General features: G+C 34.6%; 15 protein-coding genes and 1 long non-coding RNA gene across 43 annotated transcripts in view; 9 read left to right on the top strand and 7 right to left on the bottom strand.

Moving 5' to 3' along the window:
- Nucleotides 1–3691: 3691 nt before the first annotated feature.
- On the top strand, nucleotides 3692–6921 carry LOC112717149 (serine/threonine-protein kinase SRK2E). The gene is made up of 9 exons (XM_025769253.3): nucleotides 3692–4276; nucleotides 4632–4706; nucleotides 4794–4895; nucleotides 4987–5040; nucleotides 5129–5221; nucleotides 5368–5460; nucleotides 5881–5985; nucleotides 6065–6163; nucleotides 6362–6921. The coding sequence occupies exons 1-9, from the start codon at nucleotides 4091–4093 to the stop codon at nucleotides 6650–6652; spliced, it is 1098 nt and encodes a 365-aa protein (XP_025625038.1). The 5' UTR covers nucleotides 3692–4090; the 3' UTR covers nucleotides 6653–6921.
- Nucleotides 6922–7614: 693 nt separating this feature from the next.
- LOC112717148 (uncharacterized) lies at nucleotides 7615–10324 on the bottom strand. Its single transcript, XM_025769252.3, has 4 exons — nucleotides 10069–10324; nucleotides 9140–9562; nucleotides 8393–8644; nucleotides 7615–8098 (listed from the first exon to the last, which is right to left on the bottom strand). Exons 1-3 carry the CDS (start codon nucleotides 10138–10140, stop codon nucleotides 8438–8440), a joined length of 702 nt encoding a protein of 233 aa, XP_025625037.1. The 5' UTR covers nucleotides 10141–10324; the 3' UTR covers nucleotides 7615–8098; nucleotides 8393–8437.
- A 4420-nt stretch (nucleotides 10325–14744) lies between these two features.
- Nucleotides 14745–23293, top strand: LOC112717147 (putative disease resistance protein RGA1). 10 transcript variants are annotated; one of them, XM_072205598.1, is made up of 6 exons: nucleotides 14745–19260; nucleotides 19350–19526; nucleotides 19628–19691; nucleotides 22293–22442; nucleotides 22529–22590; nucleotides 22734–23293. In XM_072205598.1, exon 1 carries the CDS (start codon nucleotides 15921–15923, stop codon nucleotides 19245–19247), a length of 3327 nt encoding a protein of 1108 aa, XP_072061699.1. In that variant the 5' UTR covers nucleotides 14745–15920; the 3' UTR covers nucleotides 19248–19260; nucleotides 19350–19526; nucleotides 19628–19691; nucleotides 22293–22442; nucleotides 22529–22590; nucleotides 22734–23293. The 10 variants fall into 10 exon arrangements, 7 of the variants coding, with proteins under 7 accessions (XP_072061699.1, XP_072061696.1, XP_072061698.1 ...); XM_072205595.1 differs by having other exon boundaries at nucleotides 22529–22634; XM_072205597.1 differs by having other exon boundaries at nucleotides 22282–22442.
- A 3186-nt stretch (nucleotides 23294–26479) lies between these two features.
- Nucleotides 26480–33458, top strand: LOC112717140 (putative disease resistance protein RGA3). 12 transcript variants are annotated; one of them, XM_025769245.3, is made up of 9 exons: nucleotides 26480–27362; nucleotides 27510–30117; nucleotides 30225–30393; nucleotides 30489–30552; nucleotides 31256–31418; nucleotides 31507–32352; nucleotides 32472–32632; nucleotides 32719–32824; nucleotides 32922–33458. In XM_025769245.3, exon 2 carries the CDS (start codon nucleotides 27514–27516, stop codon nucleotides 30097–30099), a length of 2586 nt encoding a protein of 861 aa, XP_025625030.1. In that variant the 5' UTR covers nucleotides 26480–27362; nucleotides 27510–27513; the 3' UTR covers nucleotides 30100–30117; nucleotides 30225–30393; nucleotides 30489–30552; nucleotides 31256–31418; nucleotides 31507–32352; nucleotides 32472–32632; nucleotides 32719–32824; nucleotides 32922–33458. The 12 variants fall into 12 exon arrangements, with proteins under 12 accessions (XP_025625030.1, XP_072061692.1, XP_072061689.1 ...); XM_072205591.1 differs by having other exon boundaries at nucleotides 26637–27362; nucleotides 27514–30117; nucleotides 31507–31781; nucleotides 32719–32780; XM_072205588.1 differs by having other exon boundaries at nucleotides 26637–27362; nucleotides 27514–30117; nucleotides 31507–31781.
- Nucleotides 33459–37086: 3628 nt separating this feature from the next.
- On the top strand, nucleotides 37087–42942 carry LOC112717146 (uncharacterized). Its single transcript, XR_003160587.3, has 3 exons — nucleotides 37087–40719; nucleotides 40837–41036; nucleotides 42497–42942. It is a non-coding gene; the product is annotated as an uncharacterized lncRNA (long non-coding RNA).
- Nucleotides 42943–43990: 1048 nt separating this feature from the next.
- Nucleotides 43991–45727, top strand: LOC112717142 (putative disease resistance protein RGA1). The gene has a single exon (XM_072205584.1). It carries the CDS (start codon nucleotides 44104–44106, stop codon nucleotides 45166–45168), a length of 1065 nt encoding a protein of 354 aa, XP_072061685.1. The 5' UTR covers nucleotides 43991–44103; the 3' UTR covers nucleotides 45169–45727.
- Nucleotides 45728–46614: 887 nt separating this feature from the next.
- On the top strand, nucleotides 46615–50078 carry LOC112717144 (putative disease resistance protein RGA1). 6 transcript variants are annotated; one of them, XR_003160585.3, is made up of 4 exons: nucleotides 46615–47260; nucleotides 49088–49248; nucleotides 49337–49443; nucleotides 49542–50078. XR_003160585.3 is itself a non-coding variant. In XM_025769249.3 (4 exons), exons 1-3 carry the CDS (start codon nucleotides 48386–48388, stop codon nucleotides 49349–49351), a joined length of 759 nt encoding a protein of 252 aa, XP_025625034.1. In that variant the 5' UTR covers nucleotides 47800–48385; the 3' UTR covers nucleotides 49352–49399; nucleotides 49542–50078. The 6 variants fall into 6 exon arrangements, 1 of the variants encoding a protein (XP_025625034.1); XR_011867015.1 differs by having other exon boundaries at nucleotides 46956–48394; nucleotides 49337–49399; XR_003160586.3 differs by lacking the exon at nucleotides 46615–47260 and adding an exon at nucleotides 47800–48394.
- A 217-nt stretch (nucleotides 50079–50295) lies between these two features.
- LOC112717143 (protein LATERAL BRANCHING OXIDOREDUCTASE 1) lies at nucleotides 50296–51892 on the bottom strand. Its single transcript, XM_025769248.3, has 3 exons — nucleotides 51180–51892; nucleotides 50753–51080; nucleotides 50296–50662 (listed from the first exon to the last, which is right to left on the bottom strand). The coding sequence occupies exons 1-3, from the start codon at nucleotides 51644–51646 to the stop codon at nucleotides 50408–50410; spliced, it is 1050 nt and encodes a 349-aa protein (XP_025625033.1). The 5' UTR covers nucleotides 51647–51892; the 3' UTR covers nucleotides 50296–50407.
- Nucleotides 51893–53842: 1950 nt separating this feature from the next.
- On the bottom strand, nucleotides 53843–55439 carry LOC112717139 (protein LATERAL BRANCHING OXIDOREDUCTASE 1). Its single transcript, XM_025769242.3, has 3 exons — nucleotides 54816–55439; nucleotides 54339–54666; nucleotides 53843–54266 (listed from the first exon to the last, which is right to left on the bottom strand). Exons 1-3 carry the CDS (start codon nucleotides 55256–55258, stop codon nucleotides 54006–54008), a joined length of 1032 nt encoding a protein of 343 aa, XP_025625027.1. The 5' UTR covers nucleotides 55259–55439; the 3' UTR covers nucleotides 53843–54005.
- Nucleotides 55440–55611: 172 nt separating this feature from the next.
- Nucleotides 55612–61285, bottom strand: LOC112717138 (uncharacterized). Its single transcript, XM_025769241.2, has 9 exons — nucleotides 60912–61285; nucleotides 60101–60292; nucleotides 59319–59416; nucleotides 58336–58417; nucleotides 58025–58228; nucleotides 57692–57948; nucleotides 56957–57047; nucleotides 56615–56831; nucleotides 55612–56114 (listed from the first exon to the last, which is right to left on the bottom strand). Exons 1-9 carry the CDS (start codon nucleotides 61092–61094, stop codon nucleotides 55897–55899), a joined length of 1542 nt encoding a protein of 513 aa, XP_025625026.1. The 5' UTR covers nucleotides 61095–61285; the 3' UTR covers nucleotides 55612–55896.
- A 226-nt stretch (nucleotides 61286–61511) lies between these two features.
- On the bottom strand, nucleotides 61512–63519 carry LOC112717137 (pollen-specific leucine-rich repeat extensin-like protein 3). The gene has a single exon (XM_025769240.3). The coding sequence runs from the start codon at nucleotides 63463–63465 to the stop codon at nucleotides 61621–61623; it is 1845 nt and encodes a 614-aa protein (XP_025625025.1). The 5' UTR covers nucleotides 63466–63519; the 3' UTR covers nucleotides 61512–61620.
- Nucleotides 63520–66902: 3383 nt separating this feature from the next.
- On the top strand, nucleotides 66903–73793 carry LOC112717136 (uncharacterized). Of its 3 annotated transcripts, none has more exons than XM_025769239.2 (15): nucleotides 66903–67159; nucleotides 67279–67681; nucleotides 67762–67939; nucleotides 68018–68157; nucleotides 68750–69386; nucleotides 69577–69677; nucleotides 69856–70000; nucleotides 70085–70153; nucleotides 70267–70312; nucleotides 70707–71167; nucleotides 71294–71373; nucleotides 72084–72219; nucleotides 72474–72666; nucleotides 73042–73124; nucleotides 73349–73793. In XM_025769239.2, the coding sequence occupies exons 1-15, from the start codon at nucleotides 67048–67050 to the stop codon at nucleotides 73472–73474; spliced, it is 2910 nt and encodes a 969-aa protein (XP_025625024.1). In that variant the 5' UTR covers nucleotides 66903–67047; the 3' UTR covers nucleotides 73475–73793. The 3 variants fall into 3 exon arrangements, 2 of the variants coding, with proteins under 2 accessions (XP_025625024.1, XP_072061684.1); XM_072205583.1 differs by having other exon boundaries at nucleotides 66916–67159; nucleotides 67570–67681; XR_011867013.1 differs by lacking the exon at nucleotides 71294–71373.
- Nucleotides 73794–81599: 7806 nt separating this feature from the next.
- On the bottom strand, nucleotides 81600–83475 carry LOC112717135 (protein JINGUBANG). Its single transcript, XM_025769238.2, has 2 exons — nucleotides 82665–83475; nucleotides 81600–82498 (listed from the first exon to the last, which is right to left on the bottom strand). The coding sequence occupies exons 1-2, from the start codon at nucleotides 83210–83212 to the stop codon at nucleotides 81622–81624; spliced, it is 1425 nt and encodes a 474-aa protein (XP_025625023.1). The 5' UTR covers nucleotides 83213–83475; the 3' UTR covers nucleotides 81600–81621.
- A 9190-nt stretch (nucleotides 83476–92665) lies between these two features.
- Nucleotides 92666–94709, top strand: LOC112717133 (allene oxide synthase 3). The gene is made up of 2 exons (XM_025769237.3): nucleotides 92666–93422; nucleotides 93684–94709. The coding sequence occupies exons 1-2, from the start codon at nucleotides 92853–92855 to the stop codon at nucleotides 94566–94568; spliced, it is 1455 nt and encodes a 484-aa protein (XP_025625022.1). The 5' UTR covers nucleotides 92666–92852; the 3' UTR covers nucleotides 94569–94709.
- Nucleotides 94710–114311: 19602 nt separating this feature from the next.
- Nucleotides 114312–116538, top strand: LOC112717132 (cold-regulated 413 plasma membrane protein 4). The gene is made up of 5 exons (XM_025769236.2): nucleotides 114312–115221; nucleotides 115302–115409; nucleotides 115693–115763; nucleotides 115849–116102; nucleotides 116260–116538. The coding sequence occupies exons 1-4, from the start codon at nucleotides 115061–115063 to the stop codon at nucleotides 116100–116102; spliced, it is 594 nt and encodes a 197-aa protein (XP_025625021.1). The 5' UTR covers nucleotides 114312–115060; the 3' UTR covers nucleotides 116260–116538.
- A 123-nt stretch (nucleotides 116539–116661) lies between these two features.
- Nucleotides 116662–121896, bottom strand: part of LOC112717131 (probable CoA ligase CCL6) — a 5822-nt gene continuing 587 nt past the window's right edge. The window contains exons 2-19 of the mRNA XM_025769235.3: nucleotides 121257–121320; nucleotides 121049–121141; nucleotides 120908–120964; nucleotides 120693–120741; nucleotides 120514–120590; nucleotides 120385–120424; nucleotides 120184–120278; nucleotides 119929–120093; nucleotides 119590–119700; nucleotides 119381–119468; nucleotides 119211–119277; nucleotides 119055–119130; nucleotides 118838–118955; nucleotides 118508–118753; nucleotides 117983–118122; nucleotides 117686–117868; nucleotides 117220–117339; nucleotides 116662–116961 (exon numbers count right to left, since the gene is read on the bottom strand). Coding sequence (XP_025625020.1) covers nucleotides 116914–116961; nucleotides 117220–117339; nucleotides 117686–117868; nucleotides 117983–118122; nucleotides 118508–118753; nucleotides 118838–118955; nucleotides 119055–119130; nucleotides 119211–119277; nucleotides 119381–119468; nucleotides 119590–119700; nucleotides 119929–120093; nucleotides 120184–120278; nucleotides 120385–120424; nucleotides 120514–120590; nucleotides 120693–120741; nucleotides 120908–120964; nucleotides 121049–121141; nucleotides 121257–121320 — 1837 coding nt within the window. The 3' untranslated portion in view covers nucleotides 116662–116913. The remainder of the gene's footprint in view (nucleotides 116962–117219; nucleotides 117340–117685; nucleotides 117869–117982; nucleotides 118123–118507; nucleotides 118754–118837; nucleotides 118956–119054; nucleotides 119131–119210; nucleotides 119278–119380; nucleotides 119469–119589; nucleotides 119701–119928; nucleotides 120094–120183; nucleotides 120279–120384; nucleotides 120425–120513; nucleotides 120591–120692; nucleotides 120742–120907; nucleotides 120965–121048; nucleotides 121142–121256; nucleotides 121321–121896) is intronic.

The raw sequence follows: 121896 nt of genomic DNA, 5'->3' as shown, positions 1-121896 counted from the left end.
ATTTTCAGAAAATCCAATCAAAACAATTCGTCTTGATAATGCTGGTGAATTTACTTCCCAAGCCTTTGATGCTTATTGTATGGCTAATGGAATAAGTGTTGAACATCCAGTAGCTTATGTTCACACACAAAATGGGTTAGCAGAATCACTTATTAAACGCCTCCAATTAATTGCTAGACCCTTACTTATGAGAACAAATCTCCCAACCTCGGTTTGGGGGCATGCTATTTTACATGCCGCAACACTTATTCGTTTGAGGCCAACGAGTTACCATCAGTTCTCTCCTATGCAACTAGCTTTTGGCCAGCAGTCAAATGTTTCCCATTTAAGAATATTTGGGTGTGTGATATATGTTCCCATTGCACCACCTAATCGCACAAAAATGGGACTCCAAAGAAAATTGGGAATATATGTTGGATATGATTCTCCCTCTATAGTGAGGTATCTTGAGATACAAACTGGAGATGTATTTAAAGCCCGGTTTGCGGATTGTCATTTTGATGAATCAAAATTTCCAACATTAGGGGGAGAGAATAAGTTTCCTGAAAAGGAACTTAACTGGAATGCATCATTGATGATGCATTTAGATCCTCGATCAGGACAATGTGAACTGGAAGTTCAAAAGATTATACATTTGCAAAGAATAGCAAATGAATTGCCTGATGTATTTTCCGATACAAAGAGGATAACCAAATCTTATATACCAGCGAAAAATGTTCCAATTTGAATTGATGTCCCAGTAGGACAAGTAGCCACTGAAGCAAATTCACGCCAGAATCGTGGCAGGCCTGTCGGTTCCAAAGATAAAAATCGTCGAAAGAGAAAAGAGGTAAATAATATTCCTGTTGAAAAAGACATAGTAGAGACACATGCAGTTGTCCAAAATTCTGATATAACGCCAGAAGACGTTCAGGTACCTGAAAATTGTGAAAATGACGAGATCTCAATAAATTATGTCTTTACAGGAGAGAAATGGAAACGAAATAAGACAGTTGTCAATGAAATATTTGCATATAATGTGGCATTAAATATCATGCATGAAAGTAAGGATCTTGAGCCAAGATCAGTCGAAGAATGTCGACAAAGGAATGATTGGCCAAAATGGAAAGAAGCCATGAAGGCTGAATTAGACTCACTTGCAAAACGTGAAGTCTTTGGACCTGTACTCTGTACACCTGAAGATGTAAAACCTGTTGGATATAAGTGGGTATTTGTGATAAAACGAAATGAGAAAAATGAAGTGTGCGCTATAAAGCCCGACTTGTGGCACAAGGTTTTTCACAAAGGCCTGGTATAGATTATGAAAAACGTATTCCCCTGTAGTGGATGCGATAACATTGCATTATTTGGTCAGTTTAGCTGCATATCATAAACTGCATATGCATTTAATGGATGTGGTAACAGCCTATTTATACGGCTCATTAGATCGGGATATCTATATGAAAGTCCCTGAAGGACTAAAGATATCTAAACCATCCAATGAATATTCGCAAGGGTTATACTCAGTCAAATTGAAAAGATCTTTATATGGTCTAAAGCAATCTGGACGAATGTGGTATAATCGTCTTACTGAGTATCTGGCCAAAAAGGATTCAAGAATGATGATATCTGCCCATGTGTTTTCATAAAGAAAACTACATCTGGGTTCATTATAATTGCTGTGTACGTTGATGATTTAAATATCATTGGGACTCCTGAAGAGATTCCAACAATTATAAACACTCTAAAAGAAGAGTTTGAGATGAAAGATCTTGAAAAGACTAAGTTTTGTCTCGGCCTGCAGATCGAGCATATAAAAAGTGGGATCTTTATTCATCAAACAACATACACAGAAAAGATCTTGAAAAGATTTTATATGGATAAGTCATATCCATTAAGTACTCCAATGATCGTAAGATCTTTGGATGTGGAAAATGATCAATTCCGCCCTAAAGAAGAGAATGAAGATATCCTTAGTCCTGAAGTACCATATCTTAGTGTCATTGGAGCGCTAATGTATCTTGCTAATAATACGCGACCTGACATATCATTCGCGGTGAATTTACTAGCAAGATATAGTTCCTCTCCAACCAGAAGACATTGGAGTGGAATCAAGCAAATCTTTCGAGATCTTCATGGAACGGTTGATATGTGATTGTTTTATCCATATGGATCCAAGTCACAATTAGTTGGCTATGCAGATGCTGGATACTTGTCTGATCCACATAAAGGGAGATCTCAAACAGGATATCTGTTCACATATGGTGGTACAACTATATCATGGAGGTCCACGAAACAGACGATAGCAGCAACCTCCTTTAATCATACTGAAATACTGGCGATTCATGAAGCTAGTCGTGAGTGTTTTTGGCTGAGTAGTTTGATTCAATATATTCTATCATTATGTGGACTGATTGATCATAAGATAGCTCCAACTGTCCTATTTGAAGATAATATAGCTTGCATTGCTCAACTTAAAGGTGGATACATCAAAGGTGATAGAACAAAGCATATTTCTCCCAAATTCTTCTTCACTCATGATCTTCAAAATCAAGGGACAATTGATATCAAACAGATCCGCTCAAGTGACAATCTGGCAGATTTATTTACAAAGTCACTCCCAAAATCCTCTTTTGAGAGATTGGTACATGAGATTGAGATGCGCCGATTTCGAGACATTAAATGATGTCGGTATGAGGGGGAGACTGTACTATTTTTTCCTTGGTCAGGTTTTTTTTTCCCATTGGATTTTTCTTGACAAGGTTTTTAATGAGGCAGTCCCCGTCACAAATGATATTGTACTCTTTTTCCTTCACTAAAGTTTTTTTCCCACTGGGTTTTTCTTTAGTAAAGTTTTAATGAGACATATTCCTAAATGAGCATCCAAGGGGGAGTGTTACAACAAGGATAAGGATAGATGCTCATTGATGGTGGATCTGATTTTCTATGGTGAAAGAAACAAATTCTCATGACAGCACAATTAATATGGTTTGAAAGGTTGAATTCATTTGCCTATAAAAGCATGGACGGGGCAAATAGATTACACACACAGCAATATAATAATATTCTCTTTCTTTTTCTTACTATAAACAAATGCAATTTTCTCTCTTCTTACTTTTAATACTTCTTTCTATATTTATATATATATTTATGCAATTCTCTCTCTTTACTTTTTATACTATTTTCTATTTATATATATATATATATATACACATTACAACATATAGTATTATTATATATATACAAATCATTATTAAACTAATTATTTTAATGCTAAAATCTTATATTAATACATCTTTATTTTATATTTAATATATCTTTTATTTATTTCACAACAATCTCTTCTTTATTAAACTCCCAATTTCCAAAGTATTTTAGAAACTCTTCGTTCCTATTCATCTAGATCCTTACCAATCTCAAAAATTTTTTTAGACCAAATAAATAGAGTTGGAGTTTTTACTCAATAATTTGTCATTGGGAATTGGGCATTTTATTTTCCGGAAAAGACGATGAAGATTATTTCCGTGATGCTTGTTTCGGACACAAATGACAAATCTAATTTTCTCTCTCTTTCTTCATTCTTCATTGTTATTGCCCCCACAAAAGGATTAAAAAAGAATAAAAATATAAAGAAATTAGAAATTACATTGATTTATGACGCATGCATGTAATAATAAAATATAAGTGAAAGGTGTGGATAAAATCAAAGACCAACAAAGAAAGAAAGACAAGGCAGCACCATCTACTCTGACACACCAAAGAGAAACACTTAATAAATAATTTATTTAAATTAATAATATAAGAGGGGGGTTCACACTTTCACAAGTTCACATTCACGAGCTTATCACCGTGTTTTCTTTTTTGTTTTTTATTTTATTTTATTTTCCAACTTCAACTTCAAAGTTCAGCTTCCCAGCTTGAACCCCTGCTTCCACTCCAAACCAAGTTCCCATTTTTGGTTTGGAATCTCACAAGCTTGACCACTATAAAGCTTTAATTTTCTATTTGGTTGATCTAATCTTTTATTTTTGCCTTTCATCCTTGACATGATTGGTATCTCAATGTGAAAATTGGGTTTTTTTAGTTTTTGTATTTTAACCAAAAATTGGGAATGGATCGACCTGGAGGTGGTGCAGTGAATGTTGGTGTTGGAATGGATATGGCGATCATGCACGAGAGTGAAAGGTATGAACTTGTTCGTGATATTGGCTCTGGCAATTTTGGGGTGGCAAGGCTTATGAGAGATAAGCACACTAATGAGCTTGTTGCTGTCAAATATATTGAGAGAGGTGATAAGGTTTGAGCTTCGAATTTCTTTCTGGTTCCTCTTTTTGTTCTTGTCTATTAATTGTTATTGCGGTGTGTTTGGTTTGTGTGTATTAGTGAGGGTCATGAACTCATGATTTGGCAGTTGAGTTATTGACTTTCAATTTTAATGTCAAAGATCATCCCTTTTTTGCTTATTTTTGTTACTTGAAAGCTTTTGTTGATTTGTATCATAGTTTTAAGCTGAGATTACTCTGCAATCAGTACGATTTTGACAGATTTGCTGGTAAATGCAATTGATATTGGACATAATTAACTGATCTTGTTGTGCTGTTGACTGTTGAGTGAATTGATGTTAAGTTATTAACTTCAATTTCTCTTAACAGATAGATGAAAATGTGAGAAGGGAAATTATAAATCACAGATCACTGAGGCATCCAAATATTGTTAGATTCAAAGAGGTCTGCTATCTGTATACTCCCAATGAATTGTTCTATTTAGTCCTACTTAAGTGTAATTTGATAAGTTATCTTACTGGGCGAGTATAGGTCATATTGACCCCTACACATTTGGCTATTGTGATGGAATATGCTGCTGGTGGAGAGCTATTTGAGCGAATATGCAATGCAGGACGGTTCAATGAGGACGAGGTTCTTATCTACTGCATTTGTTTAGTTGCATCATACTGCTGTTGCCATTATATGTTATATAATGCCTATTATTAATTGTTTTTCGTTTCAGGCGCGCTTCTTCTTCCAACAACTTATCTCAGGGGTTAGCTACTGTCATGCAATGGTATGCAAGTTTGGTACTTTTGTGCATTTGTTTCACAGAATATATAGGCGAGAAGTCTAACCTGAATTTCTCTGTTTATCTTCTTTAGCAAGTATGCCATCGTGACTTGAAGTTAGAGAACACATTACTAGATGGCAGTCCAGCTCCTCGATTAAAGATATGTGATTTTGGGTATTCTAAGGTCGGCCTCTTTTTTCTTGCTGCTTTTATCTGTTAAACATCTTCGGTTAATTGAAATTTTAGTTTCCTCCAAGATCAAGCAAATTTCTTTCTCTGATAAAATTTGTGATATCTATAACACAAATCTTTGCTGTTTTTCTTTCGCAGTCCTCAGTGCTACATTCACAACCAAAATCTACAGTTGGTACCCCTGCATACATTGCTCCGGAAGTTCTACTCAGGAAGGAATATGATGGCAAGGTATTTTGCTGCTATGAGGCCAAATAAATATATCACTGTGAAATTCTAATAATTTCCAATTGAGATGTACTTCGATTAGCTTCTGGGTCCGCAGATTTATATTTCCATCTCATTACACCTTCTGAACACATCCATCTGCTAATTGGTACAATCTGCCAACTTCTTTTCAAGGAAAGCATTATATGTGTTATTCACTTGTTTAGCATCATGCTGTCGTCCACTTGTTTTGTTTAATATAATCGGATCGCCACTGCATAAAGATCTACTATATAACCTTCAGCATAGTACAAGTGATTCTATGCTTATCATACTTCAAATATCAGATGTTAATGCACAATAACTGCATTTTTAGGCTTGCTAGCATTGTTTTTCTTCTTTACTAATGCTTTACACTGATGCTGCTACTTGATTATGGCTCAGATTGCGGATGTGTGGTCTTGTGGTGTGACCTTATATGTCATGTTGGTGGGCTCATACCCTTTTGAGGATCCAGATGAACCAAAAAATTTCCAGAAGACAATTCATGTAACCTTTTGCATCCTTTCTGGTTAATGCGGTAATATTATTGAATTCCTTTTCTAAAACTGTTGATTTTTGCTTGCAGAGAATTCTGAAAGTCCAGTACTCAATTCCTGACAGCATTAGCATATCACCTGAATGCCGTCATCTGATTTCAAGGATCTTTGTCGCTGACCCTGCACAGGTCAGTTTCTATCATGACATTTTCCCTATGAAACTTATGTTCTTTACTAATATACATTTTCCTTAGACCGTTAAAATGAAATGGATTTTAAATGTTCTAATCTACAATTTTGCCGCATTTTCTTTGTTTTCTTCTCTTGTTGCTGTGCACATGTGGCATTAACATTGCAGTTGGAAACTAATGTTCTTTTAAAAGCAGAGAATAAACATTCCTGAGATTAGAAACCATCCGTGGTTCTTGAAGAACCTCCCAGCTGATCTCATGGTTGACTATACAAACACCCAGTTTGAGGAGCCTGAGCAACCAATGCAGAGCATTGAAGAAATCATGCAGTTAATTGCCGAGGCTACAATTCCCGCAGCCGGAACTCAGTCTCTGAACCGTTATCTTAACGGCAGCTTGGATATCGACGACATGGACGAAGACTTAGAGCTCGATGATCCCGACCTTGATATCGATAGCAGTGGAGAAATAGTTTATGCAATGTAAGCATGTTGAAGAAAAAGGAAAATTGGCTTATTGGACCAATTTTAATGTTTAAATATCTTGGGTTTAACTTGTACAGGGTGTAGAATATGTAGTTGAAGAAAAAGTTTTTAATTCAAGAAGCAAGAGTACTGTACTAGAATGTTTTATGAGATCCATCCTGCTTTGCTTGTATTTTGTGATCTTTGTTGATTACATATGGTGCTCTATATATTTATTGTGTTATCTTGCACACCTTCAACCTTCATGGAAGTAATGCTTTTTTCTTGTCATATGATCACTTGATCACTTGTTGATTATTTTCTGTCATCTATCACGAGTTGTGATCCCCCTGCTATGAATTTGATGCTGTTTAATCCATGCTTAATCAGTGCTTTGCTCATGTGAAAAAAATGAACAGTTTAGGTTTTCTAATGCTTGAAAATTAAGTAGTGAAGTGCATAATAGATGAAAATTTAGCGCTTTCTTTACTCATCAAAATATAAAAGCAAATTACCGTTGGGTATGTCCTTGTGTTAGAACTTAGAACTTCGAATGGAAAGCATTCTTATCCAAATGGTCCTATTTGTGTTTGGCATTCTTATCCAAGTTACCCTTTTGAATAATCTTCTTTTTTTTTTCCCTCACCAGCTTTTGCTTTTGTTATTTTGGGTAATACCATCTCGTATATCATAATAACTATCATTATCACAATAAAGAATAACAAGAATAAAATTAAAAGGGGATAACTTCAAAAAAATTGTTATATAAAGATTAAATTCAAAATAAAATAGTATGTACATGAATTGGATATTTAAACCCATAAGACATTTCTAATTATTCAAATCAATGTGGGAACCACATTAACTAAGACTTAAATATCAACTTTTGGCATTGGATGGTGCCTTGAATAAGATTACTTTAAATGAAAGACATTATTGAAGAATTTGAAATGAAAAACTCCAACAAATGATGACACCAGTACATTAGAAATAGAGTTTCACTGCTTAATGATCTCACTAGAAGGGCAACTCAAATAGAATTCCCGAGTTTACTGAGCTGAAAATTGGATACAAGCTCCATATGAACATGCCACATTGACCAGAAAATAAAAACAGAAAGAAATGTCATTCCAGAAACTTCTCCTTACACAAAAGTTGATTCGCCAGTCACATCTACTTCTCAAGTACAGCTTGCTACATGCTGGTAAATTGTAATACCTATAAACCTATTTATCTGGCTCATCCAGTTCCAATAGAATCAAATTTGCTTGCTGGTAAATTGTAATACCTATAAACCTATTTATCTGGCTCATCCAGTTCCAATAGAATCAAATTTGCCATTCCCCTGAAACATAGTAATCAAGCATAGCTTTCTACATCTTTCTCAACAAAGACAATTGTAATTTCAACAAGATTCTCAAGGACTGTCTAATGCTCCAATTGAATTTTCATGGGTAATAGCAAGTGTCTGCAGTATCGAACAAAATACAAGTTAATGATTAATTTATCAATAACATTTCTAATAAGCATCTGAAGTCAATCACAAGATCTTGACATGCACATATATTATATAATGCTCGTATCAATTTACCATATATTTCCATATATATAACAAGATCAATATCCACAAAAGACAAAACATAGTATTTACACATCAGAGAAAAAAGCAATTATCATAGCCTTGTAAAGACCCAAATCACAATTTTTCATACATGTAGTGGATTCAGTGATATGAAATATAGAAAAAATTGATGGTACTTACTGCATAAATTGTTCTTCAGGTTGGTATCATAGCTCAGGGTGTGTACTAACTATCATATGTAGAATCTGATATCTTCAATGCTTTTTGAGGCCTTCTGTACCACATAATTGCGAACCATAGAGTCCTTAAGAGAACACCATTTACAAAATGAGGAATGACTATGCGTCCCCAATAAGGGTAATATGGACCGGGCAATTTGATTAATGTGAAGAAAATTGCAATGGCAAGTAAATGCCACGGAACTTCTGCATCCTGAAAATCAAACTAGTTTAAATCAGGAAAGTCAACCAGGACTTAAACATGATCTTGAGACATAACAATACCACTTTAAGCCCCTAACAGACCTGCCCAGTAATACAAGGCTAGCATCTAGAGGTATTCACATATATCATTAAGACAAGCTAGATGCTAGTATTGGAATTTGGAATCCACAGTAAACGGGCACAAAGGGAAAATCTATTGAAATCATTGTGCTGTTAATCCATTGTCACATATCTGCAATGTGAAAAACTTCATAAGAAGCATGCTTCCTTGTTAGCAATTCAAACCGCAGAGGCAATGTGGCTACTCAAATCCTTTTGGAAGAAAAAAAAAGTAATGGAAAGAATGCTCTATGGAGCTCAAGTATCACACCTGTTTTTTCAGAATTTGGAAACTATGTACTAAAAATAAAACAGTTTAATGCTCCATTCAACTATTCTATCTAATATCTAGATTACAGAATGGTAAATAATCAATGATTTTTACCTTTAGTCGTGGAGATAATTCTAAAGCAGTCTTCTTAAAGACCCCAGCAACAGCAACACCGAAGAGAAATGGAATAGGAACAAGAGCCAGCTTCCTTTCATGTCCACAGTAAGATAACTCACTAATGGAGGTAACTATGAACACAGGTACAGCTAGGTATTTTACTACAGCCAAAACGAGATCAAGAATAAGTTGAATGAAGTTGTCCAAGGCTCTATTCCACGGGAATTTCTTCACCGGCTCGGGTGAACTGTCCCAAAGCTTTTGTGCCTTGTCTGTTAATTGGTTCAAATTTATCTTCTCGTGGTCATCTGATTGCTGGGCAGACATATTATTCATAGCACACGAGATCTTTGGGCGTGTCTTGAAAGAAGCAGAAAATGTCTTAATACTTAAATTCTTTTGAACGAAGCATGATGAAACCTGCCACAGTACAAAGAAGAGTTTTCAGCAGATGAAGCCAATTCAGCAGACTATAACCTATGAATGCCTTAGCTAATTGTACCCTAAACTGCAAAAAGAAATCATTTCTAGACGGAGTGTAAATTTTGCCAAAGATTCATAATGTTCAAACCAAATAATAACTAGCACTTTTCAGATTTGACTAATTCCATAATACACAATCACAAACAAACAAAGAAATAATATATGTAAATAATTATTTACACTTATCATTTGATTACTGTAAACTGTTTCAACAGAATGACCGAATTCAAGAGTGTAAAAATTAAGCCTTTTTTCTTTCTCAAATATGCATAGGGAATACCTTTCATTCAGATTACAAGATAATATGAACACTATAGTAAGAAAAGAAGCTCTAGCAGCAACTGAAACAATGGGTTTTGCACTTTAATTTAATAATATAAATAATAACATAATAGGAAGCTTAAAGCATAAAGAGAAATGCAAAAGGGTGAAGAAAGGCGCACCTTGAATCCCAGGAAACGAGAGGAAGAGTTAGGAGACAGAAGGTGAGAGGGAGAGGGAAGAAGAGCAGCCATGTTTGTGTGAATCCCAAAGATGAAAACTTGAAAACCGAATCAATTCAATTCTACTCTTTGGGCTGAACACTACACACTGACACCAACACAATGAGGTGCTTTTCGCACACGTTTTTGCAGATAGTCGATAGGTACTAGGTAGCACCTATTTTATTTAAATAGATATGAAAAAAAATTAATTCCTAAGATGAAAAAAAATAATCTCACAAGACATATGAATTTGCTTTTTTATTTTAAAAAATCTCTATAAAATACTTTTAGTCTCATCTTTTTTTAATAATACACAATTATACTAATTGTTTTTAATAATTTAACTATATACAATTAAATATTTATATGAGTATTTATCCATTTTAGTCCTCAAAGAATTTCAAACGAGATACTTTAGTCCTCAACTAAAATTAATTACTCGATTGGTCCCTAACAATTAATTCCGTCAGTCACTTAGGCTGCGTTTGTTTCTGAAAATAGGACAGGACAAGACACTGAGAATGGGACAGGACAAGACACTGATAGACAGAGACACAAAATGTTGTGTTCTTGTATTCTGTTTGGTGATAAACTAGAACAAATTATGAAAATTCAATTTATTCTCATTTTTTTTCATTCAAAAAATTTGAGATGAAAAATATAATAATAAAAAATATAATTATGAAAAATTAACAAGAATAATGAAAGAAAAAATGAAAAATAAGTATGTTCATTGTTAGTGTCTCCGTGTCCTTCCTGTCAGGATGGACACAAAATACACTAATTCAGTATCTCTGAACACATTGTCTCTGTCTATGTCTCCTCTGCCAAATACGATTTTGTGTCTCTGTGTCCCTGTCCCAATGTCCTGTCTCTGTAAACAAATGCAGCCTTAGATCCTTTGCGCCGTCAACTCTAACGGAGGACAAAATAGTCCCTGACAACTCTAACAGGGGACAAAATGGTCTATGGCCTCCTTTGTTCGGAAACGACACTGTTTTCTTCCAATTTTCATCATATCTCGCATAACACTAACAGTGTAACACTATAACTTCAAGCTACACAATGCACACTCTGCAACTTCAATGTTCACAAAAAGAAAAATCATCAACTTGCTCTCAACCAATTCATACTCAGGAAACTAATGACTATGTCTCTCAAGTACTTGTCGTCTTCAATGGATCCCATGAAACTAGACAGCAAATCTGATTTGTTAAAACCTGTCGTTGTTGTCGCCATCTCCCTTCTCCTCTGCCCTATCATCTCCGTGACCAGTCCATCACTCCAATCGCTTCCTTCAACTTCTTCTCCGAACCAATGTTCAGTAATCACTTCAGTTTTCATATGAGTGGCAACGGCGACATTGCTCATTGTACTGATAGCTTGGATGCGAGGTTGAAGCTGTCTACCAACTTGGACTCCAGAAGAGAAGGAATGAAGTGCTCGGGATCCATTTCAAATGAGAATTTGCATATGATATTGAAGAATAATTTTCTCATGATCTCCTAATATCCAACAATCTATATTGCTTACCGGAGAGTGGAGAAAGACGTGTTTTTGGGGTAGTTGTGGAACTTGATCTTGAGGATATGGTGGACGTTGTCGGGGTTGGAGGTGATGCTGTTATCGATGACGTAGAAGTGGATGCTTCTGGTGAGTGAAGTGCGGAGGAGGTGAGTGAACCAGTCACAGAGATTTAGGAAGTATGTGATCCATGACATATTGAGGTATGTGCAACATGCGTGGCAGTTATACCACGACTTTATCTTGGAGCTGAAGAAGAGGAAGGAAAATATGGAAAAGAAGACTGTGAAGATGATGAAGGAGAGCATGAATGTTAGAGTTATGCGAGATATGATGAAAATTAGGGAAGAACAATGTCGTTTTCGAACAAAGGGGTCAGAGATCATTTTGTCTCTTGTTAGAGTTGTTAGGGATTATTTTGTCCGATGTTAGAATTGTCAGGGACCATTTTGTCTATTGTTAGAGTTGACGGAGTTAAGGACCAAAGTGACTGACAAAATTAATTGTTAAGAACCAATCGAGTAATTAATTTTAGTTGGAGACTAAAATATCTGGTCCAAAATTCTTTGAGAACTAAATTGGATAAATACTCTATTTATATATAGTATCGTTGGAAATTTAATTTTAAAAAAATATGAATTCCTTTGTTACAAGTGATAATTATAAATGTATTCAGATTTAGTTAAGATTTAGTTATTTACTATTGTTGGTTGAAGTGATATTAGATGTTAGATTTGATTGTCTTTAATTTTATGAGAACCTGTTCTAAATATTTAATGTTCAACTATTTTAGAATTAAATGTGTAAACTATTATCATAATTATGACATGATGTAATCTTAACAGAAAAAATTATAAGAAAATTTTTAACTGTATCTAAAGACTGGTGTTTTAATAATTTTATTATTAATTTTAATTAATATATATTATAATTAAAATTAATAGTTAAAATTACTGAAATATTGATATTTTAGATATACTTAAAAAATTTTTAAAATTATATATTAACACAATTATAAGTAATTAACTATTAAGATAAATTTTATATTAATTTCTAAATTATCACTTGCTAAATTATTTCCTATGAAATGTTCATAGTCATTTTGGCCATGCTTTATGTGCGGATGTACATTACATCCCGTGTAAGTTTATCAATGGCGGGTGTAAATCAAGCGCGAGTTTATTAATGGATTCTTATATAATAGTTAACCCATTTGTTTGTTATTGGTAGTCTTGAAATTCGTTATTATAAATTCTTATACCTACACATTCTCATTTAAATATTTAATATTGATTATTGTAGGGTTACTTATTTAGCTAATAAAATATCAGCTAACGCAATTAAAATACACTGAAATAAAATAGTTGATATAAGAAAGTGAAACTTAAATTAAAATAGTAAAACACATATATATTATTAAAATTACAAAAGGTAAATACTAAATCTATACTTAAAAAATTCTGATGCTGGCAAAATGAAACGCAATGACAAGGTGCTACTATGGAGGAAAGAATACAAAAAGGACACAACGACGTGTTGAAAAAGAAGAAATGACTAACACTAAAACACAACGAGGTACTGCCATGACGGAAGGAGAGAGAAAAGGGATGCAGCCGCGACAACGAAGAACGTGACGAGTTGCAGCAGTGGGCTATGGTGGTCTTCTTCTTCAGCTGCTATAGCAGAAGGGGACGCAGCGTCGTATTGAAGAAGAAGAAACAGCAAATACCAAAAAAAAGGTCGCCGAATCTCTTTGTTATTATTGGAGTTCTCTTCCGACGATCACCTCAGTATTTTTCATTCACTGTGACGTCATTTTTGTATGGTTTAGTGATTTTGTCAAATTTTAAAATTATTCAAAAACTATTTTATCAATAACAAAAATCAAATATCATTTTATCAGCACCAAAATCTTTCGAGTATATATTTCATATTTACCTCAAGTTACAAAATTAATAATGAATCTTTTCACTTTACTACCTTACAAACTACCTTACCAATGACCCTTTCCACCACAACGGAAGCATTTATCCTCAATTGATTTACTTTGCCTATTGTTTCTTTCTTTATCCCACTTCTGGTGAGATCTTTTCTCGTGAACATAATTTCTTTTCCTTTCATAATTTTTCTTGTTATCAAAATCTTGCCATTTACCTCTTCTGGGGTTATAATTTGCCGCATTTGCTTCAGGAAATGGGGCGGCGCCAGCTGGGCGCGCTTCATGATTTCTTAAGAGCAACTCATTGTTGCGTTCAGCAACAAAAAAGTAAGAAATTAGCTCAGAATATTTTTTTTAAATCATTTTTCTCGATTGCTACTGCAGGAGCACATTCGAGGTATGGAAGGTCGAGAAAATTTTCTCTAACATATCGGGCTTGAGGAAGTATCACATGATTGTACCTTTCTTCAAGGTCTTTCCACAGATCTGCATGATCTTTTAATTTGGGATATTCATTTTTCAATCATACGTCAAGATGACGACGAAGGAAAATTATGGCTTTGGCTTTATCCTTCTAGGATGTATTATTTTCAGCCTTAATGGTATCTCCAAGATCCATTGAATCAAGATGGATTTTAACATATAGTATTCAAATATATCAAAAGCATTATATTCAAGATGAAAGAGTTTCGACATAATAAAAATTTGTTACCTGGAGTCTTCCTAAAATTTTGTTAGAATTTCGTGCTGATAACGTGTTATAAAATAACTAAATAAGGAAGATAAAATAAAGAAATATAAATGAAAGACTCTAGTATTAATATTCACTAATATTAATATCATCCTACCATAATAACTATGATTTATATATTAATACTATATTTGTAATATGAAGAAAAAGAAAAGCTTCGAGAAGAAATGCTTTTATTGATGTGTAAATGGCTTCTGATCAAACCTTCTATTTATACTTGTGAAAGTCTAACTTTCTTCAACATTATTAATTACAATCTATCTTGAGAATGTTAGCTTCTCGTAGGAATGGGCATCCACGTCCCATCCTTATCACAACAATTAGCTAATATTAATAAAAAGAATTAACTCCTCATATTTTTCCTTAAAAAATATGAATTCTTTATAAATAATAATTGTTAATGTATTGGTACTCGCTTTTAGCGGAAGTGATATTAGATTTCAGGTTTGTTGGTTTAGTAGAAAATTTAGTATATTATTTGATTTTAAGAGTTATATATAAAAAGTTATTCCAAACATTTAATACTCCACTATTTTGAAATTAAATTTGTCAAAATTCTATATTAATTTTTAAAAGTAGCATTTGGTAAACTATTTCCTATGAAGTGTTCATTGCCATTTACTCATTGTGACCATGCTGTAAATCTGGTGTAAGTTTATCAATGGCAGGTGTGTATATCTAGCGTAAGTTTACTAATGGATTCTTAAGAATAGCTGACCCATTTGTTCGTTATTGGTGGTCTTGCAGTTTGTTATTAGAAATTCCAATGGCTACACAGTCTCATTTAACCACAGCCACAGATGCTGTTTGTTAAGAAACAAATTTCCAAAACCTGTTACTTCTTGCATCGTGTTCAACCCTGTCAACCTTAGAGAATCATTGACCAAGTATTTATAAAGTCGTATAACACTATTCCCCATGTATTAGGTAAAAAGGAAAGGTGAATTCTACAGTACATCAATACATGAACTGATGACCGGGGATGCTGTAGGTTTTGATTTGGCTGATGATTTTGGTGAAGAAAAAAAAAAGAAGAGAGGAAGAAACTACACGTCTGTGTGAGCAATAAATCACGTCCCCACTCTGTGTGTATATAGTAAAAAAGGTGGATACTACAACGAAGACTTTATAATTGTCTTTATATGAAAATGTTTTTTTTTTTTTACCATTGAATGATGGATTTTATGGTTAGATTTTGAGATCTTATAAAAATGTCGTCTTTGTTTAAAGTGTGGCTAAATAAATAAGCCACACTTTAAAACAAAAACTCTTTGTGAGAAGATGTTATTTCCATCTTGGTTTGAATAGTTGCGAGTAAGAAATGGCAAGTTGATCTGCCTATAACCACACAATACTTTTCTTAGATTCGACATCCAATTAATCTAAACCGTTTGTTTTCTCAACTTGGAGCGCAATAATTCAGAAGTCCCAGAGGAAGTTGCTAAGCATTTACTTGAACGACTATTAGACATTTCTCTTATAAACAGCACTCTCCACTTGCTGCAACTACTTCCTTCAAACACTTCTCTTTCTTTCTTTCTTTCTTGCAAAAACCTGCGTTTTGCTTTCATCTTTTTTCTTTCGCACTTGAGAGAGATGGCTGAACAAATCCCCTATGGTGTTGCTACTTCACTCATCAACAAGATTGCTTCACTCGCCTTTCGTGAAATCGGGAAGATCTATGGAGTCCTGGATGACCTTGAGAAGCTGAAGGACACTTTGGAATCCATCAAAGTCGTGCTTTCTGATGCTGAGCTCAAACAAGGCCAGAATGCTACTGTTGCCCACTGGATCAAAAGGTTCAAACAAGTGCTCTATGATGCTGATGACTTGCTTGATGATGTCTTCATCCAAGACTTGCGCCGCAAAAGAATGAGTCAGGTGCGTGGCTTCTTTTCCAAATCTGTGAATCCAGTTCTTTTCCGTGCTAAGTTAGCTCGTAAGATTGAGAATATTCGAAAGGAGTTTAATAATGTTGCTCAAGATATGTCTATGTTGAACCTGAATCCGAGTTCGGTAATTCTTAAGCAAGATGAGTGTGCCTGGAGGGAAACAAGTTCTTCCGTTTTGCAATCAGAGATAGTTGGAAGGGAAGAGAATAAGAGTGACATTGTTAACCTGCTGAAGCAAACCCATCCAAACCAAAATATTTCTTTAATTGTTGTTGTTGGTATGGGGGGTTTAGGCAAGACAGCCCTTGCTCAGCTCGTGTACAATGCTGCTAAAGACCAGAACCTCTTTCAGAAATTCATGTGGGTGTGCGTTTCAGAAGATTTCGATGTGAAAACTGTTTTGAAGAAGATGCTGGAGTCCTTGAAGAAGGATGCTGGTGGTGATTCATTAGAGGCCCTACATCAGAATTTGCGAGAAGAATTGAATGGGCAAAATTATATGCTTGTGCTTGATGACGTGTGGAATGAAGATCATTCAAAGTGGAGTGATTTAAGAACTCATTTGATGTGCGGAGGTCAAGGCAGTAAGCTATTAGTGACGACTCGTAGTACATTGGTTTCTCAAGCAATGGGTATTGACGAGCCGTATGTTTTGAGTGGTTTGACAGATGAGCAATCATGGACATTGCTAAAGAACCTGACATTTGGTGAAGATAGCAGCAGAATGAGCTCTGAATTGCAAACATTCGGAGAGGAAATCGCAAAGAAGTGTAGAGGAGTGCCCTTGGCGATCAAAACAATAGGAGGCTTCCTACGGATAAGGGTTGAAGAAATTGATCAATGGTCAAGTCTTTTGCATGGAGATATTTGGAGGTTATGTGAAGAAGAGAAGAGTATCATGCCGGTGCTAAATTTGAGTTATCGAAACTTGCGTCCTGAACTAAGACAATGTTTTGCTTATTGTTGTCTATATCCAAAAGAATGTTTTGCTTATCTTGCAAGTCCAATTGAAACACAATCTATAGAAGATGTAGGTAATCAATATGTCAAGATTTTATTAATGAGGTCATTTTTTCAGGATGCATCAACAGATGAATACGGTCATATTGAGTCCTTCAAAATGCATGATTTCATGCATGATCTTGCAACGTTGGTAGCTGGAAATGATTGTTACTTACATACGGAGGGAAAAGGAATTGTTGAAAGACCCATGCATGTGGCATTTGAAACTAGCACCGATTGTTTATTGGATGTGTTTGATGTTTGCAAATTACGGACAATCATCACTGATACCAATTTCGTGGCCAAACTCTCTTTTATGGAAAAACTGAAGTGCCTTCGTGCTATGATATTGTCATTTTATTCTATGACTGAGCTACCAAAGTCTATTGATAAAGTCAAACATTTAAGATATCTTGATCTTTCATACTCTCAAAATCTAAGAAGTTTGCCTGAATCGATTGGCAATCTTGTTTGTTTGCAAACATTAAAACTAAAAGGTTGTGAATCTTTATTTAGTTTACCTGAATCGATTGGCAATCTTGTTTGTTTGCAAACATTGAAATTAAAAGGTTGTGGATCTTTAGTTAGTTTGCCAGAGTCAGTTGGCAATCTTATTTGTTTACAGTCACTGAATTTAAATGATTGTGGGCAACTTGTTTTTCCAACAAAAATGATTACAAAATTGATCAATTTGAAGAAGCTCGACATTGAATGTTGTAAAGCCTTTGAAGACGGCATGCCAGTAGGATTGGGGAAATTGATTTCATTGCAATCCTTATCAAGATTTGTAGTAGGGAATAACAAAAAAGATACAAGTGGCAAATTGAATGAACTGAAAGAGCTTGACCTCAGAGGCAGATTGACCATTAGGGAATTGGGTTTGGTAAAGGACGCGGCATCGGAATCTAATGAGACAAATATGAGATCAAAGAAACACATTCAAGACCTTTCTCTGTTATGGGGGATCAGATGCTCTGATTCCACTGAATATGAAATAAGAAAGAGTGAGAGTTTGGTGTTATTGGATAATCTTTGTCCCCATCAGAATCTGAGATCACTAGATGTGAATGGCTTTCCAGGAGTGAGGTTATCAGATTGGCTTATCTCGCTAATTCATGTTGTTCGCATATCTCTCTTCATTCTTCCCAATTGCAAACATCTCCCACCTTTGGAAAGACTGCCTTGTCTTCGTGAGCTCAAGGTTGATCATATGAAATCGCTGGAGTGGATGGATTATTATGAAATTATTGGTGATGTGTTCTTCCCATCTTTGGAGAAACTCGTAATCTGGGGGTGTGAGAATCTGAGGGGATGGGAGAAGAATGCAAATGAGACTCAAAACCATCTTTCTCTACCTCCTTTTCCCCGTCTCTCTCTTCTCCAAATTCATAATTGTCCAAAGTTGACCTGCATGCCTTCTTTCCCAAACCTCGTTGTGTTGTATTTAGGATTGGGTAGTAGCGTGAAGCCGATGTTGGAAACATGTATGGTTAAGCATGACTCTTCATCCATCTCTCCTCTCTCTCATCTCAACCACTTGTACCTCACGGAAGTTACAGAGATAGAAGCAATGGCAGAGGACTGGATGAAAAACCTCACATCGCTCCAGAGTCTCGACCTTGGTGGATCGTCAGCCATTCAGATTCTGTCACGACACTTGCAATATCTTCCTTCTCAACTTCAACAGTTGGAGATAGGGTTCCATGACGACAAGCTTGACCTCTGGAAACACACACAAGGTCGTGGTCCTCCTCATGCGCTCTCTTCTCTGCAGACAATCATCTTCTCCCGTTGTCGGAACATGAAGGCTTTACCAGAGCAGATTGGCAACCTCCAATCACTAAGGCTTTTAGAGATTAGCTATTGCCCTAAATTAGAGACATTAGATGAAGCTGATCGTTGCCTTCCCAACATACACTCACTACGGATCAGATATTGTCCAATCCTAAAGCGCAAATACGACCGTGAAAGTGGAGAAGATCGGGCCAAGATTGCTCACATCCCAAACATATCCATATACGGAGATTGATACCCTCAAAAAGGTAATAACATTGTTTGCTTTTTTCCATTTTCATTATAAATGCAATATATCTGAAACCCACATTAAACTTTGTAATTTTATTTGATGCAGGGGATTCTTGCAAATCATTTTCTTCTTGGCATACTTTCAAATTTCAATAGGCCCATGTCTGCTGGTTCAATGGGAAGATACAAATATTTGGTCTCATCATTCCATTTTGCAAAATGTTGAATCCTCAAGATGGTCAAATTCTGACCCAGTTCCTCCTTTGCGTAGAATAGTGATAAAGTATTGTTCATTTCATTTTTTTTCAATTAAAGCATTTTTTTTATTCTTTCTTTTTAAATTTATGAAATCAATATTTAAATGCAGTTTATTTTCTTGGTTAGGGAGCATGCAAAGGAAGTTGCATTCAGCTACAAGCCAATTACCACTAGCTTCAAACTTGTTTAGGTAAGAACCATTTATGTGATTCAAACTCTTTAGAGATGATTATCCCACATTTCCATTTCTGAACGTAAGCGATGTATACAGCAGTATCTCTGACTTCCTGGAACTTGATATAAATAAATTCTCTTTGTGAACGTACTGGCAAACTTGTCTTAGAAATAAGTGGAGGAAACAGAAAATACAGAAGAATAATGAGTTATGAACTCAATTTAGCAATATTGCAAGGTTGAGTACTCGAAAGCAACAATATAATTGTTTGATAAGAAATTCAATTTGCTTGTTTTGTTGCTTAATTTGAAACAGTCGCTTAAATTCTCCTTTTATTTTTTATTTTTTGGTTACTGCATACTCGTATCCACAGTGTGGAATAACCCGGTTAGCACCTGAGACGGAGTGTTTTGTTTACAACAAATCGTGTATGTAAATGCATATGCATGGTTTATCCTTCACATTTCAGATGTTTGGAGAGGTTTGACAGATGAGCAATCATGGACATTGCTAAAGAATGAGCTCTGAATTGCAAACAATTGGAAAGGAAATTGCAAAGAAGTGTAAAGGAGTGCCATTGGCAATCAAAACAATAGGAGGCTTGTTACGGATGAGGGTTGATGAAATTGATCAATGGTCAAGTCTTTTGCACGGTGCTATTTGGAGGTTATGTGAAGAAGAGAAGAGTATCATGCCGGTGCTAAATTTGAGTTACCGAAACTTGCGTCCTGAACTAAGACAATGTTTTGAGTATCATCTTACGAGGACGAAGACACAGACGAAGGCGAAGATGAACGTGAGAAACACGTGCTGGTTCCCAAGAAGCCTCAACCGCAAAAGGTTTCCAAACCCTCGTCATATTCTTCTAAACCCTCTCCAAAGTTGAAGTCTCAACCTTCGGCTTCTGTCAGTCAAACCAAATCCGGGTCAAAGCGCGCAGCCGAAAACAGTATCGACCACTGAAACCAACCAAAACGTGGAAAGAAGGCACAGGAGGATCACGCCGTCGGCTCCGTTGATGCTTGATGGTATATACAAGCCAGACAATTTATGCTTGATGGTATATACAAGCCAGACAATTTATGTTTCGCGTGTCTGAGAATTTGGGAATTTAGGGTTAAATCGGAATCTTAGAAATTACTATGGGTATTTGCGTGAGGGACGATTATGGGTATTTACTCTGATACATTTGCCCGAATCAAATTCGACCCCTTCATAAAATCGTAAAATTCAAAAACAGATTTATAGGGTTCCTTCCCTGTTTTCGCGATGAACTCAGACAAGCCTTTCAAGATACCTATCTCATCTTCCTCGCTGAAAACCCTCTGAAAGAGGGATTTGAACTCGTCACATGATTTCTGCGGATCCTCTTCAACGGAGCCGACGGCGTGATCCTCCTGTGCCTTCTTCCCACGTTTTGGTTGGTTTCAGTGGTCGATACTGTTTTCGGCTGCGCGCTTTGACCCGGATTTGGTTTGACTGACAGAAGCCGAAGGTTGAGACTTCAACTTTGGAGATGGTTTAGAAGAAGATGACGAGGGTTTGGAAACCTTTTGCGGTTGAGGATTCCTGGGAACCAGCACGTGTTTCCTCACGTTCATCTTCGCCTTCGTCTGTGTCTTCGTCCTCCTCAGATGAAGTTGCTGCTTCTTCTTCCTCGCTGCTATCTTCTTGTTTGGGCTGAGGCCTGGGAACCTGCGATTCGTCGTCAGAGTCTTCAGGAGCGACTTGCTTCTGCTTCGCCATGGAAACTCCGAAATTCAGGAGGGAAAAAGTGAATTTAGGATTAGGGTTTGTCTTAGTTCACTCTCTGGACAGTGAGAGAGGATCCGCAGAAATCACGTGACGAGTTCAAATCCAGATAAATATTTAGTACATCTTTATCAAAGACTTGCGCCGCAAAAGAATGAGTCAGGTTTGTAGCTTCTTTTCCAAATCTGTGAATCCAATTCTTTTCCGTGCTAAGTTAGCTCGTAAGATTGAGAATATTCAAAAGGAGTTTAATAATGTCGCTGAAGAGATGTCTAAGTTGAACCTGAATCGGAGTTCGGTAATTCTTAAGCAAGATGAGTGTGGCTGGAGGGAAACAAGTTCGTCCGTTTTGGAATCAGAGATAATTGGAAGGGAAGAGAATAAAAGTGACATTGTTAACTTGCTGAAGCAAACCCATCCGAACCAAAATGTTTCTTTAATTGTTGTTGTTGGTATGGGGGGGTTTAAGCAAGACCGCCCTTGCTCAGCTCGTGTACAATGCTGCTAAAGACCAGAACCTCTTTCAGAAATATTATGGGCGTGCGTTTCAGAAAATTTCGAGGTGAAAACTGTTTTGAAGAAGATCCTGGAGTCTTTGAAGAAGGATGCTGGTGGTGACTCATTAGAGGCCCTACAACAGAAGTTGCGAGAAGCATTGAATGGGCAAAATTATATGCTTGTGCTCGATGACGTGTGGAATGAAGATCATTTAAAGTGGAGTGATTTAAGATCGAGTTGAGTTGTATTGCTCTTGAATTACTTGGATATGTATTGCTCTTGAATTATTTGTGGATTCTTACTAACAGTTGTCCTACTTTTTGATTATCGGTTTTTATTCTGATTTGCATTGTAGATTATTTTCAGAAGAAGTATCAGAGATGGATTAAGAGAAATGTTGTTGGTATTGAACTACTTGATCTGCTTTTGGTGTGGAACACCTCTGATGTCATCACCTCTCTTAATTTAGTTGGAGCTCCCTTCCAGTCTTTGCAATATTTGCCGAGAAAGAAAAAGGTCAATTTCTTTTGCTATCAGAAACCTATCAACTGTTATATTTTAAATTGTTTCATAGTTGAGAATGTTTCGATAATTGCTTGCAGTTCTTGGGCAATGACATATAACTCACTATCCAATAGAGCGCCAGTTCTTAGAAGATTATTGGGTTTGGATTCTCATATTGCCTCTTCATTTTCCTTGTTTATAATTGTATGTGCTTTCCCATTTTTTGGTTTATATCCATCATTTAGCTGGATGTGTCAATAAGTCAATTTGGTATAATTTACATTTTCTATATGTTTTCCCCAGAAATTTGCCATTCAAGCAAGAGCATTATCTGGCTTCATGTGATAACGATTACATTACTAGTTGGATCCATATATGGTTTTGTGGCATCTCCCCCTCCTGATGGCCATGCCGAAGGGAGCGGGTAGAGTTGCTGGGTAGGTTATTTCAAGGCACAGTGGAGATTGCTTTATTTCTTGCTTCATGTGAAAGATTTTCCTACATTTGATTTCTGGTTGGTGATTATGTAATATGGGTTGTGGCTGTTAGAGACGCAACATGGTAATAGGAGGTTGGGTTTGAATTGGCATGTGTGTTCATTGAGATAGGCATATTGTACGGGAATTTATTGTCCAAACTTCCCATTTTTGTGTATTTTGTTTTGTGATCTGTGATGTGATATCATAAACTTTGATGTATCACCTACTGTGTTTCCCTCTTGTCTTGGAAGCACACTTTATCTATCTAAAACGAGGATTATCACAATTCAAAGCTCTATTAGTACTGCTCTTATTGTAACATACACTCGGTTTCATTGAATGAATTTAAGAGTTGCTGATTTCAATTTGCACTCAAACAATTAATTGTGCCTTGTGTTAAACACAGATGTTGTTTATTAACAAACATGGTTTGAAAGCCTGTTACAACTGCTTGCACTGTGAGCATTATAAAATTAAAGCCGTGTCATTATATTTCCTTGAAATAAGTATTGTACTTGCCATGAGATTCAAACTAATGCGTAAACAAAGCAATGCTGTGGTTATCAAATTTGCTGATTTACTTTGAAAATTGCCTCATTTTTTAGTTGTTATTTTTTTTTGGTGACTCATTTTATAGTTGTTATTTAATATTTAAAAACAATTTAATGTAAATAATGAAAAAAAAAACGATTTTCATAATTAATTTAAGGAAAATATGCATGACCATGTGGAGTATGGTTGGCAGCGTTAGTGCATTACACATTTACACGAGGTTCAGCATATCACCTACTGAAAAGTGAAAAGTGAAAAGTGAAAACCAATAGTAATATTGCTTCATATAATAATGCAAATTGTGTATTAAAAGTCTAAAACTATAACAATGGACAAAGGCATGGAAATCCTTTTATGACCTGATCATTTTTTCTATTTGTTCCTAGTTAAGGTTTGAAAACCGTATAATTATTAAAAGAAATATAATACATTATACTAACTAGTAAATATGCCCGCGGCCCTTTTTCGGAACTCCTCCAATGACTTAGGTTTGGTTATTGCAATTGTTTCTCGGAATTTGTCAAATCGGAGGCCAGTTTTGAGTGCGTGTAAGTGGACTGCGGTGTCTAAGTTCAGAATCTCCATAGTGGCCTCGGCAAATCGAGTCATGTAGTCTTTTAAACTTTCATATTGTCCTTGTTTGATTGTGCCGAGGTAGTCTGATCCGTGCACGTTTATCCTCGATACGGCGAAATAGTCGATAAGAGATCTCGCCAGGTCTTCAAAAGAAGAAATTGTACCTGCAGACAATTTAGAGAACCACAGTAAAGCAGCACCATCGAGATAAGTGGGAAAAGCTCGGCAAAGTATGGGTTTATTATTAGCGCCGTTAAAAAACATCATGGACTGGAATTTTTTAATATGAGCACGGGGTCACCAATCCCCTTGTATGGCTCAAGGGATGTAGGTAGCACAAAGTTCTTTAGCATTTGGAAGTTGGTGATCTCTTCGGAGAAAGAGTTGTCCAACGTTGCTTTTCTTTTGGCAGGTGATGCTTAGAGGGTCTACGTTACCCAAGGCCGAGCTTTTGGAATTTCCTTCTGATGGTTTTCAGTGGCTAAGAGAAGGGGGAGTTGAATCTTAGCCCCTTTTCTCGCTTTTGAACACTTGCTGGTCTTTTTAATGCTTTCTGGAGACTTTTTGATTTTTGTCTCGTCCCTACCCACGAGACTTTTCTTTTTTGTCTCGTCACTTGGTACGAGATATTTTTCGATTTTATTTCCTGTGCAGCAGAAACAGAAATGGAGTAGAAGAGAGAGAAAATTATACCCAGATATATCCTGGTTCAGCTGCTAAGTGCAGTGCAGCCTACATCCAGTCTCCATCACAACAATGATAGAATTTCACTATAATCTTCTTTGATTACAGACTGTAAAGTGCTAACCCAACTTACAAGGGGATTTCCACAAAATCATGAAACACAACATAGATGAACAAAGGACCTCTAAGGACATCTATGACTTTTTCTTTTAATTTTGCATTCTCTACCTTTTTTCGCTCTATGGCTTTTTCATACAAATCTCACTGTTTGCCTTTTTCCATGAGACTCAAGACATGACAAAATTAAACAGAAAAATACTAAATGGAATACATTGAAGAAGAAGAAAAACTGTTAGCTCAGGTAACTCTGAGAACTCTGTGCCTTGCACTCTCACCCTTTCTCCTTACTTCAAGTTGTGGCTGTTCTCCCTTTTTATAGAAAAGGGGAAGCCTCCACAGTTGAAACCAAAAACCAAGCCAACTTCTTCTTCTCCATGCAAACCGATTCGGCTAGAGAGAGAGAAGAGATAACCCATGCAAAACCCAACATGCAATTACCTCTAGTCCTTCTTTGGTCATCAATCTTCATCAATCCGAGCGCTCCATCTTTGACTTGCTCTCCAAGATGAATTTCTGGCCCTTGATACTTCATGATGATGATAGCTTCATCTGCTCCAATCTCTACCTCTTCCATCACGTAGCCACCCTAGCTACTTTCTGTGGTGGTTGAGCAGAATCAAAGACAAGCCATCCCTCCAAGATTTTCTCCTTGCTGGCCGAGATCTTCTTCTTTCTTTTTGGGTATGAAGAGCTCGAGATTACCTCACCAAATCTTACCATTTTTTGTGAAAATCTCAACCACTACATACTTTATGTTTTCTTTTTCTTGAAGCCATCATCAGTTCATCACAATGACATCAAGCTTGCTTCTAGTTTCTTCTTTTTGCTTCTAATAACTTGCCTTAGCTTCCATCTTTTTCTATGTGAAGTGACCGAAGGCAAGAAGAGAGATGAGAGAGAAGAAAGAAAAAGACTTCCAAATGAAAAAAAAGGAATTAAAATCAATTATGTTCAATTAAAAACCCACTTCCTTTTCTTTATGTCTTGTAACGTGTAGCTCACATTTAATTGCCATCAAATTACATTTGCATTTTCTCTCTCATGTTACCAAGGCAATTAAGGCTATTTCATAAAAATTTGAATTCCAACTAAAGAGAAAGAAATGTAACGGAACAAAGCATGCATATATATATATATATATATATATATATATATATATATATATATATATATATATATATATATTTTGTTTACAAAGCATGCATACTTGCTTTCTCTTTTCATCCAATTTTTCGGACCAAGCCTTAATGGACTTGGTGTAGCAATTATTTTGAGCTTGTTTAACATAATTCTGGCCTAATTAACACATCATAAATTCAGCTACATATATTAAATCATTTTTGTACCAAAGCTGAATTTTAACTTCACATTGGGCTTATTAATTTTTCTTTTAGCCCAATATACATATTCTGCAAAACAACAAAATTATTAATCAGCAAATATAGCTTTGAAGATTAAATTGATAATTTTGTAATTAATTATTTTAATAGTGTTTGATCATCATTAAATTAGTTTAGAATTTTCCAAATTCATCACTTTTCTCATTCTTTTTGGCATTATTATGAACACCGTGGCGGGAGCATATGCAAAAAGCACTCCAACGTTCAAATAAGAATATGAGTTATGAGAAATGAGGATAATAAATTAGAGTGAGTTATGTGACCTGTCTTGCTTCGATATTGTTTGTGTGTTTATATAGGCACTTTGAATTGTTCCGTTAGAGCTTGTCTAGGGATTCTCCGTTTTTGGCGAGGTTATCCTTATTGATAACGTTAGCCTTGTCAGTTGAGGTTCCGAGCTTTGCATAACTCATCTGGATTGTGTGGGTGGTTATTATTTGATTTTGTTTTGTGCCGAGATATACGTTCGTTAGCCGAAGTATACTTTACGTACCACTCAAAAAAAAATATCTTTACGAGGAGATTCTTTTTCCATCTTTGTTTGAATAGTTGCGAGTAAGAAATGGCAAGTTGATCTGCCTAATAACCCCACACAATACTTTTCTTAGATTAGACATCCAATTAATCTAAACCGTTTGTTTTCTCAACATGGAGCGCAATAATTCAGAAGTTCCAGAGGAAGTTGCCAAGCATTTACTTGAACGACTATTACCCATTTCTCTTATAAACAGCACTCTCCACTTGCAGCAACTACTTCCTTCAAACACCTCTCTTCCTTTCTTTCTTGCAAAAACCTGCGTTTTGCTTTCATCTTTTTTCTTTCGCACTTGAGAGAGATGGCTGAACAAATCCCCTATGGTGTTGCCGCTTCACTCATCAACAAGATTGCTTCACTTGCCTTTCGTGAAATCGGGAGGATCTATGGAGTCATGGATGACCTTGAGAAGTTGAAGGACACTTTGGAATCCATCAAAGTCGTGCTTTCTGATGCTGAGCTCAAACAAGGCCAGAATGCTACTGTTGCCCACTGGATCAAAAGGTTCAAACAAGTGCTCTATGATGCTGATGACTTGCTTGATGATGTCTTCATCAAAGACTTGCGCCGCAAAAGAATGAGTCAGGTGCGTGGCTTCTTTTCCAAATCTGTGAATCCAATTCTTTTCCGTGCTAAGTTAGCTCGTAAGATTGAGAATATTCGAAAGGAGTTTAATAATGTTGCTCAAGATATGTCTAAGTTGAACCTGAATCAGAGTTCGGTAATTCTTAAGCAAGATGCTGGAGTCTTTAAAGAAGGATGCTGGTGGTGATTCATTAGAGGCTCTACAACAGAAGTTGCGAGAAGAATTGAATGGGCAAAATTATATGCTTGTGCTTGATGACGTGTGGAATGAAGATCATTCAAAGTGGAGTGATTTAAGAACTCATTTGATGTGCGGAGGTCAAGGCAGTAAGCTATTAGTGACGACTCGTAGTACATTGGTTTCTAAAGCAATGGGTATTGACGAGCCGTATGTTCTGAGAGGTTTGACAGATGAGCAATCATGGACATTGCTAAAGAACCTCACATTTGGTGAAGATAGCAGCAGAATGAACTCTGAATTGCAAGCAATCGGAAAGGAAATTGCAAAGAAGTGTAAAGGAGTGCCACTGGCGATCAAAACAATAGGAGGCTTCTTACGGATAAGGGTTGAAGAAATTGATCAATGGTCAACTCTTCTGCATGGTGATATTTGGAGGTTATGTGAAGAAGAGAATAGTATCATGCCGGTCCTAAATTTGAGTTACCGAAACTTGCGTCCTGAACTAAGACAATGTTTTGCTTATTGTTGTCTATATCCAAAGGATTCGGTAATCAGAAAGAATGAGTGTATTCAATTGTGGATGGCTCAAGGTTACCTTGCAAGTTTAACTGGAACGCAATCTATGGAAGATGTGGGTAATAATTATGTCAAGATTTTGTTAATGAGGTCATTTTTCCAGGATGCATCAATGGATGAAAATGGTCATATTAGGTCCTTCAAAATGCATGATTTGATGCATGATCTTGCAACGTCGGTAGCTGGAAATGATTGTTACTTACATACTGAGGGAAAAGGAATTGTTGGGAGACCCATGCATGTGGCTTTTGAAACTAGTACCATTTGTTCATTGGATGTGTTTGATGTTTGCAAATTACGAACAATCATCCATTGCAAGATTGCTACCAATTTAGTGGCCAAACTCTCTTTTATGGAAAAACTGAAGTGCCTTCGTGCTTTGGATTTATCATTTCATTCTTTGACTCAGTTGCCAATGTCTATTGATAAAGTCAAACATTTAAGATATCTTGATCTTTCATACACTGAATTAAGAAGTTTGCCTGAATCGATTGGCAATCTTATTTGTTTACAAACATTAAAATTAGGCCATTGTGAATCTTTAGTTAGTTTGCCAGAGTCAGTTGGCAATCTTATTTGTTTAGAGTCATTGAAATTAAATGATTGTAAGCAACTTGTTTTTCCTACAAAAATTATTATAAAATTGATCAATCTGAAGAAGCTCGACATTGAAGGTTGTAAAGCCTTTGAAGATGGCATGCCAGTAGGATTGGGGAAATTGATTTCATTGCAATCCTTATCAAGCTTTGTAGTAGGGAATGACAAAAAAGATACAAGTGGCAAATTGAATGAACTGAAAGAGCTTGACCTCAGAGGCAGATTGATCATTAGTGAATTGGGTTTGGTAAAGGATGCGGCATCGGAATCTCATGAGACAAATATGAGATCAAAGAAACACATCCAAGACCTTTCTCTGTTATGGGGGCCAAGCTCTGATTCTAGTGAATATGAAATAAGAAAGAGTGAGAGCTTGGTGTTATTGGATAATCTTTGTCCCCATCAAAATCTGAGATCACTACATTTGGAGGGCTTTCCAGGAGTGAGGTTATCAGATTGGCTTATCTCGCTAATTCATGTTGTTCGCATATCTCTCCACGATCTTCCCAATTGCAAACATCTTCCACCTTTGGAAAGACTGCCTTGTCTTCGTGAGCTCGAGGTTGCTGATATGAGATCGCTGGAGTGGATGGATTATTATGAAAATATTGGTGATGTGTTCTTCTCATCTTTGGAGCAACTCGACTTCCACTACTGTGAGAATCTGAGGGGATGGCAGATGTTAGGGGATGAGACTCAAAACCATCTTTCTCTACCTCCTTTTCCCCGTCTCTCTTATCTCCAAATTGTTGGTTGTCCAAACTTGACCTGCATGCCTTCTTTCCCACACCTTGTTCGGAAGTTGGAGTTACGATGGAGTAGTAGCGTGAAGCCAATGTTGGAAACATGTATGGTTAAGCATGAGTCTTCATCCATCTCTCCTCTCTCTCATCTCAAGCTGTTGCTGCTTTGGGGAGTTACAGGGATAGAAGCAATGGCAGAGGACTGGATGAAAAGCCTCACATCGCTCAAGAGTCTCCACCTTCGTGGATCGTCAGCCATTCAGATTCTGTCACGACACTTGCAATATCTTCCTTCTCAACTTAAAAACTTGGCGATAAGTTTCGATGATGACAAACTTGACCTCTGGAAAGACACACAAGGTCGTGGTCCTCCTCATGCCCTCTCTTCTCTGCAGACAATCTTCTTCTTCGATTGTAAGAACATGAAGGCTTTACCAGAGCAGATTGGCAACCTCCAATCACTAACGCTTTTAGAGATTATGAATTGCCCTAAATTAGAGTCATTGGATGAAGCTGACCGTCGCCTTACCAACATACACACAGTAGGGATCTCTGGGTGTCCATTCCTAGAGCACAAATACCGCGCTGAAAGTGAAGATCGGGCCAAGATTGCTCATATCCCACACATATCCATATACTGAGATTGATACCCTCAAAAGGTAATAACTGTTAGAATATAATTAATCATTGTTTGCTTTTTTCCATTTTCATTACAAATGCAATATATCTGAAACCCACATTAAATTTGTAATTTTATTTGATGCAGGGGATTCTTGCAAATCATTTTCTTCTTGGCATACTTTCAAATTTCAATAGGCCCATGTCTGCTGCTTCAATGGGAAGATACAAATATTTGGTCTCATCATTCCATTTTGCAAAATGTTGAATCCTCAACATGGTCAAATTCTGACCCAGTTCCTCATTTGGTTGCAACAGTCAGTGAATAAAGCATTCTTTTCTTTTCTTTTTTTCTTTTTCCCTTTTAAAATTAGGAAACCAATATTTAAATGCAGTTTATTTTCTTGGTTAGGCAGCATGAGAAGGAAGTTACTTTCAGCTACAAGACAATTACAACTAGCTTCAAACTTATTTAGGTAAGACCCATTTATGTGATTCGAACTATTTAGATTTTATTATCCCACATTTCCATTTCTGAACGTAAGTGATGTATCTCTGACTTTCTGGAACTTGATATAAATAAATTCTCTTTGTGAATGTACTAGCAAACTTGTCTTAGAAATAAGTGGAGAAAACAGAAAATACAGAAGAAGAATAATGAGTTATGAACTCAATTTAGCAATATTGAAAGATTGAGTACTCAAAAGCAACAATCTAATTGTTTGATAAGAAATTCAATTTGCTTGTTTTGTTGCTTAGTTTGAAACAGTCGCTAAAATTCCCCTTTTATTTTTTATTTTTTGGTTACTGCATACTCTATTCCACAGTTTGTGGAATAACCCGGTTAGCACATGAGATGGAGTGTTTTGTTTACAACAAATGGTTCATGTAAATGCATAGGCATGGCTTATCCTTCAGATTTCAGTTGTGGCCTCTAAAAGTAGCTATGGAAAAAGAAGAGGATTCCAACTTAGAAAAAAGGAAGCTGTTCTTATGATGAATATTTACATCAAGGGAACACCACATATTTAGTTTGCACAATGCATAAAGCAAGACAATTAACATTGAATTTTTTTCCCTAACATTTTAGTGGCATGTAAATTTAAATTTATTTGTGGATTCTTACGAATAATTGTCCTACTTCTTGATTATCGATTTTTATTCTGGTTTGCATTGTAGATTATTTCCAGAAATAGCATCAGAGATGGATTAAGAGAAATGTTGCTGGTATTGAACTACTTGATCTGCTTCTTCTGGTGTGGAACACCTCTAATATCATCACCTCTCTTAATTTAGTTGGAGCTCTCTTCCAGTCTTTGCAATATTTGCTTAGAAAGAAAAGGTCAATTTCTTTTGCTATCAGAAACCTATCAACTGTTATATTTTAAATTTTGTTTCATAGTTGAAAATGTTTCGATTATTGCTTGCAGTTCTTGGGCAATGATATATAACTCACTATCCAATAGAGCGCCAGCTCTTAGAAGATTATTGGGTTTGGATTCTCATATTGCCTCTTCATTTTCCTTGTTTATAGTTGTATGTGCTTTCCCATTTGTTGGTTTATATCCATCATTTAGCTGGATGTGTCTTAGTTCACTCTCTGGACAGTGAGAGAGGGTCCGCAGAAATCACGTGACGAGTTCAAATCCAGATAAATATTTAGTACATCTTTATCAAAGACTTGCGCCGCAAAGGAATGAGTCAGGTTTGTAGCTTCTTTTCCAAATCTGTGATTCCAATTCTTTTCCGTGCTAAGTTAGCTCGTAAGATTGAGAATATTCAAAAGGAGTTTAATAATGTCGCTGAAGAGATGTCTAAGTTGAACCTGAATCGGAGTTCGGTAATTCTTAAGCAAGATGAGTGTGGCTGGAGGGAAACAAGTTCGTCCGTTTTGCAATCAGAGATAATTGGAAGGGAAGAGAATAAAAGTGACATTGTTAACTTGCTGAAGCAAACCCATCCGAACCAAAATGTTTCTTTAATTGTTGTTGTTGGTATGGGGGATTTAGGCAAGACCGCCCTTGCTCAGCTCGTGTACAATGCTGCTAAAGACCAGAACCTCTTTCAGAAATATATATGGGTGTGCGTTTCAGAAAATTTCGAGGTGAAAACTGTTTTGAAGAAGATCCTGGAGTCTTTGAAGAAGGATGCTGGTGGTGACTCATTAGAGGCCCTACAACAGAAGTTGCGAGAAGCATTGAATGGGCAAAATTATATGCTTGTGCTCGATGACGTGTGGAATGAAGATCATTTAAAGTGGAGTGATTTAAGATCGAGTTGAGTTGTATTGCTCTTGAATTACTTGGATATGTATTGCTCTTGAATTATTTGTGGATTCTTACGAATAGTTGTCCTACTTTTTGATTATCGGTTTTTATTCTGGTTTGCATTGTAGATTATTTCCAGAAGATGTATCAGAGATGGATTGAGATAAATGTTGTTGGTATTGAACTACTTGATCTGCTTTTGGTGTGGAACACCTCTGATGTCATCACCTCTCTTAATTTAGTTGGAGCTCCCTTCCAGTCTTTGCAATATTTGCCGAGAAAGAAAAAGGTCAATTTCTTTTGCTATCAGAAACCTATCAACTGTTATATTTTAAATTGTTTCATAGTTGAGAATGTTTCGATAATTGCTTGCAGTTCTTGGGCAATGACATATAACTCACTATCCAATAGAGCGCCAGTTCTTAGAAGATTATTGGGTTTGGATTCTCATATTGCCTCTTCATTTTCCTTGTTTATAATTGTATGTGCTTTCCCATTTTTTGGTTTATATCCATCATTTAGCTGGATGTGTCAATAAGTCAATTTGGTATAATTTACATTTCATATGTTTTCCCCAGAAATTTGCCGTTCAAGCAAGAGCATTATCTGGCTTCATGTGATAACGATTACATTACTAGTTGGATCCATATATGGTTTTGTGGCATCTCCCCCTCCTGATGGCCATGCCGAAGGGAGCGGGTAGAGTTGCTGGGTAGGTTATTTCAAGGCACAGTGGAGATTGCTTTATTTCTTGCTTCATGTGAAAGATTTTCCTACATTTGATTTCAGGTTGGTGATTATGTAATATGGGTTGTGGCTATTAGAGACGCAACATGGTAATAAGAGGTTGGGTATGAATTGGCATGTGTGTTCATTGAGATAGGCTTATTGTACGGGAATTTATTGTTCAAACTTCCCATTTTTGTGTATGTTGTTCTATGATCTGTGATGTGATATCATAAACTTTGATGTATCACCTACTGTGTTTCTCTTTTGTTTTGGAAGCACACTTTATCTATCTAAAACGAGGATTATCACAATTCAAAGCTCTATTAGTACTGCTCTTATTGTAACATACACTCATTTTCATTGAATGAATTTAAGAGTTCCTGATATCTATTTGCACTCAACAATTAATTGTACCTTGTGTTAAACACAGATGCTGTTTATTAACAAACATGTTTTGGAAGCCTGTTACTACTGCTTGCATTGTGAACATTATAAAATTAAAGCCGTGTCATTATATTTCCTTGAAATAAGTATTGTACTTGCCATGAGATTCAAACTAATGCGTAAACAAAGCAATGCTGTTGTTATCAAAGTTGTTGATTTACATTCAAAAGTGCCTCATTTTATATTTATTTAATCTATAAAAACAATTTAATGTAAATGATGAAAAAAAAACGATTTTCATAATTAATTTAAGGATAATATTATGCAAATTGTGTATTGAAAGTCTAAAACTATAACAATGGACAAAGGCACGGGAATCCTTTTATGACCTGATCATTTTTTCTATTTGTTCCTAGTTAAGGTTTAAAAACCGTATAATTATTAAAAGAAATATAATACATTATACTAACTAGTAAATATGCCTAACGCTTTTATAAGTGTTTAGACTCTATACTTAAAGAAAGATCAAATAGCACAAAGATTTCGTATTAGAATGTGAAAATATATTGTTAAGCATGTTTGTTAGTAGTGTGATCTATTTTTCTTTTAGCAAAAGCATTTAAATAATAGTTTTCTTAAAATTTTATTTGGTTATAAATTATTATCTCGTGAATTATAACATTCAATTCATTCACATGATTTGCAACTGTTTTGAAAATAAATTCAGTTGCTTATGTTAATAATTATACCCCCTATTGTAAGCTAATTATGCAACAGAAAGAGGGAGTCTGCAAGTTGAAGGAAGTTGGAGGAGTGTCGCTGCCGTTAGCGTTTCGCCGTGCCGCCATCATGGTCGCGAGAGGGAGGAGGACCCGCGAGGAAGAGAGGGACATGGTCAGTCTCATCATCGTCAGATCCGTTGCCGCCATGCTTTTCCCACCGCCGATCCGTCTTTGCCGATGAAGACCTCATCGCCGAGCTGCTGCGTCGCCGCTGCCACCGTTGGGTTTCCGGGAAGAGGAGCTCGAACAGGAGAGAGAGAGAGGGAGAGAGAAAGAGAGAGAGAGTTCGCAGAGAGAGAAACATGACTATACACGAATTGAGGGGGGAGGAGGAACTCGCCGGAGGAGAGGGAGACTCGTCACCGCGCCTCTAGTCGCCAGGAACGGCGCTACCGTCGCCGGAAAACACGCCGGAGCTTCCAAACTCACCGGCAACACTACCTTGCCACTGTTCTGGTCTAGTTTCTTCCCTTAGTCTGTTCTATTTTCACCTTATACCATTTCATTTTTCTACCTTGTTCTTGTTTTGATTTATTTTTGTCTTTGTTCTGTTTTGGATTTTCCAGAAATTATTGCCTGGTGTTGTGATCATTGTCGCTGTCGTGAGAATTGAAGTTGTTGCCATTGCCTTGGTCCAAATTCTTTGCTCTTCCCTTCCATTCTACTTCAACTTTCCTCACTTTTTAATTTCGCACTCCGGGTTCGGCCTTTTCGGTCTCTTAGGACCATATTGTGAGTAGACTTTACATTTATAGTTGTTTGATTGTGCATCTATAATTATTTTGACATATATCTATTATGATCTTTGAATTATAGCTATATTTGCTTTGAATAATTTTAAATGGATTAGAATAATTGACTTTTTAGAATTAAATAATTCGTTTTTATGAAGTTTATACTTTCAGAACTATACATGAGATTATATATATTTTTGAGAAAGTTTTGCATCATTCTAAAATATTTTATTTTGTTTGAAAATCTGTTTTTGAAGCATTGAAGTAATATTTGGTACTCACTTACTTTAAAAATTGTAAAATATATTTGAAATCTCTTAAAAAGTATGATTGAAAAAGATTTCTGATGAAAAAGTATTATCTGATTTGATTTGATTCGATACCTTATATATTCGAAAGAACAAATAATTGTTGTATTTGAAATTATATGTTTTGAATTGGTTTGGGAGGCTCGTATTAGAAAATCGTAGTTAACGGCAGTTATGACGTTAACTTAGATGCATCTAACTCAGACTCCAGCTAGCATGGGTGTTGCTAGCCTAACGTGTAGGCCACACGTTAGATCTGTTATTTTGTTAGGACACACAAGAGAAAAGGGCTACCCATAGAGGTGAAGCCGCCCAAGTGTGGACTTTTGATTTGATTTCTGTATGAGAACTTCCTTATTGATTTATTTATTCATATAAATTATTATTTTTCTAACTAAAATTATTGTTATAATAATGTTTATATGGTCTCATATAACTTATAGATGTACTGTCTAGTCACTGGGTTGCAAAACTCACTCCGTTTTTCTAAAATTATTTTTCAGGAATAAATACTTGCTTATGTGAGTCTTTCTATTCAAGAGTAATGATTTGCAATGGATATCTATTATTTATTGTGTTCTTAGATGTCGCTCCATATATCACAGGCAGGATTCATTCATATTTATTTATTTTATTTTTGTTTAAAACATGAAATTATTTATTCTAGAAAGTGTAAATTTATTCAAAACATTCGTAACCTTCTTGTTTATCTTATATTCGAATCTGTTAGGCTTGCTAGGGGATAATTTCTCTGAGCACCAGTCATGGCTCATTTTGGGTTGTGACAAAGTGGTATCAGAGTTTAGGTTTTATCTGTGTAATATAGAGCATGTGTCCTATAATAGGATCACAAATGTATAAATAGAAGCGCGTCTATTTGTACAAATTGTGATACTATCAAAGGTCTATAGGAATGTCATCCTTGTCCTCTGTGTCATTGTCATCTTTTGATTATTGTGATCGTGCATTCTCAGTTGTTTCTTACTACTCCAGTCCTTTTTCTTGTACCCAATCTTGAACGTGTTTTTGCAATGGTTTCATGTTTTGGTTCTGGTTTGCGATTTCTCTCGTAGCTAATTCTAATCTTCTTTGATTTTGTGAATGTGTACCTTAATCTTCTTTGTCTTTGTCTTTGTGTTGTTCACTATGACTCCCGAGGTCGATATCTCACTAACTACTTAAAAGATTCGATCTATGTGTGTTGTGAATTATCATCTAATTTCTTTATAGAACTATATTTGAGTTTGTGGATTACATGAATTTGTTGAGTTATTGTGTTACTCGTCAGTTGCTTTGTTCCGGAGTTGATAAGCGATATTAGAGTTTTCTTCTTATGTTGATAATCTTTGAAGTTGTGATATAATTTTGATTTGCTTGTGATTTTTTTCTCTTTCAAATCAAGGATTTTGAAAATTGTTATTTAGTTGTTTAAGAAAAAGGACTATGTGATAAACATGTGAATAGAATGTTATTGTTGTTTATTGGATTGGTGATTTTCTCTATTTAGGTGTAGTGAATTATTTAGGTGATTAGTTAGCTAGATAAAAAATTTTATGAATAAAAGTTTGGTTGAGCTTTTTTCTAATTTGATGATCTGATGTTGTTATGGTTCTTTGTTGCTGAACATGGCTTTCCTGTCACGCAATTATTTTCCTGCTTGATAAGTTAACATAAAGATTGTGAACGTTTGTTTTTGGTTGGTGATTAAAAGATGAATTTTGTTTTTGACTAAAATATGAAAGTGTATTATTGATCATGCCTGAGTGAAAAAAAATCCAATAGTTATGTATGTTAGATATTATGGAAAAAATGCATTAAACACATACTACATGGCATGTGAAAGAATTTTTTTTAGTATGGTGCAGAACAAATGATAACGAAAGTATTCTAAAGCAAGTCATGTGAAATCATCTAATTGAACTTGTGAAGTCAATTTTCTTTAGTTAGAAAATTCTTATTTGTGCGAGATGATTCTAGAATAAGAAAATAATTGGAATCGACATCTTAAAACTTCTTATACTAGTACGAAGTTAAGGAAAATATGATGCTGATAACAACTAGAATTAGAAATATGTTTTGTGATGCAAACTATTTCGTCTAATGAACCTTATTCTTTGTTTCGTAAAGATTGTTTGTTCGTGTTTTAAAAAGTAAAAAATTTATTCTGCCAAAAGTATAGAGAACCCAACTATAAAAAAAGTTGCTGTATTAATTTATGTTATCCTATAGTAATAATAATACTGATTTTTGGCACCAGAATTTTCTTTCCTTTGTCATATAAATTAATCTTTAGTATATTATAACTACTGACTCATATATGAAGAAAGTTTATAGCAACCATTGTTTTCTCTATTCTCAACATAGTTTTTAAAAGGCTCATATCTCCTTTGGTATTTTTTTTATCTGACGTTTGCAAAGTTTTGTTCTTGTTTAGGATAATAAAAAGAATAGTCAAATATACTGTTACTTCTCATACTTGTAAATTTATAGTTAAAATGATTATCTTATAGGTCAACATGTTGTGACAATGATAAGATGATAAGTCTTTTATTCTTGCTAATGATTATGTTCTCCTTTCAATTAACTATCTCAGACAGATCACTATTACTATTGTAACTTAATTATTGCCAATAAATTTGCTATACTTTCTAATACATTGAACTTGCATCCTTTCCAATTTGTCTTACCAGATTTTAGACTTTGATTTTGATAATCTAACTGATATTTTACCTCAATTTTGTTACAGTAAACTTAATGTTAATTTTGCAATTATAATAAAATCCAACATGAGCTAAATGTTTTCTAAAAAGCTACAAGCCTACAATTCGTATACATGGGCACTCAGGACAATAATATATATGAAGAGAAGAGTGATAAATAGATTTCTACAATGATTGAACTCAAAATGTGGTCAGATGACTAATATTAATAGAGATCATTGAGATTTTTTAAGTAACAAGCAAGTCAATTTTTTTTTTTTTGTGATTGGACTGCTGAGTTTTTTGATTTTTATGTAGCTGTTATTTTTATGTTTCCTAGCCTCACTTCTGGGTTGAAAATTTGTTAAAGACTCTGTATATGCCAAACAAAAAAAAATTTTTTTTACGATATATTTTCCAAGATATGACAATGATTTGGGAGATATATTTTCAAATATTTAGATTCAAAATATATATTTGAGTTTGTCCTTAGTTCATGAGCTTTAAGTTTACTTAACTATTTATGAAGGTGAATTCTCTTTTTGGTGTTTTATCTTTACAAAAAATATAATCCCATACCAATTTTCTAAAATTCTTTTGTGCTTGGATCATGTTAAAAAGAAAAAAGTAGTTATTTTAACTGATTTTAATGTATTAATTGCTAGTACTTCAAATTTTAGTTTTATTATTATCATTATTTTGTACGTGAATTTATTTATAACTTCATATTAAGTCTAGTTGCATGATTATAGAAAATTATGTGACTGTATTTTACCAATAGTGACCATAATGAATTAAATACCTAAAGGTACATGTAAATTCTGGCTTAAGGGACAATGAAAAGATCAATTACATTTCTTGTCATATTTTACATAACTTATCTACTATTTCGAGTTAGGAGATATCAAACTTTATATTGACATAATTATTTAAGGTCCAAAATTATGATAATAATCTCAAACGTATTTAATCAAAGGTTTCTAAAGAAAGGGAAAAGAAGCATGCTAATTTTGTGATAGTTACTATGTTTTTTTTTTTACTGTTAAGTTGCCTATTCCAAAATGTGTTGTATTATTTTAATTTATGTTTTGCTTGCTTTCTCTGTCGTCGATTTTGTCTTTTTACTTATACATATCCTTGCTTGGTTGTATACGTAGGTATCCTCTAAGATTCTTGATGGAAAAACATTTGCCTCTGATCCCTATTACTCTAATTCATAAATTTTGCATCTTTTGTTTCAATTTAAATTTGTTTGACGTGATAATATTTATGCTTGAAATGTTTGTCTCATCTTTTCTTTGAGATTGTGAAATGATTCTCTTTTAGTTGCATCCATTGTTGATGGATATCTTACCTGATTGTGTTCTGAAACATTCTGTTAAATCTTTGTAAAAAATTATCGTTGACTTTGGTTACCTTATTTTGTGCACTTTGTATTTCTTTTATTCAAGCTTGAACTTGTTTCGACCTGATACTCCATCTTCTCTTAGATTGTTCCTATCAAAGTTCCTTGAATCAGATTTCTTTCTTAAAATGCGAATTGATTTTCTTTCTGGCACACTTCATTCTTTTTGTATATCATCGCTTAATTGTGATCTTGTACATCTTTCCACGTTCTTGCGAACACCAACTGTGCTATTTGCTTTTTCTTCCCAAGTTTTGAATCCCATTGAGTAAACTCGAGCTTATTTTGGTGTAACATGTTCCTAGATTATGAGTTAGCTCTTTAGGATACAACTTATCGATGCTGAAGTTCGGAAAGTTGTAATCCTAATATTTGACATGAAACCGGCAGTTGTTACTATGGATATGTACAACAAAATCAAGGGGATTATGAGGTAAAAGTGTATTTTGAGGAGATTGACGAACGAACTGAAAAGTGCTATGTATATCTAAATTGTCAAGGAAACGAGAGTAGACGAATATCAAACGCATCTTTTTAAAACAAACCTATCCTGTAACCTTTTGTACATTGTATCAATTTTTAAGGGCGAAAATTTTTGTAAGGAGGATAGAATGTAATGTCCCAAGCTTCTTTTTTCTATTATTACTATCCCACCCTTTAATTTTTTCAAAATTCTAGCATTAACCTTATTCCTCCTATCCAACCCTAACCCTAAATTACTTAACAACTTCAACTCTTCCTCATCAACCACAGCCTCCTTCTTTTCAGAACTCACACCATACACAAATACACCCACATAGAAAAAAAAGAGAATGGCAGAAGGGGCTACTGCCTCCATGCCTCACCGCCGAAGTTCTACCGCTGCCAAGTCGCCATCGATGTCAACCCAAGAGAAAGAGGGAGTCTGCAAGTTGAAGGAAGTTGGAGGAGTGTCGCTGCTGTTAGCGTTTCGCTGTGCCGCCATCATGGTCGCCGAGAGGGAGGAGGACCGCGAGGAAGAGAGAGACGCGATCAGTCTCATCATCGTTAGATCCGTTGCTGCCATGCTTTTCCCACCGCCGATCCGTCTTTGCCGATGGAGACCTCGTCGCCGAGCTGCTGTGCCGCCGCTGCCACCGTTGGCTTTTCGGGAAGAGGAGCTCCAACAGAGAGAGAGAGAGAGAGTTTGCAGAGAGAGAAACATGACTATACACGAATAGAGGGGGGAGGAGGAACTCGCCGGAGGAGAGGGAGACTCGTCGCCGCGCCTCTAGTTGCCAGGAACGGCGCTACTGTCGCCGGAAAACATGCCGGAGCTTCCAAACTCACCGGCAATACTACCTTGCCACTGTTCTGGTCTAGTTTCTTCCCTTAGTCTGTTCTATTTTCACCTTATCTCTGCCACCATTTCATTTTTCTACCTTGTTATTGTTTTGATTTATTTTTGTCTTTGTTCTGTTTTGGATTTTCCAGAATTTTATCTTCCTTTGGCTCTGTATTCGATTTGAAATTACTGCTTGGTGTTGTGGTCATTGTCGATGTCGTGAGAATTGAAGTTGTTGCCATTGCGTTGGTCCAAATTCTGTGCTCTTCCCTTCCATTCTACTTCAACTTTCCTCACCTTTTAATTTCGCACTCCGGGTTCGGCCTCTTCGGTCCTTTAGGACTATATTGTGAGTAGACTTTACATTTATAGTTGTTTGATTGTGCATCTATAATTATTTTGACATATATCTACTATGATCTTTGAATTATAGCTATATTTGCTTTGAATGATTTTAAATGGATTAGAATAATTGACTTTTTAGAATTAAATAATTCGTTTTTATGAAGTTTATACTTTCGAAACTATACATCAGACTACATATATTTTTAAGGAAGTTTTGCATCATTCTAAAATATTTGATTTTGCTTGAAAATCTGTTTTTGAAGCATTGAAGTAATTGTTGGTACTCACTTATTTTAAAAAATGTGAAATATATTTGAAATCTCTTAAAAAGTATGATTGAAAAAGATTTCTGATGAGAAAGTATTATCTGATTTGATTTGATTCGATACCTTATATATTCGAAAGAGCAAATAATTGTTGTATTTGAAATTATATGTTTTTAATTGGTTTGGGAGGCTCGTATTAGAAAACCGTAGTTAACGGCGGTTATGATGTTAACTTAGATGCATCTAACTCAGACTCCAGGTAGCAGGGGTGTTACTAGCATAACGTGTAGGCCATACGTTAGATCTGTTATTTTGTTAGGACACACAAGAAGAAAAGGCTACCCATAGAGGTGAAGCCGTCCAAGTGTGGACTTTTGATTTGATTTCTGTATGAAAACTCCCTTATTAATTCATTTATTCGTATAATTATTATTTTTCTAACTAAAATTATTGTTATAATAATGTTTATATGGTCTCATGTAACTTATATATGTACTGTTTAGTTACTGGGTTGCAAAACTCACTCTGTTTTTCTAAAATTATTTTTTAGGAATAAATACTTGCTTATGTGAATCTTTCTATTCAAGAGTAATGATCTGCAATGGATATCTATTATTTATTGAGTTCTTAGATGTCGCTCCATATATCACAGGCAGGATTCATTCATATTTATTTATTTTATTTTTGTTTAAAACATTAAATTATTTATTATAGAAAGTTTAAATTTATTCAAAACATTCTTAACCTTCTTGTTTATCTTATATTCGAATCTGTTAGGCTTGTTAGGGGATAATTTCCCTGAGCCTCAGTCATGGCTCATTTTGGGCTGTGACAGATTCAAAAAGAATAGAATTGAAAAACCTTTCTTTCTCAGAGTTTACCATAACTCTATGCTCAACACTTTCATAAACTGTAAAAAGAAATCATTTCTAAACGGAGTGTAAATTTTGATTACTGTAAACTGTTTTAACAGAATGATGAATTCAATAGTGTAAAAATTAAGCCTTTTTTTTTCTTTTTTCAAATATGCATACGGAATAACTTTTATTCAGATTGCTATCAAGACGAAAAGTAGCATTGTGGATGATTGCTATCATCAAGTATTAACTCAGTTAACCTACCATTAAAATAATGACTGAAAATACATGCGGATAAAGATAAATGACATAAATTTCTTATCTAAATGTAACTTTTGCAGGGATGGATGAATTCTTTTTGAGAAGGCAAGGTGGAGCTCTTTGCAATGTATAGTATCTGGTAACCGAAATACCAGAGTTTGATCAAATTGATCACTCCTAGCTTAATGCTTTTGGTTGTTGGCATATGTTGTTGGCAAATCAAATTGAGGCGCAACAAGGTAATAGGAGATTGGGTATGAATTGGTGTGTATCCATTGAGGTCATGTATCACCTACTGTTATTGTGACATACACTCGTTTTCATTGATTGAATTCATCCAAAAGAGAGTTCCTGATACCTATTTACAGTTAAACAATTGATTGTATCTTGTTTTTAAACACAGATGCTGTTTATTAACAAACATGGTTTGAAAACCTGTCACTATATTTCCTTGAAGCAAGTATTTTACTTGGCATGGGATTCAATCAAAGTAATGCGCAAACAAAGCAAAGCTATGGTTATCAAATTTCTTGATTTGCTTTCATAAGTGCCTTCATTTCTTAGATATTTTATTAAGCTTCGTAAACAATTTTATGTAAATAGTGAAAAAAAAATTTTCAAAACTAATTTAAGGAAAATATGCATCACGGTGTTGAATATGGCTGGCAGCATTAGTGCATTAATGAGGTCCCGTACATGTATATCACCTACTGCAAAAAACTAATAATGCTGCATAAAAATATACAATGCAAATTATGTATTAAAAGTCTAAAACTACAACAATGGACAAAGGCGTGGGAATCCTTTTAGGACCACATCTTTTCTTTTCTTTTAAATAATTCCTAGTTACGATTTTAAAAACCATATAATTATTAAAAGTATGTATCATACCAACAGATAAATATGCCTAACGCTTTAACAAAAAAATAAGTCATGTAGACTCTACTTCAAGAAAGATCAACTAGTACAAAGATTTCATATTAAAATTTTATTTGGTATATAGTGAATTATGAAATTCAATTCAATTGCATGATTTGCAACTATTATGAAAATAAATTCAATTGCTTATTCTAATAATTTTACCCTTCATTGTAAGGTGATTGTGCTTTTAAGAGGACAATAGAAAGGGAATAGATGTGGTTAGCTATAGCCTATTGAATGTGTTCAGAGTAGAGTTTAAAGAATTTGTTTAAAAATAATTTGTGAATATTGGCTTTAAAATAAGGACTGAAGCTGTTTATGTTACAGCTGCTACTTTTATTCAAGACGAATAAAATCTAATTGAAAGAAAAATCTTTGGGTCAAATCAGAAATTGCAAAAATTTAACTAAATGCGAAAATATATTTTTCTTCTTTAAAAAATTTACAGTTATTTTTTTATATGATAAGGAGAACTAAAAAATTATATAAAAATTATACAAAACTATTTTATAATTCCAAGTCTCATTTTTTTATGTAAGAGTAGACCACTAATGTAAAAATATTTAGAAAAATGTATTATCTTTCATAAAATTCTAAATTTATAATTTAAAAATAAGTAATACTATGTAATCAATAAAAGTGATCATATTTTGTTAATATTTGGTCAACACTAAATTTTGACGAGCCATATGTTTTGAGAGGTTTGACAGATGAGCAATCATGGACATTGCTAAAGAACTTGACATTTGGTGAAGATAGCAGCGGAATGAGCTCTGAATTGCAAACAATCGGAGAGGAAATCGCAAAGAAGTGTAGAGGAGTGCCATTGGCGATCAAAACAATAGGAGGCTTCCTACGGATAAGGGTTGAAGAAATTGATCAATGGTCAAGTTTTTTGCATGGTAATATTTGGAGGTTATGTGAAGAAGAGAAGAGTATCATGCCAGTGCTAAATTTGAGTTACCAAAACTTGCGTCCTGAACTAAGACAATGTTTTGCTTATTGTTGTCTATATCCAAAGGATTCAGAAATTCAAAAGGATGAATTGATTCAATTGTGGATGGCTCAATGTTATCTTGCAAGTCCAATTGAAACACAATCTATGGAGGATGTAGGTAATCAATATGTCAAGATTTTGTTAATGAGATCATTTTTTCAGTATGCATTAACAGATGAATGTGGTCATATTGAGTCCTTCAAGATGCATGATTTGATACATGATCTTGCAACGTTGGTAGCTGGAAATGATTGTTACTTACATACGGAGGGAAAAGGAATTGTTGGAAGACCCATGCACGTGGCATTTGAAACTATCACGGATTGTTCATTGGATGTGTTTGATGTTTGCAAATTACGGACAATCATCAATTGTGAGATTGCCACCAATTTAGTGGCCAAACTGTCTTTTATGAAAAAACTGAAGTGCCTTCGTGCTTTGAATTTATCATTTCGTTCTATGACTCAGCTACCAAAGTCCATTGATAAAGTCAAACATTTAAGATATCTTGATCTTTCATACTCTCAAGAACTAAGAAGTTTGCCTGAATCGATTGGCAATCTTGTTTGTTTGCAAACATTAAAACTAGAACGTTGTAGATCTTTAGTTAGTTTGCCTGAATCGGTCGGAAATCTTGTTTGTTTACAAACATTAACATTAGAATATTGTGGATCTTTAGTTACTTTGCCAGAATCAATTGGCAATCTTATTTGTTTACAGTCATTGAAATTAACTGAGTGTAGGCAACTTGTTTTTCCAACAAAAATTATTATAAAATTGATCAATTTGAAGAAGCTCGACATTGAAGGTTGTAAAGCCTTTGAAGGTTTGTAGTAGGGAATAACAAAATAGATACAAGTGGCAAATTGAACGAACTGAAAGAGCTTGTTGACCTCAGAAGCAAATTGACCTGCATGCCTTCTTTCCCACACCTCGTTGTGTTGTATTTAGGATTGGGTAATAGCGTGAATCCGATGTTGGAAACATGTATGGTTAAGCATGACTCTTCATCCATCTCTCCTCTCTCTCATCTCAACCACTTGCGGCTTTGGGGTGTTACAGAGATAGAAGCAATGGCAGAGGACTGGATGAAAAACCTCACATCGCTCCAGATTCTCGAATCGTCAGCCATTCAGATTCTGTCACGACACTTGCAATATCTTCCTTCTCAACTTCAAGAGTTGAATATAAGTTTCGATGACGACAAGCTTGACCTCGGGAAACACACATGTCGCGGCCCAAAATGAGCCATGATCCCAAGCAAGCCTAACCGACTCAAATATAAGTTGAATAAGAAAATTACAAATATTTTAAATAAATTTACAATGTCTAAAATGAATAATTACCTATTTTTAACAAACAAAAAATAAAATAAATATGGGTGGATCCTGCCTGTGACATATGGAGCAGATGACGTCTAAGAACTTAACAACGAATAGATACCCATTGCAGATCATTACTCTTGAATAAAAAGACTCACATAATCGAATATTTATTCCTGAAAAATATTGTAAGAAGAATGGAATGAGTTTTGCAACCCAGTGACTAGACAGTACATCTATAATTCACATGAGACCATATAAATATAATTTTAGTTAGAAGATAATAATTTATATAATTTTAGTTCTCATACAGAAATCAAATCAAAAGTCCACAATTGGGCGGCTCCACCTCTATGGGTAGCCCTTTCCTCTTGTGTGTCCTAACGGAATATCAGATCTAAAGTGTGACCTACACGTTAGGCTAGCAACACCCCTACTAGCTGGAGTCTGAGTTAGATAAGTTAACGTCATAATCGCCGTTAACTACGGTTTTTTAATACAAGCCTCCCAAACCAATTCAAAACATATAAATTCAAATATAATAAATCTTTGATCTTTCAAATACATACGGTATTGAATCAAATTAAATAGTACTTTCTCATAAGAAATCTTTTCTAATCATAACTTCTTCAATCATAAGTAATTTCAAACACATTTCACAATTTCAAAGTCAATAAGTACTAACAAATACTTCAATACTTCAAAAGTATATATTCGAGTAAAATCAAATGTTCTAAAATAATATAAAACTTCATCAAATACATATATAGTCTCATGTAAGATTTCTAAGATATGAACTTCATAAAAACATTTTTTTCAATCATAATAAATTAATTATTCTAATAAAATCAAAATTCTTCAACAATAATTTTATAAATATAATTAGAAACTCAGAATAGCATAAACCAAAAAAATTAACAATTATAAATATAAAGTCTACTCACAAATTGGTCCAACCGAAGAAACCAAACCAAAATGCCAAAGAAGGTTGAAGTAGAACGGAATGAAAGAACACGAAATTTAGACCGAAGTAGTAGCAACAATTTCGATTTCTCACTGCAGCAACCTCAACAAAAGCCCTAGTATCAATAACATAGAGCACAACAGCAACCTCAAAGAAATTTCTTTTCTTCTCCCTCTCTGTTTTCTCTCGCTATTTTTCTTTCTTTTATTCTCAGCAGTCAGCAGGGTATGTGTGTGTTAGGAGAGGGTTAGGGTTTAGAAAAGGGGTAAAGGGTAATTTAGGTATTTTGATAAAATTAAAGGGTATATGTAAAATATTTCAAAACAACTTGAGATGTTACAACACACAAGGTCGTGGTCCTCCTCATGCGCTCTCTTCTCTGCAGAAAATCTGCTTCGGTTATTGTGGGAACATGAAGTCTTTACCAGAGCAGATTGGCAACCTCCAATCACTAAGGCGTTTAGATATTTATCATTGCCCTAAATTAGAGTCATTGGATGAAGCTGACCGTTGCCTTACCAACATACGCACACTAACGATCTCTCCTAAAGCGGAAATACGACCGTGAAAGTGGAGAAGATCGGGCCAGATTGCTCACATCCCAAACATGTACATACACTGAGATTCATCCCCTCAAAAGGTAATAACATTGTTTGCTTTTTTCCGTTTTCATTACAAATGCAATATATCTGAGGAGGACGAAGACACAGACGAAGGTGAAGATGAACGTGCTGGTTCCCAGGAAGCCTCAACCGCAAAAGCTTTCCAAACCCTCGTCATCTTCTTCTAAACCATCTCCAAAGTTGAAGTCTCAACCTTCGCCTTCTGTCAGTCGAACCAAATCCGGGTCAAAGCGCGCAGCCGAAAACAGTATCGACCACTCGAACCAACTAAAACGTGGGAAGAAGGCACAGGAGGATCACGCCGTCGGCTCCGTTGAAGAGGATCCGCAGAAATCACGTGACGAGTTCAAATCCCGCTTTCAGAGGGTTTTCAGCGAGGAAGATGAGATAGGTATCTTGAAAGGCCTGTCTGAGTTCATAGCGAAAACAGGGAAGGAACCCTGTAAATCTGTTTTTGAATTTTACGATTTTACGAAGGGGTCGAATTTGATTCGGACAAATACCCATAGTAATTTTTAAGATTCCGATTTAACCCTAAATCCCCAAATTCTCAGACACTTCATTTCTTCTTCTTGTTCATCTCTTTTTCTTCTTTCAAGCATGTCACGTGAAACATAAATTGTCTGGCTTGTATATACCATCAAGCATCAAGGAGCCGACGGCGTGATCCTCGATACTGTTTTCGGCTGCGCGCTTTGACTCGGATTTGGTTTGACTGACAGAAGCCGAAGGTTGAGACTTCAACGTTGGAGAGGGTTTAGAAAAAGATGACGAGCGTTTGGAAACCTTTTGCGGTTGAGGCTTCCTGGGAACCAGCACGTGTTTCCTCACGTTCATCTTCGCCTTCGTCTGTGTCTTTGTCCTCCTTAGATGAAGTTGCTGCTTCTTCTTCCTCGCTGCTATCTTCTTGTTTGGGCTGAGGCCTGGGAACCTGCGATTCGTCGTCAGAGTCTTCAGGAGCGACTTGCTTCTGCTTCGCCATGGAAACTCCGAAATTCAGGAGGGAAAAAGTGAATTTAGGATTAGGGTTTGTCTTAGTTCACTCTCTGGACAGTGAGAGAGGATCCGCAGAAATCACGTGACGAGTTCAAATCCAGATAAATATTTAGTACATCTTTATCAAAGACTTGCGCCGCAAAAGAATGAGTCAGGTTTGTAGCTTCTTTTCCAAATCTGTGAATCCAATTCTTTTCCGTGCTAAGTTAGCTCGTAAGATTGAGAATATTCAAAAGGAGTTTAATAATGTCGCTGAAGAGATGTCTAAGTTGAACCTGAATCGGAGTTCGGTAATTCTTAAGCAAGATGAGTGTGGCTGGAGGGAAACAAGTTCGTCCGTTTTGGAATCAGAGATAATTGGAAGGGAAGAGAATAAAAGTGACATTGTTAAGTTGCTGAAGCAAACCCATCCGAACCAAAATGTTTCTTTAATTGTTGTTGTTGTTGGTATGGGGGGTTTAGGCAAGACAGCCCTTGCTCAGCTCGTGTACAATGCTGCTAAAGACCAGAACCTCTTTCAGAAATATATATGGGTGTGCGTTTCAGAAAATTTCGAGGTGAAAACTGTTTTGAAGAAGATCCTGGAGTCTTTGAAGAAGGATGCTGGTGGTGACTCATTAGAGGCCCTACAACAGAAGTTGCGAGAAGCATTGAATGGGCAAAATTATATGCTTGTGCTCGATGACGTGTGGAATGAAGATCATTTAAAGTGGAGTGATTTAAGATCGAGTTGAGTTGTATTGTTCTTGAATTACTTGGATATGTATTGCTCTTGAATTATTTGTGGATTCTTACGAACAGTTGTGCTACTTTTTGATTATCGGTTTTTATTCTGATTTGCATTGTAGATTATTTCCAGAAGAAGTATCAGAGATGGATTAAGAGAAATGTTGCTGGTATTGAACTACTTGATCTGCTTCTGGTGTGGAATACCTCTGATGTCATCACCTCTCTTAATTTAGTTGGAGCTCCCTTCCAGTCTTTGCAATATTTGCCGAGAAAGAAAAAGGTCAATTTCTTTTGCTATCAGAAACCTATCAACTGATATATTTTAAATTTTGTTTCATAGTTGAGAATGTTTTGATTATTGCTTGCAGTTCTTGGGCAAATGACATATAACTCGCTATCCAATAGAGCACCAGTTCTTAGAAGATTATTGGGTTTGGATTCTCATATTGCCTCTTCATTTTCCTTGTTTGTAATTGTATGTGCTTTCCCATTTTTTGGTTTATATCCATCATTTAGCTGGATGTGTCAAGTAGTCAATTTGGTATAATTTACATTTTCATATGTTTTCCCCAGAAATTTGCCGTTCAAGCAAGAGCATTATCTGGCTTCATGTGATAACGATTACATTACTAGTTGGATCCATATATGGTTTTGTGGCATCTCCCCCTCCTGATGGCCATGCCGAAGGGAGCGGGTAGAGTTGCTGGGTAGGTTATTTCAAGGCACAGTGGAGATTGCTTTATTTCTTGCTTCATGTGAAAGATTTTCCTACATTTGATTTCAGGTTGGTGATTATGTAATATGGGTTGTGGCTATTAGAGACGCAACATGGTAATAGGAGGTTTGGTATGAACTGGCGTGTATGTTCATTGAGATAGGCTTATTGTACGGGAATTTATTGTTCAAACTTCCCATGTTTGTGTATGTTGTTCTATGATCTGTGATGTGATATCATAAACTTTGATGTATCACCTACTGTGTTTCCCTCTTGTTTTGGAAGCACTCTTTATCTATATCTAAAACGAGGATTATCACCATTCGAAGCTCTATTAGTACTACTCTTATTGTAACATACACTCATTTTCATTGAATGAATTTAATAGTTCCTGATATCTATTTGTACTCAAACAATTAATTGTGCCTTGTGTTAAACGCAGATGCTGTTTATTAACAAACATGGTTTGAAAGCCTGTTACTACTGCTTGCATTGTGAACATTATAAAATTAAAGCCGTGTCATTATATTTCCTTGAAATAAGTATTGTACTTGCCATGAGATTCAAACTAATGCGTAAACAAAGCAATGCTGTGGTTATCAAATTTGTTGATTTACTTTCAAAATTGCTACCTTTATTCAAGACAGGTAATAAATTTACATTAGCATTGCTTATTTCTAAGTAAATGAAGCATAACATTGTTTTCCATAATCCCTCTCTTCATCTAAACCTTGAAATTATAAATTTGAATATTTTCAACATCAAGCTTCATGAAATTGCTGCGCTTTCTAGTGACTAAAAACTTGCCCCAGTTGTAAGGCTTGTATTTGGCAGGGTTGTTCTCATTTACCAGCTCCTCTAATGGTTCCACCATGGTGTAGTGTGAAGGATTCAAAAAGAATGGAATTGAAAACCTTTCTTTTTCAGAGTTCACCATAACTCTATGCTCAACACTTTCATATGCTTCATTGCTCCAAACCTGTGTGCAACAATACACAACACCACATTATTTCTAATTATTCAGATCAATATTCAAGATCACTTTGACCTAATATTAGTGAATTAGTACCTGAATCATGTCACCAACATTAATGATATAAGCATTAGGAGTAGGCCTAACCCGAACCCATTCGCCATCGGATTTTCGCTTCACTTCAAGGCCACCAACATCATCCTGAGCAAGAATGGTTAACACACCAGAATCCTTGTGCCTACCAACTCCAAGAGCAAGGTGTGGTGAAGGGCATGGTGGATAATGGTTCAGCCTTATAAAGCTTGTTTGGTCTTTGAAGAACTCATGGAACCGTTTCTGTGGCAAACCTAAGCTCAGAGCAATAAGTTCCATCAACTCCAATGCTAGTTTCACCATGTCCTTAGCATATTCTTGGCATACCTCTCTGTACAACAAAAGGGTTATAAATATGAGACTAATCAATGCTATGTGCTAAGGCCTTTTAATCTTAGTTTAGTTATTTCTTAAAATAATAATGAATAACCTCAAGTATGGTGGATAATGAGGCCACTGATTATGCCAATGAGTGACATCTTGATTATGAGGATCAAGAGAAGCAGGGACCAAGGTAGGTTCCTCAACAGAGAAATCAAAGACCTCTTTCCAATCTCTAACATTCTTGGTATGCTCTGTGTCATAGTAACCAAGCACTTTCACAGCATCTCTTCTAACCTTGTTCTTCTCTTCTTTGCTCTCACCAAAGAACTCTCTAGCTGCAGCTTCAACTTTGTGTCTGTGATCAAGTGGGACCCCATGGTTGATTACCTGAAAGAACCCCCACTCTTTGCATGCACTGCCAATTTCCTTCACAAGCCTATCAAGGGCAGAAGGGTCTTTTTCTTTTTCTCTTGATGGGGAGAGGTCAATCATAGGGATCCCTTCTGCTTCACTGAAGCATAGCTTTGGCCTGTGTTCTGGGTCTTGGATGAAAGCTGGATCCACCTCTCCCATTCTAATTAATTATGCTAATTCCTTTAGTTTGATTAGTAGTATGTGATGAACTGATGAGTGATGATCAATTAATATATGGTTTCAAAATCCAATAAGGATTGGTGTTAGTGTAGTGTAAAATTTTATGCGTGTTGATGCATTGAACCTAGACATGTGTTTTTGTTTGTATATGGTGAGTAGGTGGTGAAGTGTTGGCAAAATATGCAACGTTAATTCGTTAAACAAAACAAAGGAAAGAATGAAGTTAGAAAGAAACACAAAATAGAAATAGAATTATAGAGTAGAGATTAGAGAAGGCTGCACGATATCGTAGAGAATCATTATGATTTTGGATTTGGAAATTTCTTAGTTGTGTGACGTGTGCACATGCATGGCAAAGGTTGTCTACATTCAAACTTTGTTAGTCTGTGAGCCTGTGACGTAAGTGTGCATGTTTTAAGCAACAATAATAAATTATTTTATTAAAAATTTAATAGAAAAGTGATCAAAATTAAGAACGCATTTTGTTTGGTCAAAGTTATACAATTTTATTACTGAAAATTGGTCTAATTTGGACTACAGCAAAAATTGTAATAAAGAGAATAAAAATTTTAACTTTGATAAAATACTTAATCATAAGAAAACTAAAAAGATAAATTAAAAACGCATTTAACTTTGAGATTATATATATATATTTAAACTCATTATTGATACTATGCGATTAGTACTACTTTTCAATCATGCGGGCCCTTAATTTTTTTTTTTAACTTTTTAAAAGTAATAGAAGTAAATTTAGTACTCTGAGATTTAGATCTTCTAAAGTTTGAATTTTCTTTTAAAAAGTAAAGTGTAGTCTTTTACCCTTAAATGATTTTTCTTTTATATTTATTTTTAGTCTCACCTATGAAATAAATGGTAAAAGATCACACTTCGTTTTTTCCAAACCCTTCGTTTTTCCCATTATTCTCTCTTATACCACTGATATTGATGCCATCAAAGACAGAACCCATCTCCTATATTCTATTAGGAATCTCCAAAACCTTGATTCTGCTTTGCATCTCTTTCACAAGATGGTTTCCGTAAACCCTTTGCCATCTGTGAAGGACTTTAATTTATTGTTTAGCTCTATTGTTAAGATGAAGCATTACACAGCTGCCATTTCGTTAATCAAACACTTTTTCTGCTCTGGACTCAAATCTAATATCTGTACACTCAATATTGTTGTCAAATTGTCTGTGCCGTTTGAATCTCACTCCCTTTGCCTTCTCTGTGGTGGGGATGATGTTCAAAATCGGTTTGGAGCCCAATGTGGTCACATTTACCACCATTGTTAATGGTCTTTGTATTCAAGGCAATGTGGATTATGCTATTTGGATTGTTGACCACATGAATAACATGGGATATCAAAAGGATTAATAAGGCTATTTATCTCTTGGATGAAATGATCAAGAAAGGTTTAAAGCTGGATGTTGTGACTTGGAATACTCTTATCCATGGATTTTGCAAAGTGGGTAAACCTTTAGCTGCTAAAGAATTGTTTTTTACAATGCACAAATTTGGTCAATATCCTAATCTATCAAGCTGTGCCACTATATTGGATGGCCTATTCAAATGTCACTTGTCTTCTGATGCAATATCATTATTTCGAGAAATTGAGAAGAATAATTTGGATCTTAATATTGAAATTTACAATGTGGTGCTCGATGGGATGTGCCGCGCTGGAAAACTGAATGATGCGTGTGAACTCTTCTCTTGTCTTCCAGCAAAAGGCTTGAAACCTGATCTATATACTTATACAATCATGATCCAAGGTCTATGTAGGGAAGGAGTTCTGATTGATGCTGAAGAGTTGCTGATGAATATGGAAGAGCATGGCTGCTTGCCAGATAGCTGCACATATAATGTCTTCATCCAAGGATTACTACGACGAAATGCTGCTCTCAAGTCAATAAAATATTTTCAGATTATGAAAGACAAAGGTTTTGCAGCAAATGCTACAACCATGGAGTTGCTTGTAGATTACCTCTCTACGCACAAAGGAGAGAATGTTTCTCAAGAGTTTGTGCAGAAAATTGTTTGAAAAGAATGATAGTTTTTCTTTTAATATAAATACTGGGAGTTATATTTATAAGAGAAATAGAAAATGCTTTCTCTTTTGTAACAGTAAATTGTTATTGTTCTAAAAATTAGTTTAGGGGAAAAAATTGGACACTAAAAGAAGGAATACATATGCTATCTTATTAAGTTATTATTTACTATGGAAATAGGTAAACAAAACATTTAAAAGGAAGGTTTAATTCTAAATTTATTTATGGACTATTTTTGAAAAGAAGGAAACACAACATATGTGAAGCTAAATACATAGATGAAATTACTACTCCTAATCCAAAATTCTGAAGTGATAAATTTGGATATTCTCCAGATCACGCTTCTTGAAATCAGTGCGGTTTCTGTGAGCATAGAAGTGACCCCAGTTGTATTCTCTATACCTTGGAGGGTTTTTCTCATTCACCAACTCCTCCACAGGCTTCACCATAATCTTGTGAGATGGGAAGAAGAAGAATGGAATGGAGAACCTTTCTCTCTCTGTGTTCACCACCACTCTGTGCTCCACACTTTCATACTTGTCATTGCTCCAAACCTTTGTCACAAGCATACAGATTCAATCAATCAAATGGATTTGAAAAACAATTATCTTAATTTAGACTCTTACCTGAACCATGTCCCCAACATTGATGATAAATGCTCCTGGGGTAGGTGTAACTGGGATCCATTCACCATCTGATTTTCTCTTAACTTGCAGGCCTCCAACATCATCTTGGGCAAGCACTGTTAAGACACCGCTATCCTTATGGCGGCCGACACCGAGAGCTAGATCAGGGAACGGGCACGGAGGATAGTGATTGAGCCTCACCATGCTTAGCTGGTCCTTGAAGCAACCATGGAACTTGTCACCAGCCAACCCCAAGCTCAATGAAATCAGCTCCAACAACTTGTATGCTAGCTTTTCCACCTCCCTTGCATACTCCTCCAATGCTTCCCTAATCAAACATCATCTTCAATCTAAGAATGCAGAACATGTTTACATCTAATTATAGTTTTTAAATGTAGCAATCTAAGTTAGTGAAACACCTAACAAATTCTTAAATCACACAGATTATTATTATCTTGTTTTGAAATTTTGGATTACCTGAAATCAGGAGGGGATTGAGGCCATTGGTTGGTAATAGTCCTGAGCTCTTTTTCATGGGACTCAATGAGTGGAACTTGTGCCGAGTTCTGAACAAGATAATCAAACACCTCTTTCCAATCCCTTACGTTCTTCGTATGCTCTCCATCATGGTACCCCATCGCATTCACTTCATCTCGTTTCACTTTCCTCTTCTCCTCCGTGCTTTGCTCGAAGAACATCTTCGCAGCAGCCTCTGCTCTTGAGCTCACCTCAGAGGAAACCCCATGATTGGTTACTTGGAAGAATCCCCACTCCTCGCATGCCCTTCCAATCTTGGAGATAAGTTCTTCCCTGCTTTGCAACATGTCTATGACTGGAATTTCAACAACTTCCACCAACTTCTTGTGGTTGTTGGCACGGTGTTCTGTGGATTGTATGAAAGCTGGGTCTATGTCTCCCATGTCTCTTCTCTTCTCTCACCGCACACTTGCTCTGATTTGTGTTAGCAGTTAATAAGATAAACACAAATGTTTACTGTATAGATTTCTTCCTGTTTAGCATCATCGTACGTGGGTTGTCTTCAGATACATCGAATGTGGACATGTATCTGGGTACAAATGTGGACAAAATTATGGTAGGGCCATACTTCAACCTCAAATTTCTCGTGAACATTATATGATGAGTGATTCCAATTGAATCACCAAGATAAATAAGGTAAATAAACAAAAATTAGACCCTTATTCGTACACAAATTAACACTCGTGCATCACTAGTCAACACATCACATAAGCTATGTAAATAAAAACTGCTTGCGAGTTCCAAATGTAGCTGCTACATATATAATGTACCATTTTATTACATGATTATATAAATCACGTACCTCAAGCGCATTGATGAACAGTGAGCATTTCTAAAATCCCTAAATTAAAGAATAAAAAAGAAAATGCTGTTCGAATGAATTTATAAGGACAAATTTGTCCAGGTACAGATACTAGGCTAAGAGTGAACCGAGTAACATACAACCATCAATGAACATAGTGGAGTGGTGTCTCTTATCGAATTAAACCGTGAATATTTACAAATAAAAACATGGGGGTTCTCAAGCAGCATTCATGGAGGTTGAGATGACTACGTGTGCAAGAAACTGCAACCCGTCCTGGATTTTGCTTATTGCTGTGGCTTGATCAGCTCGAAGGTGTTCAGAGAAAGTGGTGGCTTTTTCTGGGACCGATTTTTGAGGATAATCTGTATGAGACTCGGCAGGAGTAGTAACAACTTTAATGGCAGCTTGATAGGCCTCGGTTACATCAGATATGCCTGACAAATACATCAAAAGTGCAAAATGATGAGCATAACTTCATAAGAGTGACTCGGTAAGCAACTACTAGACTATGATAATATAACAGAAACAATGTAATTGTGATCACAATCAAATCAGCGAATAGCTTGCTTGGTTGAACTGCAGAACGCTGTTGGTGGCATTCCTAACATTACTTTTGCAAACAGATGTCAGGAGGTTCTATGGACACATCCGTTTCACAAGGCCTCACGGCAAAAACAAACAGGCTCTGATTAAACATAACTCCTTTTGGTATCTAACGAGAATGTTTACGCAAACAAACATGCTCATTTTTTACATAAAACAGTCTTGGGTATAAGTTTTGCCATATCTTTTTATATTTCATAATTAATATTAATATCACATATCGAAACAGAAACAGAAGTCCAAGATATATGGACATATCCATTTTAAAAAAAATATATGCTTTACTATTTTCTAGTTAGATGCGGGCCTTAATTATTTTAAGGAAACAAACCTGTAATAAAACTGTTCGAAACTGCTTCCACGTATCCTATCATTGTCTGGGCATTTAACCTTATGATCTTGGCTTTAGCAGAAACATCTTCAGGCCACTCAATGTTCACCTTATCTTCATCAACTTCTCCATCCTCGGTTTTGTTGGCACAAGAAATGATGGATTTGCCAAGCATTAGAAGTTGAGAAACTGAAAAACAGCACATTTCAGATAGTCTCTGCAAAGGAAAGCAGCAAATTTGATCTTTCTCACTTATAAAATAAACACAAATGAAAAAGGAAAACTGAATTTTATAGATGATATTCAAATTCTGACACCAAATTCAAGAGTATGTTCGCATACATGAACTCCCTCAGAATGAAGAGATTCTAATCTTCCAGTAGTTCTCTGAATTATATCATTAACAGCTAGCCCAGCCAACACATTCGTAAAACTGCAAAAAAATGCAACAGGATTCATCACATAAATTAACAAATCAAAGCAGGCTTCCTCAATCAATAGGGCAAAATGGCAAGCATACTTATGCAGTGAACACAAATGAATAAAAAACCAGAACTAATTAGGAGGGGTAACACAAAAGAGTTCTTTTTATAAAGTCATATACAAGAAGCAATAGAAATTCCTTGACCCGCTTTCAATAATCCTATGACCTTCAGTCTGTGCTTAATATTATTGCGCTTTCAAACATTCAAATTAGCAACGTTGTGTATTTCTGAAGGACCACTTTAATTATTATTAACAAACAAATATAGAATATAATCATCCCTAATTTAATAAAGTAATCTTAATTAGAATTAGATTCCAAAAATTTTGGAATGTTACACTTCTCCAAGATGTTTATGTGTATGACAAATTCTTTTTCTTACCCTACTTCCATGAAGTACATTTGTAATTTCATTTTACTTCTTTTTTTCACACAAATATTTTTTTCAAGTCCTTTTTCTATTTTTTTTTCTTACCCACTACTTTAATGGTCTGATCAACCAAAGAATTTAATTGGACGACAGGGCAACACTTCTACACTGTTGATGCATCAAAATTAAACACAATATTAATAGCATGGAATGATTAAGTTACCCTGCAGCCATTTCAGCAGCCTTGTTGACACTTGAATCATGTAAATTCTTCATCTCATCACCGCTTCCTTCATTTTCTCTCTTTACTGTCTTTCCTTTGTTTAAATCAGCACTGCTTCCATCCATTTCAGTACTCAAATTAAAAATTTGTTGGACCTCTTTCAGTTTCCCATCATATACAGACTTTTGCTCTGCTGATAACTTTGCTTTTCTTCGGTTAAACAACAGGGCATAATGACTAGACAGAGCTTCCAGTTCCTGAGAGTATTGCATGTGAAATGATTTTCCAAAAAGCAAAATCTAAACGACCAAATTCAACATCATTAAGGTTTACCTCCAACTGCTCCGGACCTCCATAAATGTAAAAGCATCGATCAAATGTCACTTCCTCTGATAATTGATCCTCATCTTTTTGTTCTCCACCTTCTGTATTAGGCTTCTCAACATCAATTCCAGTTTCACTGATTAATAGGTCCATTGTCTCCTTACCAACATATTCAAGAACTTGCATTCCCTTTGCAGTAAAAGCTTTTCCAGTCTGTAACACAACAAATACATACAGTGTGTAACTATGTAACTACTAACTAGTGACAAATGATAACGATTGACAAATATCATCAGAAGATTGGCATGAGTATTTCAAACCTCTAATAGGGATGTTGCATTGGGACCTGGAGGCCCACCTTGTTGTACGGATCCTGCAAGGTTTGATGCTGAATTCTCAAGCCTAGTGATCAGGGATCACAGCCATTATCCATATTAGTAGCAGTTACACAGGAAAAAATTTATATGATCCAAAGCAACCATGTCCCTCATGATGTTATTAAAGTATTTAAAGACTCGGAATAAATTGCAAGAAAACAGCAAAAGGCCATATCCTCTACACGATGAAAAGCTTTTCTTGGTGTGCAGAATATGCTTCAAATCCATACACTAACGAAAAACAAATAGAAAGGTGGAAGAGAGAGAAGGAAAGCATATTTGAGAAAAAACCAAAAGATTAGAAGAGGCACTACTTAGTCTAGTAGTTTTATGCTACTTTAATAGAGACATGACTGAAAGAAAATTTAAGGAATACTGTGTTTCCATCATATAAACCTTATTAGTCATTGTTAAACCATACGTGAAACTATTAACAGAGATTCAAGAAATTTAGATTTTAGGAGTTGTTTAAATATCGATATGATTAGTAAACTAGTTATGTATACTTGTATCCCTATCCTACACCCATAATTCATACAGGTCAAATCACAGCACAAAACACTAAGCCAAGAGAATGAAAATCAGTGCATCCCATAAGAACAGAGATGAAAATAATAAGTCAGAATTCATTAATCATAGGATGCTAATCCTGAACAGTCATAGATGAGTGGCATTGAGAATTGGAACTAGAAAAAGGATAAATCTATAATATTTTCTGTATAGAACAAGACCAATGCATTGACCACTGCAAAACCAAATAACCACAGAAACCATTTATAGATCTGGCTTATCTTTTTCATTTTCCCTCCTAAAGTGAAGGTAAACATCATAATACACTATTTACACGTTCAACAATAGATGTTTATTTCCATCAAATATATGGAAGTATCTGTCAAGAGCAAATGCCTATAAGCGATAAATCATACCTCTGAACCAATTCAGTGCTCCCTCTCCATGCGTTTCCCAAGGCAGTCCATGCTCCAGAAGCAAATGTCTCAACAGAATTATCAAAAACCTTCAAGCTCTGCACTCATCATGGAGCTAACTATAAGCGCTTAGTGCAATGTGCATAATTATTTTATTTAATAAAAGATGAATATAATTAAGACGAAAAGAATTAAGATGCAAGATGACAGGAGGACAAGAGACCCTCCTTACAAGAGCACAAAGAAACAAGAAAAAGCTATTGACAAAGCATACAATAAACATCTACAAACAAAACTAATATTTGTCCCTAATAAAAATTTGCAACTTAAATTGTCAATTATCTTTCTCATCAATGTTGCCTATAATTAAATAGTCAAGACAGTATGAGACAAAAACCAAAACTTTCAGGTGGAGACCCATAAAAAGGATGCGCTAGAAGCTTCACAAACCACTAGTCTCGGGGATCACAAAGGGGTGTTTGTGAGTTGGGGTCTTGGAGCAAAAGAAAAGGAACGGAAAGGTTTGAAGAGTAAATTCCTTCCCTTCCCCTCTAAAACGTCAATTTTGAAAGATAAACAAAAGGGACTAGGGACTTCGAACATGAAACTTGCATATTTGCTCATGGCAGAGACATGAGATTCCATATAAACAGGCAGACAAGATTGCTAAAAATTGGTCTTATGTGGAAATGCATTGAAGATCTGACATCTAAATAACAAATTAACAATCCCAACCCCATCCTCCCAGAAAAGAAAAGGGAAAGTAATCCTTTTATTATTGCCTGGCTAAGTAATGAATCTTCACTAGCTTTCTCCAATTTATCCAGCGCAGATTTTCTCAATTTGTCATCCTCATCATCACTTTCCTTTTCAGTAGGAGATTCTCCAGCAGCATCTTTCTCTGGTTCTGAATCCTCAGCACCGTCATGCAACTCCGCAAAGCTCTTTGAAGCTGTCTCTGCAACTGCAGCAGCCTGCATTTTGAAACCATGACCAATTCCAAGTGAATAACTCTGAATCCTCGTACCAAATTCATCCTAAACACTTTTAAAGTATCAAAATATATTGTAACATTCTACATATTATAAATGCATCTAATTTTTCATTTAACATTATATCTTTCACCAACTGAAACATGTAGGATTATGAACATATAGCATTAGTCATTGGCAAATACCAATTTAGGCACACTTATATTTTTGCCCTGTTACCAAAGACACTGCAATTTAATGTCCTTCACTTCCATTCCCACGTTCTCATTTTATGTTGACACCTATAAACCCTAATATAGTGTTCCCCCGAAGCAACGAAATCCTAGGCAAACTGGAAAAACTTCAACAATGACATACTCTACTAGTACCTAAATCAACATATATTAGAATCCCCCATTTGCATAATAAGTAACAAGTTCTACTAACTACTTCTGCCCTATGGATCTAAACAATGGACGCTTCTTAAATGTTAAATACAAAAACCGCAGCTTATAACTGGAATTGAACCATAACTAGAACAACAAATCCAAAACAAAATCACGGATTGAAAGAAAATGCATTGGAAGCGCAAGCAAAAGCGACATTTGATTTCGATACGCACATTGCGAGAGATCTCTTCGGCGGCAACGGCAGCGGCCTTCTGAAGATCGGAGAGAAAGGAGAAGGACGAAAATCCCCAGCCTCCGGTGGCAGCTGGCGGATTGGGCTCTTGTCGTTCAGCGACTACGTTGTCTTCCTCGTCATCGTCGTTTTTCTTGTTGAGAGGCTGCGTTTTGTCATCCATTTCTACTTCGAATTTCTTAATAGGGATTGAAATTAAGAGTGAGATTCATGCGATGTGGAAATGGTAGCGGTGAGTATGTTACGTTGGTTTCGTTTTGGATTGGGATCGGAGGAAGAAGAAAGAAGGCATACGGTGTCGTTTTCAAGTGTTTCGGCGTATGGGAAAAGCCACGCACCAACCGACGTCGTTTTAACCTTGCAACACATAGTAAAAAAGTCTTTACAACATTTCCACGTAGGTCCAGAAAACAATCAAACAAATTTTGTCTACGTATCATTTCTCGTTTCTTTTTTCAACTTTATTTGAAAGTTTGTTATTCGAAAGACACGGAAGTAGTAACGGCCTAACGGGATAAAAAATAACGGGAACGAGAAACAGAGAAAGCTGCATTAACATTAATATAAAATAGCATTAAGATTCAGTTAAATTTGGATTCACATTCACGAAGTTCAACTTTGTATACATGTTTTTGATATTACAATGAATAGGACAAAGATGTTAATGGCATTGTACATTTTTTTTTCTTTTAGTATCCAATAATAGCCGGTGGAGGAGGTGATCTGTATGCAGATCCAAAGTGTTGTGGGAGGACGACATCATCATCCCATGCTGGTGGTGGTGGCGAGTAAACTGGGGGTGGAGGAGGTGACTTAGTTGGTGGCGGTGGTGAGTATACTGGGGTTGGAGGAGGAGGTGAGTAAGTTGGCGGTGGTGGCGAGTAAACTGGGGGAGGTGGTGGTGACCGAGTTGGTGGTGGTGGAGAGTACACTGGGGGTGGAGGAGGAGGTGACTGAGTTGGTGGTGGCGGTGAGTAAACCGGGGGTGGAGGTGGTGGTGACTGAGTTGGTGGTGGTGGAGAGTAAACTGGTGGAGGAGGAGGAGGGGACTGAGTTGGTGGTGGTGGAGAGTAAACAGGGGGTGGAGGAGGGGACTGAGTTGGTGGTGGTGGAGAGAAAACTGGTGGAGGAGGAGGAGGTGACATAGTTGGAGGTGGGGGAGAGTAAACTGGTGGTGGTGGGGGAGGTGATTGAGTTGGTGGCGGTGGAGAGTGCACTGGTGGAGGAGGAGGAGGAGGAGAGTATGTAGGTGGTGGTGGTGGTGAGTAAACTAGGGATGGAGGAGGAGGAGGAGAACTAACTGGTGGTGGTGATGGTGGTGGTGGTGAATGTGGTTTACTAACCTTTGGCTTTGGAGGTGACTTTTTGGGTGTTAACGAGGGGGCCTTATTATTATTACCACCTCCTTCTCCGTCACCACAAGCCTTACTACAATCTACAGGCCGTGTTAGTACTGGCAAACACACCTTAGATTTCTTTTGATTCTTCCTTCCAGTCAAACAATTTCCTGAGTCATCAAAAACAGTTGTACTAATTGAACCCTTATAAGCAGCAACAGCAGCAACACAAGCTGGAGCTTCCCCGTTGAAGTAATTATCAGAGTAAGTGAAGTTCTTCAGAGAAGGTAATTGACAAACAGAATCAGACACATAACCGCTAAGCTCATTCCTTGCAATGTCTATAACCTCCACGTTCTGCAAACCCGTCATGTTAGGCAGAGTACCTACAAAATTGTTGTCGCTAAGATCCAAAACATTCAAATCCTCCATCATTCCAATCTCTTGAGGGAAGCAACCACCCAGTTTGTTGCCCATGAAGAGAATCTCATTCAACTTGTTCAACTTTCCAATCGATTTCGGAATGCAGCCTGTGAACTTATTGTTAGCGAAAGTAATAACCGAAGCCTTGGATTTGCTGAGGGTGGCAGGGAGAACAGAGGTGAAACGGTTATTGTTCAAGAAGATTGCATCCAGATCCATCTCGAACAGTTGAGGCGGCAAAGACCCTTCGAAATCGTTGTATCTAAGATCCAGATACTTCATGTCTGACCATTTGAGAACCACGTTGGGAAAGCCACCAACGAATCGATTGTTACTTATGTCAAATTCGTGCATGAGAGTTAGATTCTCCATGCATGGAGGTACGATTCCGCAGAACCTGTTGGAATTGATGTGGAAAAGCGCCAAGTCGGTCAAGAGGCCTAACTCGCCGGGAAGGTGTCCGGCAATGTCAGCATGATTAAGATCGATGCCGGCGACGACGTCGAGGGAGGGATCGTCGAGAGCGGGAGCGCAGAAGACGCCATTGTAGGAGCAAACATCGCTGCCAACCCAATTAGCGGTTGTGTTGTAAGGGTCAGAGTAGATAGCTTGTTTCCATGCTTGGAGAGCAACATAGGCATTCTTAAGCCTGTCATTGGCGAAATGGAGTTCTTCTAGAAGAAAGTGTGCATGTGAAAATGTTGAAAGAGAAGAGAAAGTAAAGAGGATGAGAAAAGAAGAAGCTAATAATTTAGGGTGATGATGATGAGCCATGGTTATGACCGACCAACCTTGGAAGGCCCTCCAAGGCTGCTTATGGGAATAGTGTAAAATAATTGATGAAAGGAATGGGTATTATATTGAGCAAAAAATAGTTTATTAGCTACTTTTGGTTCCGAATATATTGGAAATCACTCTTAGCTAAACAACAAATAATTAGCAATCCTCTTCCTATTTTAGCCATATTAAAAAGAGAAAATCTATTCACTGTTGTATGTGATCACGGTCATATAAACAAACCAACCTCTTATGTATAAAACAGATTAAGAACCACCTAATACCCATTAATTCGTTGACTTGGTCTTTCTTAATCAACAAATTTAGTGCTAATTTTGGATTTTGGTTTATAATCCCATCTGTATAAAAAAAATGTAGTTTAAAGCACTCCACCCAAAAAAAATGTAGTTTAAAGCAGAAGCTTAAAGAATGTTTTCTACCACAATATAGTTCACAGATCACATCCATGGTATAGAGATGTATATTTAATATTCATAAAAAAAATTATTATTCAACTATGAATGACATATTTAATGATTGATTATATTATTTTGTTGAAAAAATAAACGAAATTATATATATACACACTAGTAATTTTGCCCATATCAATATTTCGGAATTATAAGTTTTTTTAAATAAATTGTATGTCTATATTAATTTTTTTTAAAAAATTAATGGTATCTAACTTTTCTTTGTAATAAACGTTAAAAAATTTATCAAATTTAATATATATATATATATATATATATAATTATTCATATCTTATCTCAATAAAAATCAGGCTAAATAAGATAAAAAAGTCCACCAAAAAAGGTGGCCTGTTCGACAAGTCCGACCTCTTTAAAGAGGCTGAACAGATGACACCGACATAAGGAGGCTAATCTCTACTTGCCCAAGATAGGTAACTATTTGCAGAAATCTTTTCTACTATTTCTATCTTTCCTAAAAGATAGATTCTAACAAACTCCAAAAATAAAGGAAACGGTTATTCGTCAGAAAAGATAGAACTACTTCAACAAAAGTAGTAATCAACTCTACTATAAATACACAGTCATCCCCCCAGAGGTATTACACACGTTCTAATCTACTAAAAGTCTGTTTAAATCCCTTGCTAACTTAAGTATCGGAGTCTACCACCACCCACCTCCTCACGAGAAACTCGGATAGGCGGCACCTCGACACCAAAGAGGTCAGACGCTGCCATACTAAGGGATATGGACCTCACGTTTAGGCCCAAATTAACGTTTTAAGTAACCCTCGAAACAATAATATTGTCAATAGCATCAACCCTACACGGACTTAATCATAGTCCTATAGTATATTGCAAAATACTCACCAGACTAAGGGAGAGTACAAAAAGACCATAGAAACAAAATTCCTAATAAGCCTAGCAGAACTAGGGCAAAAAACTTTTGTGACCCAAGGAGTCACTTATGGTCAAATGACAGACATCCTAGAATGGGAGATGGAATCAACTTTCATAGTTCGGGGTTGTCTAACACTCTATCAGAATTTTGGCAGATTATGTACCAAGTGTTGTTTGATGATCCACTGGGTTGTTCTACTGACATTAACCAGTGATAGGTCAGTTGTCTGTGTTGATCGAGGCCAATCAGTGGCAGTTCGATGTGGGTTAGTCGTACAACAATAAGTCAGGTAGGTCAGCAGTGGATCGATAGATCGAGGTAGGTCAATAAGTGATTGGTCAAGGCGCAATAAATCAATTGGAATAGATAGTCAGTCGGCAGGCAGTTGGTCAAATAGGTCGACAGGGGATCATCGGTATACATGCACGAACAGTAGGTAGGCAAACTATGGCTAATTCGGTATCAGAAAGATGGTGGCAGATCAATCAAGATTAGGAGGTAGTTAGTCGTTGATCATTGGTGGATATTGATCATTAGATGATCTTTGGCCGGTCGAACTTAGTTGGTCAATTGGATAAGATAAGTTGTCAAGTTGTCGCTCAGTCGACATTGACAGTTAGTTTGAGTCTTTCAATGGATAGTCAGTTAGTCCATGATCAATGTATATCATAAGTGATTGGTTGGTAAGTTGGCGGTCAGTCGGCTAGTGAAATTCTGTCGATTAATGGTCATTCGGTGCTATTGATATATTTTTTTACTAGACTATTATTTTCATTTTCTTTCTAAAATATTTCCTTTTATATTAATATATAAATGACAAATTATTTGTTTTATTTAAAAATATAAAATAAGAAAAAGATATATTGAGTGGAAAAAGGAGAGCGTATAGAAAAGAGAGGAAAAAAGAAAAAAAATAAAAAAATATTTTATTTTAATTATAATGAAAAAATGTCATTTCATATATTTTTGATTGTTAAATTATTAATAATTAATAATAATACATAAGAAAGATATAATGGGCGAAAGAAAAAAAGAGATAAAGAACACAAAGATGGAGAGAGAAAATTTAATTTTAGAAAAAAATTTATTTAAATTATATTGAATATTATATGATATATTTTAGTCGTAAAATTAATCATATATATTATAATTTAATTTTAATGATAACTAAAGAATGTTATTTTTTATATTTTGGTTTTAAATTAATAATTAATCAATAACAATAATATATAAGAGAAATAAAGTGAATGAAGAGATAAATATAGAGAAAAAAAGAAGAAAGGAGAGAATTTTTTATTTTAAAAAAAATTTTTAATTACAAAAAAAATTAATATCCAATATATTTTTATCATAAAATTAGTAATATATATATATATATATATATATATATATTATTTTATGTGACTAATTTGCTAGTTATATGTAAAATATAAAAATTACATAGATGAATTTTTCAAGGAACGTTCAACGTATTTTTGAACTTTGAAATTACCAAATTACTAATAGTAGCAGCCCATATATTCCCTTTTAAGAAGACTATGTTTGGCTAAAACTATGTAAACTGATTATTTAGTTGTAACTTCTAAGTTATCCACATAAAGTAAGTAAGTAACACACAACTTAAATATATGTTATCACTTCATTCATAAAAATGCCTTTGATTGCGTTGATGTTAACAGCACCACTTTCTGACCGATAACTTAACAAAAGTAATCACAAACTAATGGGAGTTTGATTTTCATGTGCTTATAAAATGTTTTATATAATAATTATTTAGAAAAAGTCTAGGGGACCAGCAGTTTTGTTGAATTTTGGCCAGCATGTAACCAGCAGAAGAAGGTGAGCCATTGGATGAAATCTCACACCAATCTCACACCATCAAATCATCATTGATGACTAATTGATGGCTAACAATCACAAAAATTGCTGGCCCCTAGCATTGCTCAATTATTTAATTACATTTGTTGTTTTTGATAACTGGATAATATTTTATATTAAAAAAGGGAGAAAAATAATTGAATAATAATTAATAAGTATAATATTAGATTAGGTGGACAAAGTGAACTCCTTCAAAGCCAACAAAAGAGCGAGGTTATCGCTGCGACTTTATACGTAATATATTTCAGAGGGAAATCAAATAACAGAGAAGAAGAAGAAGAAGAAGAAGAAGAAGAAGAAGAAGAAGAAGAAGACGAAGACGAAGAAGAAGAAGATGGTTAAAGATATGCCATCAATGGATGACATCTACGATCTCATTGAAGAGGCAAAACTTCGTTTTCTCTGGTGGTCTCTTTGCGTATTCGCCATTTCCTATTTCTTAACTAGTAAGCCATGCATTCCGTTTTCATTTCTTTCTTTTATATGTGTTTTGCTTAATGCCTATAGATTTGGAGTCTTTGATTGAAATTTGTTATCGTATCATGTTCTTCGATTCTCAAAATAGATACGAGTAAATCAATGTGGATGAATGTACCAGTCGCTATTTTGTGTGTTGTTGCTCTGCGTATTCTCTTGAACAAGGTAGAATTTCGATGGAGGCTCGAACCGCCTAAACCGCACACATATCTTTCTCATTTGGAGAGGAAACAGTTGTCCATAGACGATGCACGCCTCTCTACTTCGCCTCCACCGCCGAAATGGAGGAAAAAGATCGATTCTCCTCTCATAGAAGCCGCCTTGAATGATTTTTTGGATTTGATATTGAAAGATTTCGTCATGAATATGTGGTATGCAGACATCACTCCGGATTTAGAGTTTCCTGAGCAGATACGTGACATAATCATGGATGCTATTGCTGAAGTGACAATGAGGGTTAAAGACATGAACCTTGTCGACTTGCTCACAAGGTGTTTGATTTTATCCCCTTCTATACTTGCTTCTAGTAATTATGTGCAAGTTAGTAAGTTCTATTTCGCTTACATTCCAGGGACATAGTTGATTTAATAGGTGATCACATAGACCTTTTTAGAAGAAACCAAGCAGCCATTGGTGTTAATGTTATGCTAACGCTGTCTTCTGAGGAAAGGGATCAAAGATTGAGGTTGCATTTATTGAATTCTAAGGAGCTCCATCCAGCACTAATATCTCCAGAGAGTGAGTACAAGGTGTGAGTACAGTGTCCCATGTTGTCTATTTTTGAGAAATATGCCTCATACTTTTTCTTATAGTTTCTCCTTTTATAGGTTCTTCAGCGGCTAATGAGTGGGGTATTAGCTACAATTCTGAGACCACAAGAAGCTCAATGTCCTGTAATTCGATCTATAGCCCGGGAAATTTTGACTTGCTTGGTGATGCAACCTGTTATGAATTTGGCTAGCCCTGCGTATGTTGTTGAATATCTGATCTCATTTTTTTCATTTACTTTGAGCTTCTCTTGTTAGAAAGATTAGCTATAATAATTCTTACTGTGTTTGATTGCCTCTTTATTTGGTACTTTTGAGGGTCGGAGGTGTTAGGATTTTGGATTGGCCTTGGTATATATTATAGGTTTGTAGCTAGAACTTATAAGAAGCGACAAGTTTAACAAATTTGAACAAGTAAGCAGAGGCCAAAAGGAGAAATATTAGGAGGATTGGGCATATTTGGTATCACCATGCCGATAGGAAGAGGATCAGCAAGAACACACGAGGCAAAATTAGTTCATGATAACAACATATTTGTGAAGAAGTCTAATAAGACTTAATAATGAGGCTAATAGTGAGTCTTTTCGGTGTTTCCCATGCATCATTTGCAATGATCAATTCCCTGCTAAACAAAATTGAATGTTTAAAAATATTATCACATTCTATAACTTTAGCAGTAAGTTATTGGACCACAAAATGCAAATGGTGTTATAGTTTGGACCATTTTCCCCCCTTATTTTTTTACAATTCAATGTAATTTCATTTGTAAAATATACTTTTCTTAATGCTCAGGTACATCAATGAGATTATTGAGTCTGTTCTACTTGTCATTAACGATGATGGTGCAAATTTGACTGGTGGTGGTAATGGTGGTCAGTCAACTAATATATCCACTCATAATCATGGCCATTCTGTTGCTTCTGGAGGTGGACATGATAATCATCCCGCCTCTGCAGAATGGGCACAACTGCTGGACGCCGCAACTCAAAGAAGAACCGAAGTTCTTATGCCTGAAAATCTTGAGAACTTGTGGACAAAAGGAAGGGATTACAAAACGAGAAAGAATTCAGAAGGAAAGCCTTCACTTTATCCAGTACATACAACCAGTTTAGATCCCCAGTTTTATGCTGGAAGCCCACAAAGAGCAGAATCTTCACCAAACCAGGACAAGGAGTTATCTCTTGAAGCCGGACATCGAATTGATGAAGTGAAGGATATGAAGGATCCCGTTTCCAATAAGTATAAAAGAAAACTCATGAGATCCAACAGCACTTCTGGCTTGGAAATCCAACCTGTTAAAGCAGGGTCCACAATGTCAGAGTTACATATCTCAGAAAATGAGAAGCATGGTGAGATCACTCGTGTTAAGAGTGGTTATGACACTGCTGTTAGAAGAGAGGGACAATCTATTCCAAAGCCTCGATGTCGGGTATGCAATTTAGATTATAAAAGTTCTAGCTAATAAAGCATATACTATTTTCAAATTGCCTATGAATTTGATTGTTATATGCTTTTACAAATAACAACTAATTTAGGTTTTATAGATGGAACTTCTTTGCACCACGAGTACTTGTTTTTATTTAGTTCGATTGTTATTTATTGCTACTTGTATGTTGTAGGTAATAGGAGCATATTTTGAGAAACTAGGGTCTACATCTTTTGCTGTTTATTCAATTGCAGTGACTGATGGAATAGAGAAAACATGGTTTGTAAAAAGAAGGTAGAAAGTTTGCTTCTTTCATTCATTTCTATAATAGTTTAAGTGCATATGCCATAGTCGTTTTAAATTTTATGTTTTCCAAACAAAGTGAATGCATATGATGAGTTTCAAAATCATTCCATATTTATATTTGTGGCCTGACTTCAATTAACCAAACTTTCTTTTTGTTAACATTCAGATACAGGAATTTTGAGCGCTTGCATAGATATCTAAAAGAAATTCCTAATTATACGCTACAATTGCCTCCAAAAAGGATATTTTCCTCAAGCATAGAGGATGCCTTTGTCCATCAACGTTGTATTCGACTGGATAAATATCTCCAGGTATTCTCATTCCTTGACTACAACTCTTTAAAGAAATATTTCCTTTGTAATTTTCCAATAACTAGATTAATGCATCCGCTTTAGGATCTCCTATCAATACCTAATGTTGCTGAACAACATGAAGTATGGGATTTTTTGAGTGCTTCCTCAAAGGTCTGCATCTTCCTAGAATTCTTACCATAACTTCATAATAGCGAGTTTTATTGGCACAATGTGAAAGATAACAACCTAACAAACTATTTTTTGTTCGTATCCTTTGACTGAAGAACTATTCTTTTGGACAATCTTCATCAATGATGAGAACCTTAGCAGGTATATATAGTTTTAAAATTTTGAATGTTCGTTGCAGTTATGAATTGGGTTCTCTTTTTGCTATTATAATGGTGAATGAGTTGTGGAAATTTTTATTGCAATATTTTTTTTTAATATGAATATTCGTTGGTTGTTATTAAATTTAGCTTTATTTTATTTTAGAAAATCCTCCTAATGAATTTTTACATATCCTGAAATTAGAATAGTGTTTCCATTAATGGCTTAATCAGAAGATTGTACTGAAATTTAAGGTGCCATTTTTTCAGAACCTTTCATCAGCCACTCGTTGCTTTTTCATCATATTAAATTAATCCTAATCTAAGGTTTTAGATTGGGCGTGTCCTATGTATTACTAATTCCATATGTTGTTTCGAACTAATTTATATATTTGCAGTAAACGTTGATGATGCTGTTGATGATATTATGCGCCAGTTCAAAGGTGTGTCAAGTGGTTTCTTACAAAAGGTCGTTGGTTCGTCGCCCCCTACTGCTGAAACTTGTGCATCAGCCGCATGGAACTCGAACACTTCCTGGAATACTAATGTTGAAATTGATAGTAGCATTTCTAGGCAGATTTCTGCAGAAAGTGCAGCAACCTCTGATAATGAAGAAGGTGACAAAGAAACTAATTTTGATGGTGAAATATCAGAAGATATTAGGTGGCGTTTTGACAATGACTTGAACTCAAAGGGTTGTTCACCACAGGTAATAAACCATAGTAAAGAGTCTACCATCTTGGATCCAGATAGAAAAAATGACTCAACAATGGAAAGTAGGGTTGGCAAGGATCTTCCACCTACAAATTTCACTCCGGCTCATGATAATTTGGAGGATCGAGTTAGAGTGCCACCTGAGGTATGTTTCTGCACTTCACATCTTTGTTGACAAGGGTATAATATGCTAAATTATTGTTACTTATCATTGTTTGTATGCTTAGATTTAAACATTAATTGCAGACACTTACTTTAACCATTTTTGCAGTGGACTCCACCTAACGTGAGTGTCCCTATTTTGAATTTGGTTGATAATGTATTTCAGCTTAAGAGAAGAGGTTGGTTAAGGTATATTAATTCTCTATCTTGTATTTCAAAATTTTCAAGTCAGTTACTGTAATTGAACTATGTTTAGTTTACTGCCTATACGGTTATTTGTTTGATGTTATGAGAAATAAACAAATAAAAGAGATATGATGCAATTTTTTCATAGTTTTTATCCAAAACTTATTCTTCCTGGTTGTTTGTGAGAAAGTTGTAACAAAATAGCTTTCTTTTCAGTTTCACTTGGATGATGGTGCTATCAAGAATCATTTACCATAATTTACTTATGTAACTTCATTTTTTATCCACCATGTGCCTAAATAAGCTAGGGCTTAAATAGATTTCAAAATCTTGTAGCTTACTAGGTGGAATCAATTACATGGTTTAAACAATCATTATGTCATGTCATGAGTTAAATCTGAAGATATAATTGATGGAGAACAGATTTGTTAGGATATTATATTTGATTTAAACACATTCATCGTATTTGTAAATTTCAAATTCTCTTTTAAGTATTTTTGTTGTTCAATTATAACTGTCTTTTGTATATAATAAACGTAGTGGTATGACTCATACTAGATTTCAATCGACCTTTTCATTTAAAATGCCTTCTACTTCTATAATTAAGATAGCATCAAGATTATAAATTTAATATGCTTATGTTAAGATATTCATAGCATATTGTAAGATCAAAACAATTATTAATTGTTAGTGCTAGTTGATTTTTGTTGCAGAAGACAAGTCTTTTGGATATCAAAGCAGATATTACAGTTGGTAATGGAAGATGCTATTGATGATTGGATTCTAAGAGAGATCCATTGGCTTCGGAGAGAGGATACCATTGCCCAGGGGATTCGGTGGCTCCAAGATGTAAGGATTATTCAGCATTATTTTAAATTTTTCACACTGTCGTTTTTTTGTACCCTTTTTAAGTTTTAACTTATAACACAGTGACATAAGATGAATACATGACAATAATAACATTGATGTTATCAAACAGACACTTACTTACTTGAACATCGGTCACCGTAACTCTATCCAGGAAAAAAAAAAGTAGAATGAAAAAATAGCTAACAATTTCTTGTGGTAGTGTTCCATTTTTTAAGTGGTTTGATCAATTACAGATCCTGTGGCCTGGAGGTACCTTTTTCCTAAGAGTACGGACAGCCCAGATATTAATGGATGGAATTGATCAAAAGCCATTGCAAGAAACAAATGAATCTGTTGGAAGTAAGATTCCAAGAACAGAGTCAGGGTCTTTCGAGCAACAGCTTGAAGCTGCTCGTAGAGCAAGTGAACTCAAGAAACTGCTCTTTGGTTAGTCCTTTGTTAATTCTTTTGAAATTCTCTTAGATAGTCTGTTTGCACTTCTTTTCCCCCTTATTTTCTTCAAACTTGTATCCCTGTTAAAAGGAGACAAAAATGTTTTCCTACTGATTTTATTAATCTTACAAGTTTGAGAGGTTTCCTCTTGAACTTATTAAAATGTTATGAAAATCTTATAAGCAACTGATTTCATTGTCGCGGAGGAACCTTTTAAAATGTTATGTCACTCATTGTTTATAAATTAATTCTTCGGGTTATACTTAAGAACATTCTCAGAGTTGAATCGAACAGCATTTCCATTCTCATGATTCAAATAACCGCAACTTGTCATATTATAAAATATAAAGTTGCCTTCATTTTTATCAGATGGAGCTCCGGCAGCCTTGGTGAGCTTAATTGGTGCGAAACAATATAGACGTTGCGCCAGTGACATATATTACTTTAGCCAGGTTAAGCTCTTTGCCATTATTGCATTCACTTGTTTGTGTTATTTATGAACTATCTCTTCTTAATTAGAGTTTAAACCGTAGGGTAAAGAACATAAATAGTATTATATTCAACACTTCATATAAGTTAACTTTTTTCTATGCTTTGTCTTTTTGTTTTGTCTACTTGTGCATTTTGCTTATCTTAATCTAAACTAACAATTATGCTGTGTCTTGTTTCGTTCTAGTCTTCTATATGTGTGAAGCAACTTGCTTATGCAATCCTTGAACTTCTACTTATATCTATATTTCCGGAGTTGCGGAATGTTGTCATGAGTGTTCATGAGAATATGCATGTTCACCAACCTGTATAGACCTCCTTGTTGGCCATCCTATCGAATGTGTCACTTATGCTAAATATCAGATCGTCATAGTAGGAAGACAAGACCATTTTTCCCCCTCTAGTGGTGCCATTGATATATGGCTTTATTTGCTGGCTACTATTCATTCCTTAAGCAAGAAAAGCTGCCATGATCAATGGTTTTTGTTTTAATTTGCATCTTGGGAACATAGGGCGTAGTTTTGTAAACTTAGATTATGTACAGAAAAATCATTTATCTTGTTGATTATCAAGATTTTTGTATTGTGACAGAGTGAAATGCTTCTAATGAATATTCTTTATTCGTTCATAAATTTGGTATTTAAGGCTATGTAATGACTGCAAGAAACAAACAAATGATAGAAAGCGGGTGGAAAGAGGGTATGTATGTATGAATGTATGCTTGTAAAAGAAGCACGTTTTCTTCTCAAACTCATATACATGCACTTGCACACTTTGACAGCACAAAAACAGGACCATTAGGTTGTCCTGTTTCACCACCACCCTCTTCATTTTGTGGCTCTCACTTGTCACTTCCTATGTTTAATTTGTCCTAATAGAAATAAAGAATTTTCCTTTCTTGACCAATGGGGGGACCAAACCAATGCATGCCAAACAAAACTCTTAATCAGCTTGCATTGTTAACATTAAATTCACTTAAGACTTATCTTTTGTTATTACTTGCTTCTTATTTCCCTCACGACACTTCATTTATAATTGTTGAAGATCTAAGAAGATTTTGAATGAGTTGATCTTACGAGGCCTAAACATAAATGAGTTTATTGCAAATATAGGTGAAAACTCAGGTACAGTTAATTTCATGCGAAATTGATAATTGAGAGATGTTAGATAACAATTTACTATTTAGTCAAACTTGTCAAATTATTTAACGACTCTCGACTATCAACTTCACATGAAGTTAACTAAACCTAAATTTCTATCACAAATATAATATATGACATGATGCAATAACATCGTTTGATTTATATAGCCGACACATATAACAGATTCGACTTTGTTGTTGTTGTAATTGTTTATGAATGGCTAATATATATCAAATCAGAAACTCTTTAGAGCTAGCAGAGTTTAGCAATTTTGACCAGTATTTGGTAGCATAAACATCAAATTGTCATTAACAAATAAATTTTATTAATTCACATGCGTAAATTCTGGCAAATGTTAATATAGGTACAAAATGTATTGACTCGTTTATATAAACTCTAGTAAATATATGTACAAATTATATGTTTTTTGTGGACAAACTCCTATAAATATAGGTGCAAATTATTGTTGGCCAAGTATTGACTCAAAATAATAATATTTGCCGACTATATAGCATTGTTGATATCAAATCATCATCAATGCATTATTGACTCTCTCATCAATAATAATAATAATAATAATAATAATAATAATAATAATAATAATAATAATAATAATAATAATAATAATAATAATAATAAGAGTTTGTAGCAAGATTTTTAACTAGATTGTAATAGGCTATGGATTCTTCCACGATGCCACATGTGACAAGATGAGAAAATCATGAAATTGAATGAATATCCACCACTCATGAAAAATTTGCATTAGGCAGCCAATATAAATCTAGAAAAGAATAATATTCTAGATTTTGAGTATATCCCAAGATTCCTATTCCTATTATTCCTATTCCGATTCCTATTCCTATTCCTATTCATTCCCTTATATAAACCATACCATTTGCATTCCAACCTTCATTTCAAAACAGAAAACAAAGCTCTCAACAAATAAGAGAAAACTCTTAACTTCTTAAGTGATTGCCAAAAAAAAAATGTCTGCAATGGTAGAAGCATGGATGTGGGAGTTAACCAAGCTTAGAGAGAAAGTAGTGGCACCCAATAATAAAGCTAAAGAAGAGAAAGCAATGAAAAGGGAATCTCAAAAGGAGATGGTGGCTGTTCAGAGAGAGGTATCAACCATGTCAGAGGAAACTGTGTCTTTGCTTATGGATAGATTTGTTCCTTGCTGATTATTAATTGCTAAACATGTCTTGTTCATTCTATCTATATGTATATGCCATAGACTAAGAAAATTGTAACGAAAATTCTGTTATTATGGAAACTACTATGTTTATATAACTCCTACTCCAATATCTGAATTATGATTTTTCACCCTTAAATCTTGATGAAAGTTCTCTGGTATTCACTTTTAGATTCTCAGATAGATAACAACATTATTCGTATATTATAGAAACTATAACGTCATTGGTTTAATTAGTTGCTCTTACTTTATTGGATAATCTAATTACAATCACCAAGCAAGAAACTGAAAAACTATTCTTGTAGTTTTCAGTAATTGGCATTTTTTCCTTCCAAAGTTTGTAATTAGTAACTGAAAATTTTCATCCCAACCATATCCTTAAAAGGATGTTTTGGTGATAATTGAAGTTAATTAATAAGATTATCAAAAAAGGTGGAAATTTCTATACATGGTAAGGGATCATGTTTTACAATGAAAACATTTTTTTTTTGCTATTTTTCATTTTAAGAACTAATAAAATATAATAAAAGATTTGTTATTTAGCTATGCAAAACATAAAAGTTTTAAGTTAATTTATTTTCATCTTAATTCATAGTTTAAGTTTGCATTCTCTGAAATATTAGAGAACTTGCTGTTCAGACAACACACTTATGCATTCACAAGTGGACATTAACCAAAAAATAACTCTACATTATTATTGACATATGTTTTTATTAAGACTAAATTTTTAAAATGGTCCTCAAGACAGTTTTCACCATTTTAGTCATTTAAATTTAAAATTATTTATACTCGTCTTGAGATTTATTTTTGGACATGATATTGGTCTTTGGACTTTTTCTAATACTGAATCAAGCAAACTAAGTGTTGAATTGACTCTGACTTGCTATGCTGGACACATGACTAAACAACGTCGTTTTGTTTTGACATTTGAACATGGCAAAAATCAGAAGAGGAAGAAGAGTTTATATGATGTGTAAATCATTATATTTCTATTCATTTTCCAAAATGACTTCGTTTGTCTTATTTAAGATATAAAACTAAAAGACGCTATTTAGCCATGTGTCTAGTTTGGCAAGTCAGAGCTACTGAACTAGGTTAGCATTCCATTCATTGACTCAAATTGAAAAGGGTTCAGGGACTAATATAATTATTAGAGCTGAATCTCAGAGACCAGTATAGTGAATTTTGAATATAAAAGATTAAAATAGTGAAAGTCGTAAATCTCAGTCCCACTGTAGAGATTTAGCTATGTTTTTAATTAGACAAATTGATTTTGAATACAGACTAGAAGAGAAGAAAAAAAAAGCAAAAAATTGTACAAAGTGAATATAAGGATTATAAGCATAATTTGAAAGAAAATGTACAAAGTGATGAATATAGATCCGCCGTTTTTTCTTTTTCAAATTTCAATACCCCTATCTTGTTATATTATTTTCTTTCATTTTAGTATCCATGCTTTTTAGCTTGGAAGTTTAGATATTTCAAGAGGTCAATGTTAAAGTGTTTTTCTAGCCTGGAAATTTTGTCAGTCGTCCTAGAAAATATCAGGTTTGGCATAGGAATATACATAGATATTTAATGTGTTTCATTCATTAATAAATGGCTACCATAACTATCATGAAGACAAGGACTAAATTGGCTTGTTTGTAGGTATCAGTATTATAATTAATTATTAATTAATTAGTTAACAATTAATAATGGAAACTATCTCAATGGATATTTTGCAAACATGCTAACCTTAGTAAAATAAAAATAAAAAATAAAAAAACAACAATAACAAAAAAAGAAATTATGTATCTTCAATAGTAGTTCATCTTAAAAATTTGATTTGAACCGCTGAGCTCAAAAAAATTATTTAGATAATATTATGTAATTAAAAAATATCAAAAAGTTATAACTTTTTACTAATATTAATTAATATTTTATTATTATATTATTAAAATTTAGAATTGAGAGTTTAAAATTTAGATTTAAGATCTAAGATTCAACTAACCCTGTACTTTTTAGATATTATATATAAAAGTATGTTTAATGATTAAGTATTGGTCTAAAATTATAAATTTTATTGGTGATACAACTTCGGATTATAAAATTGGCTATTTATTTTACTATCCGCCTCTGGAACTTTACCCTAATTATATACAACAGAAAAAGTCGTTGATTGATTTATGGAAGTTGAACTTGCCTCACAAAATTCTCTCCTTGGCCGGCTTTCGGTGCTTGCTCAGATTCATCACCCCATTCCATCTATATCGCCAATATTCCCTTGCGTCATAAAACAACAGAAAACAGTCACTCATTGTTTGATCGATTGCTCTAAAATTAAAGAAGTATGGTCTCAGAGTTATCTTCGTAACTGTCTTCCTCCTCAGAATTCTAATGACTTTTGGACATGGTGGACTGCATCAACAGAGATGCTTAACCCGTTAAGAATGCTGACCGTAATCCTCAATTGCTTGCCATCATTTGTTAGAATTGCTGGAAAGCTCGCAACCAGTTAATTTTTGAAGGTTCTATTTCAATGCCATCTGTCATTCTAGTAAGCTCTGTCAAGTTGCTCCATAAAGCAAACTCTTAGTTTCATTCAATCTGATTTATTATTTTTTTTCTTTAAGATTTTTTTCGTTTTTCGACCATGCACTGTTTGATGAATACCTTCAACGTATTATTTTAGAAAATCTCCATCTTTTATTATACTATCCTACTTTTAGACATTTTTATATTTTATTTTTTAATAATTAATAAAATATTATCTACTGTTTTGGGAAAAAAAATGTGCCGAAAGAGTTAAATGATAAAAAGAAAAACAAAACAAATTTTCTATCATCCATTTCCGGTTTAATTTCATCATCAGAATCTCGTATCAATTATCAAATAATGATAATGTGGTCTCTACGCCATCTCTCTAGCTAGAAGGAATGAACAAAAATGACAGCAAAGTATAAATTGGACAAATTCAGCAATGCCTTCATAATAATGTAATATATTAACAACCGAGTTACAAACTTCAAAATAATCATGTTTTGATGTGATTCATTTGAAGACATACAACTTGCATGACCATGCTTTTTAGAAGATCGACTTGTTTCCTTTAATTTTTTCTCTTTTTGGTTGGGAGAAGAGTTGCTTTCTTCTTAAGAGAAAGTGAGAAAGTGAAGAAGTCCAAAAGAAAAAATAAAAGATAAAGAGAAAAATTCTACATTTATGTAAAAAATTTATGAATTTTATCAAAGTCTTTTTAGTTATAGGCGCTTCCTCCAATCTCCAAATCGTTTGTGATTCACGCATTACATATAACATAAACTTTCTATGACCTTTGCTCAACGTAAATCTTTTGGCTGCAACCTAAACTTTCTTCTTCTCTGCTTACGTTATAGGTTTCGCCGTTTTTCTCTGCTCGCGTTTTCTTTCTTCCTCTCTACTCGTGTTCTTCGTTATGGATCTGGATTGACTTCAACCTAATTAGCTTCGTCGTTCTTCTTCTTTTTCGTTTCATCTTCGATCAGGACTTTTGAATTGAAACAATGAATTATTCAACTTCAAATCAGTTGAATGAGATTATTATATTGAGACAGCTAGGAAATGATTGCTACATGCTATCACAATAATCTTAAACACTGAACAAAGTAAAAGGAGGCCACCGAACCAAACAACATTCATTTGGTGAATCAAAATCACAAAGGCCACCGAACCGAACAATGTTCATGTGGTGAATAAATGGTGATCAACTTTCAATCAACAAGAATAGTATTTTTTTCCTCCTTTTTCTTTCAAATTCGCGCGCGTAGGTTCTTCTTCTGCTTCTTCTTCTTCTTCTTTCGTTATAATCATCACCAACAACACCAACATTTTGCTTGGTTAAGTGGAGTTGTTCATTTTGATTCATTTGATTGTTAATGTGTTCAGTTGAGTCCTTGTGCATGCAGAAATATTTTTCTTACTGATTGAATGCTTATTACGTTTATTCAGCACATGATTGCACATGATTGGTGTTCGATTCAGTGGTGTTGACCATTTCGGTTCACCTGATTATACTCAGTGAACAAAACACAATCCATTATATGAAATTAAATTTGAAATATCTCTTTCTACAATTTAGATATTATCAATTCAATTCATATTCAAAATACATGCGTCCATTCAATTCAATTTAATTCAATTTAACAATTGCATTCTATTCAATTCGATTGAAAAAATAATCCATTAGCAAAATGTTGGTGTTGTTGGTGATGACGATAACGAAAGACGAGAAGAAGAAGAGAAGGAAGATGAGGAGAAGCAGAAGAAGAATCTGTGTGCGTAAAGAAGAAGGAGGAGGAGGAGGAGGAGGTATACGTGAATTTGAAAGAAGAAGAAGAAGAAGAAGATAAAGCACGTGTTTTCACTCGTCATTAATGCACATGATTCTATTTGGGCTTGGGCCAAGTTGGTTACATGGTTACATGGATGGGTAGCGCGCTCGAAAGATAAAATTGCATGTGTTTTATTTTATTTTATTTTATTTTTTGGTCATGAGCACATGTGTTTTTAGTCGTGGAAAAAAGGATTATGGGCTTAAATAAGAGTTGCTTTCTAGATGTTGCGTGAAAAGTTATGGGCCTATGTAACCCAATTCCTCAGTCCAATACACAGGATATTGCAAAAATTCAAATATTTTTAACGATTGTTGCACTCTTTATTAATTAAATAAATTTTTGTTTTTATTTATCATATTTAATAATTTATATCAATAATTTAAAATTAAAATTTATTAAAGTTTAAAATTTAAGAATTTTTTATTTTTTATTTTTTTATTTTTAATAACAAGTAAATTTTTAAGAAGTATTTTTTTTGTTTCGTCTTATTATTAGATTTGAATGCTGTATATATACCTTTATGTATACTTTTTTATACTTTTTATTTTTTATATTAAGAGTTATTAATAAGAAATGAGGAGATAAAAGATGATCTTTTATATTTTAAAAGGAAGATAAAAAAATATAAAAGTATATATACAAATATCATTTTTCTCTTATTATTGGTATATTTATTTTGTATTCGTTAGTGCCTCGTTTGGATATTCTATGCCTTTCAAATTCAAGAAATGAGCTACACAAGATTAATCATATATTAAAAAGCTGTAGATGATAATGTATATAATATAACACAACCAACCTTATAAATTACATCAAACAAATTAGTCTACGTGCACGTCAAAATCAACCATCAGTATAAAATACATGTTGGAATATGAATACATATTATATTAAAAATAAATTAAATCACATATACACAAATATATTATAGCTGATTTTAGTATACAAATAACATTTTTGAACAAACTAATAGCATTCACAACCATGGTACATACTACATAGCCAGAGTTGACGTTTCCTCAAACGCAATATTTAAGGTATTTATCTCTTCAATACATACATAAAGCTTTCTTTTGTCAGCAATTAAAACAAAGAATGTCGTTTTGCTTTCTTAGCTTTTCCGTTTTTGGCACCTAGCTTTGTTGAGTAGTTGTCCAATGTCGAAGAATATGCATATATGAATGTATGTAATATTATCTCTCAGTATATCAGGCTACAAATAATCCCTTCCTTTGGGGGCAGATGCATGAAGTATGTAACTTTCTATGCGTCTCAATCAATTAATGGAACCTGGAATTACCATAACACCCTCCTCTCCAATAATGGACCATATACTAATAACAAAACCATTTGTACACCATGCAATCTTAAGCCCTTCTCAACAAGGAGAACCAAGAATAATGTTATTCCAAATTTCCAATACTTAGTTTAGCTCAATTGTAGGTTCACACTTGTAAAAATATGTTTGATTTATCATTAAAGATGATATATAATATGTTGATTACTTTGAGAGAAGTTTTAATTATCTTTTCATGGCTCCACAAAATTCAAAAGATAAGGTTATAGACAAAAGTACACTTAATATAGTAGGCAAAATTTTAGACAACACTTTGAAGGTTTGTTATAGTTTTGTTTTCCTATGGTATCTTTTAATTCAGTAGGGTAAAGATTGGAACTGTGATTAAAGGGACAAATAAATTTTGTATGCTCTAAATTGCTAATATACTTAGTTACTGCACCAAGTAATTAAAAACATGATAGAATTCATTCATAAATTACGTGTTAATTTTGATTTAATGAAACGATAATAATCTTTCTTTATCCTGTTATTGTTATTATTAATAACACTAATTCTTGCGGGGGCCGCCGTGACTTCCAGCGGCGACTGAAGCGGCGGCACGTTATCCAAGACGCGCCAGACCTTGACGGAGTTGTCCAAGCTCCCAGTGTACACCATCCACCCATAACTTTCCTCTTCTTCTTCAACTTGTATAGCTGCAATGCACTTAACTGGTCCACTGTGACCGTTAAGAACCGAAAGCATCGCGTGTTTCCCACTCTCCTCGTCTCTCTTCCACACGCAAACGCTCTTATCGGCGGACCCACTCACCACAAGGTTCCCCGCCACCGCCACGCAGAGAACCGCAAGCTTGTGCCCTCTCAGCACTCCCTCCTGACAGAATCCATGCATTTTATTGTTACACCTTCTCATTCCCCAGAACCTCACCACTCCGTCGGAAGATCCGCCGTAAAGCACCATGGACCACCGGTTGACCGCGAGTGCCGTGACGGCACTCTCATGATCCAACAAAACCTCTTCTAGAACGTGCATGGTGATCCCTTTCTTCCCTTGGTATTCCCTTCGCCACATCTTCACCGTGCCGTCTGCAGATCCGGTGAAAACATAGCACCCGAACGCCGCAACGACTGCATTGACGGCGTCGGAGTGCGCTTCAATGGATTCCAAGAATCTGGAATCGGAAATGCTCCATACCTTGACGGTTTTGTCCCAGGAGGCGGAGTACAAGAGGCCTTGGTCCTCGTCGAGGCTTAGACTCGAAACGGCGTCGTAGTGCCTCCCCTTGCTCTTCGGCATCACGGAGCTCTTCACGTACTCTCTTAAAGTCGGTAAGCTCCCTATGCGCCTGTTTTAGAGTTAGTTATAAACAAACTAACTAACAAAAATACTTCAACAATATTAATCATCATGCATGAACTCATACTCAAGATGCTTATTAAGTTCATATGAAGTTAATAGTTGAAAATTATTAGATAATAATTTAGTCAAATCTATTTTTGCTTTGTTTTTACCTGTGGTTGGTTGGGTTGGTTCGAGACACCTTCCATATTCTAATCTTTCCGTCTTGGTGACCGGTGAATATTATTTTGCCGGAAATAATTATAGACTTAACTAAACCGCTTCTTGATTTGAAGCCGGTAAAGTCCTTCAAATCTTTCCAAACCCTAATGTTCTTGCTATCGGAGCCGGTGTACAGCAAGTCCCCAGCCACCGCCAGCGAGTATATATGCCCTTCTTCTCTTACCAGCGACCCAACCAGCCCGTTTCGCACCGTCATCAAGTTCTGTTTCAGATGCTTTGGTGGCGTAGACGGCAAAAGCCATGGCGATTTGTTGTAGGGAGAGGTGTTACCTTGGTAGTTCAATGGTGACGTCATGTATGGAGAACCGACGGTGGAACTGGTGGCGCCCGAGGCGCTACTCGGCCGCTGACTCCAGTAGTCTGAATCCTCGCTTTGGAGGTCGTGGTCGTGGTCGACGTGAGGTGATGACGGCAGATCGGAGTGCAATAAGACTCCAAGCTTTGGCCGGTGTAACGTTGAGCTTGGATCAACAAACATGGTAGAGACTTTCGTGTTTGATTGTAGTTTTTAAAAAATTTAAGAATTAAATCAAGATTTTATTAATAATTAAAAAAATTGAAGAAGAGGAAGAGGGAGAAGAAAAGGATGAGATTTGTTTCAGAGAATGGAGAGGTGAGATTGGATTACGAGGTTATATAAATAAAAGGAAGAGAAATGCATGAATGTTGAATAGAAGAGTAATAGTGATTGGGGACAGGTGGCGGTGCCACATAATGTGTGGTGTATTGTAAGTCCGGTATGAAGAGGTAATGCTTGGTTAGTTAGTGGTTACATACAGAGTTTTTGTTTCTCTTCGGGATAATCACAATTTCTTTGTATACGTCTTTTCAAAATTAAATTTAGCTTCACTTTTAACAAATTGTTTGGGAATTTGTAATTACACACTTAAAATAGTCTTTTTGTAACAAAAAGAAACAAAGTATATCTGTTTGATTACAGCGAACATCGCTTTTTCTTTGTTTTTTTTTGGGAAAGTACCGTAAAGAAATGGAATATTTGTATAATATGCACAATAAAAATTTATGAAGTATTAAAGATATAATTATTAGTGTTATTTTTTCTCATCAGCTGAAGTTTTTGGGATGAGTGGTATCATGACATGGTATTAGAGCGCTAGATCCGAAAAATCAAAAATTCGTTCCTTACTGAATACTAAAATCAGGATATTCATTTTATAACTCAATACTCATTGTATATATTGTACAAATAGTCTATTATCTCCCTAGCTAGATCTTTTTTTTTTTTAAAAAAAACTCCGTTATTTAAATTTAATGAGTACTAATAACAAAACCAACTCCTTAACTACTTCATTTTAAGTAGTTATATTTATATATTATATATATACATTCTCTTATTAATTTTATTTTCTTTTCTCACAAATTAAAGTATTGAAAATGTCGACTCTCCAGATCCATTCAATATGATGTATTAACAAATACGTGAGCATAACATTTGAAGAAAACATAACTCTTGTATTGTCAAAAGATAGATTGCGTTTGCCGGAAAAGAAAGCATATGGACCATGCAAAGCACATCATAGATTACATTATTTTAGTATTGAGGTAAGCAATCGTAGATATTAAAAGCTCTTTGTACCAAACATTTCACCAACATTTTGACTTTAGTAGTGCGTTAGGGCTTCACTTATCTCACCGGATTCTTGCAGGTGTCCTTCCAATTCTATCCCACATTCCCACCATATATATAAATTAAGCTCTTTTTTTAGATATAAAAAGTATGTATGTTGTGCATTATTCTGAAAAATGTGGATGCTAGACATGAATGTAAAAACAGTTTTTTCTGAAACAGCACTAAAAAAATTGGACTGATTTTTTTATAAAAAAAAAATTAAGCTACAGTCTGATTAGTGTGGATGATGAAATTTAAATTTTGGTGAAGGTAATTAGATCCTCTAAATTGTATTTAAAAAATTAAACGGTTTAATCTTTGTTTCTAATACCACAGCATAAAACACCTGTACACTTCATATCTGTAGAACACTTTATATCTATGTTCTACAGTATTCTTCCTCTTGCATCTAAATTAAAAAATGTATAAATTATGCCTACTTTCATTAAGTATTTATATATAAACTAAAAATATTTTAGTTACGTAAACTAAATCAAGACTTATAACTATAATAATGGACTCTTATATATTAAAATAAACTTATAGTTGTTATAATATATAATTATTGTACCGAGTTCTTAGATGGATGGATAGTGTATCTGCGTAAAGGTATTTATTTATATGTGAAAATGCCATGCATATATATTGTCGAGGACTGATGATGATGATCATCATTATTGAAGATGCCTTTGTTATATATTGAAGTGTTTAAACTTTAAAGGCATCTTTTTAATAACTTAAAATGGCAAAATCTATATACTAAATTGGTCTTCAGGGGAAAAAAAAGTTAAACTTATTACTAGAAAAGTAACTAAAATGTCAAGAATAACATGATGCTGACATTTAGAGACGTGTTAACCAACAAATGCCAGTTATTAGTCATAGTTTACTGCCAAATAATAAACATTTCATCAAGCAATATTAAAAGTGATAAAAGGTCACGTAGCTATAGTAGTATGCATGATTCTTAAAATCAAACCATATATTGTTAAAATAACAAAAAATAATAAGAGTAAAGGCTTCTCATATATGCTAGGTCAAAATCACAGCAAAGAGGATCATAAGAATTAAGATGGTGTTAATTACAAGGATAACACTCATCAGATTAGTGTCACGGGAGTGGCTAGAAATTTGTATTATTGGACACTTGGCCAAAAGATGTGGCTTTTTTCTTTATTTTGTTCTAGAAAGTGGCATATATATATATATAAATAAGTGCAGTTAATTTTAGGTGAAATTGATAGTTGAGAAATATTAAATAGTTAATACAATCTTATATGTTTAAAAATTAAAAAATTGCAGATATAAAATTTATATAATAAAAGATTTGTATACCTAAAAGTTAAAATTATGGTAAAAATTTAGGTGTAGTCGACTTCACGTAAAGTTAATATTTGAGAATCGTTAAATAATTTGACTAAATTTTTATCTAACAATTCTCAATTAATCAATTTTACCTAAAGTCGACTGCACCTAAATTATTACCTAGAATTATAGGCATCTAAACCATATTGACCAAATATAAGCGAACTCTTATCAATTTCTTAGATTTACCAATTCCGAAACAGAACTAGTGGTGAGATGTATATTCTTGTCAATAACCTTTTACATTTCTCAAAATGCATTAAAAATATTAGGTTTATATGGGAAATATATGTGATTGCCGTCGCTTCTTTACGAAGCCAATCTTAGAAGTTAATGATAGGGTTAAGAATATGGTGTTGAGAATGGAGTTGAATTAGTCAATTCAACTAGATTAATTAAAGACTGATCATTTGACCAGTTCGATTCAAACAAATAATTAATTATAAAAAAATTTCTCAATTTAACAGCTTATATTATTCTTCATTGGTCATTCCAACAAGCTATTTTGTCTGTCCCCATTTATACAAATTCCCAAATGTAACAACTCATTTGAAAGTAGGTCCAAATTAAAATATTGATTGTTGCAATATATACTACTAAAACTTTTTTTATTTATTGTTAGTGCCATGCATGCATATATACATTTGGTTGAGCCTAGACTTCTAATTTCTTGCTTTGATTTGTCACTTTTTATGAAGTGGAAATAAAATTAAACAACATACAAATAATATCGTTAAGTTATTGACTTAATATATATCATTGATTAATTTTCTTCGGTGTTTAAATTATGAGAGCTATTTAGATAAAGACGTTTAAAACGTTTTTTTAAGATATTTTTTAGTAATTAAAATTTAATATATATAATCAATTAAATCGTATTATTTTTGTCAAAATTAGGTTAAACAAATTAATTTAACCGAAAAAATGATGAATCAAATCTTAAACTGATCTAAATTAATATTATTTTTTTATAAAAAATAATTACAATAGCCTTATTAACAAAAATAACTAAAATATTTTTATTATGTATATTAATTTTGAAAATCCTAAATTTTAGTCATTTACTTCTTGCCGTCATAGAATTAGGATTTAGAGTTTTCAAAATTTATTTATATAAAATAAGGATATTTTAGTTATTTTCTATAAAAAAAATATTATAATTATTTTCTATAAAAAATAAATTTAGACTAATTTAAAATTTGATTCACTATCTTTTCGATTAAATTAATTTATTTATGGCTTAATTTAACAAAAATAATACAATTTAATCGATTATATATACTAAATTTTTTATTATTAAAAAATATCTTAAAAAAATTTTAAACATCTTTATTTAAGTAGCTACTTTAAATTATTGGTTCATTAGAATCATTGATTAATTTCCTTTGGTGCATAGTATGGCTGGACAAGTGTTTAAAGGAATAGAGTTGAAGTCAGACACGTGTCGGCTGCCTAAACACTCGACAAAAACAAACGTTGAGGATAATGTTGTACATATTGTGATGATACATTCATGAATATGGATGAAATCAATCAAATAATAATTGCAATTTTTCGGGCTATCATTATTCTTGAGCCCTTTGGAATACTCAGTTATACATATATAATGGTTGACAAATAAAGCATCTAGCTAGGATTATTTGAAGTCAAATTCAAACATAGATAACAACCTTAATCAAACGTAATTGTGTTGTACGTTATAACAATGACATGAGATAACACTCATTCTCATCTATTGCAAATGTACTTCATGTATCGTGTGATAGAATAAAAGAGAACGTGAAAATTAGAAAGAGCATTATTATTATCAATACTAAAATTAATATATAATATAATTACAATATTTGACAAACTTCTTCATTTGTTAGTGTTTTCATCACATTTCATTAGAAACGTATAATTAAATTCAATGCTACGATCTTAATTAAGGGTGGACTTTATTTTTCTAAAACAAGTTTATTGTAAAGTTCTTTTAGATATTTATTTGATACTGTACCTTTTTTTTTCAAAGGCTTATATATTCATAACAACATTTTTCAAAGCCCTACTAAACTATTTGTGTGTGTGTGTGTGTTTTTTTATTGTGTCAGGGCATGGTGTGTGTTTGTGCATGTGGTTATTTATTTATTTATTTTGGGTCCTATCTATGTATATGATTTAGTAAACTCTTTTTGGACCCGTTATTTTCTATGATCGTTTAATTTTGTTTTGGTGATGCATGTTCTACTCTCTTAAATTAATTCCTTTGCACATATATGTACGAATAGGCCTTCCAATGCAAAAATCCATAGTTCAACAGATCATCAGAAGCCCTAAGGGATATTCAATTTTTTTTTATTTTTCTCATCAAGTATTTTTGGTCACATCTTGACCCAAAAACAAAAAAGAAATCATTTCACTCCTTTTGTTGAACTTAACGAACTATTATGACCAAACAAAAAAAGAGAACTATTATGACTAGGTAAACTTTGGAAATTTCAACGATTCAATTTGATGATTAAGTATTTTCTCATATTCTAAAGAACACATTATAAGGAGGAGAATATTAATTTCTCATCACCCATTATAATACATTAATATTTAATAACTCAATTTTATAAAGTTAATTATTATATTATAACTATCATTTTACTATTAAAAAAATATTATAATATTAACTACATATAAATCTAAAAGCATCATATGAACATATGATATATCACAATAAAATATCAAATAACTCATAAAAATAATAATTTATTTTTCTATATAAACTTAATTTAAAAGACAACTCATAGCTTCTATAAAAACATAAGGAGAGGAGCTGTGAGCTCATGATATCACAATTTCACAATATATACATTTTTTAAATATGTGCATTAAGGTATGATCTCTAATTAACTTAATTTTTCTTACCAACTATGCTAATTTAGAATCCTTATAAGAACACTTCTACCATTAAAAATAACAAACTTAAAACATTGAAAATTCGAAATAGAAAAATAACATTAATATATATCTTCAATTTATTCTCTATAATTTTATTCAAATAATTATTAAATTCAAAAAAACAAAAATATTTATGACAAAAAACCATCTATGCACTTTGACTTATATGCTTCCTGATCGATTCTTCCATAATTATTTCTAGTGGATATTTTACTTTTTTTATGATTATTTCTTCTTCTTTCTATTCAATATTATTGTCGTGAAAGAGTGAATATTCGGATATTTAATTTAGATTCAGTATTTCATAAAATTGTTTTTTAAAAAAACCCGTAAATTAAGAAATTTTTTTCGTGAATTAATAAGTTGAATTATCAGCTAAGAACTAAGAAGTTCTTAACACTTGGATTTTGTGGTAATCAGGTGAGAAATTCTTACAATGTGGGCCACTGGACTTTATTTACACTCTTTTTCTTGTTTCTGTTTTTTTAAATTAAAATTTATCTATCTTGTACTATAAAAAATATATTAAAATTACAATCGAAATTTTTTTATTAAAATTATAAAAAAAATTAAATTTTTAATATATTTATTTTATATTTATTAAATAAAAAATTTTAAAACTTTGCCAACGTGGGAAACGCAAAACACGCTTTCTTCGTGGATCGGACATATACAATAACTTTTGGCTTTGGATACTATTAACAAAACTTAATAATATCACGATCAGAAAACAAAAATTAATAATGTATATGATCAATATTGTTAGATGAATTTAATATTAAAAAAAATGAATTCATAAGTGATTAATTATTCACTTTTTTATTCTCTTCATCTTTTCTGTTATAACTTTTTTCTTTCTCTCTCTCTATAAAATCATTGTCGGCACAATAGATTCACTTATTACAAATATACAATATTATTTGAATGCATTTATTTATAGCTATTTGAAGTTTATGTATATCTTATCTATATATTAATAAAAGATGTGGCTAATTGTACAGCAAAAATCATATGAATAAGATATAATAAAAATAATATGAATATTGCTAATAAACATTTTAAATAAGGTACTAGTTAAGATTAGTTATTTAAGATAGTTGTATGTATTCTTTATATGATAAATATTTTGAAAAATAATATTTCAATACAAATACCTTACCTAATAGGGGTGAGCACGGATCGGTTTGGTTTGGGTTTATGATAAAATTAGAATCGAATTGATTAAAATGTAATTGGTTCGGTTTGATTCGAATTTATAATTGTTTGTACATGTATCTGAACCAAATCAAACCGGTTAAAAATGAATTTGTTCGGTTCGGATAATTAGGTATCCGATGATTTTGAAATTCATAAAAAAATAACTAATTTTTATCTTAAAAATTTAACAAGTACAATAAACATGTAACATCAATAGAAATAATTTAAACATGTTAAACACCAAATACATTAAAAACTAAATTTATTAAAATCCAAACATATTAATAATGAATAATCATTATCTAATAAAAAAGTCATATATATTTTAAATTTTTTTATTTAATTAATATATGATCGAATTTGTGGATTAATTCGAATTTTGTACCTTCAAAATCAATATCCAAACCAATTACTAATAAAACTCATCGGTTTAGTTTGGATTGAACCCGATACTTGCTACCTACCTGTGCTCACCCCTATTACCTAATGAATTTGAGATTTTTTTTAACTAAATCCAAATAATATTTTATAAATTGGTACTAAATAATTCTTAGTAGCTGCCTGGCATCAAATGATCTGGCCCACAAACCCAGAAACCCTGTCTATTACTTTTCTATTCTTTATTTGTCACGGGCACTAAAGTACTAAACACATTCCCTCTCAATAATTATGCTCCCCTCTGTTAATTATTTCAAATGTTTTTTTAGTCATATAAATTATAGTCTTTGGGGGGAAAAGAATTCAGAAACGTGTATATGCAATCTAACATTTTTCAGGATTCGACCATTATTTTAAGAGGACCATAGCATTTAATTAATATTAGCATAATGAATTAATTAATTAAATAATTAGTGCATTTGAGTCTATCATTTTGATAACTTACAACTTAATTTTGAGATAGAGTAAAAACTGAACGCAAAGTTTTATACTGAAATAATAAAAGGAAAACAAATATTGCTTAAGCGAATTCCTGAGATTTAACGAGAGTCATCAACCTGATACATAAAATAATTGAAGAATTGATTTAGTTCGTTTTTAAAATTTAAAATATAAGTTACTTTCATCCTTTACACCACTTTTTAGAAAGACAAAAAAATAGCTAGAACTTGTCTTATTTAATATTTATTAATTGGCTATGGTTATTACTATGGTGTTTATACATGACTCATTACATATAAGGTGTAATTTATGGTGGCTATAAGTTTTAGTGCCTATGGTGGTTATGAACTTCACAAAATGATATTTTTAACTAAATAAAATAAAAAATTGAAACACGTTTTAGTTCTATTAGTAAATAATGATATGTTTGTGAGTGTAAATAAAAGAAAAAAATTAGACCATTTATCATAATTTTTTAACAAAAAAATAATCTAACGTTTTCTCTCGTCGTCGGAAATGAAATCGCTACCAATGTCCAAAATTTAAAAAATGATAGTATCTAAAAATACTTACATTGCATTAATTTTTTTCTCACGTTAATAAATAATTATTTATATCTTTTATTTTTAATTAAAATAATCATTTTATTCTGCAATAAAAATTTTGAAGTCTAAAGAAACTGTTATTAATTAAATTTTAATATTAGTAAAGTGAAATTTAAAATTATTAATTACAAAAAAGAAAAGTATAAGTAGATAACGAAAATATTAATGCAATGTAAGTATTTTTAGATACTATCATTTTTAAAATTTTGGACATTAATAGCGACTTCATTTCCGACGATGAGAGAAAACGATAGATCATTTTTTTGTCAAGAAATATGATAAATGGTCTAATTTTTTTCTTTTATTTACACTCATAAATATATCATTATTTATTAATAAAACTAAAACGTATTTCAATTTTTTATTTTATTTAATTAAAAATATCATTTTGTGAAATTCATAACGACCATAGATACTAAAACTTATGGCCACCATAGACTACATCTACATATAATGCATTGATCAATGGAGGCCAGAAAGGAAGCCTTAGGGTTAGAAACTATGGCCGGCTTTCTCAGGAAATATTCATGAATATGGTTTATTTGAATGAAAAAAGGTCACACAAAATTGTCTTTAATAGTGAAAAGCAGTCGGTTATATTAGATATATATGCTAAGAGCTTGTAGTTTGACTTACGTTTATCCTGATAAATAAGTTTATTTTAATGGTTAAATTCTAAATTTTAAATATTAAATTTTAGATAAAATATAGTGATAAGAATGTGAATTTATAATCTTTAAGATTTTTATTAACTAGATTTCTACCAATATGGTAAACGTAAAAAATACTACTTATTATTAATAATCACTTATTTTTAGATGTATAATTTTTTTAATTTTACTTATTTAATAAAATTTATTATTTTCTACTAACACTTTATTATTAGTTCATTTCTTTTAAAATAATAATTTACTAACTAATTACTTAAGTTTACTAATTTCTGTCATTTATAGTCGCATTTTATTATTTTCACTAAATTTCGTGAGCTAGCTAAGGTGGCTGGCATGCACGAGGCGGCATGTCCGTGAATATTCTTTAGTTGCCACCTCGACGGTCGACGTACGCAGCAGCCAATAATAGGCATCACCACTGACCAAACCAGTTCTCAGTTGATAATTATTATCCTCCATCAACTTGCTATTTCTACTATTAATATTTGGTGATGGTTATAGTGCCTATAAATATTTGTCTAACTTTTTTAAAAGGATTAAAAATTAATATTTAATTTTAAAAATATAAAAATAAAAATTATTAAATATTCAAAATTTACCTATCAAATAAGTTAGGTAAAAGTTAGGTACCATATAATAGACATGTAGAATTCACTTTAATATTTTCTAGTCTCAGGGGATTAATCATAAATAAATAAATAAGAAAGAGAATTATAGACAATGACCACTAACATGTAGCTGCTACTTCAAACATATATATAGGACCATCTATCATTCCCACGCCATTATTAGTATCAAAATAAAAACAAAAATAATACACCATTCCGTAGCCTGCCCTTAACAATGGCTTCTACCACTACCAACAAGATTATCAATAAGCCACTCAGAGCAATCCCCGGAACCTACGGCCTTCCCTTCTTCGGACCCATCAAGGACCGCCACGACTACTTCTACCACCAAGGCCGCGACAAATTCTTCCTCTCCAAGATCCAAAAGTATAACTCCACCGTCATCCGTACTAACATGCCACCTGGCCCCTTCATCTCCTCCGATCCAAGAGTCATAGCTCTCTTGGACGCTGTTTCCTTCCCTATCCTCTTCGACAACTCTAAGGTTGAGAAGCGCAACGTTCTTGACGGCACCTTCATGCCTTCCACCTCCTTCACAGGCGGCTACCGCGTCTGCGCCTACCTCGACACCCACGAGCCCGCCCACGCCGCACTCAAGAGCTTCTACATCAGCACCATCGCCTCCCGGAAGCAACTGTTTCTTCCTCTCTTCCGCAACGTTGTTGCCGAATGCTTCACTGAAATCGAGAACAAGCTCTCTGCCAAAACTGCAACTGCAAACCTAAACGACGCCGTCTCCTCCGCCTCCTTCAACTTCATGTTCCGCCTCTTCTGCAACAATAAGGTACTTATTCTAACTAACTAACTGAATCGTTAGTTCGTTTCACGTGGTAGTAATAACTAACGAGAAGTGATAGGAATCAACAAATTTTGTGATTTGTAGTCATTAATTATTTATTATTGATGATTTTAATGATGTAAAATTTCATCCAAAATTATAAAATTACTCACCTTACTATTAAGTGCCGACGAAATTTTAATAAAACTGCGCCCTTGGAATTTTCCATAACTAATTCGCATTCTTCTTGTTGTTAATTGTTAAAAGGATCCTGCGGAGACGAACCTAGGTTCAGAAGGGCCGAAGCTGTTTGACACGTGGCTACTGTTCCAGCTGGCACCACTGGCGACCCTGGGGCTGCCGAAGATCTTCAATTACATAGAGGATTTCTTGATCCGTACGGTTCCATTCCCAGCTTTCCTGGCGAAATCGAGCTACAAGAAGCTCTACGAAGCATTCTCGGCGAACGCGGGGAAGCTTATAGAAGAAGCAGAGAAGGCCGGGATCGAAAGAAGCGAGGCCATTCACAATATAATATTCACGGCGGGGTTCAACGCGTACGGAGGGTTAAAGAACCAGTTTCCAACCCTGATGAAGTGGGTGGGTTTGGGCGACGAGAAGCTCCACAAGGAAATAGCGGCAGAAGTTAGAAGCGTCGTGAAAGAAGAAGGAGGCATCACGATAAACGGTGTTGAGAGAATGAGTTTGGTGAAATCCATTGTGTATGAAGCTATGAGGATAGAGCCTGTAGTGCCGTACCAATACGCCAAGGCGAGAGAGGACATAATAGTAAATAGCCACGACGACTCTTTTCAGATCAAGAAAGGGGAGATGTTGTTTGGGTATCAACCCTTCGCCACGAAGGATTCTAGAATCTTCGAGAAGGCGGAGGAGTTTGTGGCCAGGAGGTTCGTTGGGGAGGAAGGGGAGAGGTTGTTGAAGTACGTGGTGTGGTCGAACGGGCCTGAAACGGAGCAGCCCGGGCCGGAGAACAAGCAGTGCCCGGGAAAGAATCTGGTGATACTACTGTGCAGGGTGTTTCTGGTGGAATTCTTCTTGCGTTATGATACTTTTGAATTTACATACAAGGATATTGTTTTGGGTCCAAATGTTACCATCACTTCTCTCACTAAGGCCTCTTCTACATTCTGAGTTATTCATCTCTACTGTACTTTGTGAAAAAACCAGCTACTTTGTTTTTCTTTTCATTTACTATTTTTTATTAAAAATGTTATTTGTATATTAAAATTAATTATCAATATATTTATATATAAATATATGTAATTTATTTAATTTATTTTTAATAGTTAATTTTGATGTACATTATTTAATATAATTCATTTTCTATGTATGCCTGCCTGGACAAATCTTGAATGAAGGTACTCTCACTATGACTTCTTGTAAAAAGTTAAAAGTAAAATTTGTGTTTGTGTACAGGAATTTACTTTTATTGGAATGCATGCTTGATTGGTTTGTTTTGTTTTTTCCCTTTTGATCGAGTTGATAATGAAGGCCAGATGTGGTGTGCATAAATAATCATGATAGCAAGTTGAAGACTTGAGAAATAATGTTTAATTAATAATATAATTACATAGTTGTAATTTTTTTAAGCATTATTTACAATAATTGGATTCAACGAATCTATCTCCCTACTTGCAGCCATGATTTTTAACGTTTTATGTATGGAAGAGTATAGGAAACTAATGAAATATTTGTATAATACGTATAATAGAAGTTTAAAAAGTATTAGAGATATAACCATTAGTATTATCTTTTTTCATTAGCTTAAGCTTTTAGGATGAGTAGTATAAATATTCCATTAACTTCTTAGTATATATATTATCTTAATCTTTTATTATTAAATAAATCACTCATAATAACTTTATTTTTTTTTCTAATGTTTCAATTTGGTGACTGAATAGAATTTTTTTTTTCATAATAATATAGTATAATTTGACCGAAGAAATTAAAGGATAATATTTTGATTAATATTTGAACAAATTTGACCAGTTAAAATACAATATAATTAAAATTAGGATTTATATTCAATGTTCATTTCATTTGGGAGATGATTTTGAAAGCTTCTAAAACGTTACCATCAATCACATATATCCCTGAATAATGAAGGCCTATATATAATACAGATTTGTGTTCAGTGAATTTTGGATGTTGTGAAACATGATATACTCGTTTTTCATTTACATTGTTTCTTTTGCATTCGTTGCTTTGCTTTATTTTGGAGTTATGGAGATGCAAGTTGCCAATTGGATGATACTTGATTTCTCAAACTAAGGATTGCGTAGGTGGCTGCTTGTGATTGCAATTAAATTAATTTAAAAGAGTCAATGGAATAAGTATACAATGTGGATAAAAAAAGTAACTATCTGCTATCGTAGAGGTTCGACCATTTAAAGTAAAATACTGCTAATTTATCAAACACAATATATACTCATATTATTCAGAATAACCATCCGAATACCAGAGATAATAAATATATATATTTTAATAAGTATATGTAAACAATTTTAAATAAACATCGGATATTTTAATTTTAATTTAAAATTAACTTTTGTTACGGTGGGTAACCGGAGATTAATAGAATAGATGGCGTTGGCTGGCCCAAATGTGTGAAGGAGGAGGTTTCCGAATGAGTGTGCAACTCGGGGGACTCCGTCCGACTTGTTTGTACGAGGAGAGGGGGTGGTACCTGCAAAGACACTCCGATGCCTAAGTTAGCAAGAGTGTGAGCAGGTCTAGAGAGTATTGGGCATAGAGATACCTGAGGGGTGTCAGTGTATTTATAGTGGTGAGCCAATAACCACCGTTGGAGTAGTGCCGTATCTTTAGGGTGTTAACCGTCCCATTATCTTTGGGAGGTTAAGATATGGCTTGATGAAGCGGTTGGAGAGATTTTAAGGGCGGTTACTCATTTGAATGAATGATTATCTGCCAGCTAATCTCATGCCCGACTTCTTTAGGACAAGTCGTAGTCAATACCGACTTCTTGATACTAGGTCGGTGCGTAGTAAGGCTCAATCCTTTGGACTAAGCCTTTCTTTTGGACCTGGGCCTTTATTATTGGGTCAGGGTATGAACAGTGCCCCTACTTGAGCCCAAGATCTCTTTAGGGCTTGGGTTCAAGTATCTAACTCGGGTTCGTAGCCGACTTTCTTTGGAGGAAACACGGGTTTTTAAACCGACGTGATTTTCGCGACCTTTTGTTTCTGACAGTTACGTCTATTCAAGCGTCGTGTCCGTTAAGGATGCGTTTAGGGATTGATGGCTTTGGTAACGGTTCACTCTCATTAATGACTGCTCCGTTTTTACCATTATGCCCCTTAGCATGTTTATAAATACTTTCCCTCTCTTTCATTTTTCCGTTTCTGCAAACTTTCAAATTTCTTCGTTCTTTGTTCGTGCTGCATTCTTTCGTTTGGAGACTTCTGCTTCTTCCAACCTTCACTTTCGGATAAAGGTTAGCTTTTCTTCTTTCACGACATGCCTTGTGTTTGCATGCTTTTGTTTTGTGGGTAGATAGGTTGGTCTGTAGATTTTGGCTTCGTATCTCCTCCCTTTAGAGACCGTGTTTTTTTATTTTTCTTTTCTTTTTTTCTTTTTGTAGGTTTCTGTCACCTTTCATAAGAAAAAAGAAAATGGCTTCTGTAGATGTTCTTTCTCAGTGGGTTGATGTCACGGTCCTAGGGGAGGAACCCTTGGTCGACGCTGAGTTTATTACTCATCTTCGTACTCACCACAGGATTTGTACTTCGGAGGAGGACGAGCCAAAATATGAGTTGGTGATCCCGGGTCCGGAAGACCGGGTTTGTTTTGGGAGGGCCAATGAGGCGGCCCCTCATTTTTTCTTTATGTATGAATGTATGATCACCCGTCTGGGTGTTTTTCTTCCTTTTTCGGATTTTGAAATATCTGTTTTGCACCACTGTCGAGTTGCCCCTACCCAGCTTCACCCCAATTCTTGGGGTTTTTTGAAAATTTATCAATTTATTAGTCACGCTTTGGACTTTCCGACCTCTTTGAGGATTTTCTTCTTTCTTTTTCACATGACTAAGCCCTTTAGTGGGCTAAATAATAAGCAGCAATGGGTGTCTTTCCGAGCCATACAAGGTCGGAGAATCTTCACCCTTTTTGACGAATCCTTCCATGACTTCAAAAATTATTTTTTCAAAGTGCAAGCCGTAGAGGGTCACCACCCCTTTTTCCTGGATGAGAATTCTTCCCCTCGCTTTCCCCTTTATTGGTTGGAGGCTTCCCCTTGTGAAAAGTATGGTCTAGATGACCTGGACGAGGTGGAGGCGGCCATTGTGGGATTTTTCCGAGAAGTGTGGGGGAGGGCCCCATACTTGGACACTAGGAAATTCCTCTAGGGATCGCCGACCTTTGTTCAGTCGCAACTAGGTAGTATATGCCCTTCTTACTTCCGACTTGTATTTGCCGACTTTAAGGTTTGCCGACTTATAGTTTTTCCTATTTGTTTCTTTTGTAGACATGGCAAGGAAGAATGCTCAGGAATCTTACCAGAGAGTTCAGGAGGCTAAAGCAAAATCCCGGGCCAGGGCTGGCGGTGCCAGGGCGATCATCTCTCCTCCTCCTCCTCCTCCTCCTCCTCCTCAGAACGTGGGGACTCCCTCTCAGCCCATTGTGATTTCTTCTTCCACCTTGTCTCGGCCACTCCCTTCCGCCCGACTTCTTCCTGAGCCAGAGAAGAAGAAGCGCAAGACTTTAGAGTCTGGCTCTTCTTTTGATGGTGGGGTTAAGGCGGATGCTCTTGCATTCGTCCGAAAGAACATCTATCCTCATATAAGTATGGATGATGTTTCTGTTCGAAACCACCTCACCATTCTGGCTGAGGAGAGTTTTAGGGCGGCGGGTGTTTGTGGCAAGCTTTTGGATATCTTTGAGACCTCTCAGCTCTTTGGGGGTAACCTCGAAGGTTGAGGAGTTGGAGGGGAGGCTTCTTTCTTACCAGGACCATGAGAGGGAATTGAAGGAGGAGGTAGCTAAGCTGAGGGCGGAGAGAGATAGCTGACGAATTGGATTTTTGACGGTTTAGAATTTCTCAAATAAAATCTCGTTGTAAAGTATAGTTTCTAAACCAACAATAATCCTTTCATACAAAAGATTGTTTGTCACAAGTAACAAACCCCTAAAATTAATAACCGAAGTATTCAAACCTCGGGTCGTTCTCCCTAGGAATTGTAATGAAGTGTCTTGCTATTGGTTGTGAATTATATTTGGGGTTTTTAAGCTTTTGGACAAGAAATATAAATGGCAAAGAAAATAAATCTAACAACTAACAAAGCTCTTGGCAAGATATGAGAACTAGAAGTCCTATCCTAGTTATCCTTCTCAATTGTGATGAGAATTGTTCATTGCTACCACTTAGTTAACCCTTACTAAATAAAGGAAAGTCAAGTGGATGAATTGACTTGAGCCACAAGTCCTAGCCAACTCCCAATGAAAGACTAGCTTTAGTGCACTCCAAAACAATTAGCAATATCTCCAATTACCAATCAACAAAGGAATTAGATAACTCAAGTGTCACTAATTACTCTACCTAGGCCAAGAGGAACAAAATCTATACTATATCTAGAAGAGGCATTTCAACAAACACATAAAAGGCAATAAGAGTAAACACTATTAAATGCAAGAATTAAAGGAATCTACACTACAAAAACAAAAGATCAACAATAGAAAAGCAAAGAGGACACATTTAGTATGAATTACCTCTTATTGAATTGAAAGAAAATAGAAGGAACAATAGTAGATCTACAATCAAAGTATAAGAACAACATAAAGGAAATTACAACAAAAGAATAGAGGAAGATGAATGTAACAACAAAGAATTGAAAGGTAGAAGTAGAAGAAAGCAAAGATTAAAATCTAGATCTAAGAACTAAACCTAATCCTAATCCTAATTCTAGAGAGAAGTGAGAGCTTCTCTCTCTAGAAACTAATTCTAACTACTAAACTATGCTAATGGTAACTAGATCTAAAGTATGAAAGTATCTCCATCCCCCTTCAATCCTTGGCTTAAATAGCATTAGAAATAAGTTGGATTGGGCCCACAAGGCTTGTAAATTCGCTAGCCACGAGTTTGCATGAAGTGATCACGTGCACCAACGGCACGTGGGCGTACAGGGCGCGTACGCGTCCTTATATGTATAGCAACTATGGAAAATCTTATATCGTTTCGAAGCCCCGGATGTTAGCTTTCCAACCCAACTGGAACCGCATCATTTGGACCTCTGTAGCTCAAGTTATGGTCGTTTAAGTGCGAAGAGGTCGGCTTGACAGCTTTCCGGTTCTTTCATTTCTTCATGAGTTCTCCAACTTTTCATGCTTCTTTCTTCATTCCCTTGATCCAATCTTTGCCTCCTAAACCTTAAATCACTTAACAAACATATCAAGGCATCTAATGGAATCAAGGTGAATTAGATTTAGCTATTTTAAGGCCTAAAAAGCATGTTTTCACTCTTAAGCACAATTAAAGGAGAATATACAAAACCATGCTATTTCATTGAATAAATGTGGGTAAAAGGTTATAAAATCCCCTAAAATCAATACAAGATAAACCGTCAAATTGAGGTTTGTCAATAGCCTTCGGGAGAAGGAGAGCAAGCTGCGGGCCCAATGCAATATGGAGGCGAGTTTGAGGAAGACAGCACAGGAGAGTTATCAAAGTTTATTTCAAGATCTTGTGTCTGTGAAGAAAGATTTGCTGAATTCTCGGAATGCGTACGCCGAGTTGGAGGACTCTATCGCTGATGGTGCCGAGGAGTCATGGAGGATTTTCCTGGAGCAAGTCAGAGTTATCGCTCCCAACTTGGATCTTTCTCCTTTACATCCTGATAAAGTTGTCATTGACGGTGCTATCGTGGATCCTCCTGTCCCCGTAATTGTTTCCGAGTCAGAATTGAAGACTCGGGGGCAGAGGATCATTAAGTCCCCTCCTCGTTCTAAGGACCCTCCGAGTTCTTCAGTTATTCCTCCGACTTCCTCTTCATCTCCTGTGGGTGCTTCTCTTTCCTGTCCTGGTGGCGCTCCTCCTGATTCTGGTAGTGGTGATTCGTCTACTCCTCTGCAGAAATGATTTTTTATGGCTATATGGGGGCTCGGCTTGAGTCCCCCTTTTTTAAACTTTTCTATGTTGTTTGGTGACGTATGAACAATTTCTTTCGGCCTTTTAAGGCCGTAAACAAAATATTTTCGCAAGTGCCCTTTTTTGAATAAGGGTTTTTTTTTTTTAAATTAACATAATAAATACCCTTTTTTGGATAAGGGTTTAAGTTACCTTACGCGTGTATGCCTTTCTGATTTTTCAAAGTCTTCTCGATCTTTTTCGAAAACCTTTTTCATTGGCTCGTCTGCTTTTCCGAGCCTTTTTGTTTAAGGACTTTTTGGAGCCTTTAAACTTTTCCCTAGGTTTTTCAATCTCTTTTTGTTATTTCTTACACCCAACCATGTTTTATTGGGTTCTCATGACTTAGGTTATTTTTGCGATGCGTTTTATTCTGCTCGGTTTTTCACTCCGACTTTTGAGTCGAATTGTTCCCGAGTTTTTACGATCAACTCATATAACCTCTTTACACCGACTTGTACCTCGTCGTTTTATCCTGACGACCATCTAGGTCGGTTCATGGGATTTTCACGTTTTGTCGAGCTTAAGTCGGCGCGTTTCGTAGAAAGAAAAATAAAAAGGATTTTATAAGAGATATTGTGGATGAAAAAGATCTTTATTTATTGGGGAGGTACCTTCTTGCTACTAAGGGTTTTAATAGCCTATTTTCCCTTAGCCTCTACTATGATGCCTCATTAAAAACCCTTCTCCAGAAAAAACCCTTTAATTTTGGGAAAAAATCATGAAGTTGGGAAAAGAGTACATCAGGAAATAGAGTTCGCTTTTAACTGTAGTACCTTTTCATATTACAAGCATGCCACGACCTTGGTAATTCAGTGTCGTTCAGGTCGGTTACTTTATAATAACCTTTTCCTAAAACTTCATTGACTTTGTATGGTCCCTTCCAATTTGCGGCGAGCTTTCCTTCTCCTTATTTGTTGACTCCAATGTCGTTTCTGATTAAGACCAAGTCATCCGGGGCAAATGTTCTTCGAATGACTTTTTTGTTGTACCTTGTAGTCATCCTTTGTTTCAATGCTGCTTCTCTTATCCGGGCATCTTCTCGGACTTCGGGGAGCAAGTCGAGCTCCTCTTTGTGTCCCCGTATGTTTCCGACCTCATCATGGAGAATTACCCTTGGGCTTTGCTCGTTGATTTCTATTGGTATCATGGCTTCTACGCCATAAACTAGTCGAAAGGGTGTTTCTCCTGTGGCGGACTGGGGGGTTGTCCTATAAGCCCATAGCACCTGAGGGAGCTCTTCAGCCCACGCTCCTTTCGCTTCCTGCAGTCTCTTCTTTAGTCCTGCCAGTATGACTTTGTTGGCTGCCTCGGCTTGCCCATTAGCTTGTGGGTGCTCTACCGAGGTGAACTGATGCTTGATTTTCATACTGGCTACTAAGCTTCTGAAAGTAGCGTCGGTGAATTGGGTTCCATTATCCGTGGTAATGGAATAAGGTACCCCATATCTTGTGATGATATTTTTGTAGAGGAACCTGCGACTTCTTTGAGCGGTGATGGTGGCTAATGGTTCTGCTTCTATCCACTTTGTGAAGTAATCTATTCCCACGATCAGGTATTTGACTTGTCCTGGCGCTTGGGGAAAAGGACCTAACAAATCCATTCCCCATTTTGCAAAAGGCCATGGAGAAGTGATACTAATGAGCTCTTCTGGTGGAGCCACGTGGAAATTTGCATGCATCTGACATGGTTGACATTTTTTCACAAATTCTGTGGCATCTTTCTGCAAGGTCGGCCAGTAGAATCCAGCTCGGATTATTTTTCTGGCTAGTGACCTTGCTCCGAGATGATTCCCGCAGATCCCACTATGTACTTCCTCCAATACCTCGGGAGTTTTTGAGGTCGGTACACACTTTAACAATGGTGTTGATATCCCTCTTCTGTAGAGGACATTTCTCACCAAGGTGTAGTGTTGTGCTTCCCTTCGGATCTTTTTAGCTTCTTTCTCCTCCTTAGGAAGGATGTCGAATTTCATGTATTCGACTAAGGGATTCATCCATCCGAGGTTTAGGCCGGTTACCTCAAGTACTTCTTGTTTATCTTCTATTTTTGCTACTGAGGGTTCCTGGAGGGTTTCTTGAATCAGGCTTCTGTTGTTCCCTCCTGGTTTGGTACTTGCTAACTTGGATAGGGCATCCGCTCTGCTATTTAGATCCCGAGTTATGTGTTTGACCTCAGTTTCTGCAAAGCGCCCAAGGTGTTCCAAAGTTTTTTCCAAGTACCTCTTCATGTTAGGGTCTATTGCTTGATATTCTCCACTTATTTGGGAGGTCACCACCTGTGAGTCGCTGTATATCATCACCTTTGTAGCGCCGACTTCTTCTGCCAACTTTAGTCTGGCGATCAAGGCTTCATATTCTGCCTGATTGTTTGAAGCCGGAAATTCAAATTTTAAGGAAACCTCTATTTGGGTTCCTCTTTCATCTACCAATATTATGCCTGCGCCGCTTCCCGTTTTGTTGGAGGATCCGTCTACATAGAGTTCCCATGTAGTCGGCTTTTCCTCTTGATCCCCTGCGTATTCTGCTACGAAGTCAGCGAGGCATTGAGCTTTGATCGCCGTCCGAGTTTCATACTTTAAGTCGAACTCGGAGAGCTCTATCGCCCATTGAACCATTCTCCCTGCAATATCCGTTTTTTTGGAGGATTTGCTTCATTGGTTGGTTCGTACGGACTCTTATTGTGTGGGCTTGAAAGTAAGGTCGTAGCCTTCGTGAGGCTATTACTAAGGAGTAGGAAAATTTTTCTAATTTGTGGTACCTTAGTTCAGGGCCTTGTAAGACCTTACTGATGAAGTAAACTGGGTGTTGTCCGACCTCGTCTTCTTTTATCAGGGCTGACGAGACAGCCCTGTTTGCTACGGATAAGTACAGAACGAGGTCTTTCCCTGGTACTGGTCGGGTTAGGATAGGAGGTTGGCTTAAAAACTTTTTGAACTCTTGGAACGCCTCCTCGCATTCCGGAGTCCATTCAAACTGGCATCGCTTTCTCAATAAGGAGAACAGAGGAAGGGACTTTACTGCCGACCCCGCCAAAAATCTGGAGAGGGCTGCAAGTCGGCCATTGAGCTGCTGGACTTCTCTCAAACAAGTCGGACTTTTCATTTCTAGGATGGCTCTACACTTATCGGGATTGGCTTCAATCCCTCTTTGTGTTAGCATAAACCCTAGAAACTTCCCTGCCTCTACCGCAAAGGTACACTTTGCGGGATTTAATCTCATCCCGTGCAGCCTTATGGTATCGAATACTTGCGAGAGGTCTGATAGGAGGTCGACCTCCTTCTTGGTTTTTACCAGCATGTCGTCGACGTATACTTCCATTAGGGTCCCTAGGTGAGGGGAAAACACTTTATTCATCAACCTTTGATATGTGGCTCCTGCATTCTTCAATCCGAATGGCATGACCACGTAGCAGAAATTAGCTCTGGGTGTGATGAATGACGTTTTCTCCTGGTCTGGCTCATACATCGGGATTTGATTATATCCCGAGTAGGCGTCCATAAACGATAAGTATTGGTACCTCGAGCTGGAATCCACTAGGGTATCAATACTTGGTAGGGGATAAGGGTCCTTGGGACATGCCTTATTTAAGTCGGTATAGTCGACACACATTCTCCATTTGCCATTCTGTTTTTTGACCAGCACTACATTGGCTAGCCATGTTGGGTACTTGACTTCTCTAATGAAGCCAGCTTCCAGAAGCGCCTGTACTTGTTCTTCTACTATTAGGGCTCGTTCTGGTCCGAGTTTGCGTCTTCTTTGTTGTACAGGTCGGGACCCTGGATAAACCGAGAGCTTGTGGGACATGAGCCCGGGGTCAATCCCGGGCATGTCAGAGGCCTTCCAGGCGAAGAGGTCGGAATTGTCTCTTAGGAGTTTGGCCAACCCTTGTTTTAGAGTTTCCCCTAGGTTGGATCCTATATAAGTGTTTTTTCCTTCCTCTTTACCGACCTGTATCTCCTCGGTTTTTCCTCCCGGTTGTGGTCGCAGCTCTTCTCTGGCCCTTGCGCCGCCGAGCTCTATTGTGTGAACTTCTTTGCCCTTTCCTCTCAGATTTAGGCTTTCGTTGTAGCATTTCCTTGCCAACTTTTGATCTCCCCTTATTGTTGCTATTCCCGCTGAGGTCGGGAATTTCATGCAGAGGTGGGGAGTGGATACCACCGCTCCGAGTCGATTAAGGGTAGCTTTGCCGATCAAAGCATTGTATGCTGACCCTACATCTATGACTATGAAGTCTATACTCAGAGTCTTTGATTTTTCCCCTTTTCCAAAAGTGGTGTGGAGGGGTAAAAATCCCAGTGGTTTTATTGGCGTGTCCCCTAATCCGTATAGGGTGTCGGGGTAGGCTCTTAACTCCTTCTCATCTAACCCTAGCTTGTCGAAAGCAGGCTTGAAGAGAATGTCCGCCGAGCTTCCTTGGTCTACTAGGGTTCTGTGGAGATGGGCATTTGCTAGGATCATAGTTATTACCACTGGATCATCGTGTCCAGGGATTATTCCTTGCCCATCTTCTTTTGTGAATGAAATGGTAAGAAGGTCGGGTGACTCTTCCCCGACCTGATAGACTCTTTTGAGATGTCTTTTGCGAGAGGATTTGGTGAGTCCTCCTCCCGCAAATCCTCCTGAGATCATATGGATATGTCTCTCTGGAGTTTGCGGTGGTGGGTCTCTTCTATCCATATCATCTCGCTTTCTCTTTCCATGACTGTCCGACCTCTCTATGAGATATCTATCAAGCCGACCTTCTCTAGCCAGCTTTTCTATCACATTCTTGAGGTCGTAGCAGTTGTTTGTGGAGTGACCATATATTTTGTGGTACTCGCAGTAATCGCTGCGGCTCCCCCCTTTTTTATTTTTAATGGGTCTAGGGGGTGGCAGTCTTTCAGTGTTGCAAATCTCTCTGTATACATCCACTATAGAAACTTTCAGGGGAGTATAAGAGTGATATTTCCTTGGCCTCTCGAGACCGAGCTCTTCCTTTTTCTTGGCTTCCCTTTCCCTCTCTTTGGTTGAGGGAGGGGGTCCAGGTCGCCAACTCAGGTCTCTTAATTTGGCGTTTTCCTCCATATTGATGTACTTTTCAGCTCGTTCATGTACATCACTTAAAGAAATGGGATGTCTTTTAGATATGGATTGCGAGAAGGGTCCTTCTCTAAGTCCATTGACTAGTCCCATTATGACTGCCTCTGTGGGCAGGTCTTGAATCTCCAAACATGCTTTGTTGAACCTTTCCATATAGGCTCGTAAAGATTCTCCAACCTCCTGTTTTATTCCCAGGAGGCTCGGTGCATGTTTCACCTTGTCTTTCTGAATTGAGAACCTCATCAAAAACTTCCTTGAGAGGTCTTCAAAGCTAGTGATCGATCTCGGGGGAAGGCTATCGAACCACTTCATCGCTGCTTTCGATAAAGTGGTCGGGAAAGCTTTGCATCGCGTAGCGTCAGAAGCATCAGCTAGGTACATCCGACTTTTGAAGTTGCTTAGATGATGCTTTGGATCCGTGGTACCATTGTAGAGGTCCATATCCGGGCTTTTGAAGTTTCTCAAAACTTTTGCCCTCATTATGTCCTCGCTGAAAGGATCCTCTTCACCCAAGAGCGGCTCTTCTTGTTCGTCGCGGGAGTTGTGACTCTTGAGGGAAGATTCCAGCTTTAAGAGTTTTCTTTCTAACTCTTTTCGCCGTTCCATCTCCTCTTTTAGGTACTTTTCAGTTTCCTTTTGCCGCTCCCGCTCTTGTTCTAACTGTTCCAGGCGGCTGTGGACTAACCCCATAAGTTCAGTTACATGGGATGGTCCTCCTTTTTCTGATTCGCGCCCCTCTGAGGAATTTACCTTCGGGTTCTTTACTCCGGAGGTGCCTTCTCTATGTTGATTATCAACTTCCTGGTGGAGGGCGAGGTCCGCATCGTTATTGCCTGTGTCCAGATTCTCTTGTTCAGAATCTGTCTCCACATGGCCTTCTTCGTGGGATCTGTCCGCCATCGATGGATGATCTCTCGGGTCCCCGGCAACGGCGCCAATGTTACGGTGGGTAATCGGAGATTAATAGAATAGATGGCGTTGGCTGGCCCAAATGTGTGAAAGAGGAGGTTTCCGAATGAGTGTGCAACTTGGGGGACTCCGTCCGACTTGTTTGTACGAGGAGAGGGGGGTGGTACCTGCAAAGACACTCCGATGCCTAAGTTAGCAAGAGTGTGAGCAGGTCTAGAGAGTATTGGGTTTAGAGATACCTGAGGGGTGTCAGTGTATTTATAGTGGTGAGCCAATAACCACCGTTGGAGTAGTGCCGTATCTTTAGGGTGTTAACCGTCCCATTATCTTTGGGAGGTTAAGATATGGCTTGATGAAGCGGTTTGAGAGATTTTAGGGGCGGTTACTCATTTGAATGAGTGATTATCTGCCAGCTAATCTCATGCCCGACTTCTTTAGGACAAGTCGTAGTCAATACCGACTTCTTGATACTAGGTTGGTGCGTAGTAAGGCTCAATCCTTTGGACTAAGCCTTTCTTTTGGACCTGGGCCTTTATTATTGGGCCAGGGTATGAACAACTTTCATTGTATACATTATACAGAATATTTATTGACTCTTTATACTTCCTCTTAACTTAAATATATATTATGGTGTGGTAAGGTCCTGTGTAAGAGTGAACAAAAAAGTGAGAGGACTTCTTTTTTTTTTAAATAATGTTTTATATGATTTTATAAATAAGAGATTATAGTTTAATTTATAATATTAATTGAAAAAAGAATGAAAAAAATGTATATTTGTCTTGTACTAACAGTTTTAAAAATAAAGAGAGAATTATAACTTATCAATAAAACATTTGAATATAAAAATTAAAAAATAATAAAAATATTCGTACACGTTTTAATTAAATTTAACTAACATATTATTATGATATAACTAATTAAAAGATATATATATCAGATCGTAGGCATTATTCATCTTCATTATTCTATATGAGTATTTAAATTTAAATTTAGAGGCTCCACATATAAGATAGATGAATAGTAGAATTTGTCTCTATATAATATATATACTATTATTACTGCTACCAACAAGTGCACAAAAAGAATACAAAAAACTGAAATGTTTTTTTAATAGAATAAAAAAAGATTTTGATGTTTCCTAATAATATTGAATACGCACAAAGTTATTTTTTTTCTATTAAAACTTTGTTTATATTTTTAAGAATTACCTTTTATGAACTTGTTACAGAATAATTCTATTTTTAATTCATAAGCTACTTAATTAAAACTAAACACTTATATTTAGGAAAACAAGTAATTACAACACTGCTATTTATTTTCTTACATTAGTAGTTATCGTTCCATTTCTTTTTTATTTATTACTGTTCTTTTCAATTTTTGTTTCTTAAGATTCATCACTCTCATTTTCTTATTCAAATTTTTTATTTAATTATAAATTATTAGTATATCCTTATTCTATGGATGTGTAGAAATCATTTACTATTCTCTCATTTAATTAATTAAGAATTTTATAATAGTAATGTGAACTTAATAATTCTTAGTTAGATATATTTTTTTTTGGATTCTAGTTACATATAATTTGTAATAGCAAAAATAGTGCATTCAATCAAATGAGTGAAAGATTGATTGAGAAATAATATTTACCTGCAAGAATAAAAAACTTTGTGCTAACTTTAGTTTAGAGAGTTCAAAACACAGACAAGACTTTATTTAAAGAAGTAAAAAATTCGATTCACTTCAACTAATAGGATCTTGAAACTTAAAAGTGTCGGGTGCATGATGTTGGACTACTGAAAGAGAATAATAGAATATTATTAAATGAATGTAATTCATTAAACTTATCTAAACAATTTTCTAATAATTATAAAACCAAAATTCATCCCAAGTCAAACATTGTCAATTGTCAAATATTTCTTCTCATATAACGCTAGTGACCTAATTATTCAAGCATTCTATTTGTCAATTTTATAAGTATTGGGTAATCTTAATTCTTAGCTTATATTACTTCTTCACGTTTGCAAATGCTCAATTTTTCATTTTTTCACAATTTTCCCGTGGAAATAATGGCACGTGCATTTTATTAATTGAACTTATTTAGCCCGTTTTTCGGGTGTATTATTAAATTGGAACCTATTGCCATGTTGACTATCGTGGGTGACTATGTCATCCTTTAATTTGTATAACTTTGAAAAAAGAAAAAGTGTTAACAATTTAATAGAACACTAAAACTCTATTTTTTATTACTAACTAAATCAAGCCATCTTAATTTACTGTTTCATACACTTCCTTATTCCAATAATATTTCGTTAAAGAATGAAACTTCCGTTATTTTTAAGCCACCGAGATACTAATCCTTCAATTAATATCTTAACTATTCCAATAACATAAATAATATTCGTACATTAAAATTAATTATTGATTTTTACTTTTGATGTACATATAAATACAATTAACATGTATGGTTAAGAATGATAGATGTGGCACAATTTATGCTGCATAAAAGTTTTTAATATATAATAATAAAGACTGATATTTTAAATAAATTGGTTTTTTTAAACCATTTTAATTTGTATCAGAAACATTAATTTCTTGTTAAACTCCCTACCTAAAGCTCTGTCTTTCACCACCGCTATCTAATAAAAATGAATATTTTAAAAAAATAATTATGTGATACAAAAATAACGTGGTTCAGTGTATAATAAATTAATAAGTTTAAAAAAAAAAAAAGAGGAAGCACTGCAATATAATCACCAGGGACCACTGATGCGTAAGTTCATCCTCAACCATTCCTTCCAAGATTATGTATATATGTGTAATATTGGGTGGAAGGACATGGGTCCCTATCTTCGAACATTGTTATAGTATCTAAATAGTATTGTCCAATTTGTCAAAAAAAAAAAACAAAAAACTAATATTTAACTTTAAAAATATATAAATAATCATTTTTAAATATTTAATATTTACTTTAATAGATAACTTCGATAAATTTGGCACCAAAAAATTTGCCAAATTTTAATATCTGTAGTGTGTTCTATACTACATAAAAAAATTTCTTCAAATATATTGATATATCGATATTTTAGTAATTTTTAACTGTTAATTTAATTATATACTTGAAAATTTTTCTACTACATATATACATGGTAGCTAAATATATATGCAAATACTGCATAGCCAGTTATAGCCACACCCACTTGCATTGCCATAAAAAAGCATTTTTTATGTTCACTATGATATCTAATAAAAAACTTGTTGGGGAACCATGCATGAGCACCAATCAGTCAATCATATAGCTAGGGTGATTCATGAATGTGACTTTATTTGATTATTGGTATCGTTTGCATGGCTTAAAGCTAAGAGTATATATAGTTTTTTCCAACAATAGAATCTACGTAAATTTTGAAAGGTGGATAGTACTTCTAAGAGGAAAATAATTAATGTTTGTAAGAAGTGGATGGATGTGTGTGTATGTGTTTTTTTTTTTTTAATTTGGTATATCTAGCCGAATAAAAATGAGTATATTTTTCAGATAAAATGATAAGAGTGAATGATATAATTTCACGTTCTTAACACACAGAGGTCAAGTTGTGGCCCAATTTTTTGAATATGAAAGGCTTGTGTATGTTTTGTTCTGGTATGAATTTATGGGGAATAAGATAAATATGTGGGATATTTTTTTGTGAGTGTGAGGTAGAAGAATTTGAACTATGTGAGTTTTTTTATTTTAAAATTTTGTATAACAAATCGTATGGTCCGTTTTGTAGATGGAGAAATTTGAATTTTGGAAAATGAAAATCAAACTCTCTGTGTTGCTTGTAATTGTTTTTTTATGAGAAATAACTCGGACCGTCCGTTTAGTGAGAAAGAACTCGCAGGTCCAAGTTCTATTCCACTAACACCACAACGTTATGAAACACATCCCTTCTCTATAACCGAGTCCAACACTATTCTTACTTCCATATTCAAATTAAAAAGCGTCAAGTTGTAAAGTGTGGTACAATATTTGTCTTCATTAGCTGTTGATAAGGACAATATATACTAAAATTGATAATATTAGTTTAAAATTATGGGTGTTATTGTTATTTATTTTTTTTTAAATCCTAAATTTCCAACAATTTAAGATTGATGCCTGCTATATATACAAGCTTTTTTGGCTTACAAGCTATACAAGTTGTTCCAAGTCCAAAAAAAAAAAACACGCACTCCTTCAACATCATGTTCACTCTTCGTCTTCTTCCTCAATCAAAACGCAAACCATCAAGAAAAAAACATGCGCCCCTTCCACAACAACACATTCACTCTTTCTCTTCTTTCTCAATCAAAACGCAAACCATTAAGATTCAAGGAACATTCAAAACAAAGTACTACGATTCTGCAGAAACGTTCCAACTCCTCGTGAAGAGTAGAAGAAATAAAAAAGAAAAGATACAAATTTCCATAAAAATCACCAAAAAAGAAGAAGAAACATTATTCAAGGTACTGTTTTACTGTTCTTCTAGGTTTTTCTTTTAGATTGTCTCTGTTATATGCCTCATCCTTAACCAACAAAACATTAAAAGATTTCAAGAAATATACTGTCTCCCTCTGGTTTGGGTGTATTTCTGAAATCCTTTCTATAACCGTTTGGGTGTATTTATGTAATCGTTTGGGTGTATTTATATAATCGTTTGTGTGTATTTCTGAAGTTCCATTATCTTCAAAACGATTTCAAAACTTGATTTAAGAAACCATGAAAATAAAAAAAAACGAAACAAAAAGAGAACACATGAAGGAGATCCAACAAATTTAGCAAGAAACTCGAAAAAAGAAACGAAATCTTTTGAAAAATATAAGTTATATATTTGTACGTTAATTGATTTAAATTGATTTAAAATTCTGTTAAAAAGACACGTAACAAACAACGCATTTAATGAGTGAATTTCATTCAGACTTGTAAAGTTTGTAAATGCAAAACACTTGTATATAGAGATTAATCTTTTAAGATTTTACTCTAGAAAAAGTAAAAGCCATTACCATGCACTTGTATGTAAAGACTAAAGAGTAAATGGTTATTACTTATTAATTGGTTTCAATTTCGAATTAAACAATCTAATTAATAAGCATATCAGATAAAGTAATGTTTCATATATATCAAGCATTAATTAATTCCAGATGATTTAAAGCATTTACAAGAACCCTTTCATATTATATTGTTCCTTGTAGAGGGGTAATAAGAATAGATCAGAGGAATAATGTTATTGGCGTGACATTGTGTTATGAATAGAATAATTTTGCATAAAATGGAGTATTAGGAGTAATGAGATTAAAAATGATTAGATTTAATTAATGAATGATACTTTAAAGGCTAATAGCATTTTCAAATTGTTAAATAGTTTAGTATTTGTGTCCATCTTTCTAGGGTTGAGTTCTGTAAAATTCTTGGCTCTGAGCCACCGAATGCGACAAAAGCTAACATGGTTAGAATTCGGATAAAATATTATCGCGCTTTGTGCAAGATTTTCATCTTGCTTACTCCTGAAAAAAATTAAATATTATTAACAGAATTCAGTGATCATTCTCTCGTGGAGCACGCAATTGATATATATATATATATATATATATATATATATATATATATATATATATATATATATATTCGTAACAAAATTGGTACATTATTATTTGAATGTAGGTTAATTGTGATTGGGACTGAAAGTGTCATCTTCTTGATTAGATGTGTTATTACATGTTTGTTCGGGCAGAGCTAGGTTGGTTTCTTAAAGGAAAAAAAAATATTAGGTACTAATATATGAATAATTTCAAGTAGATAAAAAATATTGGTGTTATAATTGTTTTAACTATTAATTTTAATTAATATATATTATATATATTTTTTATAATTTAAATCAACAATTAAAATAACTAAAATATTGATATTTTTAATATACTTAAAATTCTTTTAAAGAGTTTAATTTTAAGCTAAAAGTTTGCTTAAATGCTTAATATAAGAATATAAATATCTATTTTTGTATAAAAATATCTTCAAAATCGTAGCCGACAGTGTCGGACAATAATTATTGGGTTGCTAAAAACATCTAATAAAGCAGAAAAAAAAAATACAAAGCATTTTTTTAAAAATTTTTTTAGAGAATTAATTTTTTTTGGGTCAATATTAATTAATTTTTTAAATTATTTTTTGTTTTAAATTTTAAATTTTAAATTTTTAATTCTAAATTACATAAACCTAAATCTTAAAGTTGATTATATCTAAAAAAGATTCTCTATATTTTTTATTTTGATTTTTTTAAAAACTTCTTTTTATTTCTTCTATTTCTTTACAATGTCACAATTTCATCCACCTGTGGTTGCTTACCATCCATCCATTGCTGTTTTTGATGGTTCTAAATTTTAAATTAATTTTATTTTATCTGAAAATTAAAATTAATCTCTCATTTCAAAAACTATTAAAATTTAAGTAGTAGCATTATTTCAATTATTGTTGATGAAAAAAATAATGGCTTAAAATGCATGCAATTAGTTGATTTGAAACCACCTTTAAAATTTTTAATAATATATGAGAATGAAGGATTTATTTTATTTTATATTGATTAATGACTAATGGATGTTTGGAGGGACAATATAATGCGCATGGTTGGTGATGACAGTATAATAATTTGATAAACAGAAAACCTAGACAACTAAATAATCTTTTAACCAAATTATTGCAGCTGTTTTGTTTTTTTTCCCTTCTTCGTCGTATGCATTTTTTTTTCTTCTTCTTATATATACTATTGTTTCTTTTTTTTTCTTCACTTTTTCTTTTTTTTTTTTATTATCGTACTTATCATCACTATTATCTTCTTGTTTTTTGTTATTTGATTTTTATTATTATTATCATCATTATTACCATTATCATCGTTATTAATATATTCATTTTTATTTTAACCTAACATCGCAGTTTATCTAAGAAAGAATGCGAAAAAAAATACGTGATTTAAATACATATTAATATTGTGTAAGTAATTTTTGTCAAATTTAAATTAATTTAATTAAATTTTGTTGATAAAAATACTTAAATGAATAGCGAAATTGTTTTATAAAACTACATATTCTTATTTTAATTCTAGAATAAGGTATTATATAAACCATTCCACCTGCTCCCTAATTGCCTATTTTGGATTTGTATGACTTCTGAAACTGGAATCTTTTTCTCGTCATTTGTGGTGTCTGAAAGACTCAAACCATTTTTTTCTTCTCTCCTCTTCTATAAATATTTTTCTTTGAAAATATACCAATAAAAACGATGAGATCGGTTGTATTTTGCATATATAGTTATTAATTATTATGCCTGTGTTATATATAAATCGTAAATTTTTAACCCATTTACATTTTATTTATTAGGAGAGATTTAGAGATTTTATCCTTAAGTTATATATATATAATTTAAAACATTACTGGTTTAATTAAAATTTTTATTCGAATGTATTGAATTGAATATATAGTTGACTGAAAAAAATTATTTTTTTTTAATTTTTAATACTTCAAGACATGAGTTAATAAAATCCAAATATTGATATTTGTAATTTGTCTCCTCCCCCTGCTTCCTTTTTTCTTTTTCTAAACAAACTAAGACATTGTGGACCATGCATACAGATATAGGTCATTAAAAGAAAGAGACAAATTAAATAAAAATATGAAAGAGAAGAAAAAAAAAATTCAAGAAAACAAAAAGAAGTTATATACATGCATGTAGACACAGATAGAGAAGAGTTAAATTCCTTACATCTAATGTTAATAAGGATTTCCTGTTTTCTTATCCATGCACACATTCCAATTTAATCCTTCTAACTTCTGTCTCTCTTATTTTTTGCAAGATATTTTTGTTAATTAGAATCGAAGCCAAGCCAAAAAATATATATCTAGATATGTTAGCAAAAATAATTCGTACGGTAGCCAGTTAGCCCAATACATAAATGGATCATACCAACAGTTCATAAAACTAGGTCAATTGGACCTTTGCATTATTGATATCTTTTACCAAACTTTGGAAAAAAATACGATTGAGTTGAAAAGTTAAGGTAAAAATTCAGGTATAATCCATTTTACGGTGAAGTTAATATTTAAAAATTATTAAATAATTTAATTAAATTTTTATCTAAGAACTGTCGAATATCAATTTTCAGTAAATCACCTAACTTAAATTTGTCGTGTGATGCAGTTGAGTGAGTAGTGTGTAATGGAAAAAAAAAAATTTGTATTATGATATATTCATGTGCATATCCATAATCCATATAGAAGAAAGTTGAACGTTGTTCTCACTTGTCGCAATTCTTATCGAAGCGGCACCGCATTTAGGTGATGACGATGACGATCCAATGGTTGAACTCCACGTGGCGCTTGCTATTCCGAGAGTTGCACACGTGTAAGCGCAGTGCAAAATCAGCTCTCTGTTTTCTGAATCTCACACCAAGGCGGCATAGGAAATGTGAAAGCGCAACAAGAAGAGCTACTTAGCAATGAGGAGGGAATTTGAAGATGAAGCAGCTGAATTAATCGGTTCAGATCTGAGGGACCTTGGTTTTGCTGCTAATAAACTCGCCAAAAACGCCGTTAAACTAGCTGCTGTGTCCGGCGCCGGAGTCACTGTGCTTGAATCCATTGCTTCCATCGCCGCTATGTATGTATCTCTTACTATTCCCTCTTCGATCGTTCCATCTCTCTAATCTAATTATCTAATCGCTAATCACTCATCTGCAGCTATTTGCTGATTTTGGATCGTACAAACTGGAAGACCAACATTCTTACATCACTTCTCATTCCATACATTTTCTTCAGCTTGCCTTCATGGATTTTCGGCTTCTTCAGGTACCTCACCCTTTCTTCAGCTAGTGAGAGTTGTTAGTAGATGAAAGTTAGAATAAGTTAGAATCTGTTATGAAGCTGTGCTGAGCTGGCACCTTTTCTGTTAGTAGGCGCGTGAGTTTGTTGTGTATAGTTCAGGTACAAATAACCACTCACGGTAATCACGTGTACTACAGCTTCATTGCATTCTACTAGATCCCTGAGTCTCTCTCTTTTCTCTCTTCTTTCTTTCTGATTGATTTCTCTTGGATCTGCATTAGCCTAATTAATTGTTATATATATGCAGGGGTGATGTTGGGAAATGGATTGCTTTAATTGCAGTTGTATTGCGTCTTTTCTTTCCAAGGCGCTTCCCTGGTATCTATGTATATATGCTGCAATTTTGTTATAGGCAATTCGTAAGCAGTAGTAACTAACTAACTGGTAATGGTTGACATTGCAGAATGGCTGGAACTTCCTGCTGCTTTGATTCTACTCGTTGTGGTAGCTCCAGGTCTGTTTGCAAGCACCGTTAGAAACAATGCAGTAGGGGTGATAATATGCCTTGCCATTGCATGTTACTTGCTGCAAGAACATATTCGCGCTTCCGGTGGTTTCAGAAACTCCTTCACCAAACCTCACGGCATATCCAATACGTTAGGCATAATCCTTCTGTTGGTGTATCCTATCTGGACGCTCGTGCTCTACATTCTATAGGTACAAACATGCATGTGTATCAGCAAATTTGGTCTTGTTTAATGTGTCATGAGTGAGAAGCAAGTTGAATTTTGTTGTTGTTAATGTTTGTTAACATCTCTAGAGATTAGAATTCCTTGCCATTGTTTATGACTTTTGCTTTTGCATGTCCTTGTAGTTTGGATGCGTATAAATGATGAATGAAAAGGAATGCAATCCTTGCTACATAGAAGGTGAATTGACACTGAACATGAAGACTCAAAATGTGACATAGCTGCAACATTTTCAGATTCTGTATCTCTCTTTCTTTGCTAAGTGTTCTTGTGGCGCTATTAACATCATCTTTAGTTTGTAGTGTGAAGATAACATTAGGGATGTGTTTGGTTGACTAATAAAAATGGGATGGACAATTTTATCGATAATTTCAGGACCCATAAATAAATTTTATTTATAAAAATATGCATCCTACTTTTACCTCTTAATCAAACATACATACCCTAGGAGTTTAAGTGTTTAACAGTTTATGAAAAAAAAAAGAAAGTAAAAGAAACTGATTTTTCAAGGGAAGGGAATTTATAGCTTTTTGGAATTTTCAAAATAATTTTATTAATTAATATTGACAAATTACACACGTGGAATGTAGCATACAGAATTAGGGACACTTAATCACTTCAATTCAATACAAGGAACGACAACTAAATTTTGTTTATCACTTACATAGTGTTCATTCATAAACATATATTTACAAGAAACCAAATGGCTTCTAACAAACTGGTAAAAATTACTATCAGAGCATAATGTAGGACTACAGGGTACCCTCTTGTTATATGGTTCACACCTTTGTTCCCTTTGCTTCCTGGTATAGTTCCTCAATATGGTTCTGCGCATGTTTGTATAGTAACATTAGTTTATCAAATTGAGGCACTCAAACATCTCATTGTAATTCATAGATAGCCCTTGAATCCAGATACAAGGAAGCTAAAACCAATTTACATTTATAGGCTTGTTCAAATTCTAAATCATATCATTATATGAAGGAGTTAAATAAATAAACAAAAAAACAAGCAAACCACTAAAAACTTGTAAGGTTTGAAGTGAAACAGGGTTATAAAATATTGATCACGGCTTGAAGACAAACCTTATAATACTTGAGCAACTGTGGTCTCTTCAACTTGAATGTTGGGGTTATTAAATCTCTCTCCATGTCAAAGGGAATTGGTTCCAAATGAACAGCTTTTAGCAGCTCAAATCCTCTAAGCTGAGAGAGTTCATTTCAAGTCAAAGATTTAATTAGTATGAACAAAATAGAGTGCATAAATGTATTTTAGTGGATTAATTATGAATATGGATTAGTGGATAAATGTATTTTAGTATTATCTTTTTCATTATTCTCTCCCCTCTTTAATAATAGGAGTATAATACAACAATTACAAAGTTTTGCACTTTGTCCTGCTTAGTAGGAGATATAATAGGGGGGAAAATAAAAATTAATATTGTCTAAATTTTACTAATAGGACAGTTATTTTTTTTACTAGAAATAATATACTATACTATTGTCATATATCAGCAGCATAGGATTAAGATGGAGAATTTCATATACATACTTGGTGTTTCTGAGCAGTGCTGTTGAGGTTATCCAATAAGTATTTTCTTGCCTTCAGATTATCACATAAAGATTTATAATCTGCAGTCAAATTATGCTCAAGTGCCCAGTCCTCAAGGGCCTTTCTTTCAGGAACCACCACAGCCACCAAGAAAGACTCAAAACTATTTCCATACACCCAAATCTGCATCCGGAATGAAATTTGTTATCCATATTTAACAACTTAAGTTTAGTAATTGAGAAGAATTACAATGCTATATTATAAGTGCTGATTCTCTGAGTTTATATAGAAACACACCGAAGTTATAAGAGGGCATTGCAGATACTTGTTCTCTATGCTCTCCACAGCAATATATTCTCCTTGAGACAACTTAAAGATGTTCTTTTTTCTATCAATGATTTTCATTGCTCCATTTGGTTGCCACTCTCCAATGTCACCTGCAATGATTTCCAAATCAAGCCTTTACATATTGCATTTAGAATTCAAGTTATAACTTATAACTCTTGGACTGATTTATTAATTAAATGACAAGTCACTAGTCAGTATCTATAACAAAGTCACTTTAGTGTACGTGGCATAAGTCACTGGTGAAAACTCAGGTGAAGTTGACTTCATATGAAGTTGATATCTGAGAACCGTTAGATAAAACTTTAGTCAAATCAGTCAAATCGTCTAACGACTCTCAGGTATCAACTTCACGTGAAGTCGACTGTACCTGAGTTTTCACATAAGTCACTTTAGGTAACTCTGAGAGCAACTAAGAATTTCTCGCGTTTAGAGGCAATGTAACAGGTTTTAATATTCTACATAGTTAACATTTACCTGTATGAAACCAACCATCAACCATAACCTCATGAGTAAGATCTTGACGCTTGTGATAACCAGAGAACAAGCTAACACCTCTGAGGCAAATTTCTCCACGTGGCACACTGGAAAGTGCATCATATCCCATCTCAGGCACTGATTCAAGCCTTGCTTCAATGGTTGTCATGGGGATTCCAACCGTTCCTGTCATTGAATACACATCACCTATTGCTGTGAAACATCCAGCACAGCTTTCAGTAAGACCTGTTACATCAAAATGAGTACACAATCATCAACAATTTCATCTCTACTCAAAGACACTGAAAGATTAAATATCAAAGTTGATACCATATCCTTGTGATAATGTAGATCCACTAGTGACCCTCATAAACTCCTCAACATGTCTAGGCAAAGGAGCAGCACCTGATAACAAGATTCGAACTCGTCCACCTAATGCTTGTTTTGTCTACCAATTATTCAAACCAATAATGTATTAGCTTTTTAATTCAATCTTTCATGAGTTTTCTATCTTGCTAGTAAAGTATTGATTAAGTTTAAAGCATACCTTATCAAACACAAGCTTATCAAACAAAGGTGCTGCTTTGTGTTGTGGAAGACCCTTCTCTAGATTTCTCAATTTGCTGTTGTTAGAGTCAAGATTAGTTTACATATGAATAGGTAATTAAAACTGTCAAAGAGATTAATTAGTGATAAAACATACTAGTTATATGCATAATGAAACAATGCACTTTGCAGTGCTCCTCCAGAGGAAACCTTGTTGTTTATACCTTCAATTGCAAAATAAAAAAAGAAAGAGGAGCTTAGAATTAAAAAATACTTGGAGCATTATTTTCATATATGATAATATCACAGAAGAAGAGAATTAATTACCAGCATAAATACGGTCAAAAACTCTAGGGACACCACAAAATATGGTTGGTTTTAGTGTCTGAATATCTTCCAACAGGAACCTAACATCCTGCAATATTTAGTGTGAAAAATTCAAAACTATGCATTAAAAAGTATATAATATAAGATGGAAACTATATTAAATTAAATCAAATTAAATTTCATGAAGTGAATATGGAAGTCTTACTCACCCCTTGCCAAAATCCTATTGAAGAGTTCTTGTGGATGCAATAAGTTTCCATTATCTGGTCATATACATGTGCAAGAGGAAGAAAGGAGAAGTACACATCCTCCTCTGTTGCCTACAGATATTCCAATTTCACAATTTTCTTTAATTGTCATAAATATGAGAAACTCAACCTTGTCTAGTTACTTTTATTCGGTCAAAATTGAGTCGATATTTTGAATTGTACAACAGACTGACTCATATTTATGCTACAATTTGAGTGTATCCTAAGAGGTAATAACTTTTTGTAACAAAAGAAGATTAAGATGCTAATGAAGTAAGAATAAAAATTCTTATAGCATACCACTCTGTCTGTTAGTGAAATGATTTGGTCAATAGACAAGACTTCAGCCATGAAAGCTTCATTCTTGATGACAACACCTTTGGGATCTCCAGTTGTTCCACTTGTGTACATTATTGTGCAAATATCAGTCTTGTTTTTTGATGGTAGATCACAGTCCAAACTTCCCTGATAGACAAAGATAAAATAGAGAAGATTAAGTTATTGCAAAAAATTATGAAAGAATATTCAATGTGATTATAAAGCATGTTTCTATACCAAGTGTAGAAACTTTCCCCATGTGAAGCAACATGTTCCAAATTTCTCAGCTTCCTTCTTTTGTGTGCTTGAAACACTTCCAAAGCTCACAATAGCTACACCATTATTATAATTAATTCACCAACTGAATGAGGAAAAACACTTAATAATCTAACTAGCTAGGAATCATTAAGGTTTAATATAGAAATATGTTCAACTTACTTTTGAGATTTGAACAGCACCTTTCAAGACAAGACAAAATCTGCACAAACATGAAATCAAAGTTGACATTATTCTAAGTTTCTACTCCAAATAAATTATTGTGATAGCTAGGGGAAAAAAAAAACTTACAGATGGAATCTTGTTTTCTTGTACAAATGCTATTGAAACTTCAGCATGATTTATGATAAATTCCACTGCATTAGGACCTGTTAGGCATTATAATTCCATGTTATATGTAAGAGAAACTAATCAACTATGTTACACAAATTGATACATATTCTATAATTCTAAGGAAGGAAAAATCATACCGAGGGTATCATATAATGGAACATATGTTACTGCATGGCTATTGCAAGCCTACAAAACAGGGTGAAAATAAAATAGAATCAAGTTATATATCTTGTTGGAATAATCAACAAGGTATATTATACATAACACTCTTTTATCTCTAAATATATAATTGTATATACTAATTTCTCTTTGATAAAATGTGAATAATATTACAATTTACAAAGTTCTATACCTCCATTGCAATAATCCATTCAGGGCAATTGGATCCATAAATGCCACAACGGTCACCCTTAGAGTAAAAAAAGAAAAAAAATAGTTAGATTATACAAAATATCAAGCACATCATAAGAGTAATAAAATGTTGCATACTCACAGGATTAACCCCTAGGCTTCTCATGGCAGAACCCATTTTGATAGAAGCATCATAAACCTCCTGATATGTCAGCCATGCATAGGGACCTGCCTCCTAATAATTCACCTCAATTTTCTCAGTATATTCTAAGGATTAACAAAAATAACAGATTTTTTTTATTAGGAGGAATCGATTACATAAATTATACAAATTCATGGACTTATAGTACCTTGGATTCTGTTTTCTGACGCCGGCCGAGCATTCGACAGTTGGGATTCCTCTTAACAGAGTCCCTGCCAAAAGGAAACATTAAAACTGCTAAGGAAAGTTCTAAAACCAAATATTACCATTATACTGTTTGTTCCATGAATCTTCTTCAAATAAACTACTATACTTGTTATGTTAATCTTGTTTTCAATAAAAACAAATTCATTATTTATTTGGCAACCATTGTTTAATCTGGATAGATTAGAGAATCATTATTAGAATGAAATAGCATTTAATTGATAAATTGATGTATTAAAATCAAGAAATTAAGGATATATAAAACTAACATGTGCATTGATACAGACTAGTTAATTAGCATATGCGGCTATTATATGCATTGTGATTTGGTCAGTGTGATTATGGTCACAATTACATTGTGCAATTACAAATGATCTAAACTGAATACTAATACAGAACAAGCTCATTTTGAAACAATTAATCACCCTTTTAATAAATAAAAAAAAGCATTATTTTGTTCAAAGCTACAAATGGAAAAGCTTATTATGCAAAGATGCATGATAAATTCTATTCATTTACATAATTCTATGTTAAAATAAGTTTTCACTAACAGATATCCTAATAACATAATCTAAAAGTAGAAT

The sequence above is a fragment of the Arachis hypogaea genome, chromosome 10, assembly GCF_003086295.3.
Source record: "Arachis hypogaea cultivar Tifrunner chromosome 10, arahy.Tifrunner.gnm2.J5K5, whole genome shotgun sequence".
Taxonomy (NCBI): domain Eukaryota; kingdom Viridiplantae; phylum Streptophyta; class Magnoliopsida; order Fabales; family Fabaceae; genus Arachis; species Arachis hypogaea.
Note: the sequence above shows the minus strand (reverse complement) of the source record. Positions and strands in the feature narration are given on the sequence as shown.

What these genes read in the sequence shown, in the direction of transcription:
- LOC112717138 (XM_025769241.2), bottom strand. Translation starts at nt 61,094, where the DNA reads ATGGATGACAAAACGCAGCCTCTCAACAAGAAAAACGACGATGACGAG. An exon ending in AAGATTCATTACTTAGCCAG is followed by an intron (nt 59,417 to 60,100) that starts GCAATAATAAAA and finishes TGATGAGTGCAG; the next exon opens with AGCTTGAAGGTTTTTGATAA. An exon ending in GCTGCTGAAATGGCTGCAGG is followed by an intron (nt 57,048 to 57,691) that starts GTAACTTAATCA and finishes ATTTTTTTGCAG; the next exon opens with TTTTACGAATGTGTTGGCTG.
- LOC112717140 (XM_072205590.1), top strand. Translation starts at nt 27,078, where the DNA reads ATGGCTGAACAAATCCCCTATGGTGTTGCCGCTTCACTCATCAACAAG. An exon ending in GCCGCAAAAGAATGAGTCAG is followed by an intron (nt 27,363 to 27,513) that starts GTGCGTGGCTTC and finishes TTCTTAAGCAAG; the next exon opens with ATGCTGGAGTCTTTAAAGAA.
- LOC112717132 (XM_025769236.2), top strand. Translation starts at nt 115,061, where the DNA reads ATGAGGAGGGAATTTGAAGATGAAGCAGCTGAATTAATCGGTTCAGAT. An exon ending in ATTGCTTCCATCGCCGCTAT is followed by an intron (nt 115,222 to 115,301) that starts GTATGTATCTCT and finishes ACTCATCTGCAG; the next exon opens with CTATTTGCTGATTTTGGATC. An exon ending in CTTTCCAAGGCGCTTCCCTG is followed by an intron (nt 115,764 to 115,848) that starts GTATCTATGTAT and finishes TTGACATTGCAG; the next exon opens with AATGGCTGGAACTTCCTGCT.
- LOC112717147 (XM_072205598.1), top strand. Translation starts at nt 15,921, where the DNA reads ATGGCTGAACAAATCCCCTATGGTGTTGCTACTTCACTCATCAACAAG.
- LOC112717148 (XM_025769252.3), bottom strand. Translation starts at nt 10,140, where the DNA reads ATGGCTGCTCTTCTTCCCTCTCCCTCTCACCTTCTGTCTCCTAACTCT. An exon ending in CTCGTTTCCTGGGATTCAAG is followed by an intron (nt 9,563 to 10,068) that starts GTGCGCCTTTCT and finishes GTACTGTGGCAG; the next exon opens with GTTTCATCATGCTTCGTTCA. An exon ending in AATTATCTCCACGACTAAAG is followed by an intron (nt 8,645 to 9,139) that starts GTAAAAATCATT and finishes TTTGATTTTCAG; the next exon opens with GATGCAGAAGTTCCGTGGCA.
- LOC112717143 (XM_025769248.3), bottom strand. Translation starts at nt 51,646, where the DNA reads ATGGGAGAGGTGGATCCAGCTTTCATCCAAGACCCAGAACACAGGCCA. An exon ending in CATTATCCACCATACTTGAG is followed by an intron (nt 51,081 to 51,179) that starts GTTATTCATTAT and finishes TTTGTTGTACAG; the next exon opens with AGAGGTATGCCAAGAATATG. An exon ending in ATGTTGGTGACATGATTCAG is followed by an intron (nt 50,663 to 50,752) that starts GTACTAATTCAC and finishes TGTTGCACACAG; the next exon opens with GTTTGGAGCAATGAAGCATA.
- LOC112717136 (XM_025769239.2), top strand. Translation starts at nt 67,048, where the DNA reads ATGGTTAAAGATATGCCATCAATGGATGACATCTACGATCTCATTGAA. An exon ending in CTCCAGAGAGTGAGTACAAG is followed by an intron (nt 67,940 to 68,017) that starts GTGTGAGTACAG and finishes CTCCTTTTATAG; the next exon opens with GTTCTTCAGCGGCTAATGAG. An exon ending in GAGTTAGAGTGCCACCTGAG is followed by an intron (nt 71,168 to 71,293) that starts GTATGTTTCTGC and finishes CCATTTTTGCAG; the next exon opens with TGGACTCCACCTAACGTGAG.
- LOC112717137 (XM_025769240.3), bottom strand. Translation starts at nt 63,465, where the DNA reads ATGGCTCATCATCATCACCCTAAATTATTAGCTTCTTCTTTTCTCATC.
- LOC112717149 (XM_025769253.3), top strand. Translation starts at nt 4,091, where the DNA reads ATGGATCGACCTGGAGGTGGTGCAGTGAATGTTGGTGTTGGAATGGAT. An exon ending in ATATTGAGAGAGGTGATAAG is followed by an intron (nt 4,277 to 4,631) that starts GTTTGAGCTTCG and finishes TTCTCTTAACAG; the next exon opens with ATAGATGAAAATGTGAGAAG. An exon ending in GGAAGGAATATGATGGCAAG is followed by an intron (nt 5,461 to 5,880) that starts GTATTTTGCTGC and finishes ATTATGGCTCAG; the next exon opens with ATTGCGGATGTGTGGTCTTG.
- LOC112717139 (XM_025769242.3), bottom strand. Translation starts at nt 55,258, where the DNA reads ATGGGAGACATAGACCCAGCTTTCATACAATCCACAGAACACCGTGCC. An exon ending in CAATCCCCTCCTGATTTCAG is followed by an intron (nt 54,667 to 54,815) that starts GTAATCCAAAAT and finishes ATGTTTGATTAG; the next exon opens with GGAAGCATTGGAGGAGTATG. An exon ending in ATGTTGGGGACATGGTTCAG is followed by an intron (nt 54,267 to 54,338) that starts GTAAGAGTCTAA and finishes CTTGTGACAAAG; the next exon opens with GTTTGGAGCAATGACAAGTA.
- LOC112717144 (XM_025769249.3), top strand. Translation starts at nt 48,386, where the DNA reads ATGAGTCAGGTTTGTAGCTTCTTTTCCAAATCTGTGAATCCAATTCTT. An exon ending in GTGGAGTGATTTAAGATCGA is followed by an intron (nt 48,969 to 49,087) that starts GTTGAGTTGTAT and finishes TTTGCATTGTAG; the next exon opens with ATTATTTCCAGAAGAAGTAT.
- LOC112717135 (XM_025769238.2), bottom strand. Translation starts at nt 83,212, where the DNA reads ATGTTTGTTGATCCAAGCTCAACGTTACACCGGCCAAAGCTTGGAGTC. An exon ending in ACCAACCCAACCAACCACAG is followed by an intron (nt 82,499 to 82,664) that starts GTAAAAACAAAG and finishes ACTCTAAAACAG; the next exon opens with GCGCATAGGGAGCTTACCGA.
- LOC112717133 (XM_025769237.3), top strand. Translation starts at nt 92,853, where the DNA reads ATGGCTTCTACCACTACCAACAAGATTATCAATAAGCCACTCAGAGCA. An exon ending in GCCTCTTCTGCAACAATAAG is followed by an intron (nt 93,423 to 93,683) that starts GTACTTATTCTA and finishes AATTGTTAAAAG; the next exon opens with GATCCTGCGGAGACGAACCT.
- LOC112717142 (XM_072205584.1), top strand. Translation starts at nt 44,104, where the DNA reads ATGAGCTCTGAATTGCAAACAATCGGAGAGGAAATCGCAAAGAAGTGT.